Genomic DNA, 122,123 nt, shown 5'->3' with positions numbered 1-122,123 from the left:
GTGGCATACTGTCTGTCTGCAGTGAGCTACAACAAATCCCCACATCTATGCAAGCACGGAAACCTCATTTTGTGGAGAAATCACATAGTCTGAGGGGATTTAATAGAGACATACAAGATTATCAGAGGATTAGATAGGGTGGACAGTGAGAGTCTTTTTCTGAGGATGATGACTTCAGCTTGTACAAGGGGACATAGCTACAAATTGAGAGCCCTGCCTGCCAATGTAGTTAACGCAGCCATATTAGAGGCATTTAAATAGTCCTTGGATAAGCATATGGATGATAATGGGATAGTGTAGGGGGAGGGGCTTAAATTAGCTCACAGGTTGGTGCAACATCGAGGGCCAAAGGGCCTGTTCTGCGCTGTATTGTTCTGTCTATGGTTGTGCAGTGAAAGAAGATGCTGCACAGTAGATACGCTTCGTTATAAGGCTCTGCCTTGATCAGAGGGTTGTGTAAGGGTTATCTTGCATGGTTGGAGGGGGAAGCCCTTATCTCCCACTAATCATCCTTGTAAAGCAGTGACCCTTGGAAGAAGAAATCAGAGTTATCAATGATATCATTATGATGGAAGCTTCAAGGGTATCTGATACAGCCTGGTAAGATGTAGGCCTGGAGCCACATGTGAGATTTGTGTAAAAAAAGCAGTTCAAGGTTGAAGAAAACAGTTCCAGGACTATGTGCAGTTGTGAGATCTTGGAATATGTTTATTAATTGTAAATGTAGATAACAGTTTATAGATCACCTGAGAATACTTCTGCTTCACTGAAGTTGCTAGGATTAATTTGTAATGATCAATGCCATGGTCAAAATTGCTTGTGTCCAAGATTTGTAATTGACACGATTGGTCACTACAAGAGATAGGCATGCAGAATTCCGTGATTACAAATGTCTTTAATCTGTATTGTGTAAGTGCCTGATTAATACACTTGCCCCTTGAGGAACCTCTCATTATTCAGCGGGCTGATTCCCTCAAACAAAAAGTATTCAGTCTGCTGTTGGTGTGGTGGCAGCCATTTTTCTTTTTCATTGCAGATCTTGTGATTCAAATTTGGAAGGAAATGCTGAGTTGTGCTTTGCAGAGAGAATTGTAAGCTCAGCCTGTTAATTGGATGATTTCCCCAAAGTGCCTTTCTGCATTCCAACCTCATCAGTTTTGAAACACTAATCTCCAGCATTTGTTGTTTTCAGTACAGATTCCAGCATCTGCAGTAATTTGCTGCCATTTCGTTTGTTCTGTTGTTCAACTAGTGCCCTCACTGCAGCTTTAACAGTTGACTCTTCCAGCAGCTTAACTGGCAATATTATTAAACCGTTAAATGTCACAGAATTGTTCTGATTCTTTACTGTTCAATGTGGGGAAAATAAAAGCATTCCTTGGATACATAAAATAAAACCACTGCTTTACCACGGGTGATTTGGTGATCAGAAAAATAATGCCTAAGAGCACTTCTAGAGATAGAAAGAAAACAAATAAAGCCACAACTTTTTCCATGGGCTTGATTTTATGGACCACCCATGGACAGGAATTAGGGAAGTAGTGATACTATAAATAAGGCGTTGTGCTATCAACAGCAAGCAAGTATTGTGTGGGTGGCCCCAATTGAAGTCATCAGTTGGCAATAAATGCCTGCTTCGGGATCTCATTCTGCCACTGCTCAGATTTAGCAGGTGTAGGAAAGGCTCATGTGCATGCTTCAGGTTGCTAGCCAGTGAAGGTGGGTGCTTACTTTCTGGACCCTGGTCTCTAAGTTAGCTGAATAGATAAAGGCTAGAATCTATCCCTCCAAATGTAAGGACACTCTGAAAACATTAGGAAGTCTTTTTAGCATAATGGTGATCCATGAAAGATAATAACTCTAATCAGCTTTAACAGGACTTGTGGAAAGTAGTAACTTTCTGAAGAAGGGTCCGGACCTGAAACGTCAGCTTTCCCGCTCCTCTGCTGCCTGCTGCATTCCTCCAGCTCTACACCTTGTTATCTATTAATCAGATAATCTGTTCTTGCAATTTTATCATGGGATAAACATAATAATGTCTTTGGGATCTTTTATGTCTAACTTCAAAGGCAGACAAAACCACAGTTTAACGTCTTATCCATAAATGGCGGAACCTCCACCAATGCAGCACTCCCTCAGTATGTACTGGGTTATCAGCCTGGATAGTTTTGCATAAGGTTCTTGAGTGAAACTTGAACCCAGGGTCTTGTGATTCAAAGGCAAGATTGGTACATGCTGAGGCACAGCTGACTACTTATCAATGTCTTGCAGCAAAGCTATGCATTGCAAGAATAGCAACTGATACTAATAGCATGTGTATATACACCAATGTCTCAAGATAATCTTTTTTTAAGACATAGGTGGATTGGCCATGCTAAATTACGCATAGTCTCTAGAGATGTTCAGGCTAGATGGATTAGCCATGGGAAATGTAGGGTTACAGGGATAGGGTAGGCAGTAGATCTGGGTGGAGATGCTCTACTGAGAGTCAGTATGGACTTGATGGGCTGAATGGCCTGTTTCTGCACTGTAGAGATTCCATGATATGGTATTAGAGATTTGAATAGGTTTTTTTTCCCAGCAGTTTATTTCCTCAGGTACAGTCATGATAGTCCTTTTGTGAACTTCTGTTGCTCTATATGTTTAATGTTATAAATTTACTTCTAATATTGTATCTTTCTGATTATTTCTTTAACTTCTGATTGCTCTTAAGGAAATAATGAGCTTGACCATGCTGATAATATGAATCAGGGATGGTGAAAAGCTGCAGAAGGGTAGCCAAGAAATGTTCTGCATGGACGTTGCACCTTCTCCTGATCAATGATATAATTTGATGGCATGTTGATTTTCTGAAGCTGTCTGCTTACCTGAAAAATACAAAAATACCTGATTAAACTTACATATAAATGTGTGATGTAATTCATTTACTACAGGAAATCTTAAACATAATGACCCAGAACTTGCTGGGGTTGTCAGAATGACATTCGCTACCAAAAGTGCATTTAGTATACAGTTTAGAGGTCATATTAATGGCTGGACAAGACACTGGTTAGGCCACTTTTGGTATACTGCATACACTTCTGCACTCCCTGCTGTTGGAAGGATGTTGTGAAACGTGAAAGGGTTCAGAAAAGATATACAAAGATGTTGCCAGCATTGGAGGGTTTGAGTTCTAGGGAGAGGCTGAATACGCTGGGGCTATTTTCCCTGGAGTGTCAGAGGCTGAGGGGTGACCTTTATAGAAGTTTATAAAATCATGAGGGGCATGAATAGGGTGAATAGTCAAGGTCTTTTGTCCATTGTGGGGTAGTCCAAAACTAGAGGGCATAGGTTTAAGGTTTTAGAGGAGAAAGATTTAGAATAGAATTCCTACAGCGTGGAAGCAGGCCATTTGGCTGGTTGAGTCCACACCAACCCTCTGAAGAGCATCCTACCCAGACCCACTCCTCTACCCTGTGACCCTGTATTTCCCATAGCTAATCCACCTAACCTGCACATCCCTGGACAAACTATGGGTAATTTAGCATGGCTAATCCATCTAACCTACACATTTTTGGACTGGGGAGGAAACTGGAGCACCCAAAGGAAACCCATGTAAACACTGGGAGAACATGCAGAACGATGGTGTTTATATGGAACGAGCTGCCAGGGGAAGTGGTGGAGGCTGGTACAATAACAACAATTAAAAGGCAACTGGATGCATAAATGAAGAGGAAGGGTTTAGAGGGATATGGGCCACATGCTGACAAATGGAACTACATTAATTTGGGATATCTGGTCAACATGGATTAGTTGGGCTGAAGCGTCTGTTTCCATGCTGTACGGTAGTGAAAATGATGTACCTCATGAATTGGGGATTACTGCACGTTCCTGGTGGATTTGTAAAATGGCCGTCTTGCCATTAACCTCTGGGGGTTTCATGATGTTACTGCATTTGCACATTAATTGTACCAATAACCAGTGACGGTAAGTTAAGTAACAAGCAAATATTTCTGTGTTGAAGGATGCAGGAGTTAAAAGGGCACACAGGTAATGTGCCCTGTTTCAGCAAATTCTGGGCCAATGTGTTTAATATTAAATTCTAAGTATTTTACTGTTTATAATGCTATGCCGTATAATTTTGCACCAATTCCGGCGCAAGAAAAACAAAGGAGATGCTTAAAGTGGAAATGAAGAGATCTCATTTCTTCTAGTAATCATCAGAGTAAACACTCTTTGCAAAGAAACCTCATAGATGTTTTGATCGAGGATTATCATCACAGCTATCAGTATCACTTAAGTCAAAAATCACAACACCAGGTTATAGTCCCACAGGGTTATTGAAATCACAAGCTTTCAGAGCACAGCCCCCTTTGTCAAGTACAGTGAGAGGAGAGCACACAAACAGAGTTTATAGGCAGACAGAGCAAAGGATCACGTAGCTGGTGTGAGTAGAGTGAACAGACCCAAAATGGCTGGTTGACAGCCTCCTGTCGAATCTTTAATCATTCATACATTCCCGCATTCTAGAAATTGCAGAACCAAGATATGAAGAACTCTGTTAGTTTCAATTGGATAAGATGCAAATTCCAGAATCTGTATGTATGAATGATTAAAGATTCTACAGGAGGCTGTCAACCAGCCATTTTGGGTCTGTTCACTCCACTCACACCAGTTTTACGATCCTTTGATCTCTCCGCCTTCATCTGTGTTTGTGTGTTGTCCTCTTACTGCACCTGACAAAAGGGTTGCGCTCTGAAAGCTTGTGATTTCAAATAAACCTGTTGGACTATAACCCAGGGGGTGTCGTGTGATTTTTGATTTTATCCAACCCAGTGCAACACCGGCACCTCCACGTCACAGATTTAAGACTGCTTGTATTGCTTGACATCAGTAACCATGAAGTACTACCATCATTTGATGACCAAATTGTTTTGCATTCCTTTGCTGGAATAAAACTTTTAATAAATATTTTCTTAATGCTGAGAAAATGAGAATGGCATTATATTTCTGTGAATGCATACTTAGAACACTTGCATGTTATTGGTGTAATTGATTTGCACAAATATCAGTAAAATCTGCGTATAGCGGAGCAACTAAATTTTCTTGTTTTGTTTACAATCTGTGGAAAACCTTCTAACTGTAAATGTTATAATTTTAGTCTTAGTTGCACTTGATTTCTTTTTCTCCACATGCAAACATTACAGACATATTTACACACATCCAAATAAAATAGAAATATTAAAAGCTAGGATGGACAACTTAAATATGTATTATCTAAAGCTCTAAGATGTTATCAAATGAATTAAAATATTTAAGAATCTGCCATCTTAGTCCTAGAAATTTTCATTTTGCTAGAACATAATCTTAATAGAGATAATAAACATATTCTTTGATTCATTCTTTAGGCTTTAGAAGTATTAATTTTCTAAAGACCACCAAAAAACGATAAATTCTATTACTATGTGTTATGTCTTACAATCTATGTTGAGTCCCCAATCTTCATTGTGTTACCACAGGGAATTATCAGGGATTCAGAGATAGTAGGAACTGCAGATGCTGAAGAATCTGAGATACCAAGGGATTCACCCTTTATCTTCAGTCACTTGGTTGTAATTAACTACTGAGCACCCCAAGCATAATTCTGGAGCAAGTCCTCCGTTAGAGACAGGACAAGAAAATTCGAAAATATTCCTTAAAGAAAAATGATTTTCCAATGTCACCAACACTACAAATACCGGCAACTGTTGAAGCACTCCAGTTTAGAAAACTACATTGTGTTTGACAGAGATTTGGGCTTAACGAGGATTCGGGCCCGAAACGTCAGCTTTCGTGCTCCTAAGAGGCTGCTTGGCCTGCTGTGTTCATCCAGCTCCACACTTTGCTATCTCCGATTCTCCAGCATCTGCAGTTCCCATTATCTCTATTTAAAATGCAAGTTCGTTTTCTGTGATGCGTATTTTTTTCCAGAATTTTTAATTTAGCAAGATATAGCTTACACATATTTTATGAATCACAGTGTAATGAACCTGTTTACAAAAAATGCTCACTTCTTCAGCTTTTTTAAAAACTCGGAGAAAGTTTAAACCGAGCAGCTTTTTAATGTCGTTGTCACTCCAGTTACGCTGGAGAAGTTCAGCAATTAATGCAGGATATTTTGAAACGTCTTCTAAACCAATAGGACCCCTTTAAAACCAAAAGAAAAGACATTATATATTTTTTTCGTTTCAACGAATAAATAATCGTAGGCTTAAAATCGGAACCAACCCCTAAGTACCTGTCAAATCCATCGAAGTCACTGCCAATGCCCACGTGATCGGCACCAGCAACATTTCGAATGTGGTCAAGATGGTCTGAACCAGGAAACAATTTATTAAAGAAAGGGAACTTCATCCCCTCTTACCATTCAAAATAATGATAGGTCATACTCACCTGCCACTTGGGATAAGGTGGCAGTTCCGTTACAAGAAATAAAGTTAGGATAAAAATTTACCATCACAATACCTGAATTGTTTGCCTGAAAAATAAACAAAATAGACAATTTACACATTAAATTTTATTTGAAGTTTGTATTTAACACTGCATTTACTTGGATATTTTTGGTTTGTATGATTCAGTGATTAGCATCGTGGAATCATGAATATACTTTTAAATTCTAGCAAAACTCAGTACTACAATGATTAGAATGAATAATATATGAAATGGGCTGAATTACAATTCTAAATACAACTTACGAAGTATATTGTTGATTATAGTTAACACACATGGCAAAATAAAGCATGTTTGTAGGGTACAAAGATATTCCAAATATCAAAAATCTAAAATGAAATGCGCATTGGTTGAATCAGTACCTGAAAAAGGTACATTAATGTTTTGATATGTGTAATTTTAATCATGCATGTATTATACACATTTAGACTCCTAAAGAGACAGTATGCAAGATGACAAATTATTTAACTTAACGTACACTACAATTTAATAGAGGCAGCTTTATGGGATTTTGAAGTACCAGTAAAAGCTATAACTGCAACTCCATAGGAGCTTTGGTTGAATCACATTTGGAGTACTAGCTTGAAATTCTTCCACAAGACACTGGCAAGACCAATATTTGTTGCCAATTCCTAATTACCCTTGAGCTCAAAGCCTTGTTAGACCTTTGGTGAGGGCAGTTAAGAGTTAATGAAATTGCTGTGGGTTAGGAGTCTTATGTAGGGCAGACAAGTGAAAATGGCAGAGCTCCTTCCCCAAAAAACATGAGCAAACCGGACATGTTTTCACAACAATTGAAAATAGCTGTCATGTTCACAACAAACCTATCATCAATTATGCTCAGATTTTGCCTTAATATTGAATGAAGGCTAACTTGTCTTGGAGGTGATGCAGTGAAAGCTCACAAGGAGTAGCTGCATGATGAGAAGTTGAGTAAGTTTTGCCATTACACTCTGGAGTTTGAAGAATGAGAGGTGATCTCATTGAAACAGAAAACATTCTGAAAGGCTTAGCATGCTAGACTCTGAAGGGGTTAATATGAGAAGTGGATGCAGAGAAGTAGAGAACCTGTTGGCAGACAGAAAGAGTTGGAATAAGTGGGTCTTTTTCTTAGTGTTTGACAGTGACAGGTAAAGTATTCAATGCTTTGACCCAAGCTGTTCACCATATAGATTAATGATTTATTGTTTGCAGATGACACAAAGCTGGGTGAGAGGGTGAACAGTAAGGAGGATGCAGAAATGAGACTAAAAGGTCTGTTTCCATCAAGATATCTCTATCACTTTTGACAAATTATCTGAATGGGAAAGTGAGAGATGTAATGAGACTCAAGTGTCTTTGTACACCAGTCACTGTAAGTCAGCATACAGGTGCAGCAAATGGTGAAGGAGACAAATGGTATGTTGGCCTTCATAGCAAAAGGATTTGAATACAGTAACAGGAATGTTTTGCTGAAATTACTCAAGGCTTTGGTGAAACCAAATCTGGAGTATTGTGTGCAGTTTTCATCCCCTTATCTGAGGAATGATGTTCTGGTTATTAAGGGAGTGCATTGCTGGGATTGCAGGGCCAATGAATGAAGAAACACTAGATCTGAATAGATCTCATAGAAACCTGTAAAATTCTAATAGGACTCAGGTGGGATAAATGCAGGAAGGATATTTTCAATGACTGGGGAGTCTAGAACCAGTGATCACAGTCTAAGGAAGTGCAGTATGCCATGTACAACTGGGATGAGGAGAAATTTCTTCTCTCAGACAATAGTGAGCCAGTGGAATTCTCTGCTACAGAAAACAGTTGAGACCAAAATGTCAAATCTTTTCAAAAAGGTTTTAGATATAGTTCTTAGGACCAAAGGGATCAAATGGTATGTGTAGAAAGTGGAAACACAGTACTGTGTTGGATGATCAGCAGTGATCACAGTGATGGTGTGGACATGCCAGTGTTGGACAGGGGTGGACAAGGCCAGAAATCACATGACATCAGGTTATCGCCCAAAACGCTTATTTGAAAACACAGACTTTTGGAGTGTAGCCCCTTTGTCAGGTGAAGTGAGAAAGAAGCACAGAGAACACAGAATTTATAAGTAGAATTTAAAGATCAAAGGGTCACAAAACTGATGAAGATGTATTAAACAAACCTAAGATGCTGTCAAACCTTTAATCAGTCAGAAGGTTTTAATTGATTAATGTGTATATGTAAATCCCTGAATTCCTTTCAAGTCACTGCTCTGAGAGAACTAAAGGTTTTATCAGTGTAAGGAGGAGACATTTTAGATCCTACAATGCATGTTAGGTGCAACACCTTGTTTGGAATCCTTTTGCATTTTGGTTTGGAGTCAAACTGGTTTTATTTCTAAAGTAGGAATTGATAAAACACCACTGACTGTCTATAAATTGTGTTTTTTGAACAAAATAGAATGTATTTGCAAATACAATTCATCCCATAGATGTATGTGTGTGTGTGTGAGAGAGAGTGAGAGAGTGTGTGTGTGTGTATAGTATGGTGGTGTCACCTGTAGTGCAACCTGAACCCAAGATGCCAGTTGAGATTATCCTTATGGATACCAAATGTGGCTATCAGCCTCCGCTCCTTAACTCAGTGTTGTTCTGTATCCCGAAGTCTGCCTTGGAGGATGTTTACTCAAAAATCCAAGGCTGAATGTCCTCGACCGCTGAAGCGATTCCCCCACTGTGAGGGAACATCCCCGTTGGCAATTATTGTGCAGTGTTCATTCATCCGTTGACACGGTTTCACTAAAATGCCTTGCCTGCAGTACACGAGATAGACAATTGTTGGCTGAATCACATGAGTATCGGCCGTACACATGGTGGATGATGTTCCCATGTGTGATGGTAGTGTCCACGATGAAGACCTGACATGTCTTGCAGAGGTTACCATGGTGGGGCTGTACAGTGTGTGATCAATGTTGCCCTGAAGGCTGGGTAGTTTGCTGCGAGCAGTGGTCGAGCTGTCGCAGACATTCGGCCTCAGATCTTCGGGTAAACATCGTCAAAGGCAGACTTCAGGATACGCAGCTGCACAGAGTCACCAAGCAGAGGCTGATAGCCAAGCTCAGTACCCATGAGGATGGCCTCAACCGAGATCTTGGGTTCATGTCATATTACAGGTGACCCCACTACACTATACACACTCTCTCACAAAAAACCTTTCTCATGCACGCACTGTCTCTCAAGCACACACACACGGTCTCTCTCTCTCTCTCTCACTCTCCGCCTCTCATTCTCTCTCGCTCACTCTCTCTCTCTCGCTCACTTCCGCCCCCTCACAGAAACACATTCTTTCTCTCTTTCCCTCCACCCACCCCCAAAACACAAATGGATTCTAAATGAGAGATAATGGGAACTGCAAATGCTAGAGAATCTGAGATAAAAAAAGTGTGGAGCTGCATGAACACAGCAGGCCAAGCAGCATCTTAGGAGCACAAAAGCTGACATTTCGGGCCTAGAAGGGTCTAGGCCCGAAATGTGTCAGCTTTTGAGCTCCTGAGATGCTGCTTGGCCTGCTGTGTTCATCCAGCTCCACACTTTGTTATCTTGGATTCTAAACAAGGCTTCATATCTCCAGCATCTGCAGTTCCCATTATCTCTGATACTATTTCATATCTAACATGCCTTGTCTGACCTAAAATGTTACCTCTTCTTTACACTGATAACCACTCTCTCAAGTCACTGCCCTGAGAGAAATTCGGGGATTTATATATACATGTTAAATTGATTAAAACCTTCTAAATGATTAAAGATTTAACAGCATCTTAGGTTTTCTTTTAAGTACATCCTTATCACTTGTGCGATCTTTTGATCTTTTACTGAAAAATTCTGTGTTCTGCGTGCTTCTTTCTCACTTCACCTGACAAAGGGGCTACTCTCCGAAAGCATATGTTTTAAAATAAAACTGTGGGATTATAACTTGGTATTGTGTGATTTCTGACCATGATCATAACTAATAGCAGAACAGACTTGAAGAGCCCTACTCCTAGTTTCTATGTTTCTAAATTAAGTAGATGCATGTGGTTATATAACTTGCTAAATCTTACTGAATTTTGGAAACAATTGACAACTAACAGGATAATTAGGGTTTGGGTTACCAGGTGCAAAAGTGGTAACAGCTTCACTGAAATGTAACCACTGCCATCTCATACTGCAAGCGCAGCAGATACATGCTTCTACCACTGGTAACTTCCTTTCAAGCTAATTACCATCCTGACTTAGAAATACATTATCTTTCCTACGTTGTCACTAGGTCAAAATCCAATAACTGCCTTACAACACCATGGATGATGTGCTTACATCACATTGATTGCAGTGGTTCAAGAGCAATTAGGGAAAGGCAATAAATGCTGGCCTAGCCAGTGATATCCAGAGACCCATGTTGAGAAAGAACTTCAAAATAGATTTTGAAGTTCTGTATCAAGAGACAGATTGTCACTGTACACCATTGTAGCAGAATTTACTAACATCTTGGGTGTGATTGTAGATCTCACTATATCGTTTAATACAACCAGTATGGCAAGATTCCATACGCTTTTAGAGAAAACTGGCCATCCACCAAATCTCCCAGTCTCATCTGATCCTTCCATGACAGCACACACTGTACTGTAGAGTTTGACAGCACCATTCTGACAGTTTCAGGATGAAAAATGGAATGAAACAGGGCTGTGTCCTAGCCTATTTTATTTGGTATTTTCTTCTGCATGTTCTTGACCTTTGCCTTCTCTACAGATATGGAAGGAGCTTATCCACACACTTATTCAAATGGTGAGCTCTAAAATCTGTCAAAATTAAAACTGAAGACAGAAGCCTAGCAAGTCTTCATCCAATAATTGCTCCATGTTCATGATTCTTGCTCTTTACTACTGACACAGACACTCAGCTCCAAAGACACAGATTGTCTCTCCCAGCCTGTAAATTGTTCTCACCTTCTATAAGCTTAAACAAAACTGTGCATATGGGCCAGGGTGTCACAAATTATAATGTACATATGGGGAATCAATTCGTACATATTTCTGCCATCAGTAATTGATATTTTCAAACTCGCAAAGATACAATTATCTCATAGTTACCTATCAAAGTAATCTAAAAGCAATGATCCCTATAATAATTGCAATGAATTGAAACTACAATGTGTCCTGTGACAATTAATTAGTTCCAATTTTACTGTTCAGTGCGCCATTGCATCTGAAATTACCTGTGATTGCCAACCTTTGTTATCAATCATATCTTAATGCTTCCTTCCCACTCAAAGGCATGTAATAAGAATATAGCAAAAAAATTCAACAACTTCACATATTGCATAGAATTTTCAGAAAGGCAATGATGCATCCCAGGAGTCAAGTAGAATAAAATCGCTCGAGCCTGCTGTTACGGTTTTTAACATTGCAAACTCTAAATGTAATTCTGCCTGTAATTTATTGCTGTCAAACATGGAAACACTTTATGGTTTCATTTGCTTTTGGTATAAGTGTAAGTAAAAGTTGTTTGCAAACAGACAGATAAAGAATCAGATTTAGATCCTTTTCTGTGATAACATTCAGCTCAAAAATATATTGCATCATAACTTTCTGGATGCCTGGCAAGGACAATCTGACACCTGTATGTCTCCGAATAACTCCAGTACAACCATGGAAATAAAGGAAGATAAGTCTGGATTAAGGGACAGTAAAGAGGCAGAAAAGAAAATGAATAAAAATTCACAATTATCATTTTGTGTTCAAACGGTAATTCAGCTATTAATAAAGTAGATAACTTTCTGTGGAATATTTAATGAGCCAATTCAGCTCATTTTGAGAAATAATGGTGAGATAAAGGGTAACATTTTGCTCTCATGCAAAGAAAATGGTGAAGAGAATATTAATTGCTCAGATAACAAGGTGTAGAGCTGGATGAACACAGCAAGCCAAGCAGCATCAGAGGAGCAGGAAGGTTGACGTTTCAGGCCTAGACCCTTCTTCAGAAGTGATTAACTACTCAGCCAGGTTTGGACCTCATGGTATATCTCATATCTGAAATCACTGGCTTTTACATTAACCTCTTACTTTTATTCATTCAGTAAATGTTAGTGCAATTTATTTATTATAAATATAAAATTATAGTACAGAACATTTAAAGTTTGCACATGATTCCTTGTACCAGCTTACGTAGAGCATCATCTTGCACATTACGGTAGTTGTGGCATATGGCAAATGCAGATGAATGACTGAAAATGACAGGAGCTGCTGATACTTCAAGTGCAGCTAACATTGTATCTTTAGAGACATGAGATAGATCAATCAGCATTCCGAGACGGTTCATTTCTTCTACAACTTTCTGAAAGGCAGATACAGTAAGCATTTAAATCTAGTTTGGCATTTTCTACTTTCCATACATATATTAATAACTTCTGTTTATGTAGCTCCCTTAATGTAGAAAGAATTTTAAAAGTTTTATTTATTCATTCACAGGATGAGCGCATTGCTGATATAGGCAGCATTTATTGTCCATTCCTAATTGCCCAGAGGGCAGTTCAGAGCCAATTACGTTGCTGCGGGTCTGGAGTCATGTGTAGGCCAGACCAGGTAAGGATGGTAGTTTCTTTCCCTAAAGGACATTAGTGAACCAGATGGGTTTTTCCAACAATCAACAGCAGATTCACGGTCATCATTAGATTCTTAATTCCAGATTTTTTTTAAAATTCAAATTTCACCATGTGCTGTGGCAGGATTCAAATCCAGGTCCCCAGAATGTTGTCTGGGTCTCTGGATTAACAGTCCACTAGGCCATAGTTAGTTTGTATTGTGGTAATACCACCATAGTCCAGACAACCAGGGGAATGCCATGAGAATAAGTTCAAATCTCACCATAGCAGTTAGTGGAATTTAAATTCAATTTGTGAAAAATCTGGAATTGATGGCTAGTTTCAGTAATTGTGACTACAATCTTTGATCGCCATAAAAACCTACCAGATTCACCAATGACCTTTAGGGAAGGAAATCTGCATCATTACCTAGTCTAGTGTAATGGCAACTCAAGATACACAGCAATGTATCCATTCATAACTGGTGTACAATTGTTGGTCTTGTCAGTTAAATAAAAGCAAATTACTCTGGATGCTGACAATCTGAGATAAAAGTTCCAGACGAAATCAGCACTTGTGGAGAAAAACAGAATTAATGTTTCAAGTCCAGTATGACTTCTTTGGAAATGATGTTGCATCATTGCCAGTACCAGCAAAAGTGCTGGTAAAGAATTTATTATTATTAATAAAAGTTTTTCTTTTAAATCAAATATGTACAGGAATAAAAATCATTGATGGAGGTACATTGATGACAATTAGATAGACAAGTAGAACCAACTGAGCAGAGTTTTCAATCATGCTGGATAGTGGAGGAGAACCATGAGAGGAGAACAGGAACATAAAATGAATATAAGCCATTTGGCTTTTCAAATATTTTCTGCCACATTGAACACAAAAATTACTGAACATCACAGTCGGTTGGGCAGCATCCATGGAAAGATAGCAAGGCAATGTGTCAGAGCTGACGTGAAGTGTGGAGGGGACAGCATTTATGCAATGGTGGTGGGTGGAGCTCTGGGGGAAAAAGGGTATTGATAGAGTGACTGGAATGTGAGAATGGCAGAACAGTGGTATATCTAACTGCCAAACTGGAAAGAACAGGCGGTCCCATTAACAGTTTGACTCAGCCTCAGAAAGTGACAGGGAGAGGGATAGAGTAGTGCTAGGGAGCGACATTTGTGGCTGGACTGAAAACTGATAATCGACAAATGTTATCCTTTTAATTCAACATAATAAAAGAGGAGTCTCAGTATGGAAAGCCAGTCTGTACACAATCAATAATGGGGAAAAGATAAAATATTGTATGAAATTCTATAAAACACAAAAATTAGGGGCAGAATTTTATTGCTTTTTGGCTAATTGAAAGTTGTGTCCAATTTGTTGGAGGGATGCTCACTGTGACGTCAAACAAGTTTTCTCACCGAATCTGTTTGAAACTTGCTGCATTAATTATGGATTCTGTCTAACCGTAGCATACACTGGTTGCTGAGTAACTCAACACTCACTGCATATCCCAGAATTCGCTGGCATACAGCACACTGGTGCCTTCCTCATAAGCCTATTGTGCACCTGGACAAGCCATGTCATTCTGGAGCTGCCCTGCATGGCTCCTGACATTTGTCCTGAACATGGCAGATAGCGGGAAGTTGGTGCCCTGCTTTGTGGGCAGTCACCTGGAGCTCCTGCTGGACAGGACTTCCTCTTCCCCCAGGACCAGCAGCGGAGGCTAGTGGAATAAAAAGCTTGTTATACCTGTCCCCAAGAAATGCAGTGGCCAATGAAACATTGCAGACAATTGAGTTTGTGTGTATGAATAATTTGTGAATGGTGGGCAGGCTGATGGTTTCAGTGCTTCTGACTGACGTGATGACCTTCTCTCCACTGATGCTGCCTGACCTGCTATTATTTCCAGCATTTCCTGTTTTTATTCTGGGAGCATGAGGATCAGAGACAGATCACCTTACAGCCTGGGATTTCCTTCTCACTAAGCATGCCTTCTTGGCAGACTTTTAGGGACGGAAGAGAAAGAAAAGGTGGACAGGTTTCCAGCTCTCTCACAATATTCACATACATACTCACTCATTTACACTGCAGCTCTTCCTCTGTCACACATCCTTTCCTTTCCTCAGTCCTTTGTCCACTTCTTTCACATTCACACACACATTCATTCTTTCCCTCAATATTTGTTTCACTCTCACTCTTTCCCTCTCACTCCTTCTCTCTCTTCCTCTTCTCTATCCTCCCCTGCCTTTGTCTCTCTCTTAATCCTTTACCCGCTTAACAACATTCTCCCTTGCTCATGACCACCATTGCCTATTCTGGGCTGAGGTGCCATGCTCTACTATATTGATTGCCTTCTTCAGCAGGCCAGCACTGGGATAGGAAGGACGAAGGCTCGTTTTCCTTTCACATCCTCACTTCCTGACTCAGCTTCTTTCTTCTGCACCATTGGCAACTTTCCCCTGAATCCAGCTAGTAACCGGCATGTCCAGCAAACATCCGGTCCCTCACACCCCTCCCCCAATCCGGCAGCTCATAATCCACAGGCCTCAGACTCAATGGAGTTGCTCATGTTATCACCCACAAATGGGGGAGAGAAATTACATTTAATTGGATGCGTGACTCCTCAAAGAACATTCCACTTCTAATTTCTCTAATGTATTTGGACCCCTTGCCAGCCACCTGTGGGACAAGCCTGATTCAGATTCCACTACCCCTCCAGAGATTCTCCCAAATTGCATCACTTCACCCTTACCAGCATTAAATTCCATCTACCAAGTGCTGCCATCTTTACTAGTCTGTCTACATCCTACTTTTCACTATTTATTACATTGCTAACATCTAATTTATACTGTATACACCCAATCCCAAATTATTTATACATAACAAGAAATGCAAAACTCTTAGTGTCAACCTCCAGAACAGTCCTCTTCAAGATATAAAATATATGTTTATCTGCCCCCTAACTTTCATTCATTTACAATCCAAATAAGCATGATTACTTTAATAACATTTGCTTCTATTTCCTAAATTATTTTGTTAGCAAATGTAACATCTATAAAACATTTACTTCATCAACTCTTTCTGTTATTTCAATGAAGTCAATTAGGTTAGCCAAGAAACAATTTGCGTTTTTTAACTTCATGCTGGCTGTTAACAAGTGAAAATATGTCCTTTGACAATGGTCCTAGTGGATTTCCCTTCACTACTCTTAGACCGATAGTTACAAAATTTATATCTCCCCTCATTTTTTTGAGCAAATATGTAACTTGTGCAATTCTATAGCCCATGGGCACTACTTACAATTGCAACAAGTAGTGAAAGATTGTAATCAGGGTTTTGTTACAAGGATTTTGGCAAGGTTTGTATAAATTATTTGGTTTCATTCTCTTGCTCATTCACAGTAATCAGATAGGTTTTGTATCTTGCCTGTGTTCTAATGCTACTGATTAATATCGACCAGGCTGTTCGAAGACTTAGAATGAGCAATGTTTCTAAATGACAAGCTTTCCTTTTATAGCCGTAATCTCTGCATATGCATCACAGCAATATACTGATGTAAGGACAAAAAACTCTGACAGAATACATCATTGTGAGTGATAATAAAGTGTGAAGCTGGATGAACACAGCAGGCCAAGCAGCATCTCAGGAGCACAAAAGCTGACGTTTCGGGCCTAGACCCTTCATCTAATGAAAGATCTAGGCCCGAAACGTCAGCTTTTGTGCTCCTGAGATGCTGCTTGGCCTGCTGTGTTCATCCAGCTTCACACTTTATTATCTTGGATTCTCCAGCATCTGCAGTTTCTATTATCTCTGACATCATTGTGAGTGCTTTTTTTTTGTATTTTTTGCATGTTTCTCAGAGACGTCAACAGGGATATCTAGTAAACTCTTTAATGTAAATCAGAAGCAAATTTATACCACCTCAGGGAGAGTTTACTAACTTTACCAAAATCAGATAATCCATTGACACCAGGCTTTACGCTACCAGCGTCCACTTTGCTTGAGTCTGCCCTGAAAAATGAGAGAAGGTAAAATAAATGATATGTCTACAATAACTGTGTTTTGCATTGTTAGTACAATGTAAAACAGTAAGTTAAAAGTTGCACATTGTGCTGATAAACCCTGATGCGGTATCATGGCCTATTGATTCTTATTGATTCTTAACCTTGTGAGTTTACAACCGTAGCTATGAAGACATGCCGGGCTGATAGGAATTAATTTCCCACAGAGAGTGAGAATTATTATTTTCTGTAATAGTACGTCTCTATATATCAGATTACAAACTGAGTTGCAGAACTCTAGGAAACTGGCCTCTTGCTGTTTTCAGCCATGGGTGACACATGAAATGGACTTGCCTATTTTCCCATATACAAAAAATTCACACATATAAAAATCTTTCCTATTCATTCCAAATAGAGAAGAAAATACCTCCATTTGATATTTTCATCACAACAATTTTCAGTTCTGTTTTTATTAGATAAAAAGTTTCTTATTCTTTGCTATCAGCTCAGCATGTCTTCATAGCTAAACTCACAATATTGAGAATCATTGATTTTAGTACATGATACTGCAATGTGGCGGGGGGTTGGGGGGGGGTGGTGTTTAATCAGCACATTGTTAAATTTCCAAACTAAAGGAAGGTAATTTGCGATTTATATTATAGTTATCTCAATGATATTAGGCAGCATGGGCAAGTCTCCATTATACTGGAACTTGGAATTAGAATCATAGAAACCCCCTACAGTGTGAAAAGAGACCATTCAGTCCATCAAATTAGTACCAATCTGCCAAAGAGCATTCTACCTGGACACAGACCCCCACCCTATCTCTGTGACACATTTACCATGGCCAATCCAACTAGCCTGGTCATCTTTGGACTGTGGGAGGAAACTGGAATACCCGGAGGAAACCCGCGCAGACACAAGGAAAACATACAAAGTCCACAAAGAGAAAACACCCAAAGCTGGAATCAAACCCAGGTCCCTGGTGCTATGAGGCAGCAGTGCTAACCAGTGAGCTACCGTGCCATCCCCACTGAGCCACTGTGCCTCCCCTTGTTAAGATATTTTTCCATGATGACTATTTTCATTTACTTCCATTGCATTCGTTCAGGTAATGATCTTGCGGTGTTTAACCCCTTATTTGCCAATTCAGAGGCAACTTACCATGGTGTATTACAAACGTGTGTTAATGTCAGGTAACGGACTCCAAGTTCATAGAACATGCGCAAAGCTCCAAGACTGTTGTCAATTCCATGTCCACCTTCCACACCAATAAGGCTGGCTATTTTACCACTGTGAAACGCTTCTGTGATTCCTTGAATGGAGTTAATTAATAGCATTATACTCTGCAGAAAGCATTAATCCTATAATCCTCTTGCAACCTTACTGCTGATGCAGTACCTCAAGTTGTTAGCAGTATTTTGTCCAAAACTCTACCATCTAGGAGATGACAAAAACTTCTCAAGTAGCATGATCCAAATTCAAAGTTACAAACTGTTCCTTAAATCTGTAACTGTACATTCATTATTTACCCACTCAAGTTTCAAATCTCACTTGCATGCATTCTTGAAATATGTCAATATTTATGAGCTTTCACATCACCCCTTTGTTCTTCAGTTTGCTAACAAAATGTAGACATTGTATACCTTTAAAATATCACCTGCTTGCAAGGGCAGAAAGCCAAATATAGATGAGGGTATGACATACCATCAGCTGTTGTTGTTAGCTGAAAATCTTCTGGGAACATCTGTACCATTCTCTTTATCACATCGATTTGTTCCAGTGCATGACGGACTGCATCTTTGTTCTGTGCATTACAGGGTACATACGCAACCCAAAACTAGTTGCAATAAATTAGAAACAAGTTTTATTGGACCAGTAAAATCAAATAGGAAGTTATCTAATCAGAAATAGTGTCATTGATACTTGCTTTCTCTCATGCTCATTCCTTATTTCGTTTTAAAATATCATTTTTGTTCTTTTCAACATTTGCTTGAAATATTTAGCAGAAATATCTAACCTGACATATTCATGATGTTGCATCTCTAAAGATTGACATTTATTTCTTATATTTTTGGAATATTGGTAAAGTTCAAGTTTAGGATGAAGGCAAACTCTTAAAAGCTTGTTTGACAGAAAATCCCATTTTATTCAATGTAATAAAAGGATGCTGTTTGCCATTGTTTTATTTCAATGAAAAAACATTGATGCCCTCTAGTGGTCAGTATTTCCATAGGGGGTTGGCCTGATAGATTTTTAAACAAGCTGCGTGTAACAGGTTACAATACATATGTATGTAGGGCAGAGGGGGACTGAATCCAGTAACGGGAACACTACCGACACACCACAATAGCCTTATTGATTCACATTCCCTTTGGAACAGTGAGTTACCCTAAATTAGGTACAACACTTGAAATCTGGAGTGCATAGAATTAGTGTACAACCTTTAAACTTGAGCGCTACAGCAGCAGGCAGACAGATAAATAAGAATTTGGTTGAGGCATTTGAGACTGTGACTCATCAATTATGTAATAATCACCAGAATCGTGGCAAAACATCATGGTGACCAGGCACGGAAAACAGGCAATATTACACACTATGACAACACAGCGTGGAGCTGGAGGAACACAGCAGGTCAGGCAGCAGCAGAGGAGCAGGAAAGCGCTGGGCCCATTCTTCAGAAATGCCAACTTTCCTGCTCCTTTGATGCTGCCTGGCCTGCTGTATTCCTCCAGCTCCACACTGTGTTATCGCTGACTCCAGCATCTGCAGTGCTTGCAATCCCATATTACAGACAATGACTTCCATGTTCCCTACAAGGAAAGAGAAAAGGACTGTTGGTGTCTACATCGACAAATTTAACTGAGCATGTGAAATACCCAGAGGGCAGGAAGTGAGAGAGATCTTATTTTTCTCTTTTAAAAATACTTTTCAAAAACTTTTTTAAATGGCCGCTATTAAACACAATGAACAAGATGACTGCTACTAGAAATGACCAGACCAAAAGTGAACTCATCACCCCTTCAAAACAGACACTCCTTGCATTTTAGATACATTCTAAGCAAGCCAATTCAAAGGGCTGGTGAACAAGATGTCGACACCAGCCAGTTTTGGACAAAAGTTGCTCATTCTTGTTCAAATGCCTCCGCAGTTATGTGGTAAAAGCATGGTTTCAGAAGAGGGGCACCAAATCTACCTTCTTAGCACAGTGTCCCAACCTGAAGCTCCAGTTGTATGACTGAAGCTGTTAGTTTGTTTGAACCACCTTTAACAACACAGCTTTTTATCATTACTCATTAATTTGGTTGTAATATCAGAAGAATAAGCAGACTCAGACTCAGACTCAGCTAAATCACTACAACTGATCTCAATATTTCTGCAAGTTTCACCTGCAACATGAACCCATTCTCACTATGCATCCATACATCTTCACCTGAAATTTGGCTGCATCTGAACTCCAGCAAAAGGGATTTCTGGGCACAATCAACTGAAAGAACAGCAACTGGACACTAACTTATTGGATTTTTATCATTCAACAGAAATAGTTTTAATTTTCTTTATTATATGTAATTTGTAACGTATCACCATTTCTTACATCTGTTGCTCTGCACAGATGATTTCCAGCTAGTGGGAGAAACAAGGAATTAAAGGCCTCATTAATTTTCAGGCTATATATCCTTAAGCATCCTGAAATGATCGCCTTCACTACTACTTTGCAAAATTAATACTGGTTCTGGCGATTTCGTAAATAATTCTCCTTCCTTCAACCTCCACCTCCCACACCCTCCACCGCATTAAGATTGCATCAATACATATGTTACATTTCAAGAATAAAGAATCTTCTACCTGAGCACCAACCAAACCAGCCCGGAGCTTCTCAATATTGGTGTGGGTAACATTCCATGTTTTAAGATCTATGGCAGAAAGGTCATTGTGCACTCTCTTCCTCAACTGCCATGGCATGTCATTGTGTCTGAAATAATGAAAATTAAGCACACTTTAAAAGCGAGAATAAATTATTTCATAGCACAGTACATTAGTTTTTTTACAGAGATAGTGAACAGCTGCTGTTTCCTCTTTTTGGTCAATTGGTTTGTGACACTAATCAATTACCAAAGGTTCATTATTTTGTTTCACGCTGGGATATTTTACTCTGCTTTAGCATTGGCAATTACGTCTGTTAACAGACTCTGCGCCCTCCGTATGTACCACATTCTTCCAGATATTGGGGTAGAAGTGTGAAACAAGATCTCAATGAAGCCGTCAAAATACTTAAATAAATGGAGCAGGTGAAATGTTTAGTGATAATGGGAACTGCAGATGCTGGAGAATCCAAGATAATAAAATGTGAGGCTGGATGAACACAGCAGGTCCAGCAACATATCAGGAGCATAAAAGCTGACAGGTGAAATGTTTATCCTGGTTGGGGAGTGTAGAACCAACTAATTCAATCTCAAATAATTATTTCTGGAAGATTTCCCACCACTGAAGTTAAACAGCAAGTGCCGCGCTTCTCCTTACTACGTTTCTTGAACCACAATGTTTTCAAGTCTACTGTCTTCCGTCACCTCCCCAAATCTAGGAAAGGCTGCAAGATTATGGTCAGCGGACCTATGATTTCCACCTTCACTTCCTTCAATATCCTTTGATACATCTCAGCCTGGTTCCACTCACCTGTCCACTTTAACCACCAACAGTCTATCCAACCCTGCTGCCCTTTTGGCTCCTTCCAGTGGCAGAATTTCCTCCTTTGTCACCATCTCTCTTGCGTAAGGACAGATGCAAAATATTCATTTAGCGGCTAAGCCATCCCCTTATACAGATCTGTAAATCTTCTTTTCAGTCTCTAATTTGTTCTTTTACTCTTTCCATGGCTCTTTCACCATTTATAAAAGACTTTGGAACATCCCATTTTGTTGGCTGTCAGCCTTTCCCCAATTTCTCTTCGCTTCTCTTTTTGCTTTTTTAACCTTCTCTCTGAAATTTTGCATTCCTCTTCATTGTCAATTGTATTACAAACCTAACAGGTGTCATAAGTACGGTTTTTTCTTCTTTAATTTCTCTTCCCTTTGGCGTTGAGGGAGGTCTGGATTTGTTCATCCTATTTGAGGCAATATATATACCTTGACTGTACCCACAACACCTGCTCTTTGACAGTAGCCTATTGGTCAGTTAGTTCGTTCTACCAGCCTGGCCTTCCAGGCTATCCTCGCTAGCTTCGTACTTGCCCTATTGAAGTTTTTTTCTATTCACCCATGGGATGTAGGCATTGCTGACTAGACCAGCATTTATTGCCAGTCCTGAATTGCTCAGAGGGCAGTTAAGAGTCAACCACATTACAGTGGGTCTGGAATCACTTGTAGGTCAGTTCAGGTTAGTGAACCAGATGGATTTTTCATGACTAATCGACAATAGCTTCATAGCCATCATTAGCTTTTTACTTCCAGGTTTTTCTAAATATTGATTTCAAATTCCACCACGTGTCCATCACAGGCCCCCTGCAGTGCCACAATGATGCCACCCGAAGGTTGCTGGAACAGCAACTCATATTCCGCTTGGGAACCCTGCAGCCTAATGGTATCAATGTGGACTTCACAAGCTTCAAAATCTCCCCTTCCCCCACCGCATCCCAAAACCATCCAGCCTGTCTCTGCTTCCCTAACCTGTTCTTCCCTTCCTCCCACCTCAAGCCGCACCTCCGTTTCCTACCTACCACCGCATCCCGCCTCCTTGGCCTGTCCATCTTCCCTGGACTGACCTATCCCCTCCCTACTTCCTCACCTATACTCTTCTCTCTACATATCTTCTTTTCTCTCCATCTTCGGTCCGCCTCCCCCTCTCTCCCTATTTATTCCAGAACCCTCACCCATTCCCCACTCTGATGAAGGGTCTAGGCCCGAAACGTCAGCTTTTGTGCTCCTGAGATGCTGCTTGGCCTGCTGTGTTCATCCAGCTTCACACTTGATTATCTAGGAACACTTGTTCTTTGCTGTCCCCAAAACTATCAGTATTCCAGTCTATATTTGGGTAATTGAAGTCCCCCATTATAACCGCTTTACAACTATGGCATCCCTGTAATCGCTCTGCAGATATTCCTCTTCATCCTTCCCACAGCCTCTAAACTATACCTAACATTGCAACTGTACTCATTTTGTTTCTTAGCTCTGGTCAAATTGTTTCTGTACTTAAGTCTTCAAAGATATCTTTTTCTTCCCCTGCACTGCAATGCCCTCCTTAAAAAGTACTGTTACCCCTCCTCCTTTTCTTCCTTTTCTGAACACCTTGTCCCCAGGAATATTTAACTCTCAGTTTTATCCAATATTCCCTCTAATTATTTTTTCTGCTGTGTGAATTTCAGAGCTCTGTGCACAGTAGCAGCTTTGAAAGCAGAAGTTAATGACAGGAATTGCAGTGTCTTGCTGATCAATATATGTGGAACCTCTGACTGGCTGTACAGCCTGGACAGAACGTTGGTCTTGCTCGTCCTTAAGCCAGATCTCTATTTTTTGCTGAATTTTTTTCTGAGGAACAACATTGTATTCATACTATCCACCAGGGAAACCCCTGAGGACTGGTGAGTAGCCTCATCTCTCTGGATGTTTCAGTTGTAGTTATCAGAGGGGGGTGTTGACTTCTGATGTATAACACCCAATAACAATTGCTCCCAATTTTCTGATGAAGGGTCTAGGCCCAAAACGTCAGCTTTTGTGCTCCTAAGATGCTGCTTGCCTTGCTGTGTTCATCTAGTTCCACGCTTAGATATCTCTATTATTGCTACACCATTGTATTTCCACATGGCTATCTGCACCTGTGACTTCTCAATCTTATTTAATATACATTGTGCATTCACACAGAAGCAAAGTAATCCTGATTTAGACTTTCTTTCTTACTTTGACTACTGTATTTCCAAGTATTTTATGTACCCCGATACTCTGATCTACTGTCCACTTGGGGTACCAAACCCGTGCGTGGGACCACATCTGCTTCCTACCCAACTCATTGGTACTAATGAGGACCACAACCTTTGGCAGTCCACATTCTCCTCCAGAAGAATGCCCTGCAGCCGCTCTATGACCTACTTGGCCCTAGTACCAGCAAAACAACACGCCATCCTGAAATCACATATATGGCTACTGAAATGCATGTCTAAACCCCTAGCTAATGAATCCCCTGTTCGTATTGCACCTCCATCCTGCTCCTCCACATAAGGCTGAGCTGCTTGCAGTGCCAAAAATGTGGCTCTGACTGCATTCCCTTCAGGAGCTAATGCCTTCATTAGCTTCCAAAGTAGGAAATCAATTTGTGAGCAGGACCGCAGGGTACTCTGCATTACCTGCAAGTTTCTGTCGGAGTGCATGATGGTCACCCGTTTCCTTCCTCGCTCCAGACCCTTAAGTTGCAGTGTCCCTAGTAAAGTTTCTTACCAACTATAAACTTAACGAAAGCAAAATACTGTAGATGCTGGAAATATAAAACAGAGAATACTGGCAACATCAGAGAAGAGAGAAACAGTTAAGGTTACAAGTTTGGTTTAATTGTTATTCAGAACTGTTTCTGAAGCAGTCATAGCAGACTTGAAACATTAACTCTTGAACTTAATGATTCTGTGATATCACTGGGACTAGAACATAGAACAGTACAACACAGGATCAGGCCCTTCAGCCCATGATGTTGTGTCTGACACGGCACCAAATTAAACTAATCCCTTCTTCCTGCCTTTGGTCCATATCCCTCCTTACCTTGCATATTCATGTGTATCTAAAAATCCCTTAAATGCCCCTATCGTACTTGCCTCCGATGCCACCCTGGCAGCATGTTTCAGGCTCTTAGCACAATCCGTGCAAAATATATGCGCCTCACATCTCCTTTGAATTTTCCCTCTGTCACCTTAAATGCATGTTCCCTGGTATTATCCATTTCAACTCGGTGAAAAAGATTCTGTACGTCAACCCTATCTGTGCATTCGATAACTTTATCAACATGATCAAGTCTCCCGTCAGCCTCCAGCACTCCAGACAAAACAACTTGGGTTTTTTTTTAAAAAAAGCTTCTTATAGCTCATAACTTTTAATCCATGCGGCATCCTGGTAAACCTCTTCAGTGCCCTCTCCAAATCCTTTCTACAATGTGGCAACCAGAATTGAATGCAGTACTCTAAGTGTAGCCTACCAAATGCTTATAAAGCTGCAACATGACATCCTGACACTTGTACTCAGTTCCTGGACCAATAAAGGCAGGCATGCCACACACTTTCTTTACCACCCTATCTACTTGCGAGGCCACTTTTAGGGAGATATGGGCTTGAAACGCAAAATCCCTCTGTACATCAGAGCAATTCAGGGTCCTGCCATTTAACTGTATACTTTTCTTTAACATTTGATTTCCCAGAGTGCAGCACTAACAATGACTGGGTATGAGGTTTAAATTCCATCTGCTATTTCTCCACCCATACCTGCAAGTGATTTATATCTTACTGTATCCTTTGACAACCATCCACATTATCCACAACCCCCCCAATTTTTGTATCATTTTCAAACCTACTAACCCCCAATCATCTACATTTTCATCCAAGTCATTTACATATCACAAACAGCAGAGGTCCCAGTACAGATCCCTGTGAAACACCCCTAAGTCATGGATCTCCAGCCAGAAAAAAAATTTTTTCCACCACTATACTCTGCCTTTTATGAACATGCTAATTCTGAATCCACATGGCCAAGTCACCATGGATCTCATGTATCTTAATCTTCTCAATGCGCCTACCATGAAGGACCTTTGCAAAAGTCTTACTAAAATCCATGTAGACAACATTCACTGTTGTATCCTCATTGAATTTTTCAAGGTGACAAAGGTGATCAATCAAGTTAATAAGACATGACCTGTCCCGCAGAAAGTCATGCTAACTCTCCCCAATTAGGCTATACTTTTTCAAATTGGCATAAATTCTATTCCTAGGAATTCTCTCTAACAGCTTCCCAACCACCGATGTGAGACTCATCGGTCCATTGTTTCCTGAATTATTCCTATTTCCCTTCTTGAGCAGAGGAACAAGATTGATTAATCACCAGTCTTCTGGGACCTCTCAATGGACGGTGAAGACAAAAAGCTTGGTCAAGGCTCCAATAATCTCCTCACTTGCCTCTCTGAATAAACTGGGGTAGATACCATTGGACCCTGGCGACATACCTACCTTAATGCCCTTCAAAAGACGCAACACCATTTCTTTCTTGATCTCAAAATGCCCTTACATATTGGCAAACTCCACACAAATCTTACTATCCTCCAGGGAATGCTCCTGTTCCACGTGACTCTGAATCCCAAGAGAACTGAAGACATTGTGAATGATGTCTTCTCATACCCAGTCATTGTTAAAAGGTTTCTTCATCAATCTTAGTAATTGTCATGTTTGCTAGTTCATTGAAATTCACTCATGTTGCATTCATATTTTTTAATTCAGCCAACTGACATGTATTCTCATAGAACATAGAACAGTACAGCACAGGAACAGGCCCTTTGGCCAACAATGTTGTGCCAAAATGACACCAACTAAAATAATCCCTTTTGACTGTCCATGGCCTATATTCCTCCATTCCTTGCTTATTCAAGTGTTGCCCTAAAATCCATTTAAATGCCCCAGTATATCTGTTTCCACCACAAACCTTGACAGTGCTTTCCAGGCACCTATCACTTTATGTAAAAGACTTACTCTCACATCTCCTTTGAACTTTTTCCCCTCTTACCTTAAATGCATGCCCACTAGTTTTAGACATTTAGCTCTGGGGACAAAATAGATTCTGACTGTTAAACCCTATATATGCCTCTGATAATTTTATAAACTTCTATCAGGTGTCTCCTCAGCCTCTGCTGGTCCAGAGAAAATAACCCGAGTTTATCCAGCCTCTCATTACAGCTCATACCATCTAAATTAGGCAGCATCCTGAAAAACGTCGTCTTCACCCTCTCTAAGCCTTCCACATCCTTCCTGTAATGTGGCAACCATACATGAATACAATACTCTAAGTGTGACCTAACCAAGTCTTATAAAGCTGCAACATGACATCTTAACTCTTGTACTGAATACCCCGACCGGTAAAGGCAAGCATGTCATATACCTTCTTTACCACACAATCTACTTGCATGGCTGCTTTCAGGGAGCAATGGACTTGAACCCCAAGATCCCTCTATACATAAATGCTGTTAAGGATCCTTCCATTAACTATTTACTTTCCCTTAACATTTGCTCTCAAAGTGCAACACCTCACATTCGCCCAGATTGAACTCTATCTGCCATTTCTCCATCCACATTTGCAGCTGATCCATACCCCACTGTGTCCTTTGGCAACCTTCAACTCTATCTACAACTCCCCCAATTTTTGTGTTGCCTACAAACTTATTAACCTACCCACGTGAATGTTCATCCAAGTCATTAATAGGTGTGACATTCAGCAGTGGTGCATGTATGGATCCCTGCTGAACCCCACTAGTGACAGACCTCTAGCCAGCCAAAACACCCTTCCACACTACTCTCTGCCTTCTGTCATCAAGCCAATTCTGAATCCAAATGGCCAAGTCACCACGGATACCATGCATCTTAATTTTCTCAATGAGCCCATAATGAGGGACCTTGTCAATAATCTTACTAAAAACCAGGTAAACAACATCCACTGCTCATTGATAATGTTCATCATTGCCTCAAAAAAAAATTAAGTTAGTAAGACATGACCTGCCCTGCACAAAACCATGCAGATTGTCCCTAATTAGGCCATGCTTATCAAAATCCTATCCCTAAGAATCTTCTCCCAACTGCCAACGTGAGACTTATCGGTCTATAACTTCCTGGATAATGCCTATTTTCCTTCTTGAACAGAGGAACAACATTGTATTCATACTATCTATCAGAGAAACCCCTGAGGACTGGTGACTAGCCTCATCTCTCTGGATGTTTCAGTTGTAGTTATCAGAGGTGGGGGGGGTGTTGACTTCTGATTTATAACACCCAATAACAATTGCTCCCAATTTTCTGAAGAAGGGTCTAGGCCCAAAACGTCAGCTTTTATGCTCCTAAGATGCTGCTTGGCCTGCTGTGTTTATCCAGCTCCACACTTTGTTATCTTGGATTCTCCAGCATCTGCAGTTTCCATTATCTCTAATTCCCCTTGGCTCCTGTCTTCTGCCTCTACTAATTTGCCCTCCCCCAATTTAGTACCTTCCCACAAGGTTACGACTTATCCTTATTCATAGCTATCTTAAAACTTATGAAATTGCGATCACTGTTCCCTAAATGCTCTCCCAGTGTAAAGTCAGTCACCTGGTCAGGTGCATTAGACAATACGAGTCTAGTCCGGCCCCTCCTCTAGTCTGAATGTCCACATACTTTTTTAAGAAACCATCTTGGGATATACCTAATAAATTCTGTCCCAGCTAAGCCCCTTGCTCTAAGGAAGTCCCAAGCTAAAGTCCCCCACCATGACAACCCTGTTGTTAATTGCATCTTTCCATAATCTGCCTGCACATTTGTTTCTCAATGTCTTGGTGGTTGTTGGGGGCCCCACTGTATAATCCTATCAGAACAACTGCACCCATCTTACTTTTGAGCTCTGCTCAAATTGCCTCAGTGGATCAGCCCTCCCGTTTGTCTTCTTTAAGTGTAGCTCTGACATGCTCCCCGATTAATAATGCAGCTCCTCCACCTTTACCTCCCTATCTTGTTGAAAACATTAAAATGCTGAAATGTTGCGCAGCAAGTCCTGCTCCCCCCGCAACCAGATCTCTAAAATGGCCACAGCATAGTTCCACGTACTGACTGAGGCTCAAGGCTCATCGGCCTTACCAGTAACACATTTTGCATTGAAGTAAACAGATTTCAGCCTAAAGGCCTCATCGTGTTCATTAATTTGTCCCTGAATGTCCTTCCTCTTCTGTTGAGATGATAAATGAAATCTATTGACTTTGTTGTCCAGTTCAGGTGGCAGATGTGAAATTTCACCTTTTCACGATTCTTGTGTATCATCTGGCACTGAGCTGCAATTCTGAAATACCATCTTTTCTCTCATGTCTTTGAGGGAGCAGCCAGGTGGTTCTCGGATATTAATACAGTCATTCTGCAATTCTTGGTAACCCATTCCATCACTTCTTCATGTCTAAATGAGCTTTGTACTTGTTATTTTAACTTGAAAACATCATGCTAGATTATCACACAAGTTTTGGCAATTGACTAAGTGATTCTGCCAGAAGTGGTGGAGGGAAAACCCGAAAAGATCCCTGCACATGCCTTTAAATTAATGATAAATAATTAATCACTGAAAACTACCATCAACTTCTATATAATGCTCATGTAATTCACGTATCAACATATACACGAATATTTACAATATTTGCTTTTTCTCTGTAACATTGAAATCTAGGAGTCCTAGGCTAATCAAAATATCAGTTACATCTATTTAAGCCAGTCAGTTGTAAAGATTTAAGCTGTACTGTTACTTATTCAGTGAAGCCTTAAAGCTGAAAGCATGATCAGCAATTTCAACAAATTATAAATATAATAATTTACCTACCCATCAATCAGGGCTGTATTTTTCATTAACTGCTCAGCTCTCTCTTGATAAGAAGGTATATCTGTATGTTTTTCAAAACATTGCATTAAACTCAGCAACAGTAGGGCAGTCAGAAATTTTAGCAACATTTCTACAGGACTTTTAATAATTCTCACAACTACGAGTTGCTCCTCGATGTTTGAACTTCCTGTTAAGGTGTCGGAAGTTTTTAAACAATGGGTCTCTGTTACGGGAAACAGTTCCTTTGTATTTCTTGGCAACACAAAAAATAATGACCCAAGTGGCATATCCTGCTAATGAACATTATGCTTCGATATACAAAATCAGGAGGGGTGCAACACGAGCTTAACTGTTTTTGTTCGAAGAGATTTCTTTTTGATCCAGCAGCTGAGCTATGATATTCAATTGGTTTCTGCTCCTGCAAATAGATTCCAGCTTTCAAGGCCCTCTTTGTCAGATTTCAGAGTACACTTGGGAACATAGGAGCAGGAGGCAGTCATTCAGCCCCTCGAACCTGTTGAATCATTCAATAAAATCATGGCTAATCTGTGGCCTAACTCCACATACCTGCCTTTGGCCCTTATACCTTAACACTTTCACTTAACAAAAATTTACCAATCTCAAATTTAAAATTTACAACTGACTCAGCAACATTGCCATTTGTGGAAGAGGTCCAAACGTCTAGTCTCTTGTGAGTAAAACTGCTTCTGAACATCTCCCCTGAATGGTGTGACCCTAATTCGCAGCCTATAGCCCCTAGTTGTACAATCTCCAACCAGTGGAAATAGTTTATTTAGTTATGCTGTCTTTTCTTGTTAATATCTTGAACACTGATCAGATCACACCGTAATCTTCTAAATTCTGGAAATAGCAGGCCTAATTTGTAAAATTTCTGCTCATAATTTTAATACCCAGATTTCAGAAGTTTTCTTGAAAACCTATGTTGTATACCCTCCAAGGCCAATATATCCTTCCTAAAGTGCAGTGCCCAGATCTGTTCACATTATCCAAGTGAGGTTATTTGTACGACAAACAGAAATTGATGAACTGGAACAGGCCCTTTGGCCCACCATGTTTGTACACAACTTCTGCATTCTAACTCTCCAGTCCTCTGGATATAAATGCCAGCATTCTATTAGCTTTCTTGATTACTTTCTGCACCTGTTCAAGATATTTTGAAGATATATGCACCTGAACCCCCACGTCTCTTTGGAATCCACTGTATTTAACTTCATACCATCCAGAAGGTGTCCCGATCTCTCCTTTCATCAGTCCAAATGGTTAACCTCACACTTGCTTACACTGAATGTCCTTCTTGTCCTTTGTGATTTTATGTGACTTCGATATACTTCATGATTTAAGAATTCACAAAAATTTTGTATAAATTTTGCTGAAGGGTTTTCATGTCTGTCCATGTGGATTGGTTGGGGATGAAAAGAACAGTGATGAGATACATGAAGAAAGCAGCACCTAAACTCCCTAAAACCAGTTCAAGGTTTTCTCGAAAATATGTTGTAAAATTTTAATGTTTTATTTTGTAGAACACTACTATATGTTTAAAATGCATAGTCTTACCTTTATTTTTAACATTATTTGAATATTGTTTAATTTTTTGACAAGTTTCAAAACTCAGGTTCAAGCACTTCTGTCACGTTAGCTGATGTCACCAGAGTTTTGTATTTGCCAACTGCTTCCCATTTCAGTTTATAAAATAAGTACATCCTGTAATGAAGCTGTGAAATAAGGGGGACACGCAGGGTCAGATAATATATGCAAAGTTTTCAAAAAAAATTAACGGCTTAGGACATGAATGAAACATATTAGACATGTCATTCTCACTGGATACATGAAAACATTTTATAGTTAGGAATAGCATTCAGAAATATTTTGCTTCTTAAAAACAGCTTTTAGTGTAGGGCAAAAATTGCTAAATCTAATTCAAATGTTGCAATAGAAATGGCATTTAGATGCAAATTTTGGATTCTATGCAGGAATTTTCAATGTATGTACATGTAGTTTGACCAAAGTAGAACATATTTCTTCCCCCCACATACGGTTGCATTCGGCCAACAGGTTTAAATCGATTTGCCACTATTCAAGCTGTGGGCAATGCCACCTGTAAAAATTATAATAAGTATAATTTTAACTATAATAGGTAATGAAGCTTTTGAACAGTTGCAGCTGAAATTCAACACCAAGTCAAAGCTAAGGGACAGAATAAAAAAATGTAGTTAAAGGAAAGAAAAACAAAGAGATATAAGAACAGAGCTGGTATGTTGAATTGGGGCCACTGGTAATGGAGAATAAACAATAACATGTCCGGTTAGGCTAACTGGCTTCTTTCCATGCTGCTAAGTAATCCTACGGTCACAACACAGACCTGAATAAGCAGCACTTAACTCTTTGTTAAGAACTGCATTTGGCGACAACATTATGGATGAAAAAAACAGATAAACTAAACAGAATGCATCCTGTTCATTTTTTAAGACAAAAATTTATTACTAAATTACAAATGGAATATTGAATAAAACGTAATGGATGACAAACATTACAAGTAAAATAAATTAATCTAATGTTACATAACATTAAGTAGTACAATAATTACAGAGGTACTACAGGTCTGGTTTTATTAACACAGAAAAACTTGATCAGTTCTACAGTAAGAGATCCATAAAGGTTTTGGCATTAAGGCATGCAGCTTAACGTGCAGATCAAACTTGGATACACACTCCTACACGCACACACTCATACAATCCGATTATTAAAAGACACCTATCAGTTTTCTGAAATGCTTTGGCTAACAAAATGTTTTAGTGTTGTTGGTGACATCGGCGGTGGGGGGGCGGGGGGGAAAGAGAGGTGGAGAAAGTACATGTATTCAAAATAATTCTTTAATATCAAATGGCACGTACATTACATTTACTTATAAGCTTCTGTATCCACTTCATGTATCAAATTTTAAACTTTCCTTGTACAATCTTGGATCTTTAACAATTATATATTATTTTAATTAAGTGCTTTCAAAATGTCCAAGTATGGTACCAGTAGCCATCTTATGAAACTTTCATTTAATGCCTTTCATACATTTTGGAAATACAGTATGAGCATAGAATAACACAAACCAAAAAGCATAATGTCTGATAAGGGAAACAAGAACAGGAATAAAAAATACATTTGTAATAGGATCTAAAAACTGCAGACTAACCTTTAAAATTAAATTCATTAATGTCTCACAAAAACGAGCTTTTTTCTTACCCTTGCCTATGGCATGGTTACCCAAAATAAACTGATGTAAAGCATGGTAGCAAGCAAGCTACCTACAATGCACAGTATTTAAACTTTCAGGCAACCTTGCATTAATTCAGGTTCACAGTGGATCTACTTGTAAAGATGAATCCAGCTTAAAGAGGAACAAAAAACTTTAAATACAGATCCTGTTATCCCTTCAGCTATTTAACCATGGAACCATAATTTATTTTTAAATATACGGAACTTTATACAAACAGCTGTTGAAGCAATCATTTTATTTACCTCTAATATTTTCCTCCCAATCTCAGACTGTCCAAGACCTGTGAAAATTGTTTCACTCATCACAGAATGTAAAGTAGGTAAATAATGTTGGCTTACAACAGGCTTTGATTTCTCTATTCAGTAACAGAATTTATGTAAGATTTTGAGATTTCACCAATATAAGGACAGACATTCTACAATGTGTCACCTACTCTACATTTATTAAGTCAGAATTTCAATCATTCGCATCAATAGGATGTTGCCTTGTGTATCAGCAGTGTGAAACATGCACAATGGATTCAGTTTCTAAAAATCTTAGTTTCATTCATATTGTGAGCTCAAACCAAATCAGTTCTTACTTGGTTTGCAAATAGCCACATTAACACTGGACACTTATCAAATGACACGACTTTTAATCAGTGTTGGTCTAAACAATGTGTTTATGCAGTGCATGTGTAATCAGTATAATTGGGAAAAACTAGAAACTATATAGAAACAGAATCAGAATTTGCTGGAAAAGTTCTGCAGGTTTGGCAGCATCTGTGCAGAGAAATCAGAGTTAAAGTTTCAGGTCCAGTGACCCTTCCCAGTTCTGAGGAAGGGTCACCAGACATGGAATATTAACACTGATTTCAAAGATGTTGCCAGACCCCCTGAACTTTTCCAGCAACTTCTGTTTTTGTTTCTGATTTACAGCATCTGCAGTTCTTTCAGGTTTTATTTAGAAACTTTTCAGATTACTTCCCATTGTCATTCAAATAACTGACAGCCCATTCAGGCTTCACAATATTCTTCCAACCACGGCTAGGTTTTGGATTATCAAAAAAAGGATGAATCCTATTACAGGACAGTCAGTTAGTTTACCATGATGGTTTGAGAAGAATTGTAAAAATACAGGCAATTTCAATGCAATAACCTTTGCATTTCTTTTCAAGTAAAAAAGTGATGAATGGTAAGAGTATGTTTTTGTGGGTAATATCAAATGCACAGAATAATCGGTACAAATTTACCATATAAAAGGCAAACATATCCTCACTCAAGCCACAAACTAAATGTTTTAAAAAAGATAACAAATTCATGTGGAAGTGTTTGGAAAAACTCTTAGTATCAGCTGACAAATACAAAGCACCCTAACAGTTACATCTGAAACACATTTCCCTTACTTGTGGCAAGTCTCAGAAGGAAGACAGCAAACTGGTTCTTCTGGCATTTTTCACAATCCCAACACTATTTTGACCAAAGACATGCATGGAAATAGGGATGTCTTCGTATTTCTCAAAGATATAGCTGGGCGTAAATAGCAAAATATTTACTCATGGATATTTGAATTTTAAATAGATTTTGTATGTTTAAGTCAAGGCTGGGAAGGTCAATTTATTGTTCAAACTAAACAGTAAGGAATTCACAGTATTCTAAAAATTAAACCATCAAGTTAAAAGATGAACAGCAAATTCAAAGGTAAAATCACAAGTTCTTAACTATCACTTTGTGACAATATCTGTATTGAACCAAAATAATTAACTAATTGTAAAATTGTTACTTTTTTCAAATTGTATTCACATCAATGCTCACGTTAGAAGTAAATTCAGCTTTATATATTCAATTACATCGCCAAATTCTAAGTGAATTTCCTTCAAACTTGGATAGACTATTTTAGATGCAAGTTGAACTGCAAGGTACTTTCATTGTTTGTTCAGCTTATATCATTCAGTGCAATATTTCTTGTAAAATTAGAGAAATCGTAATTTTAAGTAGTGAAATTAAAAATTATAACCGTTTCAAGGACTTCATGCAAGTCAAACCACTAATGTTTATTTTTATTTAAGTGGCCATTTTATCACCATAAAGCTCAGGGCAAACCTGAGTAAATGGTTCCATAACAATGATCTTATTAAAGATGATTTGAATAACTTCCACTTGTGATAAAACATTCCAAAATGTCAATTTTGTATACACTCTTTAAATATACATCTCCATGCCTGGATATTTCAGTCTGCAGGATCACAGCTCTTGTGAACATTTGTGAACTTTAAATGGGCATCTGGGCTAAAGGGTAAAGTAAGTTAGCAGTTCTCCGTTCCTCCAACAAAATAAGTTTTAAAATGTCAGTGCACGCTATGTTTGGAACAAGGCCAATTTTCTGATCCCTTTGAAATAACTCAACAGCATTGTTGTATGGAACTTCAAAGATAATCTGTCTACAGTAAAATTAGGTATTCATGGAACACAAAAAAATGCAAGATGAAAGCATGATGTCTTTTAAAGGTGTACAACATGTTAACTTGCTTGTCTGAAGAAGCTCTATTCCTTTCCATTTGCATTGGGTTGTAAAGCCCATACCCAGGGCACGCGTGTTTCAAGTCAGCCTGCTGTCATTCTCAGCTAGAGAGAAACCTGTGCAGGCTTTGGCAAGACCACGTCCCCAGAAAATTACTGCATGACAACATTTTGAACAAAACCTTTGTTCAAAGAATAAATTTATATTACAACTGAACAAGGAAAAAGCTTTCACTCAATGACCCCTTCACGTGCTGTTGTCTTTAGAAGAAATTTGTTCAGTGATATGATTATAAAATAGCACCAGAAGCAAAGTGCATTGTGAATGCAATAACTTCACTGCATGTAACAGCTTATAACTACAGGCATAAATATTAAAAAAAATTCAATAAATACAGAAATACCATCTGTACCTAAACAACAATATTTAGGACATGGTGCAGGGCAGTATAGGAGAAATGAAATATCAAAATGATCCTTGAACAACATCTTCCTTGCACCTAGGTTACTTATATGCAAGATATTATTTGTAATATGTTCTTAAAAAGGGCAACAACAGTAATGTTTACATCAACTGAAATGGACTAAAATCAATCTTTGAATTGTTGACATTCACGGTTTGTTCACAGGAGTACAAGTTAATTTCATGACTCCATCCATAAAGAGGCAATATGTATTGTAAATATAATTTCTCCAGGTTGATTTAGTCAGAACTGCTCTGTTCAGGTTGGGAGCAGTGGTCCTTGTTAAGGATGATGTTAATGATCTCACCCTCATGTTCCTTCATATGATCCATCAACAGCTCTTTACTGGTTGATTCAAATCTGCAGATACAGCAACAGAATAATAGGACACAGTACTCCATGCCAGCACGAATTTGACTTCCAGCCTTTCCTGGTGTATCAGGGACAGTTAAGTCCGAGTTTGATTTCTGGCACATTTCAGGGCCTTTGGTTTCATCAGTAATAAGGCTCATTGCCTCTGGAGCTAAGAGGGGCTTATCAGAAATTGTAGAAAGAGGATGAAGTGATGGGGATGACGATGGTATTTCTTCAACATCCTCAGCTGTATGTTTTCTCTGGGGGTCTTGACACCTTATGCAAGTTAGACGCATTGCATTATTTTATACAAAATAAGTTCCCCATAATATATTACAGAATAAAAATGTTTTAACCAGAGATAACTTGTGATAACTAGAGATAATTGTGCTTCTAAGATGCTGCTTGGCCTGCTGTGTTCATCCAGCTCCACAATTTGTTATCTTCGATTCTCCAGCATCTGCAGTTCCTATTATCTCTGATCACAAAAATGTTTTAACTACCTGTTTGGGCATGCTGTGACTCTTCTATGATGAGAGGGACTTGTACCCTGACATCTTGCCCAGAAGTAGGAAGGCTAGGATAATGTATACCCATGTTTGTTCTTTATTTATTGCATCCACATCTGATAACATCTGTAGATTCATAATTTTAAATATGGTTTTCTTCTTAATGGGAGTCTGGCATATGTAATGGCAAAATTTAGCCAGTGGGTATCTTGTTGGATCAGTTAACTTTCCTCCACTCTTATGAATTGGTGGAAAACTGGCTATGTCTTTATGTTTCTTCCTCTAGGCTGGAAACAATCCTTACAACATGCACTTTCACCCCAGTTTCCAGACCCAGTTCTTTTCAGGACTAAGGGATCAAGCTTCCCAGTATGTGTTTATCGTTCAAGAAATTTGATTTCATGACACCTATTTTGATCAAACAAATCAGGTAACCATTCTGTAGATGCTAGATCAGATGTCTGTAACAACCAAAATAGTTAGTGATAAACTGGATGTAGTGAAGTGGCCTGGTATGATTGCTTTTGGGTCCTTGAACCGAGAACCCACCTCCATTGCTGGCCTGCTGCAATGAACAATTCACAACAACTTATGCACTTGGACCCAGGCTCAGTCAACAGAAAATAATTATTGAATCTGAAATCCAGGAGAATTTCCAGCCACAATCATCGTCCCTTTTAGGTTGAAAATTGTAACTGACATCTTAATGGGAAAACAAGGAGTTTAAACAGGATACAGGACTAGCTGACTTGAGGTAAATGTGCATAAGTTATTGGAGGTGGTTTAACAAGGTAGGAAAGTGCTACAAAGGCATCCAGAATCTTGATTGTTTTAAAAATTAGAAGCATAGTCTATAAAGGATGATTCAATCTCAATTGCAGCATTGTGTCCAATTCTAGGCACTGAACTTAACAGTTTTTTTAGATTTAGATTTAGGTTTTAGGAAGGATGTAAAGGCTTCAGAGTGTGTTTATGGATATAGTCACAGGAACAAGAGCCTTTAGTCAGTGAACAGTGTCAGGGAACTGTGGCTGAGGCAAAGAGGATACAGAATGAAAGTGATGGCAAAAGAATCAAAGGGACACAAAGAAAAAAATAACTTTTCACACACTGAGTGGTCACTACCTGAAGGTGCAATGGTGACAGATTTAATTGGGACTTGAAAAGAAACTGAATAAGCACATTAAGATGAGAATAAAAATGGATGTGGGGCAAGGGCAGGTGAGTAGGGAGAGCTAAACTGCTTTTCCACAGACTAGCAAGGGCCAAGTAGTCTCCAGCTGCACTGCATCTGTTCAATGAGAGCTATCCAAAATCTCTCTACTCCTCAAATCTACAATAAAATCATGTACACAATGATTGAAACTTCCTCTCTGATTAGTGGAAGGAGGACATCGCCTCACTTCCTCCTCTTCTTCCCAAGACAGCAAATAGAAATTGAATGCATGGGATGGGAGAGTCCACATTTTCATCTCCTTGATGTTCACCAAAAGTTAAATCTTTAGGAAGGCAGATGATGGTCTCTCCTCCCAAAAGGCAAACCCCTCTCTTCTTCTACAAGACTACAAATATAAATTGCTACTTTTCCAACACAATGTAACCTCGCTTTGATATAATTCATTAAACGGTGCTTTGTCTACTCACAATTTGAAGGTGCTCAACAAGTCACTGTTGAATCAAATTTTCTCAAAGGAAATACTAACAAATTAAAAGCTTCTATTATCAATGGAATTATCCTCACCTGCTGCTTTGAGAAATGGCTTCATTTATGGCCTTATTCACCTGTTCATAATTATAATTTTGATCACTTGCATGTTTCCACATGTGGGATTTCAAAGATGGAGGATGGCTACACACATAACCACATAGGGAACATCTATCAAGAAACAAAAACAGAACTTAATTACGTAAACTAACCAATGTTTGGTTTTCATAGAGGTAAATACACAACCGAGATATAGCCACATGGTTTCACAGGTACAAAACAGGTCCTTGTAAAGAGGGTCACAAATCAAAACTGCAATCTTGTTTAAATATTGCCTCTCACAATGTGACTTTTAAATTGCAGATCCATTCTTTAAGCATTTTTCTGAACCCCAAGAAGTACAATATTCATACAACATAATTAGTTGGATATATGAAGTGATAAAGCCATTTAAATTTGATCTTTGATTACCATTTTAACATGTATTCTCCAGTTTGAACTACTCACCAACACATAAGGGAAAGTAATTAAACATCTGTTAAAGCTAGGAAACATATTTCAGCAATTTTCATTAGCATTTAGGTGCCAGAGGAACTGATTTTTCAGCAATAAACATAATTACACATAAATACATGCATTCTTCTGTCATCACTGGCTGCATATCATGTCTATTAGCACCTCACCCAAAACTAGACTCAGTAACTATTTTGGCAGCATTGATATTAAAGAACTGCATAAAAATACATACATTGTGCAAGTCATCCCTGCATATACACAGTCAAATTTCAAAACATAATTTAAATTAGTGTAAGAAGCAGGTAAGTAATGGGACTGTACAGAACATTTGTTACTATGCTAAATGGTCTTCAGTTTGACATGTTTAGCACAGTGTTCAACAAAAATCCAACAAACAGATCTGGAATTGAGAGTATAATACCAAACAGCCAACTCAGAAACTGAGCCTGAAACAAAAAAAAACTTTGCTACTTGCATAACTAAGCACTAATGAGGAAGTGGAGACCTCCTCATAACTCTAGGAAAGGGTGATCATAGAGAATACTTCAAAATATTTTACACATCACCTCTTAACCAGCAGTAATGCTTACTGAACAACTGATTCAATGTCAGATACTTCAAAAGCTATTGCAAGTATTATTAGATTAGCATCATGAATGGGCATCATCCTTAAATCTGGGGAAAATAAAACATCAACTGCTGATTTAGCTGGGATCTTATGAAATCCAAACAGATCAAAATAAAAGTTTAGCAAAGTAACAATTGCTCGGATTAGATTATTACAACCACTTCTTCACTCCCTCAAATTCTTCAACAGGGCAGCTCCTTGAAACTCAATAACGGAATAACTTATGGTACGGTAGCTAGGCTACCTATGAGTCACAGTGACAGCAAGCACTGACATATCTTGAAATTAATCTGTTGTTCAGTGAACTTCATATTTAAACACAAATTTTTAAGAATAAAGCAGGTATTTATTCACCAAAAATTAGTGAACTGCTTTAGAATTTACTTGTATTATGATCATGCCAGGGTTACCCATTAATACTTAAAGAAGAAATCTGAGCACTCGACAATTAACTGACAGCATTACTCAACAAGATTTCATAATCTTCAATGAAAACAAACTTCACTGTATATCAAGAAGAACAAAATAAAGTAAACAATGTTTAAGGTTATAGCTTAAAAAGATTTATAAAGGTATACACAGCCCTCCAAAATCTACTTGCACTCCTCTAATGTTCCAGCTATTCATCAAGATTCAAATCACAGAGGGTTTGTCCATTAATTTTCTATAAATGGCTTATGATTACGGACTCTTCAGTTCTTTATTGTGACTTTGGTTAGATATACATACTTTGAGCCCCAGTCTGTTCCAAAAGTTTCTGTACAGCTCTTTTCAAACCAACTAACTATTCAAACTGATTGCTTTCATCGAATCATAGAACCCCTACAGGGTGGAAACAGGCCCTTTGGCCCAAGTAGTCCACACCAAACCTCAGAGATTCCCACCCAGACCCATCCTCCTATAACCCAACTAATCTACACCTCCCTGAACACTATGGGCAATTTAGCATGGCCAATCCATCTAACCTGCATATCTTTGGACTGTGGGAGGAAACCGGAGCACCCAGGGGAAACCCACGCAGACGCTGGGAGAATGTGCAAACTCCACAAAGACAGTCGTCAGAGGGTGGAATCAAACCCGGGTCCCTGGTGCTGTGAGGCAGCAGCGCTAACCACTGAGCCACCGTGCCGCTCTATTTCTAGCAAATAGCTCTGAAAGGATTACTGTAGACATCTTCCAATAGCAGCAAGCTAGAACAAATCTTCTGGCTGATTTTCCCTGCTTGATACCCAAACTGAGCTGCCTGGCTCTGTTTGTTAACACCCAGGTAAATTCAACACAAGTAATTCCAGCTCAACTTCCATTTTAAATAATTATCTCAATAGCAACATTGTATTCTTTTGGATAATTCACAGATTATAATAAATTATTTTACCTTTGACACAAATCTTTGATTCTGCAATCCATATGGACAACTTACATCACTAATTAATTTAATTTCCTTCTCTGCAGATTCCCTAGTTCCATTACAAGCTTTGAGATCAATAATTCATTGTTTAAGCTTTTTCACCATTAACTCTGATCTTGCAAGACAAACACAGCTTAATCTTTAAGTTTAAAAAAATCTCATTTGACTTTCATTTACATCGAGTTGCTTTTATCAGTTTCTCAACCTGATGCTCCTATTTGCTACGTTTGCTATAAGCTGAAAGCCATGCTCTTAAAAAAAAATCATGAATTAGATTTTCACAACACTTACTTGTACTGTTCCAGCAACTGAACAACCTGATGTTCCTGAGGATGGCGTTTCATATGACACTTTAAACTGTTCAAGTTTGTGGTAGCAAAGTCACAGCTACTGCATCTGTAAATTGATCATGGTTGAATATGAGTATGTGCCTTTAATATGGTAAATATTGTTATATGATGCTGACCTCTCATGGTATAAAGTAACAAAGCTTTACTAAAGCTCCTTGTCACTTCTGTTATAGCTGCTAACAGATTGTATCAATAACAAAAAACATTAGAAGAGCATTTAATTTTGAATTTATCAATACATAAGATGCCAGGATTAAGGGAATGTAATATTATTTTATTTTACTAAAAAGGGACAACATTTAACAAAGTTACTGGAATAACTGTTCTTTGGAAATTCAGGAGGACCAAGGGGAGTAGACTTTCAGGTAGCTATTCTGAGAAGGAATGGAAATGAATTAAGCAATACAACAAAAAGCAAAACATTTGCTGATGTCAGAAATTTGAAATAAAAAGGGCTGAGCTGACCAGATAGCATCTGTGGTGAGAGCAGTTAAATTAACATATCGATTGTGGAAAACTTCTGTCACATCTGGTTATATGGCATTGTTTATGGCTTCAGCATCTTAAGTGGTTAATTTGAGAAGATGCAAACAGCGGGAGGTTTTCTGGCTTTTCCTGTGAAATTGTAACCAAGTGTATGAAAACACTTTGCAACTTCATACAAATAAAGGCAATCTTCTCTAACAGCCTTGAATGCTTACGTGATATAAAATTCTTTTTATAACAGTCAATGCAATATCAATGCAATAATGGCGGAACTGCTGAGCATTATTTTGTGCAACAATAACTTTTTCGTTGCAGTATTTTGTCTGAATAATCAAATATCAGGCATAGAATTAACTTTCGTCGAAGACAAGGTTTCTTATTACAGATTTTAGATTAGATTCCCTACAGTTTGGAAACAGGCTCTTTGGCCCAACAGGTCCACACCGCCCCTCGAAGCACAGAGACCCATCCCCCGATAACTCACACACCCCTGTACACTACGGGCAATTTAGCATGGCCGATCCACCTAACCTACACATCTTTGGACTGTGAGAGGAAACTGGAGCACCTGGAGGAAACCCATGTAGACACGGGGAGAATGTGCAAACTCCACACAGGCAGTCGCCCGAGGTGGGAATCGAACTCCGGTCCCTGGTGCTGTGAGGCTGCAGTGCTAACCACTGAGCCACCGTGCCACCCTTGAACAGAGAAACTATTTTGCTGGGCCCCCTCTCACATCACACACCTTCATTTATTTTGTAGCAGCAGACTGCTATATTTAACTTAGCTTGAAAGCACGAAACTTGCAGAGACTATCAATGTGCCAATTGCACTGGAAAACAAACTGATTTCCTGCAATCACAAATGACAATGGAAGACTGAGCCATGAAGTGCTTCATACAGTATATTGTAAACCTTTACAACCTCACTACAAAGTACTCCATGTAGTTCCAACAAATTGCATTTTATACCATTTGTTAACAATTCATTGCAATAAGTTCTCCTTGCACCATAGATGATTAAAATCATAAGACTGCGCTGCAGATGGAACTACAAGAACTACAGTAATAAAGACAAACTCCAAAATTCGAAGAACACCTCCTGATTTTTCCTAATTTTTTACAAACTACGAAATGCTTGACAGTGTGCAATACTAAATTGTGATGGAACCTGAGAATAGTTGCAGCACAAAGGAGGCCATTCAGTTTCTCATATCCATGACAGGTGTCTGCGACAAATCACCTAATCCTACATGCTTTTGCTCAGCTTAATGCCACCTCTTCTGCAAATTGCCTTAAAATCAGTCTCCACTGATTTTTAAATCTTTTTACTGGTGACAGCTTTTAAGAAATGCTGCATCACCTTTTCCTCAGGTAGAAGTTAAGGTCTACAATTCGCTGCATGCCCTGGGAGTTCTAGCAAATACACACAATAAGACTTACAACCAAGCCTGGTGCAGTTTTTCTGTTTTACGCTTAGCTGTAGACAGGAGGGCATACGCTGGGTGGGGCTAGCACAAAAAGGGAAACACACAGAATGCAGTCAGGAGGTAGACAGCAAAAAAAAGGCTCCATATTGACAAAGTGCTGGTACACAAGGCTTCAGCCAGTCAGTCTTTAGGAAAAGCCCTGTCAACTAGAAGATACAGCAAGAGTTGGGGTAAGGGCTCAAACAAAAAGGAGGCAGGTGGGAGCCATTTGGAGCAATTGAGGTATTGGAAGGGGCTCGGAAGCCATTGATGGCTCAATGTACCTGAGAGTGATGGTGTAGAAGACTACATGCAACATTTGTTTGGTGCATTTGCGAAGTGTTGCGGCTCAGAGAAATCTAGGGGTAGTGTTAGCTTTGTGAAGCTTGCTAGCTGCATAAGAGCTGGAATTGCACTCATGGTTAGATGGAGGAGTGCAGGCTCAGAAATTTAGTGAAATGCAGTCTCAGTGAAAAAAACTGAACTATCAGGATGATAGTACTCATTGCAACAATTCACAATGGAACATACTGTGAGGAAATTTCAGAGTTAGGTCTTTGAAACTCACTTGCAACATGTTCCATTATGGATTGTCAGGTCTTTGAAACTGAAGAAGAGAATCCCTTCTAAAGAAGATAATACTTTCACGAAAATTTAGTGACTCACAGTGTCACCTAGTCTGGAGGGCTGGTGAGAAAGACATTGACTCTATTGCAACTGCACTTGCTACTTAGTATGCTCTGTGGGTGCATTCAACCACTGGTTTCACTGATACCCACATTTACCAGAATTCCAAACTTCAAAATATTCAAGATCACTCCTTTTCTTACTATTGTATGTATTTTTTATCCAAACTCACACCTTTTATGAACCTTGCAAAAACTTTTTACTGCCACAAGCTGGGCAGAAGCACAAGCACTTACAATTGCCTGGCGGCAACCCCAAATGAGAGGTGAATGGATAAATATATTTGCTCTTATTGTCTGGCATCCCTACGGTGGTATCAGCACCGGGTATGAGCAACTACTTCACTCTATAAGCATCAAAACTTTGAGATGGTCAGGGCAATCATCTAGGAACACTAGTCTGTCTAGCCAACAACTGAAGTTGCAAAGAGGTCTTCATTGAATAATAAAGCACCTGAGTCCAAAACTTGCATGTAGCATGGCCACTGTGGTGAATGTGTACACTTGTTAATGTGGCATGATTAAATCACACACTTGTTCTGTGATATTTGAGTCTGCCTAGAACCTGGAAAACACAGCCCAGGAAAGAGGGGGTGCTACTGATCTGATGAGTCAGGCAGGAGTCTAAAGCAGAGATATAGTGGTACAAGTGTAGTTTTGGATGATAATGTCACAAAATGCTTGGCCAGTAAGCTATCCTTAGAAGAATTATGGGTGACAATGATTTTGGAAGCTGATGATCTTATAATTGAAATGGCTAAGTGGATGACTGATTTGTGAATCAAACAGATTTGCAAAAGGGTCTATGGTTAATGGCACATCAACAAACTAAAGACCAAGCAGAAAAGCAGAAGTTACAGTAATAATTACACGGTTTGGAAAATGAATCAAGTGATACAAAAATGATAAATAGTTAATGAAAAACTTAGAGATGGGTTTAAGAATAAGTAAGGTAATGATGGTAACAGTTAGCGTGTAATATTTGTCAACGCTGATGCCTCCATTACTATCATCCTCAATTTTTACCCCCATCACGCTGCCTGCATTGTTGAACTGTTTGTTGGAGTTGCACCCATCCAGGTAAATTTAGAGTTTCCCATGTCACTCCTGATTTGCGTTTTGTAGACAGTAGACAAACATTGCAAAGTCAGCACACAAATTACCTGCTGCAGAATTCTGAGGTTCTGCCATGTCCTTGTATACAGAGTATTTATAAAGCTGGTCCAGTTCAGTTTCTGATCAATGGTAACATGTGAGATATTATCAGTGGGGGATACAGCAATAGAGACACCATTCGGTATTAAAGGGCGATGGTTATTGGAGATGGTCTTGTTGGAGATGGTCATTGCTTGGTACTTGTGCGCCAGAATGTTACTTGGTCCTTATCAGCCCGAAGGGTCTAGGCCCGAAACGTCAGCTTTTGTGCTCCTGAGATGCTGCTTGGCCTGCTGTGTTCATCCAGCCTCACATTTTATTATCTTGTTATACAATACTTGCTGGATTTGGACATGACAGTATCTGAGGAGTTGCAACTGGGGCTGAACATTATGCATTCGTCAGTAAGCATCCCCATTCTGACCTAATGATGAACGGAAGTTCATTGATGAAAAGCTGGACATGATTAGGTCTAGCATAATGCCCTTACAAACTCCTGTGGAGATATTCTGATGACTAACCTTCCACAACCATAATCATCTTTTGCGCTTGGTATAATTCCAATGAGGAGGGTCTTTTCCCTTTGATTCCAGTTTTGCTAGGGCTCCCTGAAGCCACACTGAGTCAAATGCTGCCATGATGTCATGAGCTTAACTCTCAATTTTTCTCTTCTCTGATGTTGTTCTTTAGTCCATGTTTGGGTCAAGACTATAATTAGGTCAGGAGCTGAGTGGCCTTAGCAGAATCTAAACTGAACATCAGCAAGCAGCTTGTTGCTGAGCAAGTAGTGCTTGGCAGTAACGTTGCTGACTCCTTCCATCACTTCGTTGATGATTGAGAACAGGCTGAGAGCAGTAATCGGCCAAGTTCGATTTTTCCCTTTTGTGATCAGGGAAATTTTACACATTGCAGGCTAGATGCCAGTGCTGTAGCAGTACTAAACAGTTTGGCTGTGAGCATACCAGTTTGGGAACACAAATCTTCAATAATGTTGGAACCCAAAGCCTTTGCAGTATCCAGTGCTTCAGCCATTACTTGATCTCTCAGAATGAACTGAATCAACTGGAGATTAGTATTTGTGATGCTGAGGGCTTCCAGAGGAGGTTAACGTGGAGCATCCATCAGCACTTCTGGCTGAAAATTGCTTTAAAAATTGCTTTACCTTTTGCACAGATGTGCTGGGCTCAACCTGGAAGATGGGAATATTTGTGGAGCCTCCTCCTCCAGTGAGTTCTTTAATTGTCTACCATTGTCTGCAGCAGGACTGCACAGCTAATATCTGATCCATTGTTTGTGGGATTGCTTAGCCTTGGCTTTGGCTTGCAACCTGTCCTATATTGTTGTGTTCTCCTTAAATCAGTAATAGCACTGCTGTTATTTTTAATGCATTTTAATGAACAGGAGCTGGATAGATAGAGTGCCATTTCAAAGTTTATGGATGGCAAAACTCACATGTAGGTAGAATTGAAGATATAGGCATGTAGTGAAATGAGGATCCACGTGACAGATTTTAGAACAGATGCAGGAACAGAGGGATCTGGGATGGATGTACATAAATCCTTCAAGATGGCAGAACAAGTTGAGAAAGCTATTTAAAAAGCACTGGAATCCCTCAGCTTTAATATTAATGGCACAAGTTACAAAAGCAAGGAGTTTATGTTAAACAAAAACAGAAGTTCTGGAAAAGCTCAACAGGTCTAATAACATCTGTGAAAAAAATTCTGAGTTAACGCTCGGTCCATTAAACCCGAAATCACTTTAAATCTATGCCCTCTTAGTCTTGTTCCTTCTACAAGTGGGAATAGCTTCTCTCTATCTGCTTTATGCAGCTTGTTCACTATTTTGAAAACCTTTATCACATTGCCTTTCAGCCTTCTTCTCTCCAAGGAGAAGTGGCCCAATCTCTTCAATCTATCCTCATAACTGAAATTTCTCACTCTTAGAACCATTTTTGTGAAGTGCTTCTCCACTCTCTCAAACGTACGCATAGCTACACACAATAATCCAGCTGAGGTCTAACATGTGTTTTATACAAGTTCAGCATCACCTCCTTGCCCATATTAATGAAGCCAAGACCACTGTGTGCTTTATGAATTTCTCTTTCCAACTACCCGACACCTTCATTTTTTGTCCGACTATTCACCGAGGTCCTTCTGTCCCTGCATCTCTTAGTATTGTATTCCCTATGTACATTATCTTTCAATGTTTTTTCTCTCAAAGTGCATCACCTCACATTTCTCTGCATTGAATTTCATCTAACACCTATGAACCCACTCCATCAACTTGTTAACATCCTTTGAAGCTCTACACTATCCCCCTCAGAGTTTACAATGCTTTATAGCTTCAAGGTTATCTGAAAACTGTGAAATTGTCCCCTGTGTACCAAGATCCAGATCATTAATATATATCAGGGTAAATGAGGGTCAATCACATAGTTGCTGGCAGATAGAAGTACTTGGTCATCAACAACTGGCCTTCATTCCACAGACCAATTAGCTGTTTGCGGTCAGCTGAATCCCATATCATACACAAACCCTTACTGCCAGCTTGTCTACAACTTGCACAAATAATACTGTAAACAACACTTAAAAACAAACTACCAATGCAGCAATCCCCTCCGCAAAATAGACCTTTCCCCCTTCAAAAATACAGAAGCATATAAAGTTATGGCCTTTGCAGATTATTTGACTGATACCAGTTTTGCACATCATTGGATCAGAGATTATAAGAGAACGGAGTGATTAATTTTGAATTTGGAATAATTTTCATTGGGTAAATAAGAAACTGCTTTCAGAGGTGGAAGAGTTGTAACCAGAGGATAGATTAAGGTGATTGGGAAAAACAAAGTGACAACAGGAAACTTTCTTATAGGGCAAGTTAATGAGACTTAGAACTGTGTGAAAGAGTAGTGGAAACAAGTTCGATATTAACTCTTCATGGGGAATCAGATAAATACTCAAAGAGAAAAGAAATTTACAGTTACGGGAAAAGAGCAGGACAATATAACTGGTTGGATAGCTGTACCAAACAGTCAACCCAGGCACAATGAGATGAATACCTCCTGTGTTGCATCATTCAATGGAAATCTGGCCCATTGTATTTTGTAAGTTGCACAAACCTGTAAGGTCTATCAGAGTTGTGGATTCTTCTGTGATTTCTTACACCAACATATGTTGAACTTGTGTAGTCACATACATCGCACTTGTACAGTTTCTGAGTTGATAGTATTTCTAGATAACAAGGAGTTAAAGAATTAATAGTAGAATTGTTGAATGTTTTAACTCCAAATTGCCCATATAAGGCTCTTTAAGCAAGATTTGGAAATGTATTTTCCATGATATAGATATTTTTTAGTTATTTAATGCATTATCAATAGTGTTAATGCAGGACATCGTCAGGGATGGTGGTGATGGCAGCGCGATGGTTCATGAGAAGTGTAAGCATACAGTTCACAAAAGTTGATCAATCACAAAAAGCACAAGATTTTTGCTACTGTCCTCTCAGATTCATGTTGGCAGGGACATTTTGCAAATATGAATCGTCAGCAAATTTGCTCATCATTGCACAACGGTCAGCCATAGAATGCTGGAGATTGACTGAGATGCTCAATTTTTAATGAGGTTAACATCTGAGAAGATTTCAAAAGAAAATTTTCACTCCAAGAAATGGAAGGTACAATTTTAGCTTTACTGCATAGTGCAGCCTTTCCGACTTTTAGTGAACAAATAGACATGTGTAATCAGAATTACTTCAATTAGTGAGCAATTAAAGACAAAGGAATGAAAGTTTATGTGCATGTGAAACTGAACTGACAGTATCAATTTCTTAGCCCTCCTTCACAGACCCAAACATGAATAAACTGAGAAATCTGTCAACAAAATAAAAGCCTTGAATGGCACTCAGATTGAAAGAAAGCTCAGTGGAACTATTAAAAAGGGTAACTGGACATAAAACTATCAATCACCTTCACTTCCAGTTAGTAAAATCTGCATGCCAATGTTCTTCCCAAAGACACGAAAAACGTTACGATCCTGCTTTTGTAAATGGAGATGAGTTTCTAATTAGGCTGTCAAAATATTGAAGCCATTACTCCATCAATGGCTACAAAATGAGACTCATACTGCTCAGCATCCTGTAAGTGCGCTGCTATGGCATACTGAAATCTATAGCTGATACATGTACATGAAATGCTAGTGTTGAAACAAGTAAACACTTTTCATTGCTTATGACATCTGGAGAAAGATAATTCATTCTCTCAGCATTTGTATTTTGGAAACAAATTATGCACTGGGATACTCAATTACAATTAATAAAGGGATCTGATAATTTTAAAATATATTGCAGATTGTTTTATATGAACTGGAAGGGGAGAGATCTCATGGCCACTGATCACCATTATTTAGAGGATAACGATCATTGCTGGTTGTAAAAACAGCTGTGGCAAGCATCGTTGCCTTTGATTCAACAAAATAATTGGGCTACAATATAAATTGCCAGGGTCTCAAATTCCATCATTTTATAGATGATAAATTAGGCGATGCTACGAGCCAGTATTTCCAAGTGCTTTCCGTTACTGCATTCAACAGCAACATTTAAATTAATGGTACAGCCAGAGTAAAAATATTCACCAATAATCTATCAAACCATCCATTAACACACATAAAGTCTTAAAGTTATCCCTTGAGCTTATGCAACTATGTTATTTAATCCAAAGCATTTATATGTTGAAGTCAGCTGTTACAGCATTCTTTGTGAGCTTGCAAAAAAGGAGATTTATTGCATGACCTCGATATAGTTGAGAGACAAAAGCGAGAACAAGCTCCCTTACAAATTCTTACTAGGACATTTTTGATTGAGCTTAATCTTCCCAGAACACACTGATTCTGATACATACAGGAGATGATAAAATGTGTCAGCTGCTGGCAAATTCAGAAATGCAGTTTGCAGAGATCTTGCTGAATTAAATGGCACGATGTTATTAGAACTGTTTTTTAACTTCCATTCCCACCAGGATGAAAGACACGCTACTGGGCATTACGATATGAAGGAAAAAGGTATGTGGAACGAGTTGTGAGGAAATGACAGATAGGCCATGTTTCTCACACTCGTGGTTCTGGAGCTGGCTCTGTCAGAAAGATGCTCAGGATGTCAAAATAGCGATAAGCCATATACTGATTGAGATGAAACCAACAAACCACAAGGAGCCAAAAGTAAAGCTGAGGAAAGATGGCGGGCACCTGGAATCCTTATGGGAGGGGACAACTGTAAAGTACGAGCAAGAAATCTCAGGAAAGAGGGGCAACTGTGTGGGGTTTGGATGATCATGTTAGGCTGCAAGCTATATCACTTGTGTGAGAGGCCAAACACAGGAAGCAAAGTTGTTCCTATTGGTCTACGAGTAGTGCTGAAAGAGTACTTACATGCTTGCTCTGACAGCTCCGGGCATACTTCACCTGTCCTAGGAAATTAGGCCAAAATCCGAAAAATTTAAAAGGTAGTTGAAACTGAGATATTGAGGTTTTCAAGGTTTTTTTGAAATCAGGTACTCAACTACAATGGCAATCATCCCAATACCCACAAAACCCGAGCTACATACTTAGGCTTATTAACATATGGAAATAAACGGCCTGTCAAGTTGTTTGGACAAGCCCAAACTCACCCAAGTTAATTCATAAACAGACACATTTGCAGTGGACTAGGGTTGAAGTTCACATACCAACTGAACAATCACTCCACTCCAACACTGCCCATGTCTCTGATTCTCCTGGACAGAAGACTGTGAAATACCTAGATATAAGGTTTGGAATGTAATTGACAAAAAAGACAGATATTACATTGCCAAAAGCCGTGAAAGTTTATCACTGTTAAGAGAAGGCCAGATAAAAACTTTGCAGAGGTAACTTGCTTCAGGTTTAGACAACTGCATCCTTTTCCAACCAGTGGATAAGTACACGAATGGGAAAGATTTGGAGGGATATGGGCCAGGAACAGGCAGATGGGACTAGTTTAGTTTGGGATTATGTTTGGCAATGGACTGATTGGAACGCAGGGTCTGCCTCCATACTGTATGACTCTATGACCAAAAGGACAGATGGCTGAATGGAAAGCAGGTCATAGGTTCAGAAACATCGTTTCTTAAAGATTCAAGAGAAAACTAGTACCTCTAATTTTGTTGTATATTTTATGTGCATAAAGATAAATACAAATATTCGTGTTACCTTCTTGTGTGCTTCTAGTTTCTTCTCCTCTACTACAGTCAGTATTTTCATCATTTGTTGAGGAAATGACAGATAGGCCATGTTTCTCACACTCGTGGTTCCGGAGCTGGCTCTGTCAGAAAGATGCTCAGGATGTCAAAATAGCGATAAGCCATATACTGATTGAGATGAAACCAACAAACCACAAGGAGCCAAAAGTAAGAGATGATCCTTCACAGAACACTTTAGCAATTCTTATAGAATAATGTTGAGTTAGAAAGTTATAGACAAATTCATCAATTAAAAGTATGCATTCGATCAAAATTAAAATTTCAAAAACACACTAACATTTTAACCCAGACAGATTTTTCAAAAGCAAAACTGAAGTAATCATTCTGAAAGGCATGAGACAACTTTTTAAAGTTAAAATCACCATTTTCTAAATAATGATCAAGATTTTCTTTACACAGCCAGATTAAGCCTCAATCACAACTGAATTGCTGTTAAACATACAGAACTTTGCTAGTTTTTTAAAAATGAGATTTTTCCAGTAAGAAAATAGATTCCCAAACTTAAATTATTACAATCAAAACTGGGCTTGAAACAATTTGCTGTTGGTTTACTGTATTATTTGAATGGCACACAGTAATTTTAAGAAGAAAACTCTACTTTTACTTTAGTTTCAATGTACATGTTAACTGCAACATAGCTAAGGAAACAAACTTCCATTAAGTCAGTGTACCTTATAATAAAATGCTTCATTGCACCTGTTGCAGTGATACATTCTAGTCTTGCAATGGTTTATCATATGACTTTCCAGACTATTGCTATCAGAAGCAATGTGATCACAGATCGGGCACTGGTAAGGCTGTCGTTGCCGGTGAACCCTTAAGTGCTGCTTGATGTACCCCTTGTTACCACTGCTATAGTGACAGAGGCAACAACGGTAAGGCCGCTCTGTATTGGGTATATACTCCACTAGGTTGCCTGATGAACCCAGGTCATTTGAAGGTTGACTTTGGGCATTATCCTGTAATTCCTTCAGGATATCATCATCAGAAGCATTTTGGTCAGTTCTTTCCTTCAATTTTTCAATTACAGTGAGTAATGACATGCTGATGCCCATTTTGATAGGTACTTCAGAAAAACCAGATTTAGCTTTATCAAGCTGTAAGTCACTACTAGGACCATCTCGAGAATAACTGAGAGCTGGAGAAATGGAAGTGCTGACTTCTGTACTTTTCCGCCCTGTATCAGGCTCAGGATTTTTAGCATTTGCTCTGGTCAATTCTGGTGCTCTTGTTGGCATTGCAACAAGAGCTTCAGCAGCCAATGAATGAAGCCTCAAGGACTCTGAATTAGTTCTCCTTCGTGCTGGTGGAACATTTTCGTCAACTACTGCAGGCTCAGAAGGTTTTAAAACATTATTACTTTCTTCAGGATTCCACTCCAAGCCTGCAGTTTCCACTTCAGTTGAGCTGTTACTTTGTTGATACATTTCTGAAGGATCCTCGCAATAGATCACGTGAGACTTTTCAGAGATAAGTCTCTTTTCCACTTCAATATCTGGTGTCATTAGAAAGTGCTTTTCTGGAACAGTATCTCCAGCTCCCGGGACCCGCTCCACGATAACATTGACATGACCAACCTTGTTTGAACTACAGTTAATTATCTTCTGTGCAGAAGAAAGAAGGCTATCAGAAATTGTGCCTTCATGTTCACAATCCAGTATCAGAGACTCCTCCTCGACAATTTCCATTACAGTAGGACTCGGTACTTTTGAGCAGGTAATATCAGAATTTTTCACAGTTGTCTCAGATAGAGAGGGCCTGCAATCCAATGAGTTCACCACAGTAACTGGAGCCACACCACAAAACTGCAACTGATTTGAACCAGCGCAGTGCACGCTTTCCGATTTACCTGCTGTTGAAAAAACAATGACTGGTTCACCATCATGAGTTGTGAGAGCTGTAGATGAAACTGTTGAGGTAGTTGGCTCAGATACCTCTTCAAAAATTGGATATGAACAATCAACTTCACCAGCATGTTTCCACGCATGAGTTTTTAACATTCGCTGGCGATCACAAGCATAACTACAAATCAAACACCTATACATGCCATACTGGTCATATGTGTACCACTTTCTTGGGCCTGGTTCAGTGTCCAAAGCAACGCTACCTGATTTTGCATTGCCTATGGTATTTAACTCAGATTGCTGCTGACTATGTGGTAACTGTTTTCTCTGCATCTGTGCATCTTCGAGATGGATCCAAATATGAGCTTCAAGCTCCTCCTGTTTTTTTGAAATAAAACAACACTCAGAACACATCAATATCACCTCACTTGACTTTCCATGTTGCTCAAAGTGCTCCTTTAACTGTGGAAATGTCAGTGAACTGAATTTACATAAATTACACTGATATCTTGTAAGGTTCCTGTGCAAATATCTGTGTTCAGTAAGATCTTTGGAAACTGTAGTGGCAAAGCTGCACTGTTCACATGTGTAGATCTCAGTATTGTTATGGCTGCGTATATGTGCATAAAAAGCTGCTTGTTCTGCAGTAACATAGTCACAGAGAGTACAACAGAATCTCTTTGAAGGGTCAGTTTTATCCACAGAGTTATGCATCCTTAAATCTAGTCTATTGCAACTCTCAGGCAAACCTTGTGTCTTAAAATAAGTCTCCCTAATTGTGGTATCATCTGGCAACCTATCATAGCTTGTGTCCACAGGTTTTTTGGCTGTTGTCCCACAGCTGTCAGTATGCTTAAATATTGCACTTTGTGTGTCAGTGGTACTAGTATAAGGCCTCTTTTGACCAGCTTGAGAATATTGCTTTGATCTTCCTTTCTCCACAATCTTACTTAATTTTTCAATAACCCGAATTAGTGAGCCTGATCTTTCCATTTTTGATACAATTTTGCTTTCCACAAATGAGCGAGTTGCTATATGCTTCAAGACATGTTCATCACATTTATGCTTTGTTTTACAGCCATGACTTTGTGGTTGGGAATCTGCAACAGCATCTGAAATCATACTGTCCAGCCTACTGGTGTGTTGTATTAACAGTGCAACACTGTTAAGCTTTCTCCAGCAGAGAACCTACAAAAGAAACAAAACATTTAGCTTTTAAACATCTGCACTTAAGTTAGTCCTACTTCTAAGAATGCATTATTAACTTCTCTGGTGTTATGTCTCAAGTGATGGTAATGGTAGACAGGTCAGAATCCAGAATGAAATCTGGCTGGATAGATCATAACTTTTATTCTTACAATTTGGTTACCAGGGTGGTCAGTCACTAAACGCATATAAGTACATAGTATTATACAACAAAAAAAAAGAAAACATGCACTCTCCCTATCCAGGTTCCTTGGACAGTACCTTCCAAATTTGTGGTCACTACTATCTTGAAGAACAAAGTCAAACACATTGAAATACCACCACTTGCAAATTCTCTTCAAAGCCACTTACCTTCCTGACCTGGAATAGTATAATTTTCCCTTCACTGTTGCTGGCTGAAAATCCTGGTACTCGCTCCTAATTGCAGCACGTATGTACAAATGTATTGCAGCGATTCACATAGATAACTCATACTAGCCTCTCAAGGGCAACTAAGAGTAGACAATAAATGCTGGCTCAGCCAGTGTAATCCACATCCCATCAGTAAATAGAATTAAAAAAACAACAATTTGGCAAGATCTCAACATAAAAAAACAAAGAAAATTCAGCCCCATTTCACAGCAGTAATCTTTACAGACACTCAATCCCAATGAAGTATCAGTCTTATCTTCACTTTAAAATTTCCTTTTGAACTGACAAAGTCAAAAGCATCTATTTGGTCAATTTCAGCAAATTCACCAGATGCAATTTTTTTCCATGACTGTCTCTCCCAGAGACTCTATACGACTATAAAAAAAAGGAACAAGAGAAGACCATTCAGACCCTTGAGTTTTCTCAGCTACTCAATACAATCAAGGCTGAGCCAATATTCCTTATGTCCACTTTCCTAATCTTTCCCCATGACCCTTGATTCTCCAAATGATCAAGAATATAAGACGTAATTATACAAAAGGATTCTGCCCCAACAGCTCTCTGTGTCAAGGAGTTCCAAAGACACTCAACCTCTAAGAGAAGAAATTTCTCATCTCGATCTTACGATGACATCCCTCAATTCTGTGAATACACACTCTGGTCCCAGACTCTCCAATGAGGGGAAACATCTTTTCAGCAGTTAACCTGTCAAGCCCCTTAAGAATCCCATGTTTCACTGATATCACCTCTCATTCTTGTAAACTGCAATGAGTCTCAATTGGTTTAATCTTTGCCCATAAGACAATCCCTCCATACCAGTCATCATCCTAATGAACCTTCACTGAACTGCCTCCACTGAAATAATATTTGTTGTAAATAACATCACCAAGACTGTTCACAGCACTTCAGATGTGGTCACCTTGTATAGTTGCAGTAAGCCCTCTCTACATTTTTTTACTCCAACACCCTTGAAATAAAGGGCTAGCATACCATTAGTGCTCTTGATTATCTGCTGCATTTGTGTACTAACTTTCTACATGTTGTGCACAAGTCCTGCTCCTATGATGCTGCTTGGCCTGCTGCGTTCATCCAGCTCTACAACTTATTATCTTGGACTCTCCAGCATGTGCAGTTCCTATTACCCCTAAGTCCCTTTGTGTTGCAGCTTTCTGAAGTTTTCCCCCATTGAACTAATACTGTTCTTTTGCTCTCCCTTTCAAAACGAACTTTACGTTTTCTCACATCATAGTCCATTTGCCAACTTTTTGCCCACTTGACTTATTCAATATCTCCCTGTAAACTGTCTGTACCCAACTTGTAACCTGCCTTTCCTGCTTCAAAATCCCAGAAATATATACTGACTCAGGCTGTGCCTCACTTTGGATGCGACTTCTCTATACTGACCACGTAAAGCTTACTGATTGTGCACTTTCAACAGACCCTCTCTTAAATGGGACTGAGTTTAAGGCTAAGATGACACTTATTAGTTAGGTTTCAATAGTAATCAATGCCAATTCAGGCCTGATTCAAGTTTTAAGTGATTGATTGATAACTGTCCCTCAGTCAGCTATATTTTAACCGGGCTACTGAACTTTAAACTTTAAAAAAAAATAAAGATTTACAAATTCTATTCACACGCTGCTCCAAAGTCACAGAAATCTATATTCACTTGAACCTCTGCCTCACTCCAGATGTGACCTCTCCTTACTGACTCTGCATGCAGCTACCTAAACTAATTTGCTGACTTTTTTCACTGAGCTTGAAGAAATAATCTCAAGGCTTTGATTACTTCCAAGCTGCTAGACAGTACATCTGGTGATATGGATCTTTGCTTCTGAACTGCAACCTACTTGTAGCCTTTGCCTTCTTCTGTAAATCACAAGAACTTAAATCAACAATAGCTCAAGTCACATGGCTTCTTCAAAAGGCTGTCTTTAGCTTACTATTCCAAATGACTTTCTGGTCATTTCTTTACAAAACAAAGCATACCTTCACAGCACTGAAAGCCAGAAATCTTCAGCTTTAGAACTAACACATCCAGTTCTGTATTACCCAAAAAGAAAATATTCTAGGAATCTCTTACTTGAAAAGTTATGCAATATTCCCAATGCTTACATTGTGAAACTTCACTGTCATTCCAAAATCTAGGAAAAGACAACTTGCATTTAAATTGCACCTTTCTTTATTCATTCACAGGATTAGGGCATTGCTGGCTAGGCAGCAATTAATCCCCACCTTTAACTGCCCAGAAGACAGTTCAGAATCAACCATATTGCTGTGGGTCTGGAGTCATATGTAGGCCAGACCAGGTAAGGATTACAGTTTACTTCCTATAGGACATTAGTGAACAAGATGGGTTTTTCCGACAATCGGTAGGGGATTCATAGTCATCATTAGGCTCTTAATTCCAGATATTTTATTCAATTCAAATTCCACCATCTTTCACGGCAGGATTTGAACCCAGGTCCCCAGAACGTTATCAAGATTTCTGGATTAACAGTCCAGCGATAATAGCACGAGGCCATCACCTGCCCCTGTAACAGAGGAATAACACCTTGCAGATTTTTTGGAGGCATTGGAAAAAAATGACTAGCCAAAGGAGGAAATGTTAGGAGAGTTGTAAAGGAAAACACGTTTGTAAGAACCAGAAGTCCAAGGAATGTTGTTCTAAAATGTGGGGCTGAAGTGGCTGAAGGCTCAACTGTTAGTAGTGCAGTGAGTTGATCATGAAACCAGCATAAAACTGAAGCCAGCGGAACAGAATGTGATGGAAGTGTAAGAATTTTGTAGGAGTTGTGCAAACCTTTATAGAGGTAAGGAGGTAGTAGGAACTGCAGATGCTGGAGAATCTGAGTTAACCAGGTGTAGAGCTGGATGAACACCGCAGGCCAAGCAGCACCATAGGAGCAGGAAAGCTGACGTTTCGGGCTTTGACCCTTCTTGAGAAGAAAACTTTCTGAAGAAGGGTCCAGGCCCAAAACGTCAGCTTTCCTGCTCCTATGATGCTGCCTGGCCTGCTATGTTCATCCAGCACTACAGCTGGCTATCACAGAGGTAAGGAGGGAAGAGTTTATGTTGGGACTTATTAACAAGAACAATAATTTTAAATTTAAAGCTGGCTGGATAAAGGATTTCGAGAAAGAAGGATGGTGGTTTGGGTGAAAAAAATCCTAGAGTTGAAGAACCGCAGAGTGAATGAACTCATGTTTGTAAAGGGAAGCATGTGCAACATCAGCTAAGAAAGCACTGAGATTGTGATGCCAGGCGATGACAAATGGTTTCAGTGGCAGATGGGCTAGATTAGAATGTAAGTTCATAATATTCTGCTACAACATTGAAGATACGCAGATGGAAGTTCAGTCCAGGACAAAGTATAGTATATTGTTATCATTATGGTTCAAACTGAGGTGCTAACTGGTAATGAAGCCAGAGAGGGTGACAAGAATGGGTTCTATCTTCTCAACACTCAGCTGAAGGAAACTATTTATCAGAATTTAGATTCTGGGCAGAACCAGTGAGATGGAATAGTGGTAGAGATGTGGGTTATCAGCATACATGTGCACGTTGACAGTTGCACGCACAAATTTGTACTTTGAGTAAAGATCATAGCTGACAGTCAGATCTGGCTTGTTTACCATGGAGGTTAGTCACTGAACATACTCAGAGGCTGCCTATGAACTTTTAATGAAAAAACTTAAAGGTTCATTACATAAAAGAAAAACACAAACTATATTAGCCTATGCAACAACTAACTGAAATGAACTCATTAGAAACATCAGAAAAACAGATTCAACCCTTTTACCCAAACAATAACTTTACAGACATTGAACTTCAATGAAGAGTCACCCTATTTCCTAAGCTCCTAGATCAACTGTGCCTGCAAGACCATAACCCATAAGATAAAGGAGCAGAAATGATTCAGCCCATAGAGTCTGCTCTGCCATTCAATCATGGAGGATAACGTTCTCAACCCCATTCTCCCACTCTCTCCCTATAACCCTTGATAATCAAGAATCTATCTATCTCTGTCTTAAATATACTCAATGACCTGGCCTCTACAGCCTTCTGAGGTAGTGAGTTCCAAAGATTCACCTCTCTCTGGCTGAAGTTTCTCGTCTCCGTTCTAATGAGTCTTCCCTTTACTCTGAGGCTGTGCCCTCGAGTCCTAGTCTCTCCTACCAATGGAAACATTTTCCCAACATCCACTCAGTGCAGGCCATTCAGTATTCTGTAAGTTTCAATCAGATGCGTCCCCTCATCCTTCTAAACTCCATCGAGTATAGACCCAGAGTCCTCAAACGTTCCTACAGTGAACTTTTAATGAAAGAACTTAAAGATTCATTACATAAAAGAAAAACATTCCTGGGATCATTGTTGTGAACCTTCTCTGAACCCGCTCCAGGGCCAGTACATTCTTCCTGAGATATGGAGCCCAAAACTGCGTACAATACTCAAAATATGGCCTGACCAGAGCCTTATAGAGCCTCAGAAGTACATCCCTGCTTTTACATTCAGATTCTCTCAAAATAAATGCCAACATTGTTTTTGCGTTTCTAACTACTGGCTCAACACACAATTTACCTTGAGAGAATCCCAGACGAGATTCTCAGGTCTCTTTGCACTTCAGACTTCTGAATTTTCTCCCCATTTAGAAAATAATCCACACCTCTATTCTTCTTACCAAAGTGCACGACTTCACACTTTCCCATGTTGTAGTCATCTGCCACTTCTTTGCCCACTCTCTTAACCTGTCCAAATCCTTCTGCAGTTGCCCCACTTCCTCAATAATACCTCTCCCTCTATCTATCTTTGAATTTTCTGCAAACTTAGCCAGAATGCCTTCAGTTACTTCATCTAGATCATTATTGCATAAAGTAAAAAGTTGTGGCCCCAACACTGACCTTTGTGGAACACCACTTGTCACTGGCTGCCATTCTGAGAAAGCCCCTTTTATTCTCAGTCTCTGCTTTCTGCCAGACAGCCAATCTTCTATCCATGCTAGCACCTTGCCTCTAACACCATGGGCCCTTATCTTACTCAGCAGCTTCCTGTGCGGCACCTTTCAAAGGCCTTCTTGAAGTCCAGGTAGATAATATCCATTGGCTCTCCTTGGTCTAAACTGCTCATTACTTCCTCAAAGAATTCTAGCAGATTTGTCAGGCATGATCTCCCTTTGAAGAAGCTGTGCTGACTTTGCCTTATTTTACCATACACTTCCAAGTATTCAGAAATCTCACGCTTCACAGTGGATTCCAAAATCTTGGTCATGACTGAGGTTAGGCTAATTGGCCTGTAATTTTCTGTCTTTTGCCTTACTCCCTTTTTATACAGGGGTGTCATGTTAGTGATTTTCCAGTCCTCTGGGACAATCCCCAACTCTAGCGATTCCTGAAAGATCACCACTAATGTCTCCACTATCTCTTCAGCTATCTCCTTTAGAACTCTAAGGTGTAGTCCATCTGGTCTAGGTGATTTATCCACCTTCAGGCCATCCAGTTTTTGTAACACCTTCTCCTTAGTGATGGCCACCATACCTCAGGTCTGCCCCCTGTCTCTCTTGAATTTTTGAGATATTGCTCGTGTCTTCTACCGTGAAGATGGATGTGAAGTAATTATTCAGTTCCCCTGCCATTTTCTTGCTCCCCACTACTCACTCTCCAGAGTCATTTTCCAGTGGTCCAATGTCTACTTTTGCCCTTTAGATATTTAAAGAACCTCTTACAGTCTTCCTTAATATTACTGGTCAGCTTACTGTCATATTTAGTCTCCTCTCTCCTTACTTCTTTTTTTGCTGCTCTCTGTTGACTTTTGTAAGCTTCTTCATCCTCTGGCTTGCCACTGCCCTTCGCCATGCTATATGCTTTCTTTTTTGCTTTTGCGCTGTCCCTGACTTCCCTTGTCTGCCATGGTCGTCTTGTACTTCCTTTAGGATGCTTCTTTTTCCTAGGCACGCATTTTTGCGGTGTCTCCTGAATTACTCACAGGAACTCCTGCCATTGTTGTTCCACTGTCTTTCATGCTGGACTCCTCTCTGCCCAGCTCCTCCCTCATGCCTCTGCAGTTGCCTTTATTCAGCTGTAATACCGTTACCTCTGATTCTACCTTCTCCCTCTCAAGCTTGAGCAAATTCAATCAGTTTATGATCATTGGCTCTGAAGGGTTCCTTCACCTTAAGCTCTTTTATCAAGTCTGCCTCATTGCACAACACTAAATCCAGTACTGCCTGTTCCCTAGTGGGCTGCACCACAAGCTGCTCCGAAAGCCATCTCGTAGACATACCACAAATTCCTCTTCTTGCAATCCACTACCAAACTAATTTCCCCAGTCCACTTTCATACTGAAATTCACCATGACCACTGTAACATGCCCCTCTCACACACATTTTCTGTATCCTGATGTATCGTGTGCCCCAGCCCTTGACTGCTGTTTGGAGGCCTGCACATAACTTAAACTTTTGCATTTCCTCAATTCTACCCACATAGATTCTACACTGTCTGACCATGCTTCTTTTCTTACTACTGATTTAATTTCATTTCTCACTAATAAGGCAACTCCACCCCTTCTGCCCACCTGCCTTATCTTTTTGATAGGATGTATATCCTTAGATTATCAGCTGCCAGTCTTGCTCCCCATCTCCATGATGCCCACCACTTCATATCTGCCAATTTTGATATGCACCACAAGCTCCTTTACCTTATTCCTTACATTGCATGCATTCAGATAGAATTCAGTCCTATATTAACCGTCCCTTTTTTCACTGTCATTCATTTGTAGAGTGTACTTGAAATTTGATTCTTAACCCTTTCCAAACACACGGTCTTATTTGTGTCCACACTGGAGACTTTAATAACGTCTCCTGAGTTCTCCTTTCCTGTCATTTCTTTCATATTGTTCCACGCAGTTGAATCCACCCCTACAGATGTTAACTTCCTGCTTTGTATCCTACTGGAGTAAGTTTTACCCTCCCCTTCCCCCTCCCCCCACCACCAGTTTCTAGTTTAAAGTCCTGCTGACCACCCCATTTATCCTTTCTCAATAGAACATTAGTCCCAGTTTGGTTCAGGTGGAGACCGTCCCAGTGGTACAGATCCCTCCTGTTCCAGTACGGATGTCAGTGCCCCATGAAAAGGAACCCCACTTCCCCACACCACTCTTTTAGTCATGTGTTTACTTCCTTTATTCTTGTGCCCCTATGCCAATTTGCACATGGCTTGGCAGTAATCTGAGACAACACTTGAGGACCTGTTCTTTAATTTGGTTCCTAGATCCTGACAATCCCTCAACAGGCCCTCTTTCCTAGTCTTGACTATGTTATTCTGACATGGACCACAACAACTGAATCCTCCCTCTCTCTCTCTCCAATATCCCTTCAAGCCAGTCAGTCAGAGATTATATCTCGTACCCTGGCACTGGGTAGGCAATTCAGCATGTGGGACTCACGATTCTGCTTACGAAGGATATTATCTATTTCCCTAATTATAGGATCCCCTACAATTACAACTTGTCTTTTTGCTCTCCCCTCTTGAATGGCGTCCTATGCCACAGTGTAGCAGTCAGTTGGCTCATCCTCCCTGCAGCCCTTTTCCTCATCCACACAGGGAGCAAGTGCCTCATACCTGTTGGACAAGGTCAAGAGCTGAGGCTCCTTTGTTCCTGACTGAAGGATACCTCTACCAGCCTCACTTGCAGTCACACCCTGCTGTCCCTGGCCACTGACCAAATTTGAAGTACTTAATCTATTAGGTGTGAATCGTTCTGAAATATAGCATCCAGGTACTTCTTGCCACCCAGATGTGCTGCAGTGTTTGAAGCTCAGATTCCAGCTCATCAACTCTGATCCAAAGTTCCTCAAACAACCACCACATGCTGCAGATGTGGTCACCGCCGTTTGTAATAGGATCAACCAGTTCCTAAATCATACTGTTACAGTACATGACCTGTCCAGACATCTCTACTTAGTTAACTGCTTTACTAATTTATATGTTTTTTGCATTGAGTTCATTAAAATTTTTCGATACTTCTTTGTTATGTTCTTTTTCAAATTTAGTGCAGATTTCCTACCAGCCAGTCTCTCTCTGATGTTCCTCCAGCTTTCTTGCAGCTACTGTGCCTGGAGCTCCAGTGAATTTATATTTACCTCTGCTCCACCGCTCCACCTTCTGATAGCTTCCCACTAACTACCTGTCCCTGAGATCTTTAAACAGGCTACCAAATCATTATACAATTACTGCTGAACAAGAGTTCTTCAAACTCATATCTTCAACAGCCTTGCACAATCTTGCGTCTTGCTTTCTTACACTACATAGCCTTCTGCTTCTCAGATTCTCTGAATGTGTAACAACTGAATGTTACATCCTCAACAATTTTAACACTAACAAGATTAACTTATCAACCTAATCTCATGTTTTAAGAATTGCATATCACATCAGTATCCTGTAAATCACATAAATCCCAGCATATTACTGAAGTAGTCTATGGTCATCTTTAGTAATGTTTATTCATAAGTTTTGAAACAAGAGATATTTATATAGTTTACATTAACCTTAACAATGGCCAACTGTTTCAATAACTTTTAAGAATATATTTATGAAATAAATTCCTGCTATAAGGTGATGAATACTGAGGAAAAATAACAAGGTGAAGGACATAAGACTTGGCTGGGTATTATAATTAATAACATGAATAACTGAATCACAATCTATTGGTTTAATGAATTTTATTCCTATTTCTAATTTTTGTTTTGGGAACACATAGACTAATTGGTAATTCTTTCTTCTAATCAAAAATCAGATGTAATTTAATCCATATTCCTCTCCATTTTCATTGCATTCCTTCTATGATGGTCTTAAATTGCTTGTTGACTGCAATTTGAGATCAAACAATTGAATTGCACAAAAGTAAAAGAAATTCTATATTTTTTGCAACTGGGTACAGTAATAAATCCATCACAGAACTTTTTCAGACAAGATTTATGGTTTGCTTTGATGCACTTCATTATATAGTGAACACACAATAGTTTGCTTTACAACTAGTGATTGAGAACTGTTCCAGAACTCTATACCCATTAAATCATACATGTCAGACAGTCTGGAGTGCCAAATTATAAATTTGCTCAGTTTTACTCTACTAAAATATATACCAGCAGCTGCAAGAGCTCTGACAGGACAAATTCTTCTTTCTGACAGCTACTGACATAGCAGTTCTGTTATCGCCCATGTCTGAGCTACAGTTCAACTATATCCAAAGGATAAAGCTAGTGCTTTTGCAATAAATTGGAAAGATTGTCTGTCCAGTTGCAGAACTGCTACATTATCTTTCTTCCAACAAAAACAAATTGCTTTATAAATGCTCTTCAATTCAATTGGCCTTTCAAGTGCATGTTAAATGCACATTAATTAATGATGTGCTGTATGCTAGACTCAGTAAGGCAGCTAAACCTAGTCTGTTTGTCAACAGTCTTCCGTATTTTAACACAGGCAGTTTCAAATTCAAAACTAAAATGATAGGATGAAGCCAAAACACTACAAGTGTATCTGACAGCATGTGTGGACAGAGAAACAGAATTAACATTTTGAGTCCAATACAACTCGAATCATACTAGACTCAAACATTAATTCTGTTTCCCTTTCTATAGATGCTGGCAGAACTGCTGAGTTTCTATGGCATTCTCAGTGTTTGTTTCAGGTTTCCAGCATCTGTGGTATTTTACGCTAGCTTCTTTATGTTTCAAGCATTTGTTCTATTGTTAAGTAAATTCTATAGCCTCGAATAAATAGGTCTTAGTGATAACTACCACATTAGCCGACTAAACAAAAAAACAAACATATGATCTATCAATGATAATGGGAACTGCAGATGGTGGAGAATCCAAGATAACAAAGTGTGAAGCTGGATGAACACAGCAGGCCAAGCAGCATCTCAGGAGCACAAAAGCTGACGTTTCAGGCCAAGACCCAAAACGAGGGCTTTTGTGCTCCTGAGATGCTGCTTGGCCTGCTGTGTTCATCCAGCTTCACACTTTGTTATATGATCTATCAAGACAGGTTTCAGATTAGGATCTAACTTTATCAGTAGCACCATCAGATGGAATCATAACATGCATAACCTTTCCTGTGCAGCGGGAAACAACTTCTTTGAACACTATTCTTCTTGTCTATAGGCATCTTACATTTTAAACCGGACTGAGCTTCCACATTATTTGACATCGCTTCCAACAGTAAATATCCAAAGGGGTTACCTGCAAATCCCTTCTTTTCTGGTCAATGGGTTAGAGGGAAAATAAAAAAAAGAAGAAATATGTACAAATGAGAAATTGTTTTCTCATTTTTGGAAGTAAGAACAGAAATGCATCAAGATGAATGACTCAACCAATTAACAAAATTAGCATGAGTAAACCAAGATTATTTGCTCAATCTGGGGGCATGACTGAACCTTACACGTGTTTAATCAGAAGCTGATCCAACTATGTACCCTAAATTCATATTTAATAACTATCCTCTTGGGAATCAAACAACTTATCAATTACACAGTCCTAAAGGAGTATTTTCTTTTCCAAGCAGGAGACAATTTCTTTTAGTGGAAAAGACATTTACTTATTCTGGGTAGACTTCCTGTAACTGGCAAACTGAACAGTCTCAGTTAGTGATAATGGGGACTGCAGATGCTGGAGAATCCAAGATAATAAAATGTGAGGCTAGATGAACACAGCAGGCCCAGCAGCATCTCAGGAGCACAAAAGCTGACGTTTCGGGCCTAGACCCTTCATCAGAGAGGGGGACGGGGTGAGGGTTCTGGAATAAATAGGGAGAGAGGGGGAGGCGGACCGAAGATGGAGAGAAAAGATAGGCGGAGAGGAGAGTATAGGTGGGGAGGGGATAGGTCAGTCCAGGGAAGACGGACAGGTCAAGGAGGTGGGATGAGGTTAGTAGGTAGGAGATGGAGGTGCGGCTTGGGGTTGGAGGCAAGGATGGGTGCGAGGAAGAACAGGTTAGGGAGGCAGAGACAGGTTGGACTGGTTTTGGGATGCAGTGGGTGGAGGGGAAGAGCTGGGCTGGTTGTGTGGTGCAGTGGGGGGAGGGGACGAACTGGGCTGGTTTTGGGATGCGGTGGGGGAAGGGGAGATTTTGAAGCTGGTGAAATCCACATTGATACCATTGGGCTGCAGGGTTCCCAAGCGGAATATGAGTTGCTGTTCCTGCAACCTTCGGGTGGCATCATTGTGGCACTGCAGGAGGCCCATGATGGACATGTCATCTGAAGAATGGGAGGGGGAGTGGAAATAGTTTGCGACTGGGAGGTGCAGTTGTTTATTGCGAACCGAGCGGAGGTGTTCTGCAAAGCCTCCGCTTGGTTTCCCCAATGTAGAGGTAGCAACACCGGGCACAATGGATGCAGTATACCACATTGGCAGATGTGCAGGTGAACCTCTGCTTAATATGGAAAGTCATCTTGGGGCCTAGGATAGGGGTGAGGGAGGAGGTGTGGGGGCAAGTGTAGCATTTCCTGCGGTTGCAGGGGAAGGTGCCGGGTGTGGTGGGGTTGGAGGGCAGTGTGGAGCGAACAAGGGAGTCACGGAGAGAGTGGTCTCTCTGGAAAGCAGACAAGGGTGGGGATGGAAAAATGTCTTGGGTGGTGGGGTCGGATTGTAGATGGCGGAAGTGTCGGAGGATGATGCGTTGTATCCGGAGGTTGATGGGGTGCTGTGTGAGAACAAGGGGGATCCTCTTTGGGCGGTTGTGGCGGGGGCGGGGTGTGAGGGATGTGTTGCAGGAAATGCGGGAGACACGGTCAAGGGCGTTCTCGACCACTGTGGGGGGAAAGTTGCGGTCCTTGAAGAACTTGGACATCTGGGATGTGCGGGAGTGGAATGCCTCATCGTGGGAGCAGATGCGGCAGAGGCGGAGCAATTGGCAATAGGGGATGGAATTTTTGCAGGAGGGTGGGTGGGAGGAGGTGTATTCGAGGTAGCTGTGGGAGTCGGTGGGCTTGAAATGGACATCAGCTACAAGCTGGTTGCCTGAGGTGGAGACTGAGAGGTCCAGGAAGGTGAGGGATGTGCTGGAGATGGCCCAGGTGAACTGAAGGTTGGGGTGGAAGGTGTTGGTGAAGTGGATGAACTGTTCGAGCTCCTCTGGGGAGCAAGAGGCGGCGCCGATACAGTCATCAATGTAACGGAGGAAGAGGTGGGGTTTGGGGCCTGTGTAGGTGCGGAAGAGGGACTGTTCCACGTAACCTATTCCAAGTTCTGCTTTCATAACACAAAGAATATACAACTGAAGAATATGGAGCTAATCCAAAGCTCAGTTACAACAAGTGCAATAGAATAAGATGCAAGTAGTATGAATTCAACCGAAAAGAATTTGCTTAAAAACAAACTCTTAATTACAATTTAGTTGAATATATTAAATAAAACTGCAAAATTTATTTCAAATGGGATGTAACAATTGAGTTAGGCTTGGTAGATATTGTAATCTAAACAGGTGAATAGGGATTGAGGGACAGCACGATGACTCTGTGATTAGCACTTCAGCGTCACAGTGAAAAGGACCCAGGTATTAGAATGTTTATTTGTGAAGCCCGACTAAGTTTGAAATATCAGGGTTCCTAACTGTTTCCCTCCTGAATTTGCAATCTGGTCTGAAGATCTTCCAGCAATTTGACCTTGACTGGAAAGCAAAGGAATCTGAGAACTCATAACCTTGATCCACAGGGATGTTGTTCCCTGTAGCCTACTTTTTAAAAAAATGCACATCTGTGCACAAGTGCTGGAAAAACGAAAGTTTATTACAGTAATAATTGTGAATACACCAGAGTAAATTTTCCAAACTTTTATATTGTATGAAGTGAGAACCACTGTTCTATTCCTTTATTCAAATATAGACCGCAACCTGATTTTCAACTGAGGTGTGGAGGAGTTGGGAAAATTCCCAGCTTGGCCCACCTGCCATAAGTGAAAATGCCAAGAAAGACAGGATTTTGTGATGAACTTCTGGCTGAGAGCCCAGACCACAAGAGAGATGAGCAGAATAAAGCCATTTGGCCCACAGAGTCTGTACCACCATTCAGTCATCCAATCCATTCTCCTCCCTTCTCTCCTTGATTCCCTGTCTAATTACAAATCTATCTCTGTCTTGAACCCACTCAATGACTTGGCCTCTACAGTCTTCTGCTGAATTGAGTTCCACAGGTTAACCACTCTCTGGCTGAAGAAATTAATAGAATCCCGACAGTGTGGAAACAGGCCATTCAGCCCAAGAAGTCCACACCAACCCTCCAAAGAGCATTCCACCCAGACCCATCCCCCACCCCATCCCTGCAATTCTGCTTTTCCCCTGGCTAACCCACCTATACTCCTGAACACTATGAGCAATTTAGCATGGGCAATCCACCTACCATACATATCTTTGGTCTCAATTCTTACGGGTCATCCCTTTACTCTAAGGCTGAACTCAGGTCCCGATCTTTCCTCCCAGCAAAAACATCTTCTCCACATCCACTCTACATAGGCCTCTCGGTATTCTGAGAGTCTCAATGAGATCCCCTCTTCCTTCTAAACTCCATTGAGTACAGACCTAGAATCCTCAACCTCTCCTCACATGAAGAGCCTTTCATCCCAAGGATCATTCTTGTAAACCTCCTCTCGGCTCCCTCCAGAATCAATATATCCTCCCTTAGATACGGAGGTTCAAAACTGCGCGATATTCCAAATATGGTCTAATGACAGCCTTTTACAGCTTCAGCAATACACCTAAGCTATTGAACTGTAGCCTTCTTAAAATGAATGTTAACATTGCATTTGCCTTCCTAATTGCCAACTGAACCTATATGTCAACCTTAAGAGAAATCCAAACTAGGACTCCTAAGTCCTTTATGCTTCAGATTTCCAAAGCATTTCCCCATTTAGAAAATGGTCTACGCCTCTATTCTTCCTACCAAAGTGCATAATCTCACAATTTCCCAGTCAGCCACTTCTTTGCTCATTCTCCTAGCCTTCCTAAGTCCTTCTGCAGCATTCCCACTTTCTCAGCACTACCTGTCCCTCCACCTACCTTTGAGTCATCTGCAAACTTAGCAACAACAAAGTCAGTCTCTTTGTCAGATTGCTAGTGTATAACATGATTAGTTGTGGTCCCAAAACTGACCATTGTGGAACACCACTTGTCACTAGCTGCCCACCTGAAAAAGACCTCTTTACCCCCATTATCTGCCTTCTGCAGTCAGCCAATTCTCTATCCATGCCAGAACACTGCCTTTAAAACCATGGACTCCTACCTTTTTTTAAAAAATCAGTCCCCTGTGTGGCACCTTGTCTAAGGCCTTCTGAAAACCCAAATAGATTATGCCCAGTGGTTTTCCTTTGTTTAACGTGCTTGTTAGCTCCACAAAGAATTCTAACTGATTTTTCAGGCATGACCTTCCCTTTATGAAACCATGCTGATTCAGCCCTACTTTACCATATATTCTGCAATTGCATCCTTAAAAATGGATTCTAAAATGACTGGGGTCTGTTGTTTCCTTCCTTTTGCCTTTGTCGCTTCTTAAACAGGGATGCTACATTAGTCAATTTCCAATGCCTTTGGGATCCCCCTGACTCCAGTGATTACTGAAAAATCATCAGCAGTGCCTCTGCTATCTCCTCAGCTATCTCCTTAAGAACTCTGGGGTGTGGTCTGTGATCATGGGAACTGCAGATGCTAGAGAATCCAAGATAACAAAGTGTGGAGCTGGTTGAACACAGCAGGCCAAGCAGCATCTCAGGGGCTCAAAAGCTGACGTTTCGGGCCTAGACCCTTCATGTTATCTGGTGTGTGGTTTGTCTGGACTGGCAGGTTTATCCACCTTCAGACCTTTCAGCTTCCCCAGGACCTTCTTCAATGTGTTGGCCACTCTGCTTAATTCTGCTCCCCAACCTCCGAAATTCAGGTAGCTGGTGTCTTGCAGCATGAAAATTGATGCAGAGTATCCAGTTCCTCCGCCACTTACTGTGTCCCATTACTATTTCTCCAGACTCATCTTCCAGTTAGCCAATGTCCACTCTTGCCTCTCTCTTACATTTTAGATGTCTAAAAAGAACTCTTGCAAACTTTTCATATTACTAACGAGCTTAGCCCCATATTTCTCCACCCCCTCCCACTCCACCCCCAGTTGCTTTTTTGGCAATGCTCTATTTCGTTTTAATGGTTTCCCACTAATCTTCACCATATTGTATGTTTTCTCTTTTGCTTTTATGCTGTCCTTGGCTTCCCTCCTTCTCCGCATGTTTCTTCCTCCTTAGGGTGAATTTCTGTGGCACCTTGCAAATTACCCCCAGAAACTTGAGCCATTGCTACTCCACGATCTTCCCTGCCAGCCTCCTTTTCCAATCAACTCTGGCTAGTTTCTCCCTCAAGTCTCTGTAGTTACCTTTACTCAATTGTAATATTACTCCATCTGATTCCAGCTTCTCCCTCTCCAACTGAAGGGTGAATTATATTATATTGTGGTCAGGAGTTCCTTCAATTTATGCTCCCTAAGCAAACATCTGTTACTCTGTTGAAATACCTGAGCTCCTACTTGATTAACTGCTTTGGCTGTCATTTTCATAACACTTATTTACATACAATTAGGGAATTTCGATTGCTTACAGTTTTAGCTACTGACACTGAGTGATTGGCACTTCTATTGGTTAGCTACGTGAAAGCTTTTTAAGCCTAGTGTAAAGCTATGAATGGCTTCTTTAAAAATATGTATTGACACTAAAGTAGGGGGTATTGTATATAATTGTGTTCATTACAATTATCCAGTACATAGAAGGTGAACAAGCACGGAAATGGTATAGCCTGGTGTTAGGTAGCATGGATGGGACATATTGGTCAAGTGGTGAGTAGAGTGGTCTAGCCTAGCACATGGGCATCAAGGGCCATTGCAGTTAGGGTGAAGATATTTTGAACTTAATTTTTAAAAGGCTTCTTTGTGCAACGTTTTGTGATCTATGACTGTATGAAAAGCTTGCCTGATAACATGAAAAATGCTCGTCTCTGGCTGCAATGCAACTGGTTAACTCGGGAGTAGTGGTCACAGGTTTTCTACCAGAATCAGCCTGCAATTTTAAAAGGCACTTTCAAAAAGACAGATTCTTCAGGAATCGGATTGTGAATTTTGGAATTGGGAAACAGTCCCATTTTCAAAGTGCTCCCGAGACATCCTGGATATGGCGAAAATCCAGGTCCACACCTCCAAGGAGAGAATGGAGTTGGAGTGGAATCAGACAATAAGATCATCACATAAACAAGTTATAAAAAAAACTATAACTAGAAATATCTATACTTTTCATCAAAAAAACTAAATGGGAAAATTGTTTCTATATTACCTCTTTCTTACTAAAAGTACAGTAAGCAGGAAACAGATTCTCAAAAGATATGCTCTGGAGATTAACTGCTATACCTTTAATTGTACATTCCACTGAGGACTGAGCTCATTGATAGATGTCAAAAAGGTTTTTTCCCCCTCGGGTGGGGGAGTTCAAAACCTGAGAGCATACTTTTAAGGGGAGAGGAGGAAGACTTGAAAGGGACCTGCAGGGCAACTTTTTCACAGAGGGTTTGTTTGTGGAATGAACTGCCAGAAAAGGTGATAGATGCAGGTACAGTTACAACATTTAAAACACATTTGGCCAGGTGAATAAGAAAGGTTTAGAGGGAAAGGGGCCAAACACAGGCAAGTGGAACTAGTTTAATTTGGGATATCTGGTTGACTGGAATGAGTTGGGCCAAAGGGTCTAGTTTATGACTCCATGATTCAAATAACATGTGTTATGATTGTAGCTGACAAGTCAAATTTCAGAGAAAATTAAATTCACAATTTTCACAGAACACTGAAATAGGAGATATCATGTATAATTCTGAGACTGGATGGAAGAGGATGCTGATCAACCGCCAGTAAGCGGCAAAAAAGTGACGGGTGAATTTCATGGCAACAAATATGACAGCAACGTTTGCTGAAAAAGAATTAATACTTCAATGAAATGACAAAATGAAAATGATTAATTACAAGATATTGAAAGACACTCATGACAAAAAATAATTCTGGGTTTTCTGGCAAATGGTATTAATAAATGTCATAATGTAATGGGGAAGCAGGACCACAGTTGGACTGCCACGTCCTATTTTGAGCTCCAGGCTATAAGAAGGGTGTTGAGACACTGGAATTGGTACAACACAAGGCTCACTAGAACAATGTTCAGTGCAAGAAAATATGAATGTAAAGTTCTGAAAAAGTGGAGTTTTTTAATGAGAAAATGGAACAGTTCAAAGAGAATCACCAACAAATGTCTTTTAACTGGTACAATGTAAACAGAAACATATTGTTTTCAATAACGGAGATATCTAGAATGTGGGTAACATAGTTTTAGCAGGAGATTCAGACCAAAGAACTGTAACAAGCTTTGCTTTACGTAAGTTATTGTAGAAGCTGTGAAATACACATCTAGAATTGATAACTGAAGCAGAAAGAAAGTTAACTGTTGTGGATAAGAGATATGACTTAATGAAAAGATAACAGAAAGGAACACTGGAACAGGGCAGACAGAAGGAACTTGAAACATTGTGCATGAAAACACCAGTGGGCTTGTTGGTTTGGTAGCCTGATTCTATCTTGGAATTGCTAAGCAATCAATCAGTAACTTTCATTAGCTCTAATAATTTTTCTTTAAACGTGAAATTTTGAAATTGAGATGTATTGGGAAACCTATAGAACATAGAACATTACAGCACAGTACAGGCCCTTCGGCCCTCGATGTTGTGCTGCCTGTCATACCGATCTCAAGCCCATCTAACCTACACTATTCCATGTACATCCATATGCTTATCCAATGACGACTTAAATGTATCTAAAGTTGGCGAATCTACTCCCATTGCAGGCAAAGCGTTCCATTCCCTTACTACTCCGAGTAAAGAAATAACCTCTGACATCTGTCCTATATCTTTCACCCCTCAATTTAAAGCTATGCCCCCTTGTGCTCGCCGTCATAGTCTTTGGCAATTACTTTTTAGTACAACTTCTCACAAAAGTATCAAGTTTTCTAAACCGTCACCTATCAACAGACCCATTCATTGCCTCTGATCTACAAACCATACTGCATTTGACTGTACGTGCATTTCATTTTAGAAAATTCATATTAATAACTGTATAAGTTAATCAATCTAACAGGCTTACTGCAAGCACAATCATGTCTGAACTAAGCAATAACTGTGAGCTACTGAACAGAGTTCAAGACAATAGTTTTATCTAGAAAGAAAAAGCCATCAAATAATAGATAATAAAATGTGAGGCTGGATGAACACAGCAGGCCAAGCAGCATCTCAGGAGCACAAAAGCTGACGTTTCGGGCCTAGACCCTTCATCAGAAGGGTCTAGGCCTGAAACGTCAGCTTTTGTGCTCCTGAGATGCTGCTTGGCCTGCTGTGTTCATCCAGCCTCACATTTTATTATCTTGGAATTTCCAGCATCTGCAGTTCCCATTATCTCTGACGCCATCAAATAATAGTTCAGTTAGCTAGATGGTCAGCATGTGTTTCAGAACAATATCCACTGTGAAAGTTTGATTCCTGTTCTGGCTGAGTTCGACTTGTGACTTGCTTTCTTGTTCTGCCCGAGAATGAAAGTCAATACCAAATCATCACTGACTGAAAGAAAAAGTCAAAAAAGGGAACCCAGAATGAAGCATCAGTAATGAGCAAGGATCTGCATTCACGAAAAACAGAGATGAATGAAAGAGGGGATGAACTTAGTTGACTGAAGTGTAAAAAGGCAAGAGAAATTGATGTGACCTGATCTCTAAGACCTGATAATCTCTATCCAAGATATTTTAAGAATGAGGAAATTGGTGATGCAATTTCAAAATGTTACAAAGTTCTCTAGATACAGTTTTTTGAATTGATTACGGCGTATCTTAAAAATCTAGTTGAGTTTATCATCACCATCATGGTGGATATGGAGTCATAATGGACACCATTTATACTGACTTCCAGAAGATACTTGATAAGTTTCCACACAAAGGACTATTGACAAAAAGTGAGAAAGACTAAGGTGCCAGGAATGTGCTTGCGTACAGAAAACAAAGGTTATTTTTAAACAGTTATTTGGTACTTGGCATGATGTGATGAACAGTGCTCCTCAGAGATCTGTACCAGAACATCAGTCCACCATGCAATAAATCAATGATTTAACTGAAAGAAGACAGTCATATTTCAAAATTTCATTAGACTCTAAATCAGGAGATACAGTAACTTGTGTGAATGAGAACAGGAACTTACAAAAGAGGCACTGACTGACTGCAAAACTATGACATATGCAAATCAGTACATCTTAAAAGGTGAGGCATGAAGGGCTGTGGAAGGAGTAGAGAGATTTAGGTTTAATTAATTAACCAATGCACAGGTACAACACGTAATTCAGAGTCTAAATGAATGCCATCCTTTTTGCAAGGAAAGCAAAATTGAGGAAGTGATGCTTCAATTGTACAGAGACTTGGTCAGACCCCTTCTGGAGGACTGCATTCAGATTTGTTTCTGAACCCCACTAACAATAACAGCTCAGTACAGTTTCACTAGAACGATGAGAGAATACACGGTTAGATTATGAAGACAACCCTAACAAACCTGTGTGATATTCCATTAAATTCAGAAGGTTGAAGAGCAATTTAGTCAGTCCTTAAATAACAAATTGATAGAGGGTCACGACCCGAAACGTCAAGCCTTCCTGCACCTCTGATGCTGCTTGGCCTGCTGTGTTCATCCAGTTTCACACCATGTTATCCCAGATTCTCCAGCATCGGCAGTTCCTACTATCTCTGATTAAGTATGTATATTTCTTCTGATGGGACAATGTAGAATGAGACAACACAATCCAAGAATTAGAACATGACCATTTGGGAATGAAAATATGCAGCAGCTTTTCACATAAATGGTACTGAAAGTCTGCAACTGCCTTTCCAAAGTTAAGTTGATACTGGGTAAACTGCAATTTTCAAGACTGAAAGTGATATGGCTTTTATCAGGCAAAGTTATCATGGAATATGGAACAAGGGAGTTTAAATGGAGTTGAGTTACAAATAAGCCAAGGATCTAACGAAATGTGAGAAAAAAGTTCAATGGACTGAACGGCTTACTCATGCGCTGACAGTGTGTGAAAGTGCAAAAGAAATAATAAAGCAAACATTTCTAATGTTTAGGTCAGTTCCCTAGAGTAACCATTTCCAGACAAATGGTGAGTCGAGCAGAAAATGTAATAATCTTGTTGTACTGTCACTTTTTTTTATTTTTCATATATGGAAATTAAACTTCTGGCTTATTGTGGCTTTAGGATGAGGCTTTTGTGTCTTCCTAAGGGATCTAATGTCTTGCCCGGGCCAAAGCTTGACTGCAGGCATTGCAGTCACAGGTAAGCAGTCTGCCAGGTCAGACGACCATGAATACTCAAAGGCTGGTGTGAACTGAGCTAGCTAACACCATTTTATTAAGTTAAATTGAGGGAAGAAAGGTTTTAAACAGCGTCAGACAGAAGATTTCAGATCATGTTACCTCAGGGGATCCTAATGTAAAATATTAACCGATGCTACTAAAGAGCTAAATTTAACTCCTGCAATGTTAAATCTGCAGGACAGCAGTGTTGTCAGGTGTTAATGAGTTATCAAACAAGATTATCTGAATTAGCCACTGAAGACAAGCAAATAGTTTGATATCCAGTGATCATTCACATTAATTACTTTTGCAATAACACTGGTCATTTGAACTTGGCAGAAGCTACTCCAAAGCTATTGTGGTGGATGCTTCTCTCCTGGGATTGGGGGAAGGGGGGGGATTGGGGGGCGCGGCATCACAGCAGTGATAAAACCGGGCAATCAGTTCAACTAAAAGCTGACATTGTAGACAAGACAAAAATAAGTCATGTAAGTTGGAAGCAATCAAGCAGCAAAGGGCTTCAAGCAGAATTAAGACCATAAGACATAGGAGTGGAAGTTGGGCCATTCGGCCCATCGAGTCCACTCCGCCATTTAAATCATGGCTGATGGGCATTTCAACTCCACTTCCCTGCACTCTCCCCGTAGCCTTTGATTCCTTGTGAGATCAAGAATTTATCGATCTCTGCCTTGAAGGCATTTAATGTCCCGGCCTCCACTGCACTCCGTGGCAATGAATTCAACAGGCCCACCACACTTTGGCTGAAGAAATGTCTCCTCATTCCCATTTTAAATTTACCCCGTCTCATTCTAAGGCTGTGCCCACGGGTCCTAGTCTCCCTGCCTAACGGAAACAACTTCCTAGCGTCCACTCTTTCCAAGCCATACATTATCTTGTAAGTTTCTATTAGATCTCCCCTCAACCTTCTAAACTCTGATGAATACAATCCCAGGATCCTTAGCCGTTCATCATACGTTAAACCTACCACTCCAGGGATCATCCGTGTGAATCTCTGCTGGACATGCTCCTGGACTGACCTACCCCCCGCCCCCCCAACTCCACTCATCTTTACTGGCTCCACCCCCGCCAATTTGGCCTGCCTGTCCCCTCTCCACCTATCTTCTCCTTTATCCACCTTCTATCCACCAACCCCTTTCTCCCTATTTATTTCAGAATCCCCTTTCCCTGCCCCATTTCTGAAGAAGGGGCTAGGCCTGAAACATCAGCTTTCCTGCTCCTCTAATGCAACTTGGCCTGCTGTGCTCATCCAGCTCTACACCTTGTTATCTCAGATTCTCCAGCATCTGCAGTTCCTACTATCTCTGAATGTTTACATGATCTGCCTTTGGAGAGATCTCATTCTGATCACAGGACGATGCTGTCATTGCATTCTTGCATTTTCTTTGTTAGTAAGACAGGAAAGATTTGCATTTATTTACTGCATTCCATTAAGTGCTTTATAGCTAATGAAGTATCTCTGAAGTGCAGATATTGTTGTCAGGTAAGAAATAGAGCAGGTTAATTGTGCACAGCTAGATTAAAAGAAATTCAATAAACTTTTTAGGCATTGTTTAAGAGAGAAATAATGGTCATGATATTGAAATTTTTTCTTGGTTTTTTTTCGAATAGCATAAAAGAAAAAGAGAGATCAATGAAAATGGTGCAGATTATTGTGAAGCCGAGGACAGGGATGTCTTTAAAAACTAGCAGTGGACAACTAAACTAGCAAAAAGAAGGAGAAGGTGAAATAAGAGGGTACGTTACCTAATAACATAAAAGAAGATTGCAAGAGTTTTTTAGGTGTATAAAATGTAAGAGGCAAAAGTGGACATTGGACCGTTGGAAAATTATACTGGAGAAGTGGTAATGGGAAACAAAGAAGTAGCAGAGGAACTGAATAGGTATTTTTTATCAGTCTTCACAGGAGAAGACATGAGTAGCATACCAGAACTTTAAGGCAGTTGGGGGTAAAGCTGGGTGTAGGGGCCATCATTAAGGAGAAGACGTTGGAGAAGCTGAAAGGCCTGAAGGTGGATAAATCATGTGGACCAGATGGACAACACCCAGGGCTCTGAGGAGACAGCAGAAACATTGGTGGTGATCTTTCAGGAATCATTGGAGTGCGGAGGGTCCAAATGGAAAATGGCTAATGCAAAAGCCCTGCTTAAGGGAGAGAGGCAGGAAAGGGTCTGGTAAAATAGGGTTGAGTCAGCACAGCTTCATCAAAGGGAGACAATGCCCAACAAATCTGTTATAATTGCTTGAGGTGGTAATAGGCAAGTTAGAAAAAGGAAAGCCAGTGGACGTGATCTACTTAGATTTCCAGAAAGTCTTTGCCAAGATGCTGCATGGAAGTTTGCCAAATAATACAGAAGCTCAAGATGTTAAAGGCAAGATGCTAACTTGGATAGAGGATTCACTGAATGGCAAAAAGCAGAGAGTGGGGATAATGGGGTCTTTTTCAGGATGCAGCTGGTGACTAGTAGAGTTCTGCAGGTGTCAGTGTTGGGGCCACACTATCATACATTAACAATTTGTATGAAGAGAGAATGTTGCTCAGTCTGTAGTGAAACAAAAACAGGCCAAGGGATAGGTATTATTTAAGGAAGCTGGGAAGGCACAGACAGGCTAGAAGAATGGGCAAAGAAGTGGCAGAATACAATGTGGGAAAGTGAGAGGTTATACACTTTGGAAGGAAGAGGTGTAAACTATTTTGTAAGTGGGGAAGACTTCATAAATCTGAAGCACTGGGGGTTAGAAGCCATAGCTCAGGATTCTCCTAGGGTTAACTTGCAGGTTCAGTTGGCAGCTAGGAAGGAAGGCAAATGCAATCTTAGCATTTATTTCAGGAAGATGAGAATACAACAGCAGACATATACGGCTGAGACTGTATAAGGTGCTAAGCAGACTGCTTATAGAATATTGTGATATATCTAAGGATGTGTCAGCCTTGGTGGAAGTCCAGAGGAGGTTCACAAGAATGATCCCAGGAATGAAGGGCTTGTCATATGAGGAGCGGATTGAGGACTCTGGGTCTGTGCTCTATGGAGATAACGTATGGCTTAGAAGGGGTGCACGCTGGGAAGTTGTTTCCGTTAGGCGGGGAGACTAGGACCCGTGGGCACAGCCTTAAAATTAGAGGGGGTAAATTTAAAATGGAAATAAGACGACACTTCTTTAGCCAGAGAATGGTGGGCTTGTGGAATTCATTGCCACAGAGTGCAGTGGAGGCCGGGACGTTAGATGCCTTCAAGGCAGACATCGATAAATTCTTGATCTCACAAGGAATCAAGGGCTACAGGGAGAGTGCAGGGAAGTGGAGTTGAGAAGGCCATCAGCCATGATTTAAATGGCGGAGTGGGCTTGACGGGGCGAATGGCCTTACTTCCACTCCTATACCTTACGGTCTTATGGAGTTCAGAAGGATAAAGGAGGAATTTCAGTGAAATTTACAGAATACAAACAGACCTGCATAGAGTGGATATGGAGATGTTTCCATTGGTAGGAGAAACTAGGAACTGAGGGCACGGCCTCAGAATGACGAGATGACCCTTCATGGAAAGAAATCCACTGAATTTAAGGCAGATCTGCAATTTTTAAAGAAATAATTTGAGAAGCTATTGGAGAAGTGGGATTCCAGAGTAATACCTGACTTGTTAGATCATAAGATTTATTTTGCAATTTGGATACCATGGTGTTCAGCCACAGAACACATTCACGATTCCCTCAACACATTTTCAGAAAAAGAATATTAAGTTAATTACACAAAAGAAACAAAAGCATACAATTTGGAAAGCTGATATCATAAATACCAGAAACGAAGAAAAACCACAAACCTTTTCCTTCTCAGCACTTCAATCTTCCTTTAAAATTTAACTAAACTGAAGTGTTGACAAGCATGCTTTTTCAGTGGCTTTCTGCATATTCACCAAAAATGAGTGACTCCCTTAATTTTCCTCCCCAGCATACAGACAGTCTGACGCTTGATTTTTTTTTGACTGAACACCGAACTAAGTTCAAGGCTTGACTACTCCTAAGTTGCTAAGCAGCACATGTTGGCATGCATCTTTTCATCAGAACTGTCACCTACTTCTCATCCCTGGCCTCCCCTTTTGTAGGTCATAGAAGTTAATGTTCATAGCCAGCAAATCTCTCACCAGGTAGCTTGTTGAGTCATTGAGATTAAGCCACAGATTTTATTGGATAGGTTGTCTGTGACTCACTGTTCCAATTACTTTCTTTTGTTTCCTAAAAGAAAAGTCAGACTTCTACAGCGCTGAAAACAAAAAGCCAATTTACCTCTACTTTAGAATCCAAGTTTCTAGATGGTAATTGTTTATTATTAACTTTCATCACACTGGGCTAAAACCCAGATTAAAATAATGGTATAGAATCATTTAAATAAACATGAATATAAGATCTTTGGCAAAATAAAAGAATATTAATGAAAGCAGTACAATAATATTGTAAATATGAACTTTCAAAATGATAAAATTGTCACACAATAGTCTGATTTGTAAAATTAAAGCCCATGAGATTGATAAAGACATATAACCTCCACAATCTAGGACAAGGGCTGCCGAACACAACAAGTTCCCAAAGTTAAACATCATCTTGCTTTGGAATAATTTTGCCAGTCCCTCACTGATGCTAGTTCAAAACCTTCAAGCTCATTTTCTTTCCTTTTTGTGTATTAACACCATAGAGACTGCAATGGTTCAACAACATGGCTATCCAAACCTTCTCAAAGGCATTAATGAATAAGCAACAAAAGCTGGCCTTACTAATAACATGTACTTCTCATGCAAGGGTATTATTCAAAATTCATATTTCAATACAGGTGGCAATATTTGTATGTTTATAAATAACAGAAAACTCAAAATGAAGCCAATAGTAAGCCTCCAAAGGGCATACATTGACTTATGATAAGGGAGACAAACAGCAGATGAAATTCAATACAGAGAAATGTGAAGTAATGTAAATGGGAAGAAATGAAAAGGGGCAATGTGAATTCATTGCCACAATTTAAAAGGGTGCACAAAAATGGGAACAATCTTTGAACATGACAAGACAAATTGAATGTTAAAAATAGCATACATGATCCTTAGACTGAGAGGTTACGTAGATCAAAACCGATAATCATCACTAGGAGTAGGCAAGTGGAAGTTGTTTTAGTGCAGTGAGTTATGACATCAAATGCATGGCCTGAAAGAATAGGAGAAGCCAATTCTGTAGCAATTTTCGAAGGGAAATGAATATATTCTGGGAAGGGATAACTATCATTCTCTGGGGAAGTGGAATAAATTGGGTAACTCTTTCAAAGAGTTGGCACAGGTACTGAATGGTGTCCTACTGTGGTTCATGATTCCATACTTTTTAAATAAACAAAAATGATTTGCACAGCTTCTGGTGGGATATTCTAACAAAAAATATCAAAAAATCAATGGAAATTCACAAAGGAAACTTACCAACCCTAAATTAAAATGTTATTGCCATCTGGTACCAAAAGGCATGAGCTAGACAGTGGTTTAGCGATGTGGAAGGCAGCATGTGGTTAAAAGCTACAGAGGATGTGAGGAATAGAGAAAATATCACTCTTTGTGCTGTTAAAATTTCAATAATTCCAATACTTTAACTATTTAGAATAGTAACTTGATCATAAGCATTAATAATTGATAGTTCTAGGCTTTCGTAATTTGCTAGAACTATAATGTACTGGATTAATCATAGAACAAAAAAAAATACGAATTATTCCCAAACAACTAATTAACATGATTAAAATGGATTTAGATGTGGAATTCAGATTCTTTGGATATTAACAGTGGTGAGGCACACTAGCGGCCGGGGTCAAAAATTTGCATACAGAATACCCCAACTGATCCCAAGGCCCTACATAAGCACACTTTACAGAAATAAATTTCACATTTAACTTTTACACACAGTATATCCAATATCAATGAATTTGTCTCACTCCATTACTGTTAATATGTGCTTAAAAATATATTCACCATTCTTTAGTGTCACAGCTGATTGAATATAAATCAGTCAACCCAGGATACTGTTTATTCCATAATCTGAAATGCAAATTGTCTCCTCGTTTAGCTACACTGCATTTACTTATAGTTGCCAATAATGTAAATCTTATATTGCCATACAGTCAAGGTTAAAGAAATGACAGGTGGCCGTTTTAAGTATAACTTCACATTACTCAGAACACTTAAGATACTTTCTGAATCTAGAGAAAATAAGATGCTCAGTATGACATAAGCAATGTTTGGTTCTCAAAATTCTTCAATTAAAACTACTGAGTGAAACTGAAGTTTCTTTATAATGTGCTACTCCAAGGTGAAAATGAACTTAATATTTTCAATACCCAAAGTTTCATTCCTAGATTGTTGAACTACTGCAGCTAAAATAGTAATGGGGTCTGTGGGAAGCTCACTTGTTAACAATGTCTACATGAACAGCCATTTCTAATAATTATAAAAAAAAGCAAAAATGCTCATGATTGGGACTAAAGACAAAGTCGCCATAGTCTTACTATGAGAGGGCTGCCCTCTCATCGCAGAGACATGACTGGTGTGGTTTAACTTCAGGATCAACATGCTTACTGCAAAAGGAGAGATCAAGGTACAGAATCCTTTACAATAATGGGACTTTTTAATCACCTAATCCTCCTGTTTCTTCTTCTTTTGGCAGTGGTGTATTCAATTCAAAAATATTAAACATTTCACTTATTATTTTGAATTGAAATAGAATACTATGGCATGGTGATAGCTCTGGGTTATTCAGGATTGGAAATCCAACTACCAGGCAGACAACTCAAAAGGCAAGGGAAGGGAACATGAGAGGTGTTAAAAAGGTGGAGCAGCAGGCTGTCAATATACATTGGAACAGAGGATAATGTTGAGAGAAAGCATGCAGATGAGGCAGGATTGGTCAAAGTTAGATTCCTAGGAGTGACAGGACAGAAATAGTCTATAGCCATAGTTGCTCTAGCTACAGTTGATTTGAAAACAGCCAATCGAAATGAGAACAGACCTACTCATAGGCAATGGAGATGTGTAGGGGGAAGGATGTGGTTAACCACAACAAAGGATGAGGTTGGAAGGATAGTGAATGTGGTCATAATCATAAAAACCAAAAGAACTGTGGATGCCGTAAATCAGGAACAAAAACAAAGTTCTTGGAAAAGCTCAGGAGGTCTAGCAGCATCTGTGAAGGAAAAAAACAGAATTAACATTTTGGGTCTGGTGACCCTTTCTCAGAATTCAATCATACAATATTACTAGTGACCTCTTTTAACGCTGTTTCAATATCGTGGTACGGCAGAAACTTTGTAGGAAATAGACTGGAACTGTAATGTTCATGATTTGGAGTCCAAAACGTTTACAGAATTGAGAAGGGAGATTACAGGAAAATGTAATTTGAAGTGATAAGGAATTTAAAAATACAGAGGAGTCAATGGTAGACTTTGGGAAGCTTTGTGGATAAGGGTAAATGCGCTTTTGGTGGGGGAGGGTGGGGGGAGACGTGAAGCGTAGTATCAAGGCCATGAATTGCTTATTTTTCTTTTTAGAATTGAGGGCTGTTTGAGATAGAGGCTTAAAGAGAGTTGGCAGAATAGTTAGTGATCTGATATCATGCACTATTTCAATGCATAAAGCATCTAAGACACAAAACCCCAACAGGAAATAAGTGAGTCAATCATGTTTCCTAACAAAGGAAGTTAAAGACTGCATTAGAACAAAGGAGGAGGCTTATAAAGTTGCTAAAAAGAAAGCAGTAAATCCAAGAATTGGATGTATTTCAGAGTCTAACAAAGGAAGAACGTGAATCCGATCAAGAAAGGGAGAATAATATCTGAACATAAACTGGTAAGACATAAAAACTTTATATAGATAAGTAAAAAGGAAAAGATTTGCAAAGGCTTTCTTTTATTCATTCTTAGAATGTAGGAGTCATTGTCTAGGAAAAGATGTTGTTAGGCTGCCTTCTTGAACCGCTGCAGTCCGTGCTGTTAAAGTTGAAGTTGGAAGACAGTTCGGACCCGGAGACAGTAAAGGAACAGTGGTATTGTTCTCCTGTTGCTGCCTGTAATGTCACAAGTCTTCAGAAATATAAATGGAAAGTTGTCTGAGACAGAAGAATTTATAATGGGTAAACAGAAAGGGCAAAGAAGCTAAATAACTACTGTGTTTTAACAGAAGGTTTAAGAAATCTAGAAATAAGTCAACAAAGGGGCTAGTGTGAATGAGAAACTGAAAGAAATTAGTATTAGTAAAAATGCTGCACTGGAGAAATTATTAGGGCTGAAAACTGACAGAACTCTGGGAACTGATAACCTAAACAGTGTTGAATGTGGTGACTGTAGAGAAAGTGGATGTGTTGGCGATCATTTTTCAAAACTCAATAGATCTGGAATAAGGTCTGCAGTTTGAAAGATAACAAATGCAAGTCCACTATATAAAAATGTAGCAAGAAAGAAAATAGGGAGCTACTGACTGGAATCTTGATGTAAATAGTAAGGAAATCATTAGTATCTATTATAAACAATGTGATAACTGAACACTTTGGGCAGAGGCAAGGCGTATTTATGAAAGAGGAATCCGGTTTCATAAACCTTAAAAGCGTTTTTTGAGGATTGTACTAGGACAGTAGTTAAGAAGGAACTTGTAGATGCAGTCTATTCAGATTTTCAGAAGGTTTTTAGTAAGATACACAGTTAGAAGAACAAAATTAGAGAACGTCAAATTGGCGTAATATATTAACATGGATTGTAAGAAACGGATAGAGCAAGAATAAATGGGTCATTCTCAGCTTGGCAGGTTGTGATTAGTGGGATACCACATGGATCAATATTTGGGCCCCAGTCATTCACAGTCTATATCAATGATTTGAATGTGGGGACCAAATATAATATAGCAGATTTGTAGGCTTCACAGAACGAGGCGGGAACTTGTTGAGAGGATGATGCAACGAAGCTTCAGACATTTGCACAGGTAAAGTGAGTGCTCAAGATGATGACAAGTGGAATATAATATGGATGGTTAATCATTTTAGGAGGAGGAACGGACACGCAGGGTAATCCTTATGTGGTGGGAAATTAGGAAGTGTTGCGGTCCAGAGATATCAGTAACATAGTCTCAGAATAAAGGGGCACCAATTTAAGACTGACACAAGGAGAAATTTCTTCTCTTAGAGGATTGTGTGTCTTTGGAACTTGTTGCCATAGACAGCTGCAGAGGCAAAGTCCTTGTGTAACTTTAAGATTAAAATAGATTCTTAATAAGTAGGGGAATCAAGGGTTATATGGAAAATATAGGAAAGTGGATATAAGAAATGACATATGGACCATTAAATGGCACAGCAGGCCTGAGGGGCTGAATGGCCAACTCCTGTTCCTATTTCTCACTGTCTTATTTTAATCTTGTTCAGCAGCACAGCAGATCTGAAGGACTCGACGTCTTTCTTCTGCTCCCAGTTCCACCTCCTTCAGCATGGTGCAACCGAACACATTTTAACATGGTCCACCATTTTATCATTCTAAAGGAACAATTTCTTCCACAGCACTCTAGTTCACTCGACAGTCATCCCCTAAGACTCCTACCCCTTTCTGCTCCTTTCTCATTGGACAATGACCTCAGCACTCCTATGGGAAACAGAAAATTTATTTGTACTTGTTTCAATTTAGAACATTACGTTCACTGCTCATGACATGGCTTCGTTTACCCTTTAAAAGTTTGCCCATGGGATGTGGGAGTCACTGGCTAGGTCAGCATCTTTTGCTTATCCCTAAATACTCCAGAAAGGGAGATAACGAGCTACCTTCTTAAACTACCGAGTCACTGGGACACAGAGACACCCACGGTACTGTTTGAAAGGGAATTCCAGGATTTTGAGGCAGCAAGTGAAGTAATGGTGGTACAGTTCTAGGTCAGGATGGTGAGATAACAAGGTGTAGAGCTGGATGAACCATCCGGCCAAGCAGCATCAGAGGAGCAGGAAGGCTGATGTTTCGGGCCTAGACCTTTCTTCAGAAAAGGGTCTGGAGGAGGGTCTTGGCCCGAAACGTCAGCCTTCCTGCTCCTGTGATGCTGCTTGGCCTGCTGTGTTCAACCAGCTCTACACCTTGTTATCTCAGATTCTCCAGCATCTGCAGTACCTACTATCTAAGTCAGGATGGTATGTGGTTTGGCGGGAACTTTCAGGTGGTGGTGTTCCCATACATCTGCTGTCACTGTCTTTCTAGGCAAGAGAGATCATGGGGTTAGAAGGTGCTGTTGAAAGCACCTTGGTGAGTTATTGCAGTGTATCTTGTAGATCCTATGCACTGTTGCCAGTATGTCAATGATGGAGAGTGAAACTGCTTTGTCCTGGATAGAGTCAAGATTCTTGTGTTATGGGAGCTGCAGTTATCCAAGCAAGTGGAATGTACTCCATCACATTCCTGAGTTGTGCCATGCAACTAGTGGACAGTAACTGGGAAGGCAGAAGAACAGTTGCTGCACAATTTCTAGCCAATGTGATGCTGTTGTAGCCAATGATTACATGGCTGGTCTGAATCTGATTAATGGTAACCCCCAGGATGTTGGTAGGAAATTCAGCAATTGTAAAAGTCACAATGCCAAGAGACAATGGTTAGCTTGGTGCTTTTAACAGCACCAAGGGACAATGCCATACTTGGTCAAATACTACAATGACATCAAAGGTGGTAATACTCACCTCACTTCTCTTTTTGCCCATGGTGGCTGTAAGGAGGTCCGAAGCCCAATGGCTCAGGGAGAACCCAAAATGAGCTTCAATGAGCATGAGATTCTGCTTGATGGTATGTCAATGATTCTTTCCATCACTGATGGTTGAGAGCAAACTGACAGGGCTGTAATTGGCCTGGCTAGATTTGTCCTGCGTTTTGGGCAATTTTCCTGACTGCTAGGTAGATACCATACTACAAGGTTGTGAGGGTTCACAGCCTTTGCAGTATTTGGTGTCTTCAGCCACTTTTTGATTCATTCAACGTGAGATTCAGCTTGAGGGGATCACAGGAGTAGGCCAAGATGAATCATCTCCTCAGCACTCCTGGCTGAAGGTGGATGTAAATACTCCAGCCTTGTTTTTTTGCCCTGATGTGCTAGGATCCTCCATCATTGTGATTGGGACATTTTGTTTAATTGTCCACTACCATTCATGACTGAAAGCAGTAAGACTGTAGAACTTGCATCTGATGTCAGTTAGGGGATCACCTAGCCCTGATTACTGCAGAGATAATGGGAACTGCAGATGCTGGAGAATCCAAGATAATAAAAATGTGAGGCTGGATGAACACAGCAGGCCCAGCAGCATCTCAGGAACACCAAAGCTGACGTTTCGGGCCTAGACCCTTCATCAGAGAGGGGGATGGGGTGAGGGTTCTGGAATAAATAGGGAGAGAGGGGGAGGCGGACCGAAGATGGAGGGAACGACAAGAGAGATTCCCTGAGGTTGGTCCGGAGGGAGGAGGGTAACTTCTTCAGGTTAGGCATCCCTGGAAGAGCCTCTTCCAGGGATGCCTAACCTGAAGAAGTTACCCTCCTCCCTCCGGACCAACCTCAGGGAATCTCTCTCCCATTGCATCTCTCTTGTCGTTCCCTCCATCTTCGGTCCACCTCCCCCTCTCTCCCTATTTATTCCAGAACCCTCACCCCATCCCCCTCTCTGATGAAGGGTCTAGGCCCGAAACGTCAGCTTTGGTGCTCCTGAGATGCTGCTGGGCCTGCTGTGTTCATCCAGCCTCACATTTCATTATCTTGGATTCTCCAGCATCTGCAGTTCCCATTATCATAACAGCACTTCATCTTCTGATTCAGTACTACACGGCCTTCTTGACTCAATAGTGAGTTCAATAACTTTAGATCATAAAATCTGGCTTCATCTTGTTCAATGTGACTTTCCCTTTTTATTTTGCTGGGTCTACATTTTGTTTCTCTTCTTATACTAGCAATGACACTTTCAGGTGTTACTTTTGTAGCAATTCTCACTTTATTTTGACACAACCTTTTGTCATTAAATACATCTTGTCCTCTACCCTATGACAGGCCCTCTGCTCTTTTTCTGCATCCTCCCTCTCACTTAAAAAGCTCTTCCATTTCTCACTGACGATTTTTCATCAGGACTAAAGACAATCTGAACCACTGGTTTTCAGCTCCACAGATACTGCTTGACCTGCTGAGTTTTATCAGTCATGTGTTATAATTACAAGCTCTCCCATAAGAACAGTGGCCTTAAACAAAGCACAAGTTAAGAACAAAAACAAAGTTGCTGGCAAAACTCAGGAGGTCTGGCAGCATCTGTGAAGCAGAAAACAGTTAACGTTCCGGGTCCAGCGTCCCTTCCGCGGAACTCACCACAAGTTAAGACTGAAACTTCACCACATTGCGAAAGCAACCAGGGACATCAAAAAGAGCCACGCTTCCCATAAAAGAGTCAGGAAATGCCAGGAAGAATTGATGATCTTAACTCAATAGATCTCGTCACGATCGGGACACATATTCAGGACAATAAGCACCAGCCTGTTCAGATGCAATGCCAAATACGAACATTTCTCCAAAAATCTAAAAGATAGAACTGACTGACCCAGGAACTGACAATGCCACATTTCAAAAACAATATTCAATTTCTTTTCTTAACTAAATGCAATTGTCACAACTGAAGTTATGGGAAGTTTAAACACCTAAGCTCAATGTGAATTACAAGTTACGGACAGGATTTACTTGCCGCCAACATGGCAGGATATACTTCAAAACCAGAAAGTAACTTTCAGCGGAAAGTAAACTCCGATCAGAAAACAAAGTGCAGTCAAGATGTAAGTCAAAACGATCAGATTAATGCTGAAATGGGGGAATGTTTTTGTATTTAGTTGTTTCTGGAGCCTAACGGGAGGGTGCACACGCTGTGAATGCCCAGCCTGTCACCACCTCCATCCCCACAGACCGCACATCCCTCACGGCCAGCCACAGGCCGCGGTGAGACCACGACACGGGGGGGTCCCTGTGCCCTTTACAGAGGGGAAGGAGTGCGGGGCATACAGAGTACGCCCTCAAAATGCCGCGCTAACGCCAGACCACATCAGCCGAGCCGCACCACTGACCGAAGAACAGAGTGAAATCACTCCTCCTTTCACCTCCAGCTCCACGCTCGCCTCCCTCCGAACAAAATGCCACCACTCAGCACTACCGCGCATGCTCGGAGCGGGGATCTCGCGATAACCGTCCTCGGGACATGTCACGGAACGTGCGATCGAAAGGGGAGGGGCTGCGTTTGTCTTGGTAACGAGGATGGTCTGTGGTTCTGTGGTCTTGGAGATAATGGGAACTGCAGATGCTGGAGAATCCAAGATAATAAAATGTGAGGCTGGATGAACACAGCAGGCCAAGCAGCATCTCAGGAGCACAAAAGCTGACGTTTCGGGCCTAGACCCTTCATCAGAGAGGGGGATGGGGAGAGGGAACTGGAATAAATAGGGAGAGAGGGGGAGGCGGACCGAAGGTGGAGAGAAAAGAAGATAGGTGGAGAGAGTATAGGTGGGGAGGTAGGGAGGGGATAGGTCAGTCCAGGGAAGGCGGACAGGTCAAGGAGTTGGGATGACGTTAGTAGGTAGCTGGGGGTGCGGCTTGGGGTGGGAGGAAGGGATGGGTGAGAGGAAGAACCGGTTAGGGAGGCAGAGACAGGTTGGACTGGTTTTGGGATGCAGTGGGTGGGGGGGAAGAGCTGGGCTGGTTGTGTGGTGCAGTGGGATAGGGGACGAACTGGGCTGGTTTAGGGATGCGGTGGGGGAAGGGGAGATTTTGAAACTGGTGAAGTCCACATTGATACCATTAGGCTGCAGGGTGGCGGAATATGATTTGCTGTTCCTGCAACCGTCGGGTGGCATCATTGTGGCACTGCAGGAGGTGCATGATGGACATGTCATCTAAAGAATGGGAGGGGGAGTGGAAATGGTTTGCGACTGGGAGGTGCAGTTGTTTGTTGCGGACTGAGCGGAGGTGTTCTGCAAAGCGGTCTCCAAGCCTCCGCTTGGTTTCCCCAGTGTAGAGGAAGCCACACCGGGTACAGTGGATGCAGTGTACCACATTGGCAGATGTGCAGGTGAACCTCTGCTTAATGTGGAATGTCATCTTGGGGCCTGGGATAGGGGTGAGGGAGGAGGTGTGGGGGCAAGTGTAGCATTTCCTCCTGCAGTGCCACAATGATGCCACCCGACGGTTGCAGGAACAGCAACTCATATTCTGCCTGGGAACCCTGCAGCCTAATAGTATCAATGTGGACTTCACCAGTTTCAAAATCTCCCCTTCCACCACCGCATCCCTAAACCAGCCCAGTTCGTCCCGTCCCCCCACTGCACCACAACCAGCCCAGCTCTTCCCCTCCACCCACTGCATCCCAAAACCAGTCCAACCTGTCTCTGCCTCCCTAACCGGTTCTTCCTCTCACCCATCCCTTCCTCCCACCCCAAACCGCACCCCCATCTACCTACTAATCTCATCCCACTTCCTTGACCTGTCCATCTTCCCTGGACTGACCTATCCCCTCCCTACCTCCCCACCTATACTCTCCTCTCCACCTATCTTCTTTTCTCCATCTTCGGTCTGCCTCCCCCTCTCCCTATTTATTCCAGAACCCTCACCCCATCCCCCTCTCTGATGAAGGGTATAGGCCCGAAACGTCAGCTTTTGTGTTCCTGAGATGCTGCTTGGCCTGCTGTGTTCATCCAGCCTCACATTTTATGGTCTGTGGTCTTTCCCAGCCGTTTTAGAATGCCTGCTTTGTAAATGCCCATTCTCAATTTGCACTGACCTTCTGCAGTCAGTGTTTGTATTACTTTTTTTAAAAATCAGTTTCTCTCTTTGATTATATCTCATTTTGCCATTGTTTATCCTTTGGGACAAAGATGGTTCAACGTATTTGGTAGCTAAGACTAGTGTGTGCCCACAGGTTCTATTGCAGTTTTGGATGGATTGCTGACTTGGGATTTCTTTTCTCTGCGCTTTCTCTTTGCCTCTCACATGCTTTCTCAGAAGGAATAACTAGTTTGGCCTGATATGGAGCCCTTACAAAAGCTGGTACCATAGTGGTTTTGCTCTGACCTTAATACTGGTCATTCTTTTGGTCAGAAATCAGGCACCAATACCTTTGATGACATTTCATGATATTACTGGAATGATATTACTGTGTACTAATGTCATGCTGTTTACATCATTGTGCTTGCTTATGTATAATTTCGGTAATCAATTTCACCATTATATTTGTTACTTCATTTGTCTTTGTTTCATATTTAGAAAGCTGATTCCCCATCACCCTCAAAACTCAATAACCACTGTCACAGCCTATTCTTCCAATATCCGCTCTCACAGCTCCTGAATCTCCTGCTTCCCCGCTACCCTGAAAGTTTCCCCTGACACCCCACCCTCATGGCTTGTATCACCAATTCAAACCCTCGCACCTCCTGTGTGTGATTCCCCATCCCCAGATCTCCAGCACCTCTAATTCCCCAACTTGATGTATCACCCCAAAGCCCCCACATATTGTGGTCCTGCCCTGTCACTAACAATGTTCACAGCTTATTCACCTCCCCAACCTCTATGCAGTCCTCTTTTGTGATTGGATCAAACCCCAGATGAAAACATGTAAGTAACATGTTCATTGTGTTAAATAAAAACTGAAAGAAATTGCTGGAAAAGCTTAACAGATCTGGCAACATTGATGGAGAGAAATCAGATTTAACGTTTTGGGATGAGGGGCTTAGAAGGGGCACTCAACCCGAAATGGCCATTTTTTTTCATTTTATAGAGTTAAGATTTGATGGCTGTTGTGATGCAGTGGTATTATTCCTAATTTTGGACCCAGACCCGGTCTCAAGTAGACCTCACTCCAGAGGTTTGTGTTTGAATGGGTTAATTAAACAACAAAATAAAAATAGAATGATGATTGAGGAATTCTATACTATTGCCAACATGTTTCCATGTATGGAAATGTCAACAGCCATTCACATCATGCTCATGTTCGTGCCCGCTTATATAAATGCATATGCAATTGTTAGTTATCTGTCAGTGATCAATACTCTCTTTGTCAGCTGCAATCTTAAAACAATGAAGACATTACATTTTAATGACCTAGATCTTCAAACTATTTTGAATTGATGGTGAGTGGGCATTGTACTTCTCCTTGATCCTGGCTGCATTGAACTATAGGATCAGGTACACTGGGGGATAGGGAACATTATGAAGCTGGGGTTTAAGCCTTTAATTGGAACTGCTAGTCAGTTGCAATAATGTAATTCCTGTATTTTCAACTTTTTAGATATTGTAGTTATAGCTGCAATGCAGAGCTATCCAGGATTGTGTCCATTCAGAAGAACATTAAAACATTTAAGCTGCAATCTATCCCAGCCTGGTATTTGGATCAATGGATGGAGTGAGCATCAGAAAGTCAGAACAGTGTAAATTTAAGGGATACGTATGGAATCCTGATGACTTACAAAGCAAAAATCATGTAGCTTGCAGGTAAGCCTGATTGTTCAATGAAACAGTTTATATCTATTCTCTGCATCTTGTCTCAAGAGTCTCCTGAAGAGATAAGGGCAGAAAGGGCTAATCACAGACTGCTGAAGTTGTCACATCTAGGATAAATATGTGGAATCAGAAAATGCCGATGATACTCCTAGTCTGGGCAGTACCATACAGGTGAAGAGCACTTTGGAGGCCACTAGAGGAACCAAATCACACACTCAAACTAATCATTCAATTTTTCAAAAGTATTACAAATTTGAGATATAGTACTGCTGAACTGCAGAGATCACATGGTGTACGGAACTACATAACTCATCATGGTGCCAACTGCCTAATCCCTAATTTCTGTTTGTTGATGGAAGGACAAGGGAGGCGGGACAGAGAGCACCCCGAAAGAACAGTTGCAGAGCCCGTTGGACAGATCAAGGTAGAAATGGAAGTCCTCATGCAGAATGTGGTGGCCTCCCGAACTGTAAGCTGCAGGAGACCATAACATTGTTCGTTACCTCCAGGCCAGAACAGACCAGCTGTAGGACCGTTATTGCCACATTGAGGAGGAACTCTCGAGCTGCTAAAGCCATTTGGTCCGTGGAAACATTGATTGCTACTTTAATTTTTTTCTTCAGATCGCAGCATAGCATTGGGTAAGAAGAGAATAAAGAAGTTTCCTTTTCTATCTCCTGTTGTAGTATGACCACCATTGAGAATGGATCCCACTAGGCATGTACTGCCCAAATTGATGCAGGTGGCTGAGGACTCCATGCCTCCATCAACTGGCACAGATAGAGAATCTGGTCCCTAATCAGAGACCTTCTTTATTCCCATCAATGAGATACTAATTATTCTCACTCTCATTCTACCAAGTTGTGGTTTGTAAAGCACCTCTAGTATTACAAAGGTGGTGTAAGGATGGTATTCTGTCAACAGTCTTCTAACTCCAAAGAATTTCATCTGTGTGTTTTTACTTTATCCAAGTCTAGTGAACATAATTTCCAGACCTCCGAGGTAGAAAACTGCTATGTCTTTTCCCCTAACAGGTGCAACTGCAGATAATGATGCTGCAATAGGAAACTGTTCTTGTTTCAAAGGTGAACTCAGTGCTTGTAAAAACCCCAGTTTCAGCTGTGTGAAGCTCCAAGGTACTATTTATAAATGGGAATAATTCTCCCAATCCACAACCTCCACTTTCTCCAGGTAAGTGTTAAAGATGAGTCCATCACAAATAACAATGGTTTTTAATTATGTAGCTGCTGATGATTCATATTTCTCCCTTTCTTTCCCTAACCATCCGTAGCTTGCTTTAGCTGCCAACTACATTTTAAAGTGATCCCCAATGAAGGGTCAACAAAGACCAAGCCAAAGTCAGCAGTTCTCTCAGAAAAGACAAGATTTGAACAGATCCATAAAAGGCAATGCTGTGATCCAGTTTGGGTGGGAGCAAATTGTGCCACATCACCATTCCTTTTAGTAATTGTCTTTTGTATATTGGCTGTGCACTTTCAGTTACATTCCCAATAAAAATACCTTTCAAATTATTAAACGTTTGTTGATGTTATATGCACTCTCATTCAGCTGCACCACCAACCATTCCCATTGACCCCAGTAAAATATGGAGGATGCATCAGGACAGCACCTACATCGAGCACCACAAACAGCAAAACTCACTGCAGACAGAGTGGTACCATAATGTGCATTTTGAGTGCACTTTAGCCTATAGTGCACCTTGACCAGTATGATTGTACAATTACCAGTAATACTGGTTTCATAACGAAATTCAATATTAGCTTCATAAAGACCAAATTTTCTGGTGTCCAGACCAGTTTTATCTACTGGCCTTAATGTCGACAACACGTTTGCCTTTTAATTTGTTTAATGCTACTGAGGTTTCCTCTCTAGACTTCCTTTCGAGGGAGGCTGAACTATCTTTTATTTAGTTGGTTCAGGCGCAATGATCCTGGGCAAGCATCTCCCAAGATGTGAAGTTGATGCCAAAATGTCTAACTGAAACCTTCACAGGTAACGTTCCCTTTGACTGCCAGAAGAGCAACCACAGAATCAGACACTCTACAGAACATTTGCATTGGCAGGCGAGTATGAGCATTCTGGTTATATAACACCACCCAACAATATAATTACAGCCGATGTTATGACCGGACAAGCCAGATCCCAGACAGGAACCTGGCTTGACAGATTCGCCTCTCAGTCTCCCTATTGATTTAGTTCTCCTCCCCCATTTCTGATGAAGGCCTGAAACGTCAGCTTTCCTGCTCTAAGATGCTGCTTGGCCTGCTGTGTTTATCCAGCTGTACACCTTGTTATCTTAGATCATATTTGAATTTGTTTTGCCTTTAACAATTTGTCTTTCAATGAAACTTAAACACAGGATTCTGCTGATTTTGCTTAAACAATAAAACAAGTTTATTAACAAAAGAAATTAAGATAAAATGGAATAATCCAAGCTATCTACTTATAGTACAATTTCAAAGATTTTGAAACAGACAATAATCTCATTAATACAACACTCTTTTGTGAATTGAAAAAATGCAAAACAGTTTTTGTATAGTAGCCAAAACACACTCCTGGCACAGTGCCTCAAATACCACTTAAACATTGCTCATTTAAGAATCCCTATGACCAGCAGCTTGCTAGATTTTAATCAATTGTGATTTCAGTTTTTAGCCTGCAACTTCAAGTAGCTTCATAGAATCCCCACTGTGTGGGAACAGGTCCTTCGGCCCAACAAGTCCACATTGACCCTCAAAGCATCCCACTCAGTCTAATTCAACCTACACATTCCTGAACGCTATGGGTAATTTAGCAAAGCCAATCTACCTAGCCTGCACATCCTTGGACTGTGGGAGGAAACCAGAGCACCCAGAGGAAACCCACACAGACACAGACACAGAGAGAATGTGCAAACTGCGTGCAGAAAGTCACCTGAGCCTGGAATCAAACCCAGGTCCCTGGTGCTGTGAGACAACAGTGCTAACTGCTGAGCCACTGTGCCATTCTTGGAACAATCACATACCTGCTTAAATGTATCAGAGATAATGGGAACTGCAGATGCTGGAGATTCCAAGATAATAAAATGTGAGGCTGGATGAACACAGCAGGCCAAGCAGCATCTCAGGAGCACAAAAGCTGACGTTTCGGGCCTAGACCCTCTCTCTGATGAAGGGTCTAGGCCCGAAACGTCAGCTTTTGTGCTCCTGAGATGCTGCTTGGCCTGCTGTGTTCATCCAGCCTCATATTTTATTATCCTGCTTAAATGTACTCAGCTTTAAGTAACCTCTTTGAGGTTTATCCCAACAGTCATGGCCTGGGACTAAGATTAACTCTTTACTCTGATAACCTAGTTCCCCTCTCAGCAGCACCCATCTACGCATCTATCATATTCTAAGGACCTCACAAGACTGCCCAACACCATGGCCACTGTAATACTTAAAGTTAATTCTTAAGTTCGGACCTACAGAAAATGAAAGTAATTGAGCTTCTCATATGGTTGTGCACAGTCCAAGTCCTGCATGCATACACCAGACTGGTTAAGACTATTTCCCCATTGATTTCAACTTGTTTGGCAGACTTCTCTTCATTCCCAGGCTGCTGTTCAAAGTTTCCTGAAAGCTACAAATGATTTGACAATTCTTGCCTGTGTTTTGTTTCCTTCGTTTTTTATTGAATTATTTGAATAGTTTAATCTATTTATATGTCTCTCAAACAGTTGCATTAGTGTGTTGGATTAAATAATAGCTTAAAACAGAAGGAACTGCAAGTCATAAATATATTGTGGGAATACATTGTCACATTAATTCTTAACTCTGAGCATTTCTGTAAGCAGCCACATACATTTTCACAATATTCAGAGGTAGCAAGGTGTAGAGCCGGATGAACCCAAAGTCTCGACTCGAAACGTTGGCTTCCTGCTCCTCTGATGCTACTTGGCCTGCTGTATTCACCTAGCTCTACACCTTGTTATCTCAGATTCTTCAGCATCGGCAGTTTCTACTACCCCTTCACAATAGTCATTTTTAAAAATTATTTCCTTGAACGGTGTTGTTTATTTTCTAATCAATCTGTTTAGAGATGTTATGGTATGTGTCTGGAGCAGGTGGGACATGAACCTGGGCCTTCCAGCTCAGAGGTAGGGAGGCTACCACAACAGTTTATAAAACAACCTTTATATTAACCTGGACATATAATTGGAGAGAGATAGTTTTTAGGCTGCTTGAGATTGGTTTTCTAGCCATCCTCTGCTTGACACCAGACAGATAGAGTCTGAATTTCCTGAGGAGCAGCATTCTGAAGATTGCTTGTACAGTTGTTTACTTCTTTTAATGTTAACTTTCAATAATAAAAGTGATCATTATTAATGGTAAACCTATTGGTACTTGGAATAATTTTATGTGCTGAAGTATGTCAACAAATATCTTAAAAATGTACAGCATTCTCTAAGTGCTGTGCTGAAACCTCTACAATAATAGACTTAAGCATTTTCCCTAGTACAGATGTCAAGCTAACTAGCCTGGAGTTTTCTATTAGTCTAGTCATTAAATTAAAGATCAAATGAATTAGGAGAGGGAGTAAGTGATTTAGTTCACTGAGCCCATATTGACAATCCATAAGATCATAGCTGGTCTTATTAAAGCCTCACCTCCACATTCTTGCTTAAGTCTGATACTATTTGAGATCATTGGTAATCACAAAACTACCTATCTCTGCCTTAAAATATTCAATGACCTCTGCCTCTTACAAGTAAAGCACCTCTAGAGAGAGAAAAAAAAATAAAGTTCTCTTCATTTGTTTGAACCAGGAAACCCCCAACTTTTAAACTGTGCCTCTTAGTTCTAGGAGGTTTCAAGGTGAGCATTTGGGTCAGAAGCTACATGCCAGGGCTTATTAACCATGGAAGATACATTCATAATGTGGCCTAGCAGGTTGATTGCCAGCCTGTAAATCCTGGTAATGCATCTCAGGACCTTATATATTTAATTAAAATCACCTTTCATTCTTCTAAACTCTAATGGATAGAGGCCTAAAATTTCCTCATAAGACTGCCCTTCTATCTTGCTGAATAGAATTCCTTCAGGAAAGGACCTTGGCCGTTTATACCTGGTTGTGACCTACAGGTGACTCTAGACCTAAAGTAATGTGGTTGACTCTTAACTGCCATCTGTGGAATTAGGGATAGGCAATAAATATTGGCCTAACCAGGAATGACAACATTCCGTGAATGAATAAAAAGAAATCCCAGTCATCAGTCGAATGAACCTTCTCTGAATTGCTTCAATAGATTAGTATACTTTCTTAAATAAGGAGGCCAAGATTGTGTACGGCTTTCCCCGAGTGCTCTGCTGTAACCTCCTTAATAATAGATTCAAGCATTTTCTCTAACATAGATGTTGAACTAACTAGCCTGGAGTTTCCTACTAGCCTGTAATTTCCCTATTGCTCCTTCTGAGAACTTGCTTTAGAGATATTGACTAACTACTTCATAACTGAATGTACTTCCTAAGAATTAATTGAGTGTACAAAGTGTTTTGGGATGATCTGAGGTTCTAAAAGGTACCATATATGTGAACATTTTCTTTTTCATATTGGAAATTTGTCTTCAAAGGATAACAGACGTAGTTTCATGCTTCTGCATCTTTGTCCCTTTCCACTTTTTTTCTAGAGAGAAATCTGCTCTGCTCCGACTTTAGCCTCGGAAACATCACATACCCTTAGATGGTCTTGCCTTTAGTTATATTCTGGAACTTAAATGTCTCAAGCCTTCTTTCCTCCTTTGGACTCCCCTTAAAACCCGCTTCTTTGACCAAACTTTTTGTTATCTGCTTGAACAATCCTTCATCATGGATCAGATTTTGTTTGATAATGTAAAGTTTTTGAGAAGATTTATAGCTCGGGTTGTGGAGGAAGTTATAGACTTGCTTGCTGAGCCAGTGTGTTTGATTGCAGATGTTTGTTACCATGCTAGGTAACGTCATCAGTGCATCTCTGGTGAAGTGTTGGTGTTCTGTTCCTCTTGTTATTTATAAACCTCGGTTTGCTGGGGTGGTTGGTATTACTTCCAGTTTTGTTTGATAATCTCCCAGGGAGTGCCTTGGAATGTTTTACACAGAAAATGGTTATACACAGAACCAAGTTACTTTCATTCAGCAAGAAAAGAAACAGAAATTAAAACTAAGATTATTTTTGTTTAACTTTAAATTTTCTGAACTCTGGGTTTACAGCATGTAGAAACATGTAAGAGCTAAGACAAAATTCAGTTTGTTATGAGTTACAGATAGCTTCTATGCTTATATCTGCCATTTGGGTTTTATTAATTGGAGTAAGTTAATACAGAAGGACAATTCAGGTCTCACTTGATGTATTCAGTTACCACCAGTGATCTTCTGATAGAGTATTGTCAACAGTTGGGTGCCTCCCAGAACGTCTACTTTAAAAAGTACACATAATTTCATTGTAGAAGATGCTTTCTAAAAAAAATGTAAAATTTGGGATTTTTTATTACTTCATGTTTCATGCTTAATCCATGTGTGCTAAATGAAGAGCTAATTCAAAATACACAGCAGTGGGCTTGGGTGCTTGCAGTAGGGTGGAGTTAGGTTATAATTAATGTTTATGACAAGTAATAATGTTGATTTATTTAGTCAAGGCTGGGAAAAGTTAACTTTACATGTTCTATCAGGGATCAGAGTCCTTGTGTGACTCAACAATAAGGAAATACAAAGATTAGAATAAATTTCATTAGAGCAGCAATCATTCAGTTAAAAAGTGTGCTTGTTGTCTGTGTTAATGTACAGGCAAGTCAACAGAAGTTACATATTGTGACTCAAGAGTTCCACAAGGATTTCACCGGACATTGAAATTTTAGCCTTGGCTCTAGCATGAATCATGAGGAAGCAATCATAAAACAGGGACTAAAGCAAAATACTGCTAGTAATGAAACAAAACAGACAGAGCTGGAAAAAAATAGCAGGTTTGGCAGTTTCTGTGAAGAGACAAACAGTTAATATTTCAAATTTGATTCTTTTTCAGACTGAAGAAAGATAGAAAAATGATGCATTTTGTGCTTTTGAGAAAAGGGTGGGTGTCAGTTGGAAGAAAAGGGAAGGTCAGTGATACATCAGAGGGTGAGTGAGTCAAATAAAACAAAAGTCAAAAAGAATAATGGTGTTAGTAAAGCAGTAAAGTGTTTTCCCACAACAGATATTAAAGCAGAATTAGCAAAGTTAGTTCTGTCTGAAAGCAAGATACAGAAATGAGCATGAAAGCAACATGGAAAATTGAAATGGTATGCAACTGGAAAGTCCGGGTTGTTCATAGGGATTCAGTAGAGATAAAACACTTTTCCACTGTTTTTATCCTCAGCTTATTGCAATGTTTTAATGGAAACCATGTAATATGGGAGACCAGCACCTCAACTCCAATTAGTCACTTCACTGGACTCAACATTGAGTTCAACAACTTTAGACCATGAACTCTATCCTCCATTCTGATGTTTCCCATAAGTGCCAGTACTTTCTGTTAATCCAAATTATGTTAGATCTCTTAAAATAAATTAATGCTCCAGATCACTTTTTATTAGACAGTCAATTTTGATGTTACATATCTGAAGGCAGTTAAGTTATATTAATTCTCCTCACCTGATAAAGGATTTTTTTAAAAACAGCCAAAAGAATTGCAGATGCTGTCAATCAAGAACAAAAACAAAGTTGCTGGAAAAGCTCAGCAGGTCTGACAGCATCTGTGAAGGAAAAAACAGAGTTAACTTTTCGGGTCTGGTGACCCTACCTCAGAACTGATGGTGGCTGGGAAAGCGTAAGCTTATATACAGAAAATAGGGTGGGGGATGGGGTAGGGAGTAAATGATAGGACAGAGCCCAAAGAGAGAGAAAAACAGTTGGACAGACAGAGTTGATAATGATCAGGATGAGAGGGTGAATAGTTGTTAATGGGGACTATTAGTGACTAACAACAGCTAGTGTGTAATGGCAGGCTATGTGATAACAAGGCCTGGTGTGTGGGGTAGGCACTTGAAGATTAGGCCCTAAAATTATTGAACTCGATATTGAATCCGGAGGGCTGTAGGGTCCCCAAGCGGAAAATGAGGTGTTGTTCTTCCAACTTGCGTTGAACCTCACTGGAACACAGCAGCAAGCAGAGACAGAGATGTTGGCCAGGGACAGGGTGGTGCGTTTAAGTGGCAGGCAACAGGTAGTTCAGGGTCCTTTTTGCAAGTAGAATGTAGTTGATCTGTGAAGCGATAACCAAGTCCACACTTCGTTTCCCCCGGATAGAGGAAACCACTTTGTGAGCAGTAGTCTAGAATCTGGGAAGTGCAGGTGAAGTGTTGCTTTACCTGGAAGGTATGTTTGGGCCTATGGATAGTGGGGAGGGAGGAGGTAAATGGGCAGGTGTTACATCTGAACATATATGATGGGGACGGAGGAACTGAGGGATGCTTTACAGGAAGCAGTGTGTGAGGATGTATTTTCCAGAAAAGATTTTTAAAATTAATGATGTGGTTCACCTTGCTTATGCTTTGTTAGTCAATAAGGCTATGCAGTGTTCCAGCTCAACCGGCTGACAGGTTGTTATTGTGCTCATGGCCAAATGGTCAACACGTTACAAAAGCACAGGAGTTTCTCCTTATCAGACAGTGCAGGCAGACTCATAAGGTCACCAGGCCATTTAACACTGACACCAAGAAGTCCTGTATCATAAGAATTGTGCAGTTCCAAATTCTTCAGATATGGTGGAATGAGTAGCAATAGTAAATTATTACTTGATAAAGGATTTCAAAAAAGAGAATCAATAATATTTTGATGCGAAAGAAAGATCTTGTAAATGTGAATTTGGAGATTTAGACACAACACTCATTTTAAGTAAAAGGAAAGTGTGTTTGATTCAAAATGAAAAGGACTATTTCTTGCGGTAGACAGGTTGAGTCCAGCTGTATATTTGGTACAGATTGTGAAGTAAAGCAGAAGTAAAGAGAGAAAATGGTGCTACATTAATCAGCTAACTGTCAAAGAGTAATTATTGCACTTAATGTTGTTGCAGACATATATCCTGATGCTCTACATCCTGATATCCATGGCCTCCTTGACTTCTTGCTGATCAGTTTCTGATTAACAGAAATGGAAACATTTGAATCAATACCTGTCTACATATGGAATCTCCCTAGCTCCTAGATGATATGAACAATGATGAGAAATTTGATAGAATTGTGTGAGTTTGCCAGCAAAGATGTCCAGAACAAAATGTCCCATTTTCCAACCAGGTGTTGAATGACAAAATGAGATTCTTTATAGTGAGTGGTGAAAAACAATTTGCAATCTTTATCATGCATTAACATTAGCAACATTAATCATCCTTCTTGAATGTGCAGTTTCTCATTCTCCCACTGCGAGATAGAGGTTAAAAGGTCTGAACTGAAAGTCAGAATTGTTACCTAGCTACTTCCGTTCTCGATATCTCCTCCAGATCTTATCTTTAAAATTCATTTATAAGATGTGGGTGCATTGCTGGCGGGGCCAGTATTTATTGCCCTTCCCAGCTGCCCTCAGAATGATGGTGCTAAGCTGCCTTCTTGAACTGCTGCTGTCCACTTGGATTAGATTGATCTACAATACCTTAGACACCAGTCACCAAGATCTCATGACATTCCATGGGCAGCACTTCCCCTCACATCCAGTCAAAAGACATTGTCATTGGACATGTGCCAACCTACTGCACTGTTAAGGCACATCTTTGATTCACAAACCACACTTCTCTGAACTTCAGTTCTGCACTTTGGAGTGCAGTGGCACCTTTCGTTGTAACGGTACTGCCAGAACATTTTGTGTGCGGGGACAGGGACCTGACTCATGAATCTGACCAGAGCGCACCTCAGTGAGCTTTGCTTGCTATACTAGCGCTCATTCACTTTGTGCCTATTTGGATGCTTACAGCATACCTGCCTTGCCAATGTCATGCTTTGCCTTGCCTTTTAACATTTGCCCTCAGCTAGAGTTTATATGCTCACCGTTTTTCTGTCTGGCCTTGCTGTTTAGTACATGCACAAAGCCAGGTTGCTTGTCATGCTTGGCAGCAATGATTTGGCAAGGGTGTGGACATTTTGCTGTATGTCACAGTGCTACCTCGATCTGACATCTGCACTGACATCTACGTACATAGCAAACACACTGCGCATTCATCAAATGGCCATATCTCAACATCTAGGAACAGTACTCCTCCATCAGGTCAAGAGGAAACAGCCTGCAGTAGGCGGTCTTGGGACAGGAAGTTAAGAAAATCTTCTGCTATCAGTGCAGGGTCTCAGAGGCCTCGTCAGTCTACCAATCAGAGCAGCCTGGGCACCGGGTCTGGAGTGAGACCCAGTTAGCTCTGTGGCCTAGTGGAACCCATCTGGGGTTTCATGGGAGGTCAGATGGGAGCTGCATAGCTATCAGTCAGATATCAGTCAGGGATGAGTGCTGAAGCCAGTCAAAGGTATGAGGCATGGACGGTCCTAATAAAAGTCAGTAGTGGCTACCAGAGGCCGCTGCTGTGGGAGGGAAGCTGGGGATCTCAATTATGGAGATTGAAGCCAGCAAGCTGGGATGCAGAGGGAATAACCAAGTTGGAATTTTGGTTATTGGAACAGAAAAAGAGGAAGGAAATCAAGCTGAGCATTCTAAAATGGAGGAATGGTGCTTATGTCTTCCTGGTTACCTGTGTTTACAAACAATTATGTAATAACATCGCTAATGAAATTGCAAGATAATAAAATGTGAGGCTGGATGAACACAGCAGGCCAAGCAGCATCTCAGTAGCACAAAAGCTGACGTTTCGGGCCTAGACCCTTCATCAGAGAGAGGGTCTAGGCCCGAAACGTCAGCTTTTGTGCTCCTGAGATGCTGCTTGGCCTGCTGTGTTCATCCAGCCTCACATTTTATTATCTTGGAATTCTCCAGCATCTGTAGTTCCCATTATCTCTGATACAATTTTAACCTCACTGCGAAGCCTCTTCCAGGGATGCCTAACCTGAAGAAGTTACCCTCCTCCCTCCGGACCAACCTCAGGGAATCTCTCTCCCTTTGCAGCTCTCTTGTAATCTCTTCGGCCTTGAAACTGCTCGACCCTCTGATGAAGGGTCTAGGCCCAAAACGTCAGCTTTTGTGCTCCTGAGATGCTGCTTGGCCTGCTGTGTTCATCCAGCCTCACATTTTATTATCTTGGAATTCTCCAGCATCTGCAGTTCTCATTATCGCTCATGAAATTGCATCTGTTTCCCAAAGTCCTTTGTTTACAAAAATATCATATATTCTATGATCAGCTAGTGGAAGAAATGCTGAAAGAATTTTTGAAGAAGAGCAATGCTGATGTTGATTAGTGAAAATAGTCAGATTTCAAAAATTTCAAAATGACAACACAACAAAATAAGGTGACCTTAATGATGGGAAAAATCAAAGAAGACAGAAGAGAGGAATTTGCTTATGTACATTTAAGATGGAGATAGATAGGTTCTTGATTGTCAAGGGGATCAAGGGTTATGGGGAGAAAGTGGGAGAATGGGGTTAAGCAACTTATTAGCCATGATTGAATGGTAGGCTGAATGACCTAACATCTGCTCCTGCGTCTTATGGTCTTATATTTGACACTGAACAGTGTAATTCAGGATAAAGGTTCAGCTAAGAGAGAAACAACAAATATTACATGTTTCATCTATGGGAGTCATACTGGATCCAGTGAAACACATCAGAAGTTATAGAAAGCAACTACATTCCAGCATATGTAAATGACAACATGCTTAAGATATGGTTTAGAGGGAGAGGTAACATAGGGTAACATAGAAAAAGCCTGACAGCTTGGGTTATCCTAATTAGTAAAGGGAAATGGAACAAACCATCAAGAAATAGCAAGCAGTTAAGTCACTATTTATCACTAAAGGAATTGAATACAAAAGGAGGTTATGTACCAGTTATACACTGCAGTGGTGAGACTACATCTGGCGTACTGTGTACAATATTGATCTCTTTATTTAAGAAAGGATGTAAATACATTGGAGACAGTTCAGGGAATGTTCACTAGACCAGTTCTTGGAAAGGATAGATTTTAATATGAGGAAAGGTTGGGCAGGTTAAGCTTGTTTCTGCTGGAGCTTTGAAGAGTAGGAGGCAACTGGATGGAATCATGTAAGATCAATAGGTGTCTTGACAGGGTAGATGTGGAGAGGATTAATTTCTCATATGGCAGAATCTACGACTTGGTGTCACTGTTTAAAAATAAGTGTCATCCACTTAAAATAGAAGTTAGGTGTTTCAGTTGGCCATGAGTCTTCAAAGCTGTCTTCCTGAGAAGTTGGTGGAAGCAGAGCCTTGAATATTCTTCAGGCAGAGATAGAATGATTCTCATTAGGAAGGGGTTGAAAGTTTTCAGAAGTAGGCAGAAATATGGATTTGAGATTACAGCAGCATGGGCAAGGATCCAGCCCAGTATGGGAGAGAGATTGAGCCCTTGAGGGGAGTGCGAGCCCTTGAGGGGAGTGCGAGCCCTTGAGGGGAGTGCAAGCCCTTGTGGGGAAAGCCCAGTGTGGAATGACTGCAAGCCCATGGCTAAAGAAGGACTGTAATTTTGCACTTACCTTTATTTTTTATTTACTAATTTACATGAGAAGAAGTGGAGAGTTGTACTTTTAACTTATTTCTTTATTTTTCTACTTGTACCTAAGATTTTGTACCTAGGTACCTTGTACCTAAGATGGCATGGGACTGTTGACTTTGTCTGCTTTTCACTATACTCCTGTATCCCTGTACTTGAGTACATGTGACAATGAAGCCTAATTCTTAACTCATAACTATGCAGGAAAAAGTATCAAAGGCCACAATTCAACTTGACCATCCAATACCCCTTTATCACTAAGCTTAAAGAAATTCATTTGAAGAATTGAGATGTCACAAAGACATGTAATTAAGATGCAGCATGATAATGAGAGGCAAGAAAAAGGGATTAAAGAATTAGGAAATGAAACAATGTACTAATGTCTAGAGTTTACATAAGTGAATATCCTTGGCTTAGAACTGTTTAAACTATTTTGTGTTAGGGCAATTAATAGCCACGGTTGTCATTATTTTCAGTTGTAATTATTTTCATGCTTTGTTCACTGAGGATCCTCACCAGAAGGTTACAAATGCATCCATGTGATTTGAACTGAAGAACAGAATGAAACTCAAGCAAAAGAAAAGTGATCAAATAGATAGAACAATCAATATATTCACCAAGTATTTCTTTCTCAACCCTTGGGAGATGTAAGTAAGTTGATAGAGCAAATTTTTACTGTAATGAGACAAACCACAGATTAATTTCACATCATAGTCACTGTAGTAAGTTAGCAAGGTCAAGAGCCAATTTTGTATTAAAACTGTGCCAATTTGAAACAATTTCATATTCTTCTATTCGTACTAATTAAGGTATGTCAGCACAATCCATAAATATATGATTGACTAAGTAATGTAATTGTAAACTTCTTAATCAGAATCACATGGTTATATTAAGGTAGAATTATATTTTAAAGGCTGGTAATTAAGTACCAATTTGCTTTTGTAAGATTCTCCTGTTTTAGTAGAGCACCGAGTCAGACAAATTATGCATGGCTCAGCTTTATTCTGGTCCTAAATACATCAGCAATTAAATCAAACTAGAGATAATTATAAGAGATGAAGGCAACCACATTCCTTTCAATGGACAGTATATTCAGGCATTAAAGGAGGCCATGTGACATGGTTGTACGGTCCATACCTCTGGACTAGAAGGTGTGTGTTGTTAACATGTACACAGACATTCTTACTCCAGTTGAAACAAAATAATAATTATATTGACTCATTATATAAACTACATAAACATAATTTGAGATGAGATTGAAATTTAAGGGGTAAAAGTGAAGGCAGGTGACACCTTTGCTAGCTAGTACAGACTGAATTTCTTTTTATTGAAAAGTTTTATTTATTTATGGGGTGGCACGGTGGCTCAGTGGTTAGCACTGCAGCCTCACAGCACCAGGGACCCGGGTTCAATTTCAACCTCGGGCGACTGTCTGTGTGGAGTTTGCACATTCCCCCTGTGTCTGCGTGGGTTTCCTTCGGGTGCTCCGGTTTCCTCCCACAGTCCACAGATGTGCAGGTTAGGTGGATTGGCCATGTTAAATTGCCCGTAGTGTTCAGGGGTGTGTGGGTTATAGGGGAATGGGTCTGGGTGGGGTGCTTCAAGGGGCGGTGTGGACTTGTTGGGCTGAAGGGACTGTTTCCACACTGTAGGGAATGTAATCTAAAATATACTTTATTTGTAGCAAATACAAAAAAAAACATATTTACACACCCATCCAGTCACGCTAGCCGCTCCGGGTTGCCCGGGGGTACGTACACCAACTAAAAGAAAAAAGCAAAAACAAAGGGAAAATCCCGGCGGTCGTCTCCCCGCACAGTCACCATTGGCCCCCCCCTGACCAGTTGGGGAAGGCACCAGCTGTGCCCAGTTACTGAATAGGGCCTCTTGTTACATTCCTGCCGAGGGGTCTCATACGGTGGTCTTTCCCCACTGTGCCTTGGTGGCGGCTGCTAGCCACATACTGAATGCTTAGCAAGGTAGAACCTGAAAGAATTGATGTCAGTGAGGCAACTTGAATAACCTCCAACTTCATGTCAGTTTGTAAAAGACTTTTGTATTGATACATATACCCATTTGCTATTAAACCAAACATTGATTTTATTTGGTTAATTTGGGTTAGTTAATTGCATATGCAAGAATTAAATTAAAATATTCAGTTGATTTAAAAAAAAACTAAACATTGTTCGTCATTATTAGCTATCATAGCATGCAAAGTAATCCAACAGCAACAAGAAGTCTTCAAACTTCTGGATGTTAGAAATAAACTTTCAACCAGTTTAAATTAAATATGTTCATAACAGGTTATGAGTAAAGTACATATGCTTTGATGGCTTACAAGAAGTGGCAAAGACAAGCACAAAGATCTTGTTTATTTTTCACCTTTTTTGGCCTTCCCAAATCCACAACAGTTACTTGCTGATCTCTATTCATTTAGTGAGTGCTGTGGAATGATGATCTATCATTGGCAGACAAAGTAGTAAAAAACAGACTAAAAAAAGACATTGGCTTACTCTGACCTGTTGAATTACCACAGCCTGGATAAGCTGGAATGTAATTGAAGAAGGCAATGAGGCAGCTGTCATGGAACTTGTTCAAACTTGTTGGCAGTTACAGACTGCTGCCACCTGGCTTTCAGCATTCTAGGCTTTACTGATGACAGAGTGGAGACTTGATGAAACAGCATGAACAAGTGCCTGGTCACTAGTCAAACTAATAAGAAATTAAACACTGTTTAATAGTCTGTTACAATATTTTTTAGATAACATTCACTCATTTCAATGATTTACCAGCAATCCCTGGAACTAGAATTGGTCTTACATTTCAATGATTTACCAGCAATCCCTGGAACTAGAATTGGTCTTACAATCCCAAAGAGGTCTCTTCTGTAATATATGGATTTCATGGATGTAAAATGGATGGGCCGTACCCCTACAAAAATGTAACATGATGACATTAGCTCAGCAATACAATGTCATCATCACAGTTTCAAATACCATAAGGTGAATGGGCCCACAGTTTGGAAGCCAGCCCACCATTTTTCAATCACCAATTAAGCTATCTTGTTAAAAAAAAATAGAATTTTTAATTGACTGCTGGTTTTTTTGGACAATGGATGAAAAAGATTTGGGAGTGCTTTACAGCAGATATAACCCAGATGGCACACAGGGGTGGTAGGAAAGGCCTGTCACAAGGATGATGGGAGAGATTCTGTTGGTGATGGTGGCAGCATCTGTTAAGAGTTTTGAGGGTCTTTTAACTTTCTTTTGAACCTGAAATAAAATAAAATTTAGAGTTTTAAATTTAACCCTAACTGTACTCTGAATAATGTGTAGCCACAACTGACTTCTTATTACCAGCATAATGCTTCACCCATGTGACACTCTGTCAAAACCACTCTGTTAGCATCTCTAATTGGCCACTTTCCTACCAAAGGGTTGCTAATTGGCTGTGCAATTTTTGAGTCAATGATCTGAGATGGTGGGATGGGCGAATGGAATGGCATGAAAAGAGGACTGGCTACTGGCAGAAGGCAGAGAATGAGGATAAAGAAAAAAACTGAAACAACTGCGGATGCTGGATATCAGAAACAAAAACAGAAATTGCTGCAAAAGCTCAGGAGGTCTGGCAGCATCTTTGGAGAGAAATCAGAGTTAACATTTTGGGTCCAGTGACCCTTCCTCAGAACTGGGAAAAAGGGGCCTTTCTCAGGATGGCAGCCAGTGATCAGTGGAGTTCTGCCAGGGTCAGTGTTAGGACCATAATTATTTATGTGAGACATTACCGATCTGGATGAAGGAACTAATACCACTGTTGCTACATTTGCAGATGACATAAAGATAGATGAAGGGACAGATAGTATTGAGGAAGTGGTGAGGCTGCAGAAGGACTTGGACAGACTAGGAAATTCGCAGATAGAATGCAATGTGGGAAATTGTGAGGTTATGCTCATTGTTAGGAAGAACAGAAGTGTAGATTTTTTTTTAAATGGAGAAAGGCTTCAGAAATCTGAAGCACAAGTGGACTTGGGAGTCCTAGTTCTGGATTCTCTTAAGGTTAACATGCAGATTCAGCTGACAGTTAGGAAGGCAAATGCAATGTTAACATTCATTTTGAGAGGATTAGAATACAAGTACAGGGATGTGTTTCTGAGGCTGTATAAGGGTCCAGTCTGACCTCATTTGAAGCAGTTTGAAGCATATTGTGAGCAGCTTTGGGCCCTGTCTGTCGGGAAGGATGTGCTAGCTTTGGAGTCAAAATGGTTTCAAGGGGAGGTTCATAAGAATGATTCTGAAAATGAAAGGCTTGTCATTTTCGGAGCAGTTGAAGATTCTGGGCCTGTACTCGATGGAGTTTAGAAGGATAAGGAAGATCTCATTGAAACTTACAGAATACTGAGAAGCCTGGATAGATTTGATATGGAGAAGATGTTTCCACTAGTAGAAGAGACTAGGAGCCAAGGGCACAGCCTCAGAATGGAAGATCCGAATTGAGGATGAATTTCTTCAGGCAGGGAGCAGTGAATCTGTGGTACCCATGACTGCAAAAGGCTGTGCAAGCTAAATTATCGTGTGTATTTAAGATCGAGATAAATAGATTCTTGGTCACTAAGGGGATTAAGGATTACAGGGAGAAGGCAGGAGAGTGGGTTTAAGAAAAACATAAGCCATGATCAAATGGTGGAGCAGACCTTTTGGGCTGAATGGCCTAAGTCGGCTCCTGTATCTGATTATTGTATAGACTAAGCCCTCAACTCAGTGAAAAGCATAAAATCCAAATTTACCTTGCTATGCTGCTTCTGGGTTAGATATCATTAAAACTGTACTGCCATTTCTAAATATCTCTGTCTTCTCATCCCTTTAAGATTTAACTTGTATTGTCTCTTTTCGTTTCTTTCCTGTGCTTTTATTTGCAATTTAAGTATTTCACAGAACAACAAATGCAAAATGAAATGTTTGTGTCAGTGGACAACTTAGTTCACAGTCTCCATCTAGTGGCATATTGGAAATAAGCAACCTTCTTCAGCACGCAAAGTTTTAGGTGTTTAATTGAAGCTGGTATCATCAACACAATGTAATACTATTTGTAATTTTCCACAGAATATATTTGCCACCTGGTACAGATACCTGCAAGAAAACCAAGGGTATTCTGATAACTTCATCAATGGTACTATATAAAAAAAGCTGGGTGACATTAATATTATTAGAAATTGAGATTCAATTACTGTGTTATAAATCTACAAGGTGTTTTGTTATTCATTATAATGTGTCACGTAACATTTAAATTTATTACAAGCTAGATTAATTTTTGTCCAAGAGTGTTTAATTGTTCTTCAGTGAGGTCTATAATTGAAGTAGTAAAAGGAGCAATTTATTGGCTATATTGATATAAAAATCACACCTTTGTGAAGGTCATAAAATCTTCCCTGAAAATCTAATATATGGATTAGGTGTTAGATCTAATGTTAGATGTATGTACCAGGGAATATAAGTGCTAGAATCATGCAAGTAGTTTCTGTCAGGTCTGAATACAAGCAAGAAAATTTAGAATTTACTCAGTTGGAACGGTGCTGCTTCTGGTGATCTTGCTTTGAAAGAATTGCCATAGACCCAAAAAACTGAGAAGTCCTAGCTTATCTGTACTTGATTTTTCTGATTAAGTTTAAGTGATTCTTCAAAGTGCAAATATTAACACGTGTTAAAGATATATTATTTTCAATGCTTGGTATTGTAGTAATTCGTAAAAGGAATATTTTTGAATTTAAAATTCTTAAGAGTGTGAGTTGCTTCTTAAGTTGTGAATTAATCCCAGCAATACATGTAAAATAATATCAGTTGCCGCTGCTTCATCCTTACCATGTAAAACACAATCTGGAACGTACAAGCATTGCACAAGAGTTAATACAATGCTTTTTACATTCCCCTCCTTCTCTTTAAAGCATTCCTTCATTTGTAGCTAAACACATATGGGAGCCATGGAAAATGTAGAATGGATATTTTAGTTTTAGATTATACTCTCCCTTCTAGAAAAAGAAATGCCTTTTTAAGACCTCTTTCATAAACCATTTTATTCTGAGAAAGAAATGTTTTAAGCTAAGGGATAGCAGATTTAAATCAGGGATGAAGAGAAATTACTTCTCTCAAGGGAACATGAATTTGTGAAATTCACTAATCCAGAGTATGATAGAAGCTGGGACATTGAGTAAATTTAAAGGGGAGATAAAGAGATTTTTAATTTGGAACGGGTTGAAAGATTATGGGGAGTGGGTAGGATAATGGAGTTGAGGCTGACATGAGATCACCCATGATCATATCAAATGGTGGAGCAGGCTTGAGGGGCTGAATTGTCCAATGTGCTCGTATTTCTTAAGTTCTTATGAAAAGAAGATATTTAATTGAGGTAGGATTTGTAGGTGCCGATGTTGGACTGGGGTGGACCAGGTCAGAAATCAGACAACACCAGGTTACAGTCGAACAGGTATATATGAAAACACAAGCTTTCACACCCCGCCCCCGCCACAACCGCCCAAAGAGGATCCCCCTCGTTCTCACACACCACTCTACCAACCTCCGGATACAAAGCATCATCCTCCGACACTTCCGCCATCTACAATCCGACCCTACCACCCAAGACATTTTTCCATCCCCACCCTTGTCTGCTTTCCGGAGAGACCACTCTCTCCGTGACTCCCTTGTTCGCTCCACACTGCCCTCCAACCCCAGCACACCCGGCGCCTTCTCATGCAACCGCAGGAAATGCTACACTTGCCCCCACACCTCCTCCCTCACCCTATCCCAGGCCCCAAGATGACTTTCCACATTAAGCAGAGGTTCACCTGCACATCTACCAATGTGGTATACTGCATCCACTGTACCCGGTGTGGCTACCTCTACATTGGGGAAACCAAGCGGAGGCTTGGGGACCGCTTTGCAGAACACCTCCGCTCGGTTCGCAATAAACAACTGCACCTCCCAGTCGCAAACCATTTCCACTCCCCCTCCCATTCTTTAAATGACATGTCCATCATGGGCCTCGTGCAGTGCCACAATGATGCCACCCGAAGGTTGCAGGAACAGCAACTTATATTCCGCTTGGGAACCCTGCAGCCCAATGGTATCAATGTGGACTTCACCAGCTTCAAAATCTCCCCTTCCCCCACCGCATCCCTAAACCAGCCCAGTTTGTCCCCTCCCCCCACTGCACCACACAACCAGCCTCTTGCCCTCCACCCACTGCATCCCAAAACCAGTCCAACCTGTCTCTGCCTCCCTAACCTGTTCTTCCTCTCACCTATCCCTTCCTCCCACCCCAAGCCGCACCTCCATCTCCTACCTACTAACCTCATCCCACTTCCTTGACCTGTCCATCTTCCCTGGACCGACCTATCCCCTCCCTACCTCCCCACGTATACTCTCCTCTCCACCTATCTTCTTTTCTCTCCATCTTCGGTCCGCCTCCCCCTCTCTCCTATTTATTCCAGAGCCCTCACCCCATCCCCCTCTCTGATGAAGGGTCTAGGCCCGAAACGTCAGCTTTTGTGCTCCTGAGATGCTGCTGGGCCTGCTGTGTTCATCCAGCCTCACATTTCATTATCTGAGCTTTCAGAGTGTAGTCTCTTCATCAGACTTCACCCCACCCTCCCTACCCGAAGGCTATTATCTAGTCAAAATTCTGTTAAAAAAGTGTCCTGATCTCATGAATCATCTTTTTGATCACATGTCTGGGAGAATGTATTAGTTAAAGAATTTTTTTGCTTTTTAAAAGATATTGGTTATATTCCAAAGACAGGATCTTCTCCCGAAAGGATCTTGTCCTCCAATGTAGCTTTACCTTCAAACCACCCAGTTACAAGTTCCAGTCACTGACCCACCTCCCAACTGGTTAGATTTTAATATTCAGGACAAATTAAAGAGAGATAAAACCAAATAAAATGCTTTGTATTATAACTGTCAGAATTATATCAGAAACAAAATCCCTTACAGTATTTAACATCATAGGAATAACGTCAAAATGATAAAAATGACTTACACGTTTGAGCCAGAGCCAGGCCAGGACAGTGCCAAGGAAAGGGATAGCGACACAACAAGAAAATGAAGGGAAAATGGGTAAATGTTAGAAGCAGTTGAAAATGGAGGGATATAGGCTAATAGCCAACAGTGGAATTTGATTTAGTGAAGAGATAAGTGAGTTTAATGAGATGAATAGCTTCCTTCTGAGCAATATACCTTTATGTTTCAATAGATCAGCGAATTTGTGTTTCAATGTTGCAAAACCTGCTGGTGTTTCCTTTGAGCCTGGTACTTTAGTGAGAGCCTGGAACAGCTCATTTTTCAGAGATACAGTTTGATACTAATCCTGGCATTGCTTGTGGTGCCATTTGCTGGTTTTTACAAATACACTTATCACAGGAAACAATAATGATCCGTCTTAACCACATACGATAACAAAGAGGAGGATGATAAGGAGACATTCCATAAGGAGTGCTTGGGGGTATTTAAGTCTCATCTCCAGATACCCACACGTAGACATCTACAAATATGTTTTTAATCTGAGCTTTAACCTTAATAAGACAAGAAGTCCACTGTCATGTGCCATGTGATTTCACCACAGTTCATATTTTTTATATAAACTAGTTGGCTGTACATAATTTGTTTTAAACATATCACTAATTGGGACAAATGGATATAGTACATCACTGAGAGAAGCTGACTATTTGCATGACAGGAATTCCACAGGTTCAGAGGTCATTGACTGTATATATGTCTTTGAGTGAAGGCCCTTTAAAAATGCTGTCAATTCTCAGAAACAAAAAGCTTTCTGTCATTATTATTCACGTTTTTGGTGATCAATAACACATTTTATTGTTTGCAAGTGTCAATGTCCATACATCTGTCAGATTTTATTTATTTCAGGAAAGTCTAACATTCCTATAGCTTTCGTTGCTGTAAGATACATGTCCAGAGGGCACCTTGGTAATGGAGTCTATATTGTCTGTAATAACTGCTTACGTCCCTGATCCTCATGTCCAAGGAGAGGCCTGTGCTTCTGTAAAATGCCGTTGAGCATATAGTTGGAATTTTTAAAATACTTTGCATGCTTTGATGGATTAACAGTCCTCTGTGTACTTTTGTGGTGTGGTTTCTTCAACCATGCTTTCCAATTGATAGTAATTGATAAGGCAAGCTCAGCTGGAGGGAGAGGGAGCAACAGGAGTAATACGATTTGCAAGAGGATGCACTGAATTAAAAAAAAGACATTCAGAGACTGGAACTTTCATGCTCACCAGGCTGAATTTCACAACGACAGCATTTTTTCCTGACCTACCGACTGAAATATGAAAATTTTATGTATAAGTACTCTTGTTCTTTCTTCATGTTCTAACCTAACATCTTTCTGAAGCTTTGCCACTCAATCATGCGAATCTTTTATTTTGCTGACCAGAGTGATGAAATTTAAAATTTATTCTGGCTTAATTTTTGTGCTGAGACTTTTTTGCCCTCCAGAAATAACTGGATGGCAAAGTATGATTTACTTAATTTCTTGCTCAGATTATATGACCAACTAATTCTATCAAAATGGAAATGCGTTCTTTCACAAGAACCAAGTTGGAAGCTAATAAAGTCTAATCAATACAAAAAGAATTATATACTGTTATGTGAATTTGTACTGTTTGTAGAAGTTTGGTTCTTGAATGATTACCTCAGGATCAAGTTATAAGACAAACTCATATGCAAACATTACGACAAACAGGGTCTATGTAAATACTAATGGATCTGCATGTAGAGAAAGACTGTACTAAACCGCTTGATATTCTTTCTACTGAGATCTCTGAAGTTGGAGCTTCACACCCTTAAGTGCTGCCACCACCTGCTTCCATGTCATTTTCCATCTGGTTTCCTTGTCTTTTTGTGCCTGTTGTTTCTCTGTCACGATCTGCCAGGCCTGGCACAATTTGACTATATCATGGACAGTGGAAATAAAAGATTGGTTATGACAGAGAAGGGATCCTATGCTGTTTAACTGAATGGATTTGGAAGTGTTCAGGCACTTTGTTTGTACTTCAGTAACTACGTATTTACCCAGGTAGCAGTAGAACTTTGCACCAGTACTTTGTAAAAATGTAGAAATCTGTCTGAGATCAAATTTGATTTTACTGGTTTCCTACAAACTCATGGTATGCCAATGAATGCAAACGCAAGAATTTATTAGGATGAATACAATCTTTCTTCAAAGACCCTAATAAATCATGGTTCTGCAGCTGACAAATCAATACAACAGTAATGAAAAGGGAGGTGAGGCATTGTAATAATTTGTCGAGTCAGGAGGAGGCCTGCTCATTTATACAAATGATTTATAAGAACCTTCTCTGTTGATAAGAATGAATTCTGCTACTTCTACACATGCAATTTTGTTAGATCCTTCATTTATTTTCAGATTTGCTCAGCTAATGTATTGCTGTTCCACAGTGCACATAAGAGCCAAAGAATGCACTCAAAACTGCCTTTTTTAACTGTAAACTTGTTTGGTGAATGCTCTTTGCAGTAACTGTCAACTTTCTAATGTGTGTTTCTAGTATATCTTTGTTTTTATTTTGGATATCAAGCATTCACAGTATTTTGCTTTTGTGTTTATTTCAGCTTTCCATCTTTTGTTTCCAGCACTATACAGTTGCAAATGAGATTACATGTGAAAGCAAACAAATTGAAGAAATTCGGCAATATTCACCAAGTTTCTGGTTGCATAAATGAAAATGTGTTCAACAGATTGCTCTACATGCTGGAAAAGGAGGCACATATTTAATTCATGGGCATTACTTATGCTAGGTATGATTCTCTTATTATGTATGTCTTTGCTGTCTTACGCTGGCTCATCATCCCCTTACACGTACAATTTAAAATTCTTACTCTCCCATCTTGAACCTGCAGAACGATTTTAGGCCTCCTAACCTCTGCAACATTTTCCACTCCACAACCTTTTTCATACTTATCCATTCTTCAAAACTGGCCCATGTATCCTTATTTATTTTTAGCCAAAACATTGAGTCATCTGTTGCCTCAGCACAGTTCTCTGGAATCACCTAAACCCTTTACCTTTTCCTCTGTCCTTTGTTTGTAAAACTTCTCAAAACCCTTTTTCCCAACATCTTTCTCTGAACCGCTTCTCATGATTTGACATCCAATCTTCATATTTCTCTGTAACAAGTCTTGGATATTTTGTGCAATAGCATCATTATATAAATAAAAATTGTTTTTTTTTGCTGACAGATATGTATACCTGCAAAATTATTGGCATGAACCTCTATATAATCGTATGAATAGTGTCTTTTACAAAGTCCCTCATCATTTTTGATTAGTGTGCCTCTAATGTTACCAAACACAGATGTGTAATTAGTTAACAGGATAGACAAAATAAATCATTAAAAATCTGATTTTACCTCAGCCTACCAGATAAGTTGAGGGAGGTGAGAGGCTATATCATCTAACCTCTCAATTCTTGCTGGAAACTATTTGTTTGGAACTGAATGGATTGGATATTGCACTATGAATATGTTAAATTTGGAGTGCTATGACATTAGTAGGATCTAACTATGATTTCTTGGTGCCCTGACCAATGCTTATCCCTCAGTATTACCAAACATCTGTGCTTGTATAAAAATGCAATTATATTTCACACTGCACCTCTTGGAATACTATATTTGGATCATCACTTTCCTTTGTGTATATGGAGATTAAAAAAATAATTTAAAATTCTTCCCATACTCTCGACGTCTTAACACAAGAGTCCTTTTTCATTTCCAGGTCCCACATTTTCTTTAACTATCATTCTGTTCTTTATATGTGAGTAAACAGTCTTTGGGGTTTTCCTTTATCATGCTTGCTAATATTTTTCATAGCCTCACTTTGAATTGAATCAAATTAGCTTTATTGTCGCATGTACTCGCATGAGAACAGTGAAAAGTTTTCTTCAATTTTCTTATTTCTTTTTTTTCACTTGCTCCCTGCACTTTCTTTATTCCTCTCGGCTATCAGCAGTGTTAAGTTTTTCCTCATTATCATACACTTTCTTTTTCTGTTTAATTTTCCCCTGGTTTTTTTAGACAACAATGGGCATCTAGATTTGGCAGTACCATTCTAATTTTGGAGTGAAATGTCTGCTTCGTGCCCCAAGGTTCTCACTTTGTAATGCCTCCAACTGATTTACTATTAATTTAACCTTTAGTAGCCCTGTCCAATCCATCTCAGTCAAACCACTTGTAAGTTTTGTAAAATTTGCCTTACAATTTGACTCCTGATTTATCTCATCCTTTTCCAAAATAATACTAAATCTAAATGAGTTGTGGTCACTATCCGATATGGTCCCTTACTGTCACTTTGCCCAATTAAGTATCTTCATTTCGCAAATGTAAATCCAGAATTGTGCCTCCTCTTGTTGGGCTTGTATTGTTCGCTCTGGAAAATTCCGTCTGTTGAAAGCCAATGTGTCTTAAAAGTACAAACTTGGACTCTCTCTGAAAGTATTGCAGATTTGGTGACTCTACTCAAGCAGCTCAGATTCTTCTCAAATGCAATACCGTTTGCTGTAGCCTGTGGTCCTTATTAATGTGTTCTTTTCAGAAGGTAATATCAATTCATATTTTAGAGAACATATATTCCTAAAAGTTTCAGGCAAGAATCATCTCATAGAAGAGAGAATTTAACTATCTTCCCTTGTAATTCAATGGCATCTACTACTACTGAATCCTTCATAACCAATTTCTTTGGTGTTGCCATTGTCCAGAAAGCAAACTGGACCAACAATGTAACTACAATGACTCCAAGAGCAGGTCAGAGGCAATGAATTCTGTGGTAAATGACTCCCCTAGTGTCTCCCCAATACCTGTCTACCATCTACAAAGCACAAGTTGGGAATGTGATGGAATACGCTCACTTGCCAGGATGAGTACAGCTCTGACAACACTTGAGAAATTTGATAACATCTAGGACAAAGCATCCCACTTGAAAAGCAGCTCATCAAGCTCCTAAAACATATACTCCTTTCACCAGTGCATAGTGGCAGCTGTGTGTACCCTTTCGAAGATGTATGATGGCATCTTCCAAGCTGCAGGCCCCACAATTTAGAACTATTTACATTATGTTACGAGGGTAGTAAGTGCCACAACCTTGCAAGTGTTCCTCAAGCCAACTTAGAAATGTATTGCCGTTTGCTTGGTTCTGAGTAAAACTTTGTAACTCTATCTAATAGAACTGTAGGTGTGCAAGCACCTGGAAGGACTGTTCAGCTCATGAAGACAGCTCATTACCATCTTAGGATAGTTGGAATGGGCCATAATTGCCAGCAGGCTAGCAATGCCCACACCCCATGAACAAAATTTAAATAAAAGAGAAAAAAAACCAAAAGAACTGCGGATGCTGTAAGTCAAGAGCAAAAACAAATTTGCTGGAAAAGCTCAGCAAGTCTTGTAGCATCTGTGAAGGAGAAAACAGAGGTAATATTTCGGGTACGGTGATCCTTCCTCAGAACTGATGGTGACTGAAAGTTATATGTAGAAAATAGGGAGATGGGTGAGTAGGGAGTAAACAATACGACAGAGCCCAAAGAGAGAGAAAGACAATTGGACAGACAAAGGAGTTGCTAAGGATCAGGCTGGGAGGGTGAATAGTTGTTAATGGGGACTGTTAGTGACTAACATCAGGGGATGTGTAATGGCAGGCTATGTGGTAACAAGGCCTGGTGTGTGGGGTGGGGCCTGGGACATGGGAGCATTTAAGCTCTAAAATTATTGAACTTAATATTAAGTCTGGACAGCTGTAGGGTCCCCAAATGGAAAATGAAGTGTTGTTCCTCCATCTCGCATTGGGCTTCAATGGAACATGTAGTGAGCCAGAGACAGAGATGTTGGTCTGGGAGCGAGGTGGTGCATTGAAGTGGCAGGCAACAAGTAGTTCAGAGTCTTTTTTGTGAACGTAGATGTTCTATGAAACGGTTGCCAACTCTATGCTTCATTTCCCCAATGTATAGGAGACCACATTGTCAGCATCGTTTGCAGTAAACTAGATTCTGGGAAGTGCAGGTGAGGTATTATTTCACCTGAAAGGTATGTTTGGGCCCTTGGATACTGAGGAGGGAAGAGGTAAATGTGCAGGTTTTGCACCTTCGCCAGTTACAGGGGAAGGTGCCATAGGGCTGTGGGGAGGTGTTGGGGGTTATGGAAGTGTGGACCAGGGTGTCCCAGAGGAAAAGCTCCCTGCGGAAATCGGACAAGGGAGGGGAGGGGAATATGTGGCTGGTGGTGGCATCTTGCTGGAGGTGGCGGAAATGGCATATGTTCAAATGAGGCCAGCTTTGACAAGGGAGTCTCTGAAATGTCCACCTTCTTCCTCAATCGAGAATTCCCCAGCTCTGTTGTTGACTGGGCCCTCAACTGGGTCCGACCCATCTCCTGCACTTCCTCCCTCAGCCTTTCTCTTCCCTCCCACAACAGTGATAGGGTTCCCCTTATCTTTACCCACCATCCCACCAGCATCCACATCCAGAAGATTATCAGACACCATTTCCACCACCTCCACCTAAAATTCAGTAAATTACTGATGGCAAACCAGAACTCTACAGAAGCTACCAACCGTTTCTGTCCTCTGTGCTTCCTACTCACTCACTGCAGACACCCTACTGTGGATCACTACTCCAGCTCCTAATCATTACTAATTACTCTTCCATCCACTCGTATCATACTCAATCACTCCATTTGACTCACTGCAGGAAAAACTGGCCCAGCTTCTGGAATCAAGCATTGAAGGCTAGAAACTGCATCCCAAAACCAGCCCAGCTCTGGTGAAGGGTCTAGGCGCGAAACGTCAGTTTTTGTGCTCCTGAGATACTGCTTGGCCTGCTGTGTTCATCCAGCTTCACACTTTGTTATCTTGGATTCTCCAGAATCTGCAGTCCCCATTGTCCTAGCTCGTACCCGCCTCCCAAATCTGCCCTCCCTCACTCCCATCTCCTACACACTAGCCCCGTCCTGCCTCCTTGACCTGTCCGTCCTCCCTGGACCAACCTATCTCCCCCCCAACTCCCCACCTGCACTCACCTTTACTGGCTCCAAATCTGCCTCCTTCACATGTCAGTCTCGTCTCTACCTATCTTCTCCTTTATCCATCTTCTATCCGCCTCCCCCTCTCTCCCTATTTATTTCAGAACCCCCTTCACCTCCCCCATTTGTGATGAAGGGTCTAGGCCCGAAACGTCACCATTCCTGCTCATCGGATGCTGCTTGGCCTGCTGTGTTTCTCCAGCTCTACTCCTTGTTATCTCAGTATTAGATATAATGGGCCTAATGTCCTCTTTCTGTGCTGTAACAATTCTGTAATTCTGTGAAGATGATTGGCAAAAGAGTCAAAGGTGACATGAAGGTAAACTTTTTGCACAACAAATTGTTATAACCTGAATGCACTGCTTGAAAAGGTGATGGACAAAGATTCAATAATGATGGTCTATGGGGAAAGAGTGAAGTTGGAGTCTATTGGATAGCTCTACAAAGCATGGCATAGAGATGAATGACTTACTTCAGTGCATTGTCATTCTTTGTTTGTGGTAAAATTCCTTTGTTATACATGAAACTTGAAAAAATGGTTTACAATATCGCCATTCTTTCAAAGTGCTCTTTTAGTCTAAGAAAAAATATCAAAATAATTTTAAAATAAATGGCCTTCCAATAACATCCTTCTTAAAATCTTAAAAGGAATTGCTGTTTCCTTTGGATTTGTTTACAGTTTGTCGATTAACTTTCTAAAATAACTTTATTTAATCAGTTGATCATTGGTAGCATTATTGAGAGTTGAGTATTGCTTAGCCTTTCAGCCTGAGAAAACTATAATAAGTGACAAGTGTTAACTGTCAATGAATAGATCATTTAAAAAATGCCTGTCATTTAAAACATAGCTCAATACTTCTTTTAAGATAGTACCAGCTGAGGATACCATGAAGGTCCCACTGTTTCAACCACACCTGAAATGTGGTAATGTTCAGATTAAACTCACCACAAATCATATCTCTCTAATGAGACAGCAGCCCTATTGTCCTCTGAGACAATGGTGACTTTACCCCTTACTTGAGGGAATTTAGATGCAGATACTATACAGGACAGCGGTATGCGTTTGCCTGCACCTCTGCTTGTGGTGATTGGTACATGGATTTCTGCAGTAGAAAGCAACTTTTGACATTGATTGTATAGATGTTACACATTATTATGAATCCTGTTATTTGAGAGAAATTGAAGGCAGAACCTGTAACAGACAATGTACTGCAGAAAATAATCCCTGGTATCTAAAATATACTAAGCCTCATTGGGGACAGTTTATCACCTCTCCTGCTCATCCATAACCAGCCCAGCTCTTCCCCTCCCCCCACTGCATCCCAAAACCAGACCAGCCTGTCTCTGCCTCCCTAACCTGTTTTTCCTTTCACCCATCCCTTCCTCCCACCTCAAGCCGCACCTCCATTTCCTACCTACTAACCTCATCCCACCTCCTTGACCTGTCCGTCTTCCCTGGGCTGACCTATCCCCTCCCCACCTCCCCACCTATACTCTCCTCTCCACCTATCTTCTTTTCTCTCCATCTTTGGTCCGCCTCCCCCTCACTCCCTATTTATTCCAGAACCCTCACCCCGCCCCCCTCTCTGATGAAGGGTCTAGGCCCGAAACGTCAGCTTTTGTGCTCCTGAGATGCTGCTTGACCTGCTGTGTTCATCCAGCTTCACACTTTATTATCCATAACCACTAACTGTTTCTCCATCTGCTGTCATTATACACAGTGACTCTGTTTGTGTTTTTGCAGGGAAAGTTCACACATTTCCCAGACTAATGTGTCCATCCACCTTGCCTGGTGTATCTGTAATGCCTCCACTGATTGCACTTGACCTGAAGGACTGACTGAGTTCCCAGACTGTGGTAGGACCAAGTACATGACTTTGTCCAGTAATTAGAATCAGATAAGCCCCTTAACTAAGTATGGTGCAATTCGTAACTGAGTTTCCTTTGACAGCAAGGACAGATCCCCTTTAAAGTTTAGGCATGGCCATTTAGTTGAAGCACACGCAATTTGTTTGTCGTGTATGCTGCTGGCATATGTTCTTGGTGTAACATTGATGTAGCACTGTTCCACACAGCAACATGTCCACTCCCTTGATTATTCAGTGTTCCGAATGCTGACAGCTGCCTGCCACTCCCTCTGTGCTAAAAGAGAATGTCAGCCACAAAGGCTGACAGCCGTAGGTTAGCACTGAATAGCCAATGTGCTAAAAAAAAGGTAAGCCACAGATGCTGGCAACCTCCAAGTAACCACAAAGTGTGTGAGTGCTAAGGAACTATGATGAGGCAAAAAATGCATGCTGTGCAAAAGCATATGTGATATATGTGTGATTCTACTGCCAAAGCAGCCAGGCAGGCAGAAGCATGCAGATCATTTGTTCTAAAGTGATAATTTCTGAAGGGCTATGGTGGCGTGTCCAATGGTCTAAAAACAGAGGTGATGAGGTGGTGAGGCGGGTAGTTTGCTGGTGCTGACTTGCTTTGGTGAAGGATGGAGGGTGAATTTGGAGTATGCACGGACACTGTGCCGATAGCAGAGTTAGTTGAAAACCTGGAGAAGCAAG

The 122,123-nt window shown here is 40.3% G+C and overlaps 2 protein-coding genes and 1 long non-coding RNA gene across 11 annotated transcripts; 1 reads left to right on the top strand and 2 right to left on the bottom strand.

Annotated features, from left to right (window-relative positions):
• Nucleotides 1–689: 689 nt before the first annotated feature.
• Nucleotides 690–29,774, bottom strand: LOC125460023 (dipeptidase 1-like). Of its 3 annotated transcripts, none has more exons than XM_048547053.2 (10): nt 29,600–29,774; nt 20,892–21,018; nt 18,753–18,885; nt 18,210–18,360; nt 16,986–17,055; nt 12,618–12,794; nt 6,412–6,496; nt 6,257–6,332; nt 6,030–6,165; nt 690–2,867 (listed from the first exon to the last, which is right to left on the bottom strand). In XM_048547053.2, exons 1-10 carry the CDS (start codon nt 29,725–29,727, stop codon nt 2,748–2,750), a joined length of 1,203 nt encoding a protein of 400 aa, XP_048403010.1. In that variant the 5' UTR covers nt 29,728–29,774; the 3' UTR covers nt 690–2,747. The 3 variants fall into 3 exon arrangements, with proteins under 3 accessions (XP_048403010.1, XP_048403011.1, XP_048403013.1); XM_048547054.2 differs by having other exon boundaries at nt 6,473–6,496; nt 12,626–12,794; XM_048547056.2 differs by lacking the exon at nt 12,618–12,794.
• A 2,350-nt stretch (nt 29,775–32,124) lies between these two features.
• znf507 (zinc finger protein 507) lies at nt 32,125–88,497 on the bottom strand. 6 transcript variants are annotated; one of them, XM_059651695.1, is made up of 9 exons: nt 88,409–88,497; nt 78,751–78,869; nt 74,482–74,695; nt 52,055–54,415; nt 51,334–51,445; nt 48,234–48,345; nt 41,262–41,366; nt 38,455–38,589; nt 32,125–36,480 (listed from the first exon to the last, which is right to left on the bottom strand). In XM_059651695.1, exons 4-9 carry the CDS (start codon nt 54,347–54,349, stop codon nt 36,090–36,092), a joined length of 3,150 nt encoding a protein of 1,049 aa, XP_059507678.1. In that variant the 5' UTR covers nt 54,350–54,415; nt 74,482–74,695; nt 78,751–78,869; nt 88,409–88,497; the 3' UTR covers nt 32,125–36,089. The 6 variants fall into 6 exon arrangements, with proteins under 6 accessions (XP_059507678.1, XP_059507677.1, XP_059507676.1 ...); XM_059651694.1 differs by lacking the exon at nt 74,482–74,695 and having other exon boundaries at nt 52,055–52,716; nt 52,786–54,415; XM_059651693.1 differs by lacking the exon at nt 74,482–74,695 and adding an exon at nt 80,751–80,843 and having other exon boundaries at nt 88,409–88,458.
• LOC125459698 (uncharacterized) lies at nt 83,046–93,366 on the top strand. Of its 2 annotated transcripts, none has more exons than XR_007249086.2 (3): nt 83,046–83,159; nt 91,618–91,820; nt 93,121–93,366. It is a non-coding gene; the product is annotated as an uncharacterized LOC125459698 (long non-coding RNA). The 2 variants fall into 2 exon arrangements; XR_009446797.1 differs by lacking the exon at nt 83,046–83,159 and adding an exon at nt 88,516–88,598.
• Nucleotides 93,367–122,123: the final 28,757 nt, after the last annotated feature.

This window comes from Stegostoma tigrinum, chromosome 16 (genome assembly GCF_030684315.1).
Source record: "Stegostoma tigrinum isolate sSteTig4 chromosome 16, sSteTig4.hap1, whole genome shotgun sequence".
Classification (NCBI taxonomy): Eukaryota; Metazoa; Chordata; class Chondrichthyes; order Orectolobiformes; family Stegostomatidae; genus Stegostoma; species Stegostoma tigrinum.
This window is presented reverse-complemented; position numbering and strand designations above follow the sequence as displayed.

Excerpts from the sequence above, each read along its gene's own strand:
- LOC125460023 (XM_048547053.2), bottom strand. The coding sequence starts at position 29,727 with ATGTTGCTAAAATTTCTGACTGCCCTACTGTTGCTGAGTTTAATGCAA. Across the intron at positions 18,886-20,891 it reads CTGGTTTGGTTGGTGCTCAG|TTTTGGGTTGCGTATGTACC; the intron begins GTAGAAGATTCT and ends TATTGCAACTAG. Across the intron at positions 12,795-16,985 it reads GATTATCTGATTTTGGTAAA|AAAGTTGTAGAAGAAATGAA; the intron begins GTTAGTAAACTC and ends TCTGCCTTTCAG.
- znf507 (XM_059651692.1), bottom strand. Across the intron at positions 41,367-48,233 it reads AACTCTGATAGACCTTACAG|ATGCAGTAGCTGTGACTTTG; the intron begins GTTTGTGCAACT and ends ATCAATTTACAG. Across the intron at positions 38,590-41,261 it reads CAGTTGCTGGAACAGTACAA|ATGTTCCCTATGTGGTTATG; the intron begins GTAAGTGTTGTG and ends GTTTCTTGATAG.